This window comes from Haemaphysalis longicornis, unplaced genomic scaffold (assembly GCF_048455015.1).
Source record: "Haemaphysalis longicornis isolate Haplotype H1 unplaced genomic scaffold, Haemaphysalis longicornis Haplotype H1 scaffold_2, whole genome shotgun sequence".
Classification (NCBI taxonomy): domain Eukaryota; kingdom Metazoa; phylum Arthropoda; class Arachnida; order Ixodida; family Ixodidae; genus Haemaphysalis; species Haemaphysalis longicornis.
Genome location: NW_027526295.1, coordinates 206037784 through 206180228, shown reverse-complemented (window position 1 = coordinate 206180228; position 142445 = coordinate 206037784). Strand labels below are relative to the sequence as shown.

The 142445-nt window shown below is 47.0% G+C and overlaps 6 protein-coding genes and 1 long non-coding RNA gene across 10 annotated transcripts in view; 2 read left to right on the top strand and 5 right to left on the bottom strand.

Moving 5' to 3' along the window:
- Positions 1-17958, bottom strand: part of LOC144169818 (serine/threonine-protein kinase ULK3-like) — a 39381-nt gene extending 21423 nt beyond the window's left edge. Inside the window, exons 1-8 of the mRNA XM_077699178.1 lie at positions 17800-17958; positions 17588-17728; positions 17398-17518; positions 17217-17321; positions 14414-14557; positions 6494-6576; positions 4353-4508; positions 72-177 (exon numbers count right to left, since the gene is read on the bottom strand). Coding sequence (XP_077555304.1) covers positions 72-177; positions 4353-4508; positions 6494-6576; positions 14414-14557; positions 17217-17321; positions 17398-17518; positions 17588-17728; positions 17800-17895 — 952 coding nt within the window. The 5' untranslated portion in view covers positions 17896-17958. The remainder of the gene's footprint in view (positions 1-71; positions 178-4352; positions 4509-6493; positions 6577-14413; positions 14558-17216; positions 17322-17397; positions 17519-17587; positions 17729-17799) is intronic.
- A 156-nt stretch (positions 17959-18114) lies between these two features.
- Positions 18115-19629, top strand: LOC144169817 (elongation factor Tu-like). The gene has a single exon (XM_077699177.1). It carries the CDS (start codon positions 18141-18143, stop codon positions 19536-19538), a length of 1398 nt encoding a protein of 465 aa, XP_077555303.1. The 5' UTR covers positions 18115-18140; the 3' UTR covers positions 19539-19629.
- Positions 19630-23486: 3857 nt separating this feature from the next.
- On the bottom strand, positions 23487-30564 carry LOC144169821 (uncharacterized). Its single transcript, XM_077699185.1, has 6 exons — positions 30421-30564; positions 30153-30200; positions 29982-30045; positions 26506-26557; positions 25607-25673; positions 23487-23662 (listed from the first exon to the last, which is right to left on the bottom strand). The coding sequence occupies exons 1-6, from the start codon at positions 30429-30431 to the stop codon at positions 23518-23520; spliced, it is 387 nt and encodes a 128-aa protein (XP_077555311.1). The 5' UTR covers positions 30432-30564; the 3' UTR covers positions 23487-23517.
- A 4620-nt stretch (positions 30565-35184) lies between these two features.
- LOC144169822 (uncharacterized) lies at positions 35185-35979 on the bottom strand. The gene is made up of 3 exons (XR_013322526.1): positions 35748-35979; positions 35551-35663; positions 35185-35341 (listed from the first exon to the last, which is right to left on the bottom strand). It is a non-coding gene; the product is annotated as an uncharacterized LOC144169822 (long non-coding RNA).
- A 211-nt stretch (positions 35980-36190) lies between these two features.
- On the top strand, positions 36191-59968 carry Mrg15 (mortality factor 4-like). Of its 4 annotated transcripts, XM_077699181.1 has the most exons (14): positions 36193-36409; positions 36756-36802; positions 36886-36953; positions 37111-37197; positions 45477-45506; positions 47180-47274; positions 48441-48556; positions 50729-50776; positions 51991-52092; positions 53695-53786; positions 53961-54063; positions 56770-56839; positions 56940-57024; positions 59474-59968. In XM_077699181.1, the coding sequence occupies exons 1-14, from the start codon at positions 36382-36384 to the stop codon at positions 59553-59555; spliced, it is 1053 nt and encodes a 350-aa protein (XP_077555307.1). In that variant the 5' UTR covers positions 36193-36381; the 3' UTR covers positions 59556-59968. The 4 variants fall into 4 exon arrangements, with proteins under 4 accessions (XP_077555309.1, XP_077555307.1, XP_077555310.1 ...); XM_077699183.1 differs by lacking the exon at positions 50729-50776 and having other exon boundaries at positions 36191-36409; XM_077699182.1 differs by lacking the exon at positions 45477-45506 and having other exon boundaries at positions 36200-36409.
- Positions 59969-61881: 1913 nt separating this feature from the next.
- Positions 61882-92465, bottom strand: Phm (Peptidylglycine-alpha-hydroxylating monooxygenase). Its single transcript, XM_077699180.1, has 10 exons — positions 92256-92465; positions 88725-88782; positions 83601-83822; positions 81374-81457; positions 78204-78267; positions 77490-77554; positions 77327-77407; positions 75129-75256; positions 67402-67451; positions 61882-66593 (listed from the first exon to the last, which is right to left on the bottom strand). The coding sequence occupies exons 1-10, from the start codon at positions 92373-92375 to the stop codon at positions 66410-66412; spliced, it is 1056 nt and encodes a 351-aa protein (XP_077555306.1). The 5' UTR covers positions 92376-92465; the 3' UTR covers positions 61882-66409.
- A 7924-nt stretch (positions 92466-100389) lies between these two features.
- LOC144167611 (estradiol 17-beta-dehydrogenase 8-like) lies at positions 100390-118138 on the bottom strand. Its single transcript, XM_077696818.1, has 4 exons — positions 117954-118138; positions 110589-110802; positions 102455-102651; positions 100390-101281 (listed from the first exon to the last, which is right to left on the bottom strand). The coding sequence occupies exons 2-4, from the start codon at positions 110761-110763 to the stop codon at positions 100877-100879; spliced, it is 777 nt and encodes a 258-aa protein (XP_077552944.1). The 5' UTR covers positions 110764-110802; positions 117954-118138; the 3' UTR covers positions 100390-100876.
- Between the last annotated feature and the right edge of the window lie 24307 nt (positions 118139-142445).

The window sequence follows — 142445 nt, the reverse complement described above, 5'->3', positions numbered from 1 at the left end:
TACAACGACAAGGCGAGCCACTAAAGTGCTCTGCACCTAAAACAAAGCGCATGCAAGGAAAGGTGGCTCACTTTGTAACACAGGTAAGAGGTACTGAAGTCCCTGGCAATAGAGGGTCAAGGCTTCCCTCTGCCGGCCTTGGCCGTCCTTGGCCACTGCCTGCTGAATCAGGGAAGCCTGCATGGTGGGGGCATGGGAAGACGACACTTAGATCAAGCCAAAGTTGGAGCCAAAGACAAAGCCGAAACAAGGCAGCATGCTCGAGGCGATTGGGCCCTGTACTGTAATAAGGAGACACCAGTCACTATGAGAAAGATTGTAGTGAAAGCGTAGCTTTTTTGTATTCAGTGTCTATCTTTTTCCTGGCCACCACTTGAGTGTGCAGCTTTACAGTTAAAATTAGTAATGATGACGAACAAGTACTATCCACAAGCAGCATATACACTGCCCAATAAGTCTAAGCAGCAGAAAAATGAATGAATGACACACGAGGCGAATCACATTGGGACAGGATGCTTGATGAAGGTTGGTGTTAAATTTACACCAACGCACCGACCATTGGCATGATACAAATAAAATAAAAAAGTGCCTTTATCACCGAGGGCTGCAAAAGTTTTCTTTTTCTTTTTCCCCACTAAATTTCTCTCTCATTTTCATTTTTCCCGAACATGGCTGCACTACTGGGTGATCGCATGTCTTCACCACTCCCAGTTCTGGCAGAGCTTGCACACCCACAATAGACGTAGGAGTTGTTGCCCCAACGACAATTCGATGACAACCGTCCAGAGAAGCAGCGTAACAATCTTCTCATGGCGTCAGCATTACACGTCGCTGACCATTAAGAAGAGTGTTTCTTTTGCTGTTCTAAGAAGCACAGCACACGCTCATGCACCAGCGGCATCTCTCTGGCCACTAAGAAAGAGCACCTCCCAAAGGACAGACAATGTTTTAGGTGCACCTCTAAGGGTCATTAAGTGAGCAACTGCAAGGCCAGATTGAGTTGTGCGTCGTGCCACGGGAGGCATGCAACCAGCATGTGCGACCCTTCATTTAAGAACAACAGTGCGGCCGAAGGTGCGCCGGGAACTACAATTTGCGTCTCGGCCACAGCTCGAACCGCTGGAGGGAACGAACAGCAAGACGTTTGTGCTAAGAACAACAGAGTGTACCTCCAGACATTCCGAGCATGGCTGAGCCACGACGGGAGAAGCAAACTGGTTCGGGGTATACTCGATGGCGGAAGCCAGTGATCCTTTATTACCGAAGATCTCGCAACCAAGCTGCGTTTGAAGGCAGTGAACGAGATGATGATCGCCTTCAACATGTTTGGATGTCCCCCTACGGTGTGCGTGCAGAAGCGCAAAGTCACGCAAGACCCACTTCGCAGCCAGCACGCTACAGACGTCCACCCTATCGAGGCAATAGTGGTATCCGTCATCTGCCAAGATGTATTGGCCCCATCGTGCATGAACTGCAGAGGCAGGGCAAGGTATTTGCTAATGAACAAAGACATTTAGGTGTGTATTCAGAGCACGGACTAAGTCTACTCATCGGATCGGACTACACCTGGCGTTTACCTAGTCTAAAGCCCCTTCCCCCTTTGCTCAGCTACAAAGCAGGAATATCATGCTGACTTCTCCATATGGCGCTGAAGCTGTGTGAAGAAGCCACGCATGCCAAAACATGCAAAGCAAGCACACGGGCGTCACCTCAGACACATGAGACAACCAACCTGAAAAATGTCACTCACATGCCCGTCTTTGCCTGTTTGTTCTACTGGTGCTAACTTGCGCTCCTCCATCACTGCTATACACATTATAAACCTGCCCCGTGCAGACCCACTCTTAACCCTTTCGCTGGCACTGACGTACCGGTACGTTTTCGCATTTCCCCTCCACAGTCTCACTGACGTACCGGTACGTTCTCCATTGTGCCTCCAAAAATTCGCGCCATAGTGCAAAGTGGGCGCGCCTGGACTGTTTGCGTCATCTGTCGAATCTTTCTAGTAGCTCATATTTTCCCTCACTAGCTCTCGCAGCAATATATTGAAGAGTCCGGAGCCACCGCACCCACCTTTTGCTGTGGGCTTGGTTGCTCCGTGCCCTGTATTCTGATGGGATGAGTAAACATGCAGCACGCGTGCTATTCGGGTGCAAGGGTTGTTGTGCCATCTGCAACAGGGTTCTGGGTATTTTTTTATTCTGTTCCCGCGTCTGCTACGGCGTGCCAGTTCAGCCCAGCGCACCGTTGCCTCTCCAACAGACCGATCATGACTCAATTGCGGCTTTCACTCGTTCATTTCTGTGTGTTGTGCGGGCTGCTGAAAGTGCTCCCTGCATGCACGTGGTTACTTCCGGATGGCTGACCACGCAGGGCATTCGACTGCGGATAGCAGCGATGGTTCTTTGATACCAATCTGAATACGAATGGAGCTTGGATTCACATTCTGAAAGTTTCTCATCCGAGAAAGGGGTGCCAGTTCCGCACCGTCAGATTCTGATGTTGAAACGGTGGGGTCGTTGTCCCAGAAGGGTGCACGGCGAACTAAAAATATCTGGAAGAAAGGCGATTTCCCACCTACGCTCTTTCCTTTTGATGCGTTACGTTCCGGATGCTATCATAGTCAAATAAATCCCTATGTTCCTTCCCTTGTATTTCGGAAACTAAGCCGACACTGGGGGTGGGTCGCGGCCAGAAACACCCAACAGTGAAAGAGTTAAGAACACCCCTGTCACTTTTAGACACCCCAAACATTCTGCGTGTTGGTGGATGATTTTGTTTGTATTTTGTGCAGGTGGTCATTCTTGACACTGTAAGCTTAATTTCCACAACCACGGTAGATGGGATTTTGGTCTGTGAATGACATTACACATGATTCTCCTCCCGAGACCACTACTGGCATGACCCAGTCCCACGAAACTTGTCACTAGCTAAAACAATAATAAAATACAGTTCTTGCTTATTCCTTTAAGCGGCTTTTGAATTGTGCATTGAAATCAATCGAGCTGTTTGCATACAAATGGCAGCATCACAATTAGACACTACAAGGTGTCCCCTATCAGGCTTCAGAGGGTTTAGTTCCAAATTAAAATTTTTTTTGCCAATTTATATAGAAATTCCTTGTGGTTGCCCCACTATATAAAATGCAAGCTTTCATATGAGCCAGAGGACATGCACTCCACAAAGAGTGGTTGGCTATCCCTTTAAGGGCGTAAGCAGTACGATTTGGATTTGCTCATCACACCTCCTTTTATGTGCTCGTAATCCAAGCCAAGAAAAATGGTGAAACGGTCGACAAAAAAACCCACAATACACTATGCTTCTCTAACAGGGCTGGCAGAGCTATGGCGGGCATGAGTGAACAGAAAGATGAAGTTATCATATGCAGTGAGTCACAATGTTCATATGTGTCTTCACAACCATAAGGAGGAAAAGGTGGTGTGCTCGGAGGCTACTATCTGCAGCACATTTTTGCCATCCCCTCTGGACCTCTCATAGCTTCAAAAGCACTGAGCCCACACAGAGAAATGGTGTTCAGACTCTGTATTATACAAAGCATATTCTAGACCACGGAAAAAATTGCTGCAGTTTAGCTCGACTGGGCCCGGTTATGGAAGTGAGAGCAGCCGAAGCGCAGTTTGCCAACCGAAAAATATGGCTAGTCGAACGTTCCAAAGTGTGAGCTCTCACTACCATTGTTTCGTCAGTTTCCGAAGCCGCTGTCAAAGTAGAAGGCGAGGCAGTTGACCTTGCAGTGATATCACGTGTAGCTGTGTGCCTCTAAAGCTCGTCGCCGTCGTCTTTCTGCATCCTTCTCCCGATGCTTAGCTCGCTGAAGTTCCCGTTCTTCATTCGTTTCAGTCTGCCATTTTGCACGCTCGTACTCATGTTTCCACTTCAACTCCTAAGTAAGCCGAGTGACATCTGCAGTATGGTCCAACGCAGTTTGCTGCTTTCACCACTGGGACCCCGCATACAACTTCGGCACAGATGGACCAGCGTCCTCACTCCCTCACTCGCTCGCAGCGGCATGCAGCTACACGTGATATCACTGCAAGGTCAACTGTCATGCACAGCAAAGCTCGCTGGACTAGGCCAGTGAGGCCGCAAAAAGTTGGAGGCAATGCATAGCAGTGCACCTCCCCTGAACAAACAGCAAACAATGTAAATGTCACACATGCAATCCCAAACACAAAAGCCAAACACCAAGCTCACTTTAAGTTAACAACAGTCATAAGATTGATTTGTACTGAAAATATCCTGCAGGAAATGACTGCTCACTGATTTGGATGTTGTTTTAAATTACTTGCCACCCATCAACGCTCATCCAGCATGTAAGCAGGGCTGCTCACCCCCTTCTTAAGTGTTTCCGTGCTGGGGACGTGCTCCAGGTCAACAAAAGGGTGCGCAAAGAATTCCTCAAAGCCGATCCGCTGCTTGGGATCTCGCTGGAGAAGTTTTAGGAGCAGATCAGCACACGAGTCGGACACCGTTTTTCCCTCAGGGAGCTACAAACAGCACAAGGGAAGGGAAGACGTTACTCACATTGCAATTAAGATAGCTATTGGGCAGAACTATACCTGGAAAGAAGATAGATTAGACAAAAAATGGGAAATAAATTTACACTTCCAACTATGGTTTCAAACTTGATGGCAGAGCTGTCAAATAAAGTCAAAAAATGCTTCTTTCTCTGACAGCTTCGAATTCCTGTTAGAATTGCTTCTTTCTCCTAAGTACCGATAAAAAAACAACAACAAAGCAATTATCCTAAGGCCAACTGCACTCAAATTTCACCTCGGACAAATTTACTCTGTACGTATAGTACGAACCCCCAAACCAACTGGGACATGACTGGTAGCCCCATTATATGTGTTGTTAATTAGTTGTCAATTAAAAACCATGTGTTGTTTAATATTAACCTATTTTTGTGCTCTAAGCCCTGATATGCAGCAGGACCAACCAGGTGACCATAAAATAAAATCCTACATAATGATGCCTTTCAAACTTTAAAATAAAAAATATTTTAAAAATCATGCCAACGTGTTTAAAGTAGCTGACAGAGTGCAGTCTTTTGCGAAAGAAATCAATTACTCCTCTGTCAAAACGACAACGATGGGGGAACGCGAATTTTTCCAAAATCAAGTCCAACACCAAGCGAACCAACCCAGATGTGAGTGGACCCTATTTACATGTTTATGATGATTAGTATGGTGGTAACGCAATTTCTACTTTATGAATATGGTAAGGTGGTGTGATGTGGGTCCGCTCACTACTGATACGGATGTTCCGAGAATTTCCCTGGCGTTCGATCGTCGTCGTCGTTACGCGGGTGGGGCGGGAGGCATTTTCGATCTAATTTTGCACGTCCATGCACCCTTCTCCAACTCCAAACTACTTCGACTGTGCCGCAATGGTGGTGCAATCGAATAGACTTCGATTCCGATTTCGGTTTTATTCCGACCACGGGAACCGTTTTAATTTTTCATTCACTTCAGCCAGGATCATCATCGCCAGAGAAAGTCGGCTTCCCTGCAGTGCGTTTTGGGTGGACCACAGATGAGATCAGAGGCTGAAAGCTTAGCTGTAAAATTTCTAGGCCAAGCCAAAATTTCCTAAGCCACACAGAGTTCAAAGTGGAAGTCTCTCTCGAGGGTAACCAAAATATTTGATGACAGCAATAAATAAAAATAATTCCCCTAGCTTTCTGGCGAAAAATAATTTCGCTGTGCTGGACAGTTAAGCTACTGCTTTGAATTCTCAGTTGTCTAGTTGTTTTTTGTCACTACCATATCCGTATTCTCACTGCAACACGTACAGTCACAACAGTTAGACACCAATGCAATTACAAGGTTGGAGCCAGGTTCCCAAGCGCGAAAAATACAAAATTACGGACTAACAAATGTCAGTTAGCTAAAAGCAAAATAGCAAAAGCGCCTGCACAAGAAGCAGAAAGTAAGGGTGAGTTTATAGCTACTGATGGAAAACAACAAACCTGGCTCTTGCAGGCCAGCTCAGTTAGTTATCCTCAAATTAAGCTCAAGAAGGACTCGGCTTTGGTCAGAAAGCCGAGAGCCCTCAACCAGCTTAGTCACTACTGGGCAAACCATGAATTCATGCGCATTAAAAATGACATGAGCATATCTACTGTTGCCTAGCAAACTGAACTTGCAAAGTGCCAGTTATTGCATCAAGGGTTCAGTTAACCATGATAGCTTTCTGAATCCATACCTTGCCCAGACTTTCTTTCTTCAGTTTATAAACATTTATTTTACAAATTGGCACAAAAATAGCTTGGAACATTGGAACAAACAAATGGTCCCTCCCACTAACCTGTAAAGGCCTCATAAATCTTCTGTAAAAAAAAAAAAAAAAACTAAGGCTTTGATTTGAAATCAACAATTTCTGTTTTTACCAAATGATCAAATTCACTGCAAACCACATACAGATTTAGGAGATGTTGCACAATCCACAACACCCTCCGAGACCCACTCACCTGAATGGGTTTGTCAGTTCGGATTTTCGCTGCAACTTCTTCAAATGTAGGTGAAGCGTAAAGAGCAGCTCCGAAAAGGCATTCTGCAAGAATGCGACCACGGTATTTCAGGAAAACATGTCTGCTGTATTCAACTATAATAGAGTTGTTTGTGTGGAGACAGCTGCCTTCCAACAGAGGACAACGAATGCGAGCCTTCAAAAAAATTGTTGCGCACAAAAAACAAACTAACCAGGAAGATTCAAGCCTCTTACTCACAGCTCTGCCACCACAGGGCCCAACCAATGTGCCTTTCAGCATCGCATGACAAAATGCTGACTGCACCTAACTTTCTGAGGCGTTTGATTGACGCCATTAAAATCTCACTTCTCCTTTGTGCCCTGACTGCAAGGAGGCTTGTCATCAGAGCACGACTTAGCCAGACCCTGCTACTCAAATGCAATCATAACGGTCAAACTGCTAAAAATGTGTTGCCAGATAAATTAACTGCAGCTTTGCACTTCAAGCATTGGTGCTGAGCTACGTAGGCCCCAAAACATCAATGCTACATGCACAACCATTCTTGTTTTCTTTGAAGCGATCAAAAGTAGCTGTTCTCTTGTTCTGTCTGCACGTATTACATAGTCATTTAAAAGTTAAATTCTCCACTGCACCAATGAAGCTGTTTTTTTTTTTCTTGAATTAAATTTTTTTCTTGCAGAGATAAGCCCCTTTCGGCCCTGGCGTCGTCATTTGACGACACAACACATAATATCCTCTAGCGCCTAACCAACGAAACCAAAACAGCTAGTTTTCAGGCTGAGGGTTGTTCAAGTATGCCTCTTGCGATAGACACCACCATTGTTTAGATTTCGCTAGGCTGGACGATATGAAGAAGACGAAGCTTCAGTGGACACAGGATATGACGACCGTGCGGGTAAGGAAACGAAAATTCCGGCTCGTCAAAATGTTTATAAATCCGTAAATACTTGGATTACCAGCTTGATATTTTTTCTCTAAGATCAGGGTGTCATGGGGTTTCCGTCAAAAAGGAAAAAAAACTTTTTTTACAAAAAAGAAAATTTTTAATTGCCTAAAGGGAGTCATACGTGGCATTCCCGTCGAAGACACCCCCGCAGAAATCGACCGAAACATCGTCAACCCAAGGAACCCGCTGGCGAGAGGAGCGCAGAGAATCGGCAACTCGACGACGGTCATTGTGGTCTTTGAAGGCCAAAAGGTCCCAAACTACGTACGCTACGGCCCGGTACTCACGAGATGCAGCCTATACCGCAAGCACTTCGATGTCTGCAAGCAGTGCGGCAAGGTAGGCCATAGAAGGGACGTCTGCCCCAACCCGGATGCGAAGGTGTGCTTCAACTGCGGAACGGTCAACCCGACGGAAAATCACGAAAGCGAATGCAACCCGAACTGCAAGCTGTGCGGAGGGAAGCACCCAACAGGTGGCAGGGAGTGTAAAAACAAGTACAAGACCCCCTACGTAGTGACGAGGAGACAATGGGAACGCAAGATGGCGGAACAACAGGAGAGACAGCAGCTGGCCCCGAGCGAGTTCCCGCCGTTGATGACATCAAGAGAAAGCAGCGCAGCGGGCAGCCGAGAATCACGGCCGATAGCGAATAAAAGTGCGGACCGAAAACGAGACCGCAGTGCGAGTCGCCAGCGCTAATACCAATCCCAGGACCGAGTCAGCTGGGCGACAAAAACGGAGGCACCCAAAAGGTCGCAGCAGCAAAGTCGCCGCCCGGATAGCTGCACGAGAAACCAAGGAGAGAGCGAAATGTTGCGAGCCCTCAAAGAAGAAAACGACGCGTGGAGAAAGAGATACGCAGAGCTCGAGGCAAAGATCAACAAGATCAACAGGGACATAGAAGAGAACCGGAGAAAGATGGAAGCCCAATTACAGCAACAGCAACAGCAAACGCAGCAACAGCAACCACAGCAACAGGAACCAACAGCAGCAACAACAACGAAGGAGGAAACAGAAATGGAAATGGACCCGAGAGCGACAGCAGCGGTTGGACCGGCACCAAAGAGAAGAGCATTCGAAAATCTCAAGGAGCGCAAGCTCAGCGACAGAATCGACAACCTGGAAGACAGATTCAACCGATTTGAAGAATACAGCCGTGCGTCCTTCCAGGCATTTAATGATCGACTAGGGACACTAGAGCAAATGTGCCAACAACTAATGACGACAGTACAAGGACTAACAGTACAAATAGCGAACCTCCAGCAAGCATGGACAGGACAACAACCGCAGCACCAGCAACAGCAATGAGAGGCCTCCTGGCCTGGCACTGGAACTGCAACGGATACGACCCAAAGAAAGCGACACTGCAACAACACCTGAGACAAGTAACGAGAAGGCCGGACATCATCATGCTGCAGGAAACCCGTGCCGAAAACGTCCGACTTCCGGGCTACCGATCCGTTGCCAGTCGACCCAAAGACCGGGGAACGGCCAGGAGGGGTGGCAGGGGAGTCTGCACCATGGTGAAGAAGGGCATCACGTTTGTCGAGCACGAGCTTCTCAACAATAGCATGATAGAGCACACAATGGTGGAAGTGGTAACGGGAAAGAAGAAGAAGGAAAGCACGTACATAGCAAACGTATACAGTAGTCCGTCGCACGGGAAGCAGAAATTCAAAGCTCTACTGTACAAGGCGAGCAAGATCGCGGGACCGGACAACAGATTGATAATATGTGGAGACTTCAACGCACAGAATCAAGCGTGGGGGTACCAAAGGACATTAGCAAAGGGCAGAGACTTGCTGCAAGATTCCACGGACCTGGGACTAAATCTAATTACGGACCCGACCCAGCCCACAAGAACCGGCAACTCGGTCACCAGAGACACAACGCCGGACCTCACTTTCGTCAGAAAGGGCAAAAATGACAGGGCGGACTTCGAGTGGCGCAACACGGGAAACAACCTGGGCAGCGACCACTACATCGTGGAAGTCACGATCCCGATCGGGTGCAACGGAGGGACATACAGAGGCCACCGAAAGCACCGACACACGGATTGGGACGCCTTCCGAAAGCTGCTACCCACCGAGCAGACGGACATCACGGACATAGAGGAGTGGACAAACGAAATCATGGAGAAGGAAAAGGAAGCCACCAGAACCATCGAGACAGAAGACAACGTCGGTAGAATCGACAGCCGACTGGCCCACCTCATCGAAGCCAAACAATCGATACAGGCAAGGTGGAAGACGCAGCGAACCAACAGGAAACTGCGCAAGAAGGTGGCCGAACTAAACAGGGAGATAGAAGCCCACAGCAGGGTGCTGTGCACCCAACAATGGAACGAAGTGTGCAACGAGGCGGACAGCCAGATGCACTGCGGCAAGACGTGGAGCATGCTGAAAAGCCTCTTAGACGATAGCGCAACCAAATCCCACCAGCACGACAACCTGGCCCGAATCATCCACAAAGCCAGAAAAGAGCACGGGGAAGACGAGACGAAGAGGAGAATCAACAACAAGTACCTACCGACCGCACCCACCGAGGCGCACCCGGAATACCAGGGGGAACAGAACGAGTGGCTGGACCGGGACATTGAGGTGTGGGAGGTCAGGGCCACCCTACAAGATTTGAACACAAAGTCGGCGGCGGGACCCGACCGCGTCACAAATAGAGCACTCAAAAATCTAAACGAAACGGCCATCGAGAACCTCACGGCCTACTTCAACAAGTGCTGGCGCGCAGGGTCGCTGCCCCGACAATGGAAGACGGCCAAGACCATCTTAATCCCAAAGCCAGGCAAACCTCCCGGCATCGAGAACCTCAGACCAATCTCGTTGACGTCCTGCGTAGGCAAGGTGCTAGAACACGTCCTTCTGAACAGATGGCAGAGGTACCTAGAAGACGGAGGGCTCTACCCGAACACCATCATTGGGTTCAGGAATAAGCTCGGCACCCAAGACGCCATGATTCAATTAAAGCAGGGGTTCTCAAGCATGTTGGTCCCAGGGAACCCTGCTAAGTTACGTTAAGTGCCAAGGAACCCCCCCCCCCCTCCCGCCATTTTTCATTCCGTTCATGCTACATTAATCTGCAATAAATTCAAAAGCAAGCAAGGGTATCGTTTTTTTTCCCCGTCGACTTTACGCGAATGCGTACGCTAGCGGCACCTATCTCCAAACAGGAGAAATGCGCATGGGGGTAATATAAGACCGAGATTCAAGTGCAATAGTTTAACCACGTGGCCCGTTTTCGGAGTCTGGCTGGCTACAAGCTGCTGGCGAGATTTATTGTGCAGCTCGCGCGTTTCTGTTATGCGCCGAGATGTGCTTACTGACACTCGGGCGTGAGTAATGGAGGTTCCTTAGATCGATCGCACCTCAAGTTCACCACATGAGACTTTGCGACTGCGGAACCAGGGAAAATTAATCAGTGGCTCGCGGAACCCTGAGGAGGGGCCTGCGGAACCCCTAGGTTCCGCGGAACCCACTTTGAGAAACCATGAATTAAAGCACGATATTCTCGACGACACAACGGGAACGAGAGACAACAAGGCCATACTGGGCCTGGACCTCCAGAGCGCCTTCGACCAAGTGAGGCACTCCGCGATCCTGGCGCAAGTGGCGAAGCTAAACATGGGCCGCAGGACGTATGCGTACATCAAAGATTTCCTGACGAACAGAACCACTGAGATCAACGCCGGTGACCTGCGGCTACCCGAGAAGCTGCTGGGCAGTGTCGGAACCCCCCAAGGCTCGGTCATCTCACCATTACTCTTCAATCTGGTAATGATCGGGGTGGCCGAGAGACTCTCGCGAGTCGCGGGGGTTCGACACACCATATACGCCGACGACGTGACGCTGTGGGTACCAGGGGGGAGTGACGGGTACATCGAGAGCACGCTGCAAGAAGCAGTCGAGGCCATCGAAGAGCAACTAGACGGGTCCGGCCTCATCTGCTCCCCACGCAAGTCCGAGCTACTGGTGATTCCACCAAAGAGGTCAACCGGAAGGACAAAGGGAGACAAATCCGAGAGAGAAAGAGACAAGATCAGGATCAAGACGAGAAGCGGCCTCACGATCCCTGAGGTCGAGAAGATTCGGGTACTCGGCATGCTAATCGAACGGAAGTGGGTGAACGGCGAGACGGTCAAACGAGTGACGGCCAAAGTGTACGCGGCCATACGACTCATAAAGAGAGTATCAAACAAGAAAAAAGGAATGAAGGAGGAGAGCCTCATGAGACTCGTACAGTCCTTCGCAATAAGCCACGTAACGTACGTGGCAGCATTCCACAACTGGAGGCAATGCGAGCGGAACAAAATCAACGTGCTGATACGCAAGGCGTACAAGGCGGCACTCGGGCTCATCGACGGCACGAGCACTGAGAAACTCCTGGCCCTCGGCGTGCACAACACGCTGGAAGAAATAGCAGAGGCGCAAAGAACGGCGCAGCTCGCGCGCCTTACAGAAACAAGAACAGGAAGACAAGTACTAAGGAACCTGGGCATAAGCCTGAGGGAACAAAATAGAACAGAAGAGACAATCCCAGAAGACATCAGCAGAAGGCTACGAGTACACCCAATACCGAGAAACATGAATCCAGAATACAACAGGGAAAGGCGAGAGGCGAGAGCCAGGGCACTCATCGACCTCCACGCCAGGGACGAGGGAGCCGTATACGTGGACGCGGCCGAATACCCGGGAGACGAGAAAGCCTACGCAGCAGTCGTAGTCCAAACCACGACAGGGACAACTAAGGCAGCAGCAAGCGTGCGCACACGGAAGGCGCATCGGGCAGAGGAGGTGGCCATCGCCCTGGCCATCGCCGACACCGAGTGCACGACCATACTCAGTGACTCCAGAACGGCAGTACGCAACTACGCCAGGGGAAGAGTGAGCAGCGAAGCCGCGCGAATACTGAGAGCGACAAAAATCGAGAGCCGCCGCGTGGCGATCAAATGGTTCCCTGCACACATGGGCGAAGACTTATCGGAAAGAGGGTACGCAAACCACAACGAGACGGCGAACGCCGTGGCGCGAGGCCTCACTAACCGCGCTGCGGCAACTGCCGCCGTCGATCCAACGTGGTGGTGGGAGACCAAAGACAACATGACCACATACAACGAGATAACGAAGTGGTACAGACACAAGAGGAGAACGATGCCACCGCCCCACCCAGGCCTGACCAGGGAGGAAGCGGTACTATATCGGCAACTCCAGACGGGGACGCTACCCACCCCAGCCCTAATGAAGCACGTGTGCCCGGACGTGTACACGAGTGACCTATGCCGCACATGCCAGAAGGAGAGAGCCACAGCGGCTCACGTCCTATGGGACTGCAGCAAAAATCCACACGAAGCGGCAACGAGAAAGACGATCCCGCCGCTGCTAGAAGCAGCGACGAGGAGCTACGACAGGGAGACCCAGATCCAGGCCGTCCAGCAGGTCTCGGCCGCACTCGAAAGGCAGCGACCCAGCGAACCCGAGGGAAGACTGCCGCTCCAGACCAGGGGCAGGCGTGGTCGACCCGAGGAAGTAGCGGGGCCGCGGCCAAAGTAGAGGCGACACCAACCGAGACGACGTCAAGGCCGCGTCGCGGCGAAGTACCCTAACAAGACCAGGGCGACAAGCCGCCTGCAGGCACTATCAATAAAGTTGTCGTACCGTACCGTACCGTACCTAATGACCTAATTAATTAACGTGCCTGCAAAGTAATAAATACTTGCACTATTGGCGTAATTTTTCATTTCTGTGCTTCTGATATCCAAAGCTGTAAGAAAAAATGCGTAAAAACAATTTGCGCTTGAAATAAGAAATCCAGGGCTGAAAGGGTTAAAACACAAGAAAACTGAGATCAGGATGCGGTGTTCACATGCAAGCGGGTAAAATTCTGGTACAGAAAAAGAGGTTAAGCAGCACTATACTATAAATGCTGTTCACCGTCACAATGCACAGCTTTTTTGCGCTCTGCTCATCTAAGGTCTCAATCCACTATTTTTATGAACCATAGGGGAGGCACAGAATAATCAAGTATAGCCAAATCAAGGAAGATGATGCGGATCTTACCCAAAGCACCCAGGCCTGTCATATTTGCAAGCATGCATAGGGTATTGCAAGAGAGGCGGGGGTGTGGGGGGGAGAATTCTTATCAAAGCACCCCCCCCCCCGTCTTATACATCCCTACAAAATTCCCTGGTGCACTTTTAATATTCAATTAATGGATCAGTGAATGCACCCCTGCAGTTTTGTGGGAAGAAAAATGCAAAGCCAGGGGCTGTAAGCAAAATAACTAAAACTACTTTTTCATTTCTAAAAGAAAATCACCACAAGTTAACATCTTCCAGTTCCTCCTCCTCCTTAAACCATCTTGATCTCCATTTGAGCCACATCGATTTCTACAGTGCTCTTTGAACCAAGCATGTAATTGCTTTGTTCAAAAACAGCACACATGCGACACCTTGATTGCGCGATCAATAAACACTCCCCCATGACATTAAGTATGTTCTTCTTTTGTTTTATGTTCTTGCACAACAGACCTACCACAGTCCTACCCCCACACAGCTTGTTTGTAGAATGCATATAGAAAGTGCGAATCGAACAAGTTAATTAAAAGGTGTGATTTAGTCAATAATGAGTGATTCGTGGGTGCTGTCAGTTATCACTTAGCCCAAGGTAAGTTTCTGCCTCCCGGTGGCAAATGTGAGTGTCGTCAAGAGCCTGCATTGCTGAAGAAATAACTTCTACAAAACCACCGTCTAGGCAAAGCTGACAAAGAAAATCACTTGCAACTATCTACGTGGAGATTTGCAGTGTTTTGCTCAATCACAACGAAGCGCCACTGCCAATGGACCTTTCCAACGTATGCACAAGCCCCTAGTTCAATGCACATATCATTACTTTGTCATGCACAGACAGCGGTAAAGTCGATACTTTTTGCCATCAACTTACCATACATGATAATGCCAACCGACCACAGGTCCACCTTGTTGTCATAGTGATCACTGAGAAGCATTTCAGGGGCCATATACAGTGGAGATCCACGAAGTGAGCTGGCAAAGTCCCCTGATCGCAAGTACTGTGCGAATCCAAAATCTGAAAAATGCAAGCAGTCATGATTAAGCAATAAGCTTCCCACCTGGGAGTTATAGCACGAACAAAAAAAAAAAAAAAAAAAAAAAAAAAAACCTGTGGCCGATTCCTTTGCCATAGGAATCTGTAAAACATGAAAGTGAAATGTGCAGCGAAATCTGCAGCTGAGCGTGATTTGCGGGTCGGTGGCTGTCTTGTGGGTGTCCTTGGCGAACGACGTCCTGCTGCCAAGTCGCTTCTACAAAGGTGTACTGGCACCATTTCCGTGACAGATATGACATCACTGAAATCTTAGTGTATACCGGCATAAAACACTTTCGTGTTAAAATATAAAACCCGAAAATGAACAACCCTAAGTATAACGTACTCTTTAGTACTTAAGGTTGCTTCCCCGCAAGAAGACCCTGTGTGCAGGGTAGACCTTTTACAGGCCACTTGCTCCGTTGTACTGGCGTCACTTCCGTGACGTCATATCCATCACTTCTGTGATGGATATGACGTCAGTGAAACCTTTGTGTATCCGGGAATAAAACACTTTTGTGTTAAAAAAAAATAAGTACAACTTCTTTTCTTGCTAATCAAAGTTACAGTTATGGACAAACGAAACGCAAGTACAAAAATATGAACTGGAACACACAAATAGCATGATTTCTTTCCACGCAAGTCAAATTGATGCACCGCTTAATTACAGAAACAAAGTTGGAAAATGAAGCATTCCAAATATACCAATAGTGCGCCAACACTGGACCTCCACAAACAGTTTTCTTTTTGTTTTTGCTTGGTTTCATTCACATTTTCACGTTCGCATTTCGTTTGTCCATGACTGTCCACATTGTCTAGATTAATATCAACAGTGAAACCAACAGAGCTCCTACACAGTGCAAGAGTGCACTACGAGCACGCACTCATAGAAAACGTGGATGGGTTACCTATTCACGGCAACAATGTGCAAAGCAGCCAAGATGGCCAGCACATGGAGGTTTGCAACACAACTTTCCCTTGCTACAGGGCTGATGTTTTCTATTGCAGCACCCTATGGTGGTTCTTCATTCAGGCGGAATGCAATATCGCTAGCGATGATGCACTCTACTTTGATGCAACATCGACTCATCTGGAGTAGCTTCAAAGACAGCACCGAAATCAACGCTCAGCGAAAGCAGATGATAACAGGCTGAGGGGCCATACGGTATGTATTTTGATAGAGATGAAATGCCTGAGCTTGTGGAAGAGACAGCTGCTTGCGCAAGTGTGCTGTGAGGTGGCTAATCAGGCTTGTACAGCACTCTAGCACTGGTTCAAGTGTCTGTGTGCAGCTTTAACAGACTACTGTATAAATACGGGCTACAAAGACGCTTGGTTGTGGGCAAATAAACAATGACTCAGTGAGAATACATAATGCAGGAAATGAACAGCTTCAGCAGAAGAGAGAAAAAGAGGCGGTCATTTTTCTTGCATCATTAATTTTCTGCTCCTTTAAGCCGTGTGTTTCTTTCTTCGTAGTGAAACGCCTGCACCACCCATGAGATGGGTACCACTTATCTTATCATGAAAGCGCACTCAAAATAATCACCAAAGAAAGGGCAAATGCAGTGCGAATGCACTTTTTTTCTGCTTCTTCTGAAGTAAGCACTGTGCCACAAGAAATATACCCGCAGCAAATAGCTTTATGACTCGGCAGCTGTGTGAGAGCAGCATGCTCCCCCTATATAAGGAAACGCATCCAAATAGCGATAGAATGCAAGCCTGGAGTACTGTTTAAAAGCACTGCAGCTTGCAGCGCTATCAGATGGCACTGTGTATACAGGAATTGAAGTTGATTTGAATGATTGATTGTGGGGTTTAACGCGCTGACGCTACACAGGCGATGAGGCGCGCCGTAGTGAAGGGCTCCGGATTAATTTTGACCACCTGGGGACCTATAACATGTGCAAAAATGTCGAACATACAGGCGTTTTCGCTTCCATTAGAAAAGCAGCCACTGCAGCAATCCACAGCAATTAAAGTATTGCTAGCATTGAGCCAGCACTCCCGCATGACCACTAGAAATCCTCCTTAAGGGCTCTGGCAGCTGAATGCTCAGTTTTTCTGTTATGTTGTGAGAACTGTCACAGCGCTCTTCAGACAGGGTGCACCACAACTGTCAGGATGTCACCACTAAGAATGCTGCGTCAGCAACAATGACTGGGGAGACAGGAAAAAAGGTGGCGTGGAATTATACATCATCGTTTCATTCTTTTTCTAAACCAACACACCTTGGTCTTCCTCTAACCCTTCGACAACACGACATTTTACACAACTGCTGACGGTTAACATGAACCACACGAACAGACAGCCTTCCTGTAAAACTATTTCCTTGGATGAATTATCTCGAAGTTTGCATATTCATCTGACTGTCTTTAACAAGACACACCACATAAAGACAAATAAAGGAATTCAACGACGGAGCTGACCATTAAATTATAACGCTAAAACCCGTACTATAGTCTGTAACAAAAAATTTATAATGTAGAATGGCACTGCATGGTTTCGCATCTTGAGGCAGTGGTTTGATACTAAAAACAACCAAACCTGTCGTACTTGTATTCATGGGATTTGAAGCCAGTCCGCATGTCGTGGACAGGAATATGTGCGAGCGTATACGCGTATTTGCGAGCATGCATACCTGCGAGCTTCAACGAAGGGTTTCGAACAGAGGACAGAAGGATGTTCTGCGGCTTGAGATCCATGTGCGCTATGTTGTTCTCTTGGAGAACTCGCAACGCCTTCGCTGCAAAGACCACAGCCGCTGGCAAACGATCTACAAGAAATTTGTTAGAGCGAAGTAAAAATGGTGCAATACCAACCAAGTTGCTGAAGAAACTTGCGAACAATAGACTCCCGAAGCCGCTTGTTGGCACGTATGTATCGATGCAGGTCACCGCCCGAACAGTACTCCATGATGAGGTAAATATACTGTTGGTTCCACTACACAGCACAAATGAAAGAGCGGTGTCACGAATACGTTCAGTGAGCATGATATATATGCTGCTCTACCTGGAAGTCGATGAGTTCTACAATGTGCTCGTTCTTGATTCTTTTCAATATTGCAATTTCGGTGAGTAAGTTCTCCGTTGCAGTCTTGGTAAGCGAACTCTTGGCGATGCATTTTATGGCAACAACTCGCCGTGCTCCTGTCTGAAAGGTGAATGTTGAAGAGCATTAGAAGCAAGCAAGCAAACCCGGTGATAGTGCCACACTGGATTTACCTTGTGGTATGCTTTGAAAACTGTAGCGTAAGTTCCTTGCCCAAGTTTCTCGGTAAACACGTACTCTGGAAGTTTGTGCTCGTACAGCTGTGCCATGAGATAGCGCTCACAGACCGAAACTTGCGATTGCTGAGACAGGCTGAAGTAATCGTAGGAGTTGCGGCCGCACTACCGCTTCTTTAAAAAAATTGCTAATAAACTAGTTTGGACAGTATACTTTAAAAAAACAAAAGACACAATAAAGCAATCAAGGTATTGACAGACACAAGCGCTTTTTTTTTGTTTGGACCCGTTCCGTACTAGCGTGCGGCTTGGCTTTTTCCGATCTGGTCGAGCGAAAAATGGCGCTGCCCACATGCGTGCTGCGAAGTTTGCGGCTGTATGCACTTCGAGATGCATTTTTGGCGCCTTTGAGGCCTTTCTGTCGGCCAAGGTACTGCGGCAGGGCCACATTTGCAAGAAGCTACGCAGTCCAAAAGCAAAAACCGCCTTTGGGTGCTGTGCAACCAAGCACCGACGAAAGACCCTACATCAACGTGGGCACCATCGGTCACATCGACCATGGCAAGACGACGCTCACCTCTGCAATCACCCGGGTTCTGTCTGCCGACGGCAACGCCAAGTTTATTAAATACGACGAGATAGATCGTGCTCCGGAGGAGAAGCTGCGTGGGATCACGATTAACGCCACGCACATACAGTACAGCACTCGTGCGCGACACTACGCTCACACAGACTGTCCAGGCCACGCGGATTTCATAAAAAACATGATCTGCGGCACCAGTCAGATGGACGGTGCCGTTCTTGTCGTCGCCGCTGACGATGGCTGCATGCCGCAAACGCGGGAACACCTCCTGGTCTGCAAACAACTGGGCATCAACAAAATAATCGGCTTCGTCAACAAAGCCGACGTCGTAGACAAGGACATGCTCGAGCTCGTCGAGCTCGAGCTTCGCGATTTGCTCGAAGAGTACAAGTTTGAGAACGTGGCTAGTACCCCCGTAGTCTGGGGATCGGCTTTGCGTGCCATGGAAGGTGACGAATCCGAGTACGGCCTCCCCTCGGTGCGCAAGCTGCTTTCGGAAATGGACTCCCACTTCACCCCTCCCGAGCGGGACGTCACGGGCCCGCTGCTAGTGCCGCTCGAGAACGCGATAAACGTGCGCGGAAGGGGAACAGTGGTCGTCGGGACGGTGCTGAGGGGAACTTTGCGCAAGGGCCAGACGGTGGAGATCGTCGGTTTCGACCAGACGCTGCGCACGGTGGTCACCGAGATACAGCGTTTCAACAAGCCCATCGACGAATGCCAAGCGGGCGACCATGTGGGCTGCTTGGTGCGCGGCGTCAAGACCCAGGCCGTCGAACGCGGAATGAGCATGGTGGATCCCGGCACGGCGCCTCCGGGTAACCGCTTTACGGCACAACTCTACCTGCTGACCAAACAGGAGGGCGGCAGGTCGAAGCCCATATCGAAGAAATACATCATGCCCATGTACTGCGGCACGTGGACGATGCCCTGCCGCGTGGATGTGGTCGGAGATAGCATGCTGATGCCCGGGGATTTTGCGGAAGTGGAGTTAACACTTCCCAAGAAGATGTTCTTGATGACTGGCCAGAGCTTTTCGATTCGAGAGGAAAAAAGGACTGTGGCAACAGGAATCATAAGCAAGAGCCTTCCAAATGTTGTGGCCACTACTGGTCAGGTTGGAAAAATCGACCTGGGTGTTACTGAATCTTAGAAAAAACGTATTTGTGGCTTTCCCCGCTCTGTGTGAAGTGACGTAGACTACAAGCAGTGCGAATGTTGTATAAAGCTTGTATAGTACTCGACTGCAGTCGTTTTCTGCATTTTTGAGGTGACATTACTTTTCCTATCTTATCTTGTTATTACACTCAAGGGAAATCTTATCTTGTTATTACACTCAAGGGAGGGTATGAGCAGAAGAAAAAAAAAAGACAACAGGTTTTTTTTTGACATGCAATGCCATTTATTGTAGTGTTTTCCTAGAGAGAAAGCAACACAACGTTTGTACTGAAGGTGACTGAGATTCTGGTTATTTGCTCTGAATGTGCTACACTAAACTGCGCATACTTCATGCGGTTACTACATGCGCTCGCCCGCATATTTTCTCTGCCCACGTGCCTTATCGCAGCTTGTCAACACATATTTATCGACATAGTTCCTGAATTGATGCTTATGAAACAAAGAAAAAATTGCAGCACGATGACCAAAAAGCTGGCCAATGATGGCTGGTTTTAACCCCTTCGGCCCTGGTGGTGTCAACTGATGCCACCACGTAAAAGTCCCTCTAGCACATAGAGGATGAAACCAAAACTGCTAGCTTTCTGGGGAATTACCCTACAAGGATGGCCATTATGATAGGTATTACCATTGTTGTGTTTTTGCTGAGCTGGACGCTACAAAGAAAAAGCTGGAGTGAATACAAAATTGCGACGTTGAGGCTAGAAAGAACAGAGGTCTTAATTTTATTCCCAAGCTCGTAAACCTACAAGTGTGTGCACTACGATGCTAATTTTGCATTTCTACCCTCGCAGGGTGATGAAATTTAGGAAAACATGCAAAAAATGTTTTTCTGCTCAGCATCACATCTTTAATTACTGTATGTCTTAGTTGTCCAATTTTAAAACTGATCTAATACTTGCACTACCAGCTTTATTTTTCGTTTTGTGGGCTTATGGGAGCCCTAAAATTAACTAGAACACACAAAAACCATTTTCTTGCCTGACAAAAAAAAAAAAAAAATCAGGGCTGAAAGAGTAAAGTACAAACCAGGCAAGTGAACTGAGACGGGCTAGTTGGTGCATGATGCTACTTAGAAAAAACAGCACCGAAAACAATACCATAGGATAGATAGTGTTTGTCTTTACTCCCTGTCATTTTTGGTGTTTTTTTCTAAGTACAAACTGGCAACTAGCTCGCTGTCTAAAAACCGGTCGGGCCAGTCAAAAACCGGGAAAGTGTCAGCCTTATACACTCGTAGCATCTGAAATCAAAGGGGCATCGTTTTTCTAGCACACAAAAATACCCAGAATTACACCCTGAATCTTCACTGTTTCAAGTAAAAACGCTCTTGGATGGTTGATTGACAACGAAGTTCGCTTGCAGCATTTAATGAGAAAAACCTGCGGCCGTAACCTGAAGAGAAGAACAAGATACATCACCTGATGCATGCATTACAAGAATCATAGCTGTACTTCACTGCGCAACGTGCGTGACTACATTTTAGTACTTTTAAAAGCAGTTATACGTGCACTGTGCTTGGATCAATGAAGAATTGCTAGACAACTACTGCCAACACATTCTGCGGCTTCCAGCACAGCAGTACTCTCATGCACTTCATGTTTCCTCCTCTTTCCCTCCTCACGTGAAGTCGAGCCAAACACTACAATTATCAGGGCGTTTGCTGACAATGCATACCCCTCACCCTTCTTTCACAAGCCACCTCTACAATTCCTCCTGCACGGCACCACACGTCTATCGTGAACTCTAGTGAAGATAAAGAAATGTCTGCACACCATCTGTGACCTTCCACAGTTTACAGCCCGATGAGCAAAATGAAGGTAGCAAGAAACAACAGTACAGTCGACCAAATCTTTAACTAGCATGCGGAAGCGGCGATTTTTAGGTCTCATGACGCTCTTAAGAAGGAACAGCGTAACAGACGATGGGCCTAGCTGAGAGCGGTTTCTGAGCATGCACTTTATCTCGACATGTTTGCGACTAGGCTTCCGTCAAACAGTGCTGACGCATGAAACGTCGCCGCTCGCGTGCGCCTGTTAAAGATTTGGCCGACTGTACATACACTTACCCTGTGGTCACTATAGATGGTATTCACTGAAAAGTTTAGCTGTCAATTTCTCCATTTGACAACACTGGAAACGGACATGGGCGATGATGATGATGATGAAAAACTTATTGTCGTCTCTGTTCAGACAGAGTCACTGCTTGGGAGAGGCAGTGTCCTCGATTGTCCCTGTGAACCTGTAAATCCGGATCATTTCTCGACCGGCTGTGGCAGTCGAGAAATAATCCGGATATACAGGTTCAGCTACAGGGAAGACTCGTACCTCGAACAGAGTGTACACGCATTCTCGGTCTGCGCATACAGGAAATGGGAACCAATACGGTCACAATACAGGCCCCGCAAAACACGGCTACTCAAATTAGCAGGCTAAATGAAAGGATAGACAACGGACATGGCGCCGCTTGGGCCACCGTGCCTGCACGCCACAGAAAAAAAAAAAAAAACAGGCATGCGTCGTCTGCTCCACTTAAACCCGATTCTCAACGGTGGTGTAAACAGATAGGTTATTAATCGCACTCACGGTGAAGTCAAGGCATTACTTTGCGTTCAGTGCGGTAGAGTTTGCAACGCCCAACACACATCATGTGCTCAGCACGGACAAGTACCGCCATCCCGCGGAGCCCGACGTAACCAGTGACGGCGCACTCGCATGGTTGCCTGCATGCGTGCCTCGCCAGTGAATACAACCTATAGCACAACAAAGCTTGTCCCTCCTGTCACTCAAAATATCTGATGATGCTGCTCCACAACAATGAAGTTCCATAAATGCATTGCTGCCTTGCAGCAATGCATTTACGGAACTTCATTGTTGCGAGAAATATTTCTCTACTTCCAGTGACGCGTATCAGTGCACAAGTGTCTACGCTTTGCAAATTAAAAAGGCATGGAGCTGGGCAAGCTCAAAGCTTTGGAAAACAAGTTGTGGCTTGCTGCTACATGGAAATGCAATATGGGTTGTCAAGGGGGACTCACCTGATCACACTTTTACGGGACTTGCCACTTCATGACACACGGGGTTTAAAAAGCATCGCGTACCAATACGGAAAGGTTTACAAATACATAGACATGTTCCTAATGGCCTAGTTTGGTTCTTTCAGAAATATATCACTTCGCTGTTGAAAAAAAAAAAAAAAGAACACATTTTAAATTGTCTAGTAGTTTTCACTAAATTGTGCTAGCTGTCTAGCAAGTGAGAGTTTTCTGTATTTACTTCAGTACAGAAGTCACATACTTCTCAAATAAGTAAACTAGGCCATTGTGAACATTTGCACGTATTTGTAAAACATTTTGTATTCATTCACGATGGTTTTTAAGCCCATGGGTCATGACGTAGTAAGTATGGGTCATGACGTAGTAGTAAGCCTCCCTTAAATACATCTTTATTTGCAATGTGTCTGCATATTGTAACACTTAACCTGGAGATTTTGTAATTTAATTAAAGGGTCGGTTCGTCACAAATTTCTTTGGAAATTCCTTTCGACTTTCCAAGTGGTTAAGACTGGTGAAATCAGTCATGTTCCCTTTTGACAAGGAGAAACCGACTTTACGCTACACAGCACTTAAGCTCTGTTCAGTTGATTTTATACACGAGTGCTATGGCAGCCAGCACAACGTTTTTGTCTGAGGTCAACTGTAATTTACACAATCCTCAATGCAGCCTGACAAATTTTCCTTTTACACTTGACTGGCATAGCACAGGTTAAAGAACGCAAATGGTAAAGGGGCTGGCTGTAGCTCTTTCCTCATTGTGTGAAGTACAGAGCATGCCACAATTCACTGTGCCCAGGTTTCTAAATGCCCATGCTTCTAGTGCATTGTTTCAAGTCCTTGCATCTCATTGGTGTTCAAATAAAAAAATAATTCCCATTGAGCAGCATTTATTTCCTCTGGCCTACAGGAACTTGGAAATCTTGTCGACTAGCATACGAAGGTGATAGTCTTGAGACCAGTCGACTTCTGATGAAACGATTAGCTGTAGAAAGACATTGTTGAGAACTTTCAGCTTATGTTGTTCTGCCTGCAGCCAGAACTTGTATCTGAAACAAACAAAAAATAATTACAAGACAAACTGTGAAAGCAGTTATACGAGGCAGTTTTCAACAGACAAGTGCCACTTATGCCTACACCATGCTTAGGTTAATACTCTTTTATAAAATTCTGCCCAAACAAGCAAAACCTGGACCCTTCTATTTAAAAGCTTACTGAGCAATGTAAAAAAATTGCTTCCAGTAGCATGCATGATAAATTTTTATGCAGAACACTGCAAGCACAGTAAAAATTTTCATACAACAAACGCCGTGAAAACTGCACACACCAGATTGACTTCTTCAAGCAATTGACCTCTCTATACACCTGACATTGTCACCCTCAGCCAAAACTCTGAAACCCACCACGGACTGTTGACTCAGAAACACACAGACTGACTACAGATAACCTCTTTCTATTGTGAATGCCTAATTAAGTGTGAAAATTGAGCCTGCCTCGAGTCTAGTGCCTGGGTTGTTATAATATTTGCCCACCAATGCATGGTCAGATGCCTCAAGGTATAAAGAAGTGAAAAATATACTCTGCTAATTGTGTACTTAAGCTTCTTCCCTGTTTCAGGGCAAACATTTCCAAACTACAACCAGTTTGTTGGAATACCACAATGCATGGTCAATATATCCAACGTGCAGCAAACAAATTCTGTCAGAACTTCAAAGTGGCCTTACCTTCGTATGTGTTGTGGAGTACATTTATTTAACAACCCCCCCACACACGCGCACACACACAGTAATATTTCCGGCTAAGAGAAAATCTGCAGTTGTTTCAGGTTTTAAAACACTACCAGCATTAGCGTGTGAAAGCAAATCTAAATTCCAAGCCAGAATTTGCCATCTTTCAATCTTGCATCTTTACAAAAGTAAAAAAATCCCAGGCAATCTCCACTAACGTGACACCTGGGGAGGGGCGAAGCATGCAGTGTATAGGTGTATTCTTGGCGCCTAGGTGTTTTTGCCCACGGACATGAAACCGTTGGGGGGTAGAGCTATACAGCTTTGCTGTAAAAGTCTCGCGTCTTTGAAGCACAAAGCGTTCCAGCGCGAGGAGTAAACGAGTGTCCCCGTGTATGGGTACCGTGACTATGAGACGACGATTATGATGACGACAGGAGATGCCAACAGCCCAAGCCCCTAAGGGGCTTTGCCCCTAAAAACGAAAAACAGCAGTTTGTTGCACACACTGGCAAGAACAGTGTTGGTTGCAACTATTTATTCTTGAGGCCTATGACTCCAAGCAAAAGTGAATTTAAACTTGTAAAAATTCACGAAAAAGGCGTATTTATATTAAAAGAAGTTTTTTTCTTTTTTGACATCTTCAAAAACGCCAAGGTTTTTCATTTTCAGCTTTGCTTTCTCTTCTCTCACTCTTTTGTAGAATCCGCCGCAATTCTTGTAGCGTCAACTATACATTCATGCGAATAGAAGGGTTTCATTTTTTAAATTAAGGCGGTGATTCAGAGTGCAGCACTTAAGCGTCTGCTTCTGTGGTTTCAACCGAGGGAACGAAGGGTACACCGAAGACAGAAGAAAAATGGAGGAAAAAAGCATGAGGGGAAGGGCAGTTTGCCAAGGCCGCTCCACAGAAGCCCAGCACGTGCTGCGTGCTGCACGTGCACGGGTCCTTCGTCGCCCTCCTCACTGCGTGGTTCATCCGAGCCGTGTGACATTTTCACGGGAGGTTCAAACATGATCTACGACAACACGCTCAGCGGCGGCAGCGCACTGCAAGATAATGGCAGAGTAGCACGTGCCGCCAGCCACGTGTTCACTGATCACACGATCACTTCTCGAGACGCAGCAGCAATGTGCCGTGACTGAGAAGACGGCAGTTCACGCTGCGCACAAATTTCACATTAGGGAGTACCGTAATGGTCAGTAATTTTTTTTACAATCTGTAACACAACTCTCCATTTTTTGACATAAATGTCAAACGCTTACTTTTCTGGTGAAAACTCCCTTCCGTCATCTTCTGTTTCTTCCAGAGCATCTCCCTCCTCCGCAGAGCCTGCAAAAAAAAAAAAAAAAAAAGAGTAATATTTTAATTTCAATTATGCATGCACCACTGCAAAAGCAGTCTAGCAGTGCATGGAATGTTAGCTAGGCAGAAATACAGCTCCTGTGCACTTAAAAACCCGTAAACAGACCCTTTTTGTTTATGTCCTGAATGTGAACATTGTATGGCAAAGCAAAAATTCTACCAATTCATCCGGTAGCAAACGACTTCACTGACACACACACACAAAAAAAAAACTGAATCTGTCTATTAGCTCGGTGCGGGGTAAAACATTTATTGGATAAACATGACAAGATAACTTCTTAAAGATAATAAGATGACCTCATAAAATGCCAGAGCTTCTCAGGGTGAAACGTGCGAAGTTAGTTTCTAACTTCTGCTACCATAGTGAAGTCTAAGAAGGGCCTTAACAGACTGGTCTACAGAACCTACAGTTCCTTTGCCAGTTGTGAAAGGATATTTTTTTCCCAGCCAAGACGTCCAATGCCATCAGCTGAGGCAAAGCTAGATGCCAACTCCTGAAGTAAAGGCCTTGAACTCAGTTCTGCATCTCTTTTGCATCTACGACCTGCTTTCTTGTTTGCTTGTTTGTTTGCTCTCAAAAAATAAGTAGAATCAGCCCCACTTCGAGATGGGCATCACCTTTCCCTCTGCCACCTGTAATCAGACACAGTGTGGTGTTAGTTGGAACAAGAAAGTATAAGGCAAAAACCTTCACTACGCAATCCTGGTTGCAATAAAAAAAAAAAAAAAACCTGTCAGGAATAAGCATGAGTGCTATATTATATGCACTTCACCTTGGAGCTGCAATAGGAGCACTTACGGTGATGCTGTTCTTGCAACTTCAATATGGTCTCTTTTGCCTCTTCCAGCTCCTAAAATTTCAGAGTACAGCATGATTAGAACAGGAAAAGGCATGTCCACATCTGTATTTGTGCATACCTGGGGATAAATTCAAGAATATGAACCTGAGCACACATTCACAACTTCGATCAATAAAAGACAGATAATGAATCGCCTAGTCAACAAGGTGTGATTGCTGCATAACTCTGCAGAATTAACCTTACTTTCAAATCCACATCTTTTTCCTCCGGAAGTTCGTTGGAAAATCTAGACTTAGTGCATATGTATGCAGGTTCTGATTGATTGAGTGTCGGGTTTAACGCGCCGACACAACTCAAGCGATGAGGCGCGCCATAGTGGAGGGCTCCGGATTAATTTTGACCACGTGGGGACCTTTAACGTGCGCCGAAATCTCATACACACGGGCTTTTTTGCCTTTCACCTCAATCAGAAAAGCAGCTGCCATGGCCGGGAGTCAAACCCGCGTCTTCGTGCATGTATGCGGGTTCGCTTGGCTGTCCAGCAAAAGAAGCTGGAACCGCATTCGAAAGCCTACTTCCACACCTGTGCATTATTCTAGGCATCTCGTCTGTGTGGCCAGCAATAAAGGTAAGGTATAACACCACGCTTGCTGTTATAACTGCCCCTTTGGCTCCCTTGGATGCCTTAGGAAGAAGGAGCACTAGCCAAAGCCAATGCCAATCTTTTGCTGTGCTGCACTCATTCATCGTAGAGTGAGTTCTACTCATTCATAAAATGCTATGATTCTCTGAATGCAGTCAAGCAACCAATGATGTGAACCTTTTTACGGCACTGGCTGTTACAGAGATATCGGGTGTTCGTTATGTCTGCGTCACGATTGTAAGGATTGCCTTTAAAAAAAAGCTTCACAGCAAGCACACTTGTACTGAGATGATAGCATTACACAGGTACTATCAGCGAGGGAAATTATATAAGCATCAACTACTGCATGATAAATTGTGATTGATTGATCGATTGATTGTAGGGTTTAATGCGCCGATGCAACACAGGCGATGAGGCGCGCTGTAGTGAAGGGCTCCGGATTAACTTTGACCACCTGGGGATCTTTAACGTGTGCCGAAATCTCGTACACACGGGCGTTTTTGCTTTTTGCCTTTATCAGAAAAGCAGCCGTGGCGGCCTGGAATCGAACCCGCATCCTCGTGCTCAGCAGCACAACACCTTAGCCACTGAGCCACCCAGGCGGGTATGATAATTTAAGATAATAGTGATTATAATTTATGCCAGAGAAAGCGAAAGCCGCAAGACAATACCAACAATGAGTAGTCTCGTTATGTCTGTGTGATCCAATGGTCAGTGAATTTTTTTGCCTTCGCAAACACAATGTTTTACTTCTGTGCATTTAGGTTCGTGTTTTCATTTTTGAGTTTCGTTCGCCATTATTCTTATTTATGTGTTCATGCAAGTAGTGGTTGTTGTGCAGAAGAAAGAAACCACATTTGCAGTTTTCAGAGCATGAGCGGTGTATGAGCGCAAAAAATAAGCTAGAAACACTACCAAAAGTCGATATTTGTGGAAGTATCACTGCCGGTAGCATCCAGCTGAATGATGGAACAGAAGTACAAAATTCGTGACAAGATGCGCAATTAAGGGTTGATGAACCGCCAAAAAGAAAAAAAATAAATAAACTGCTATAATCAGCAGCTTGGCAAGGTGCTGTAACAGCGTTAGTCGCACGTTACTTCAAATGTCTTCGCATACACAAGAACTTGCTCCCAGTTTCCAATCACTGTGCTGCACTACAGACCAACCAAACACTTAACTAGGTTCACACATTAGCATCAAATTCTATTTGAGGATTCAAATGATTTCACTACATTAAAGGGGCCATGCAGACAAAATACAAGTTTGTTTTATTCATAAGAATTCGTGTTTTATACTGCCCCCAGCAATTCTCTGGCAGTGAATGATGCCATATTCACTGAGAAATGAATCAATCTAGGTTAAAATTTTGATTTTCCACAAAATCGTGTGTTTTCGTGACGTCTGCCATGAAGTCATATGTGTGCGTGTTCAAGCAAACTTCCACTGTGTCGTTTGGCTCTGTAGTCTTGCTTGCCGTCAGTTCTCTCAAATGGTGCTACCATACTCGGCCACGAACCATTGACTGCCATTGCTTTGTTTTTGACCATACTTGCACCTGGCTTGCCTTTGTTACTGTAGAAAGTAATCGTTTCGTGAAACTTGGGGTAGCCTCGACAAACAGGGTCACGTAAAACAATGTCGCTTACACCAATCGGCCAGTGTCATGTAAGGCAACTTTAAAGCAGCGGGCTGCTGTGCAGCTAAAATAGCATAGTGCGCCCAGTGCCAACAGCAGTACTTCTATGCTTACGTGTACCTTCGTAACCTTCATTGTTTACTGCACCATTCTTACTGCTGTAAAACGAATATGCATTACATTTAAGTGCAAATAGCTCATTCGGCAAGCTTATAAGCCCAACCTAATTTGCGTTTGCTTTTGCCGGCCTCAGCCAACCGCACAGCTGTGCATATGACATCAGAGGTTCTGTTGCAGGAAATGAGCTAGTGGGTCGCATGGCCATTCTATTCTTTCCTCATTATATGGCTTATTTGAGTGAAGTGTGCGTTAAAAGTGGTGTCAGTACGATTCTAATGAGGCAATCTTTTGAATGAACCAAACTTGTGTTGTGTCTGCATGGCCCCTTCAATTAAGTGGCAAGTCTGTGGCTACCAAGCAAATGTGGCATTTTCAGTTTTATAGGCCAAGAAATCTGGCCCATGTAGCACACCATAGCAGAGGAAGAGTTAGCGCAAGTTGCGTAACTTATCTTATTGAGCACAAAATCTCATATTTGTGGGTATTCATGTTTTTGGATTGATCGTAAAAACAGCCACTGCTGCCACGAATCGTACATCTGAACTTTTATGTTCAACTACAAAGTTAGAATGGCTTAGCTAATGAGTGACTGTTGTCAGTTATGATGTGCTAACAGATTTCACTCATATATAAAGAAAGAGAGGTCTAAAATTTTATTTTTAGATGTGCAAACCTAATATTACCCTCAAGGCAAGTAGAGAGACTAAAAGCTTAAAAATTTACAGATATTTAAGCTATTATAAATGCACGTTCGGCAAGTCTTGTATGCTTATTTACCGTTGTGACTACATCCACATGAATCGGTCATCAGTATTTGCCAGCAGCTATCATCATCACAGGCCCATTCCCTCGAGTGATAACTGTGGGTGGGTATACCGACACTGCAGCAAAATGGGAATTGGTGAATCGGCCGAGATCTTTTGATGGCAGCTGTCACCAGCACTGGCCAATCCACGCGAGTGGATGATGACATCTCAGCCAATGGGATTTTCGGTACCAGGCACAGTAACAAGAAAGGGCCATGCAAGGCTGTCGCCTTACTAAAATAACTAGTGCTCCCTAGCACAGCATACCTCTTTTATCTTCAATACCTTGTTGCTTAGCATGTAGTTCTCAGCACACATATCTTGTAACTCCCTAACAGAAGGAAAAAAATAAATTGCCAGTCGTTACTATTAGTATCACCAGCCAAGTGTGATCAATCAGAGATCCATCATTACAGATACAAAGAAACGTGACTTTACCTGTCTCCCAAAACTAGCTTCTCTGTCCGTTCGTAGGCGAGCTGCAACCTAAAACAAAATACAATTAATAACACTGAAGTTGAATTGAAGCAAACGTCCTCCCTGAGTTTGCATTTTTATTGCCACACTTTCAATGAGTGAATTAATCAAGAAGTTCTTTTTAGCATCCAACAGACGTGTTTGCTGCTGAAGCCTCAAAAAAAAAAAAAAAAAATAGTCTGAACCGTTGAAGAATAGTTCCCGCTGGAAACTAAGGCATCCAACTTACCTTTGCAACATGACGGTGTCGCACCAATTGGAGTTGACCAACGCAGCATGTCCCTCGAGCAAACTGCTCTTGCTGACAAAAGAGGAACCATAACATACAGGGTGTTACATTGATAAATGACCTTATTTAAACCTTTTTCCTGAGCAAACCGCTTCTCTGTTTGTGCTCAAACTTTATACGAAGGTCGCACTTTGTGGTCTATGTTGTTTAACACCAAAAACAAGGACGGCACTTACCTGCTTATTCAGAAAACAAATAAAAACAGTTCCAGCCTGTGGGACAATGCTGGCCATCTTGAACATTCATGCCTAACTTGGAACGGCAGCACCACCTGGTGCATGCAGAACAAAATGCGCGATGTCGGAGCCAAATTCAGCGTAAAGCCAAAGACCTCTTTTTGTGGCTAGTTCATGATGATCACAAATAGTTTCACGACAGCTGATACCGGCCATAATAAAATATTCCCCAGATCATTGTTGCTAATTAACATTCAACTTGTTTCCTCATCTGCTTTCACATCGTATGGAAAATGTGTAGATTAGTGTGCCTTTTATAACTTATAACTCATTAGTGGGTGACGAATGAGTGTATATGCTCTCGCTATGCAGCATTTGTTGGCCCCAACAAGAACCTTTTTTTCCCGACAGTTCATGCCATAGTCCAAATAAAAAAAAAATGAAATGTTTCAGTTCTCCACCTTTCAAAGTAAATGCCATAAGCATCGACACACTTCTGCAGCCTATGAGTGTAGGCAATGCAGTCTGCTACCCTCATCTTGTTGCCAGTGGTGGTGAAGGCGGCCTGGATGCATCTCGTGAGGATCTCAAGATTTGCCACTGGGCCACTGCTGCACATGAGGAGTTTCACATAGCCGCACAAAAAAAAGTCACAGCGTGTCAGGTCCCGAGAGTGTGCAGGCCAAAGCATCAAAACTGAACCTCGCGCCATGCACCGGTACGGAAAGTTGGCGTCAAGCCAACGGCGGACTTTATCTGCAAAGTGGGCTGTTGCACCATCCAGCTGGAAAATGCAAAACCTCTCACTGCACATGGTACTCCACAAGCTCAGGCAGAAAATCATTTTCGAGAAGGTGCAGGTAGGAGTCGGCTGCGACGTTGCTTTCGAAAAAAAAAATGGTCCTATCACTCCCTCGCACTAGATTCCACACCAGACGATGAAGCGTGGAGAACTAACTGCCTTAGTGGTCACAGAATGCAGGTCTGGTTTTGACCAAAATTGTGCGCACTGGCAGTTTGCACGCCCGTTCAAGTGGAACGAGGAATTGCAGGTGTCTAGGGTCTACCACGATTTGCCTGAACTCGGACTGGGAAAAGCTCACACGATGCGGCTTGTTGTTGTCCATCAGGCTCTGGCAGTTTATACAGCCTCAGACCTTTGGGACACAACTGATGGTTGCCGCCGAAGTCCTGAACTTAAGCCATGCAGGCGTGCACGACAAGCACGCGTTGTCTTCAAAAGCTCCTATTAAGGCCTCAGCAAGAAGTGAACGTCGACACCCCTTATCCTTCCTCATTTTCGCTCCAAATGTCCATTTGCTTCATAGGAGTTCCCCCTGCGACACAACACAAAAAGGTAGCTCGGAGGCCGCTAGTGAAATCTGTCCTTAAAGGAGCCATGAAGACAAAACACAAATTTGGTTCATTCAAAAGATTGCCTCGTTAAAATCATACTGAAACCACTTTTAATGTAAATGTTGGTCAAATAAGCTGTATAATTAGGAAAAAAGGGAAAGGCCATGTGACCCACGCGCTCATTTCCCGCAACAGAAGCTATGATGTCATACTAGCCAGCTCTGCGATTGGCGGAGGCCGGCAAAAGCAAATGCAAATTAGGCTGAGCTTATAAGCTTGCCGAACGGGCTATTTGCACTTAAATTTAGGCCCCATTCTCTTTAAAGCAGTAAGAATGGTGGGAACTACAGTGGAAGTCATGAAAGCACACATAAACATAGAAGTATCGATGTGTACTGCTGTTGGTACTGCACGAACTATGCTTGGTTTAGCTGCACAGGCTTTGGGGTAGTTTTTTTTGGGTAGTTTTAGCTGCCGGCTTTGGGGTAGTTTTAGACGACACTTGCCAATTGACGCAAGCAACGATGTATTACGTGACCATATTTGTCGAGCAAGCACTCTGTTTCACGAAACAATTATTTTCTCCCTGAACAAAAACAAGCCAGGTTCAAATACGGTGAGAAACAAACCAGAGGCAGAAAATGGCTTGCCATGGTATGGTGGCGCCATCTAGGTTCACTAAAGGTAAACAAGGCTTTCCAATCACGGCTGGAAAGTGCGCGCCTGCCGCTCCTCCAGTCCGGCCGTGTTCCAATTGGCTGCAGAGCGATCGGTTCCTGTGATGTCATTTCGGTCCACGAAAACAGACGATTTAGCGGGAAAATAAAAATTTTAACGTAAATTGATTAGTTTCTCAGTGAATAAAACATCGTTTGCATCCGGACATGCGCTGGGGACACTACAAAACATGAAATCTTTCGAATAAAACAAACTTGTATTTTGTCTTCAAGGCCCCTTTAAACAGAAAAGTGCGTATTTGATTGTATGACTTCGTCATTATGAGGCAACACACCACACCTGCCTTTTCTTTGGCAGTAGAAGCTCCCATGACAGCACTTCATGATCGCAAACACACACACACACGCACACACACACAATATTGCAAGTAAAATGAGAATAACAAATTAGGGAGAAGAAAGAAGTGCGAGGCTGATTTTGCAGAGCTGGATAACACGGCAAAGCGAGCAGACGACAGACGATGCGAAAGCAGATAAGGAAGCAGACGCAATCTTCATTGGCAACGGGGAACCACGGAAATATTTATTAAGACCGGAATCAACTGTTTGTGACCATCGTAAACTAGTGACGAAAAGATATCTTAAAGGAGCCATGAAGACAAAATACAAGTTGGGTTTATTAAAAAGACGGCTTAGTCCCGATAACAATGATACCAATATCATCGCAATCTTCGAACAAATAACGGAGATATGAAAGAAAACGTATGAAGCCGTGGCGACCCCCTAGCCAATTTCCCGCAACTTTTCTATGACGTCATGGAACCTTGTTTGTGCGATTGGCGGCCGCCTAACTGACCTGTGGCGACGACACATGACTGGACGTTTGTAATGGGGCCTCTAGTTCCATTTGACCGCATCACTTGAATGCTAACGTGCAGTTAATGCACTGAAAATTGCGTTTTATTGTTGGCCCGTATGACGTCATTCTTGCTTATAACACGTCACTGTGGCGCAAAATTTGAAGGTTTTTAAATACTTCTTGCTTTTTTTCCGTTAAAAAAACGTCTTTTGTGGCTGTAATGGAGCTGAGTGAGATACTGAATCCTAGTTCTTTCAAATTAAACGAAGTTGTATTTTCTCTTTATGGCTCCTTTAAATCTTTCACCAAATTTAACTGCGGCAAAAAAAAAAAAAAAAAAAAAAAAAAAAAAAACACCCGCCGGCATTAAGCGTTTAGTAAGTAAGTTTGTGGCCCTGATCCCTTTTGACTCAGAGCAGGCGCATCAAGCGCCACACGAAGTTTGAACTGATGTTTGCACATATGGAGAAATTGGACTCAATAAATTGTTGCCACCCGTGGTGTGGCATCTGGAATAAAGTATTTGCACCGCCACTACCAGAACTTTTCCTGGCACAGCAGTTTTCTTTGGCCCCATCAGGAGGCACCACGGGTGTCAAACAGTACACAGTACACATTGAGCATGTGTGCACTCGCACACACGCGTGGAAGGCCGCTCCGGTTGTGGCCGAAAAGTGAGGCTGTCAACAGGTCCGGCGGGTCCGTACACTTAGCTCCCCACTTGTTGATCTATGCACGAGATATGCCGAGTGGGGACCTTTTCGAGACTTCGGCAGTACTGCTCCCAACGACGCAGTCGTCGTTTGGTGTGCGAGGCTTGCTGCTCTTTTGTTTTTTCTGAGGAGCCCGTGAAAGCCAAGATGGCGGCTAATGTCGTCGCTTCTAGGTGTTCATTGTTTAGCTTTGGACATTCGTGGAGAACACGCTCTATTGTCTCGTTCTGAGCTCCCCACAGCAGACACATTGGGTCCGCGCCAAATAGCTCGTGTCGGCTTTGCTGCGCGAGCAGGGATCCCGTGCGTGCCTGGAACAGCAGGGTGCTGTCTCTGTTGCCACGGTACTATGTCATCGGCACTGGCTCTTCCTTATGTTTGTAGTACTCGGCAAGGCTTTGCTTTCTGGAAACCGCTTGCGCCAGGTTAATTTGGTCGCACTTGCTTGCTCTTTGTTGACGATCTGTTGCCACTATTGTTCAGACTTAGCTTCATGTTTTGTCAAATTTTGGCTGTACTTCATTTTGAGGCTGGCGAGTCTTGTTATCCAATCAGTTTTCAAATTTCTGTAACGAAGGTGCATGCATGTGCGTTTTGCAATATGTGTCGCCATGAATCTGATCCTGCCAGCATAGTGTAGTTCTGCCCTCACTTCTCTCACATCGCAGGGGGACCAGCCAATTTGGGGTCGCACAGTTGCCTCCAAGCAGCCAACGGCCCAGCTCGTTTTGGTGTTGCTCCATGCATTTCAGCGTTGGTCTGGAGTAGGCCAGCACATCATCTGCGTTTTTCATACCCCAGATGGCGCCACCGAGAATCGTTTTTATGTATTTTCTGGCTAAGCAGGTAAGTGTCGTCCTTGTTCTTGGTGTTAAAAAAAAAAAGACCACAAAACGCGACCTTCGCGTAAAGTTTGGGCGCGAACGGAGCAGCTGTTTGCTCAAAAGTTTTTTAAAGGCACTCATTTTTGGATGAACACCCTTTCGTTCCCACACGGTGGAGAGCACAATACATATTTCAGAAAGAAAAAAAGTGGGTATGCAACCTGCCTCTTGATAGGTTTGGCAGCGACCTTGCCGGCTGAAAAAAAAAAATAAATAAATAAAGCACTCATGAACTAGTTCAGTACTACACTGCATGCGTGTACAATTGTCGAGCAAGGCTTGATTAAGACAGCAGAAGTAAAAATTCTCTACACGATTCGCGTCTCAAGCTGGACAACGTAGTGAAAAGTAACGTGCGCAGAATATACTTCGATTACGTGAATCACAAATAAACGCCTGACTTGCCTTGACTTATCTCCAGCCGCAGTATTAAAGCTTCCAAAGTCTTGGTGTAATCGTCGAGCGACAACACTGCCGCGTCAAGGTCGTCGTTGCGTAACGACTTGGGCTTATCCTGCCTGGATCAAAGCAAGCAAGGATGGGGGCTAATTAAACACTATGCTGAATAGTTTTTTTACTGGTCATCAGAACAGCACACCTACCGATTCATCAGTTCCTCTCAGTGCGGCTCAGCTACGGGTAACACGCCGGCAGAAAAAAGCGGTTGACAGCACCAAGGCTTCCTCGTTGCAGTGTCGAGTAATAACCATGTAAGTACAAAACATTCCCACACTAACGTTACAGTGAACTAACCACCTCACCAGACAGGAGGTGTCACGGTTTAAACGTTTAAATGTTCATAATAAAAGCCACGTGACCAAAACATGCCACACATGGAGAAATACCACAACCAACAGGCTTCGGCAGTTTCGGTTCTGGAAGGCTTGCGGTAGAGCCAGTAGAGCAGCTAAATAAATGTAATAAAGGTCTCTTTTATTGGTCATTTCGTCTGCTCAGGGCTGCTACACGGCAGCTCAATATTTTATTTGCCCATAAAATTTCTATAGCAAGAGAACCCAGGAACTGCTTTTAACTACTCTGGAAAGGCAAATAACAGGCCATTGATTGCGAGTTTTAATCAAGGGCTGACCTTTGCTTTTATAATGGACTTGCGTTAATATAGAACCGTAGACTTTACTTTACGTGGAACCTGAAGATAACGATGGTAAAAGCTTCGTTTCCTCCCTACCCTTTATTTGTCTATTTAATACCTCCCCACCGTAAGCAGTAAACAACATGGCGCCCAAAGCACGGTTTCAAGATGGTAAGAGGCTAAATTATTCCTTTCAATAGGGCCGCATGTTCTATCCTATCGCTTCCAATTTCTAGAAAGCAGCCAAGAGCTGCCATACCTATCCTAACAAGCCATTTTCATGCCGCATTGCCAAATTATTGCTTGAATGCTCGCCTAATTGTACAGAGCCGGTTGGAGACAAAAAACAAAAAAGGTCCGCCGGCGAGAGTATTGTGTTCGCGCCTGAGAATCAGGCTGTTTTTCTGGTGGCTACAGCCAAGGCTGCCCGGGGGTGGGGGTGTTATATTTATCATATAATTGTAATTTTAAGGTGCCATTGAACTAGAGTTGTAAAACGGCTTTATTGGTCCATTAGGTGAAAAGGTTCTCTGTTTTCACGGACCGCTCCTTTACGAGGCCAAGGTAAGGACTGCAGTTTCATCTTTCCCTTTAGATTTGTGCAGGCGCAGCGCATAATTAGTTCCGGCATTTTTGTTTTGTTTCAGTGCATCAAGGCACAGGTTAAGGACAAGCAAACGAAGTACTTCATTCACTACAGTGGGTGGAACAAAAAGTAAGGTCCTGTTAGACTATTTTGTCACTAGGTGGTGTGTCTGCATTTTTTCGCACTGAGCTTTGTCATCTTCAGCTGCTATCAAAAGAGCGCGTGGAACAGCCAAGTAACCCAACAACTCATCGCCCTTTTTTCCTTTCATGCTTGCTTTTTCCAGTTGGGACGAATGGGTGCCCGAAAGCAGAGTTCTCAAGTTTAATGATGTGAACTTGCAGAAGCAGAGGGAGCTCGAGAAGGCACATTTGTGAGTTTTTCTGTAAATTTCGTACGTGGTTACATACATTCACAAAACATGCACTGCATGTGCCATGCCCCTTGAAACTTGAAATGCCTGGAACAAAAGTTTGCACTTGTTGGGTGAGACAGGACAAGTCTAACGCCTAGAGTATGCCAACTGCCCCATGTGCAGCTTTTGTTAAGCCTTGTTTTTTGCTCAATGTGCAGCTGTTATGAACTCTATCTTGGCTGCACTCATTCCAACTTGTGTGGCTGTGCTTTCGAGGAGTGTTAATATACTTTAAGTCACCCTAGATGTGATTGAAAACAAAATGGGAAATTTTGTGGGGAAGTGAGGTTTTGAGAAACTGCATTTCAAAACAGTGCCGTGAATCCAACTTCCGATTATTGGTGCCGACTTACGTAAACATCACCGCAGGGGCGAGATGCTTTGTTTTGTAGGACCAAGGGCGTGACTCGCCACTTCCATTTTGGAACAGGAATGTAGCTTTACAAGCGAGCTTGATGTAAATTTCTTATTGGACGACTGGTGGAGAATAGCGGCATGGGTTGGAGCTGTCCGAAAATGCTCTGAAGTTTCTCAGCAGCAATAAATGACCATTCCGTGCTTTAGCAATGTTGCTTCAAAGCACAGTAAAGTAACGTTCGCCCTCTTGGGAGCTGTCGGGCGGAAAGACCTGTACATGCATGTGTAAAGGACGTGGCAACAGAGATTTCTGCAAAATTTGCATCTTCAATGGGGGATTATTGAACTGGAATGATGACCAGCAATACCATGTTGTTTTACAAATAAAACAAGCTTTTTCTTACAGTTGCATGCTTACAAGCCTGACCTAACCTGACAGCAAGGCATATGACATTTACTCGAGAACGTGAGATATAAAAAAAAAGCAACGCTAAAATGTGTCTGCCGTGCTTAACTCTTTCGTTACCACGCCTATTCAAATCGATCACCGGTGATCGATGATTTATATTGCCTATTTCAACATGTTTTAGTCGTTTCTCGTACACCTAATGCGGCCAGTGGTTAGTCTAGGCACTGCCCTTTTAGAATCAGTTTAAATTTTCCCGCTCCGGCAACATTGAGATTTTTGACGGCGTTTTTTGTGAGCTGAGGTGCGTGTGTTTTTGAGGAAGGGGGCGTGGCTGCTGCACTTGAGAAAAAAGGATGCAGATCATGGTTAGGCCGCGTAACCATAATATTTTTTTTGTCAAAAGGCTCCTGGCAAGTCAGATACCAAATAATGCGGTCATCTTTGTAATCCGACAGCGTTGAGAGGTGATAATTAGTTGAAAATGGCCCCAGCTATTCACTAATGATCTTTGGTTCTGACAAAGGGCCGCTTTACTCTCCCAAAGCAAATTTCTGATGGTCCCCCGCATGTCTAGCAAGTGTGCCTGCCATTTTCAACCAGTTTCCAGCAGTTTCGGTTTCGTTTTTGCATTGCGAAATTCATATTTGGCGCTACTACGCAGTTACCCAACTACAAGCTCATTTGCCATGGCGCCTCCGTTGCTCGCTACTGCTCCTCAAAACAAGCATGCCGCTCGCGCTTCCACTTTATCTACGCCTTGCTTCTGCGATAAGAGCTTCCGCTGAAAGTTAAACGATAACACCAAGTCGTCGGGTATCAGTTCACACGAGGAGAACGCTTCCAATTGGCCTTGAACTCCGCCAGCTGTTCACCGGCCAGTTTCGGTTTCATACGAGGGTATTTCCGGAGCTCTAGTGTCGCTTCTTAGTAGTACTTTCTATTCTGACAAAGTCTCCAACAGGCTTGTATTTGTTTCTCTTCAAAATTGTTAGGTGGCGCTGCAATGTAGTAGGCTCGTAGTGCTGAACTCGCTTCACAGCCCGATGGCGGCTTGGTGAAAGCTTGCTGGGCATGATTCGAGCGCATCCTACCTTATTCCTGCAAGCAGAGCTACTATAGTGAGTCAGAACGTGATATTAAACCGCAAATGGAAGTTCTGACTGATAAGTGATCATCAGAACGTCAACAGGCATCCACCAAAGAGTTTGGTTCTCAACTCCAAGCGGATTTTTTCACATCGCTTGCTTGCCTTCAATATTGTGCCGGTCATAATCATTGACAAGGTGTTTTTACATCATGTGGAGGCTAATTTGAGCCTTTAATAATGTCAAATTACCAGATTTCTTCTAGAGAACCATCCAAAATAGCAAAATTTGATATAGTGGTTGGGCTTCACCACATGGCACGGGCACCACGCGGGCTGACATTTTCTTTTATATCTTACAAATTGTACTGGGCAACTCATTTTTTTTTTTCTAGGACTGGTTTTTGAAATGTCTACCTACAAAATGTATATTCTAAATTTTTTCTACTACTGGTCGTTTATTATACACAACTTACTTTTTTCTTATTTTCTTCGACGCGTGGACAAAAATTTCGAATTAGATAATTTTTTTCGCAATCATTATTTTGGAAAGCATTATTAAAACTGGTGTCGTTAGAAAGCGCGTGGAATAATCTGCATTTTATGTCACTGCAATGTGTGCCTAACCAATATGTATAGCACAAAAAAAAATGTTTTGTTAGACCCTTCAAAATTCGTCAATTTTCCGCGGTAACGAAAGAGTTAAGCACCAAGAAAATGCTACATTTAATAACACAGTAACGTACTATTTGTTATGCTGTTCTTTGTCACCTCTAAATGCAGCACCGAACATGCTGCGGAAGCTCTTGCGTGATAGAACAATACTTTTGGGGAAGCCTCTTTTGAATATTCTCCACTAAGTAGTCTAAAGCATTAGCTCAATCCCCATGAAACCCCTTAACTTTGAAATTGTACTGCACAAAAAACTGGATGGCCAGGTATTAGTGACGAGCAGGTTGGCAGGCTTCTAATCTGGTTACATTTGCTGCTACTTTTTTGACGTTGTGCCTGAATACTTTAGCTGCAATAATCTTTTCCTTGGTAATGTTGCCATGCATGGCAGTAACACGGAAACCTATCAGTTTTGTGTCCATGATTCTGGGATATTTCTGATACTGCTTAAAATTTCTATAAAAGTAATTCACTACATGAACTTGATTAGTTTTATAACAACTTGGCCCCCCAACCAACTTTACTTTTAAGTTGCATCTTGCGATCACATTCATTTAGTTAGTGCAGCAGCTTTCAAAATTAGAGCAGCTAATTCAGTCATTGCCTGTTAAAATCACCCCGCATAGTAGTAAGATGTGAGCGTTTTTGTTAATGTTACTTCATGGAGGGTCATAACCAATTAAAGAGCCACTCCGGGCACATGTGTTTGTACATTCAATCCGTTACAACTGTCCACCATTACTTTTACTCATCGGGGTTTACTGGCTGCTGAGCAAGCATGCGTCACTTTTGTCCTTATTGTGCCAACAAGTTGTCACTGAGGTATTACAGCCCACTGCAGCATTAATAGTCAGAGGGAGGGGGGGACATTGCTGGCAAAAACGTAGTGTGCCGCTTTATTGCATGCCGACGCAACACATAATCCGCCTCTTTCATTGCGGTGTGCTGCCACCTAGCGTGCCTAGCGGAAGTTGAAGCTGTAGGGTTTGCCGGCGTTTCCTCCGGCTGCGTTCTCGTTGTATGCACGGCAATCCCACATTACGGCGAAGAGCAGCCGAAGTTTTTCTTCCGTGTTGGTGTTATAACGCCTTAAGACGACAGCCCCTGGTCATCACATAATACCAGGCGGCTTCTTATCACTGAATGAGGGCTGGCAGAGAAATCTCGGACAGATCCGTGTGCCGTCCGAGTAGCAGAGCGAGCAGTACTTGGAGTCGTCTGGCATGAAGTGCGATCGCCAGCTCAACAAAGGCCGGCAGTTCGCGGGACACATGTACGATTGGTACACGCGATTCGCATGCGACTGATCGTTACGACTGTCGCCACGACTAGTCGTACGCGTGAATTTGAGACGGCCCGATGCGCGCATGAGATGCGTCGTCGGCGTCGCTCCGCCCACTGTTTTTGCTCCATGGTCAACTACGATGATCGCTGAGCTGAATTTGTAGATTCTGCGCGTTTGTTCGCAAGAAATGGATAAAGCAAGCAATCGTGAAGCGTTTTCTGCCTTCGGAAACAGTCCGCGCACACGCCGGCCGCGCCTGCCAGCTCGGCACACTCAGCGGCTCGAACCGGCGCAGACCACGGTAGCAACGGTAGCAACCGCGCTTGTCGCTGCTCTTCTGGATCAATCTGATCGCTAAAAAGTTCTACATGCGAGAAAGTAGGTGTTAGTGTGGTGAAAAATTGTGCTAGGGATTGTTGTCAGGGCTTATTTTAAAAGCGGCGATCAGATATATCTGCCGTGATGCAAGCCTATACGCTGACCGGTCGCCGCGGCGCGCGGTGCGCCGAGCGGCCGAGAGATGGCGATACCTGCGCGGAAGCATCGAAACAGGCTACGCAGATGTTTCGGTCACCGATCGCTCAAACGGCAGTTATAACTTAAATAGAGTTCCACATGCGAGAAAGGGGATGATAGTGTAGTGAAAAGTTGTGTTGCGGATTGTCATTCGCAGTTGCACAGATAGCAGCGATCAAATATCCGCCAGGATGCCGAGCCGATGCGAGCGACGCAAGCCGCCGTAGCCGATCGCGTGCGGCCGACGGGAAGCGATAGAAGCCGACACCGTTCCCTTTTCGGCACTCCGAGTTACAGCGGAACGTAGCACAAGTTGTGGGTATTGTTCCGCGCACAACGAGCACACACAAAAAATCAAACGATGTAAATACAACCACGACCCCTCCCCGCTTGTGCGGGAGCTGTGGGGAATGTCGTCTGCTGCCCCTACTGGACTGCTTAGGGACTTGGCCGCTAGGGGATTGCGCATGCGCAGTGGGGTTGTGAAAGAGGCGGATTGTGTACAGTAAAAGACCGTTAATTCGAACTTGAAGGGGGCCATAAAGTTGTTCGAGTTATCGGGCGGGCGCCAGAATGAATGGACATCGTGCACACTGCGCGGGCAAGACACAAAGAATTCACTTCTGGACCCGTTATCACGTTTTAGGCACTACTGCACATTCGTGGCAGGTGATTTCGCAAATAAGGTTCATGAAGCTCGAGCAGCAAGCAGAGTTTTTTTTTTTCTGTTTAGCCAGAAATTTGGTTTGGTTTGGGTTTGCAACACATTGTAATCACTCTGCGCCGACCTCTTCTGCAAAAAGCGATGGAAACCAGGGGATCCCAATTTGAATTAACCGCCCTGGATGCCGACATGTACGAATTATCAGGAGTTTTCCCCCATTGAAATATACGGGGCTGTTCCGGGACCGCGTCATTTGGAATTAACCGGAAGTTCTAATTAACCGAGTTTGAATCAACGAGCTTTTACTGTACAACCATTCAGGTGCTGCATGCAGTTTCATGAGCGAGGCCCTGATGGGGGAAGGGGGAGGGGGTGGCATGCACAATAAAAAGTTTGCTTTTTTTTTTTTTTTTTAAGGTTAGATGGGAAGCTGTCCTTGCTGGGAACTTGTTGCTTGTTTGCAAGTCTATGTGGCTGGTGCGGTGCCTTGGTGTAGAGTCTGCTTGTGGCAGCAGCAGTTTGCTAGCCAGATGGGCTTTTGTTGGTTAGTGTGATGGTCAGTTTGAAAGCAGGCTCTGTAACTTGGCAAGAACCGTGGAAACTGCACCGAGTATGGCCAGCCAGTGGGATTACTGCTTCTCCAAGTGAATCTTTTAAAATGGAGCACAAGAAATTCGCGCAGGATGCACAAAGAATGGACAGGACTGGCTGTTCTTCGCGAGTCCTGTGTGCAATTTTGCCCTCCATTTTAAAAAGTCGTGGGCCAACTTGCCTTATAGCAAGCATTATTAATCCCAGTGAATCGCCCCTGCTACCCTGATTTTCGTTCGAAGGAAGGCAGCAGTTGCAACCTGCACTCGTTTATTTTTTTTTTTTAATCATATGAGCAAACAAACGCCCCGTTCTGCTTTCCTGGAAAATGTGGTCAATTTTTTATGTGAGGAAGCTTAAACTCTGAACGAAAATCTGTTCTGTGTGTTCCCTGTTTTTCACCAAGCAGGGAGAATCTTCATGCACCAAGTGCATGAAGATTCGAGCTTTAAAATCCTTCTGGACTTTAATTGCTTCAATCGGATATTTGCATCCAAAATCACACATGAGCTTGCTTTGTTAGAAAGGCAGAACTTTCACGCATTAAAAATTTCTCATTTATCATTCTCATAGTATTTATTTCTCAAATAAGATTGATAGATGATCCTGTGCAAAAATCATGCTTAAAGAGCCTGCCTTCAGTTACAACAAAAATTCAGAGTGCCATCGAGGGGAAAGTTGGGCCGTAGCAGAGTCCCGCAATGCTTTTCTGGTCACGAAACTCCGCCGTAACGCTATGTGAGGAGGTTGCTACGTCGCCGAAGCCGCCGCGTAGTGGCGCTGGAAGCACGAGGACAGACGAGACCTGCGCACTGCGTCGACGAAGCTAGGCTCCGAGCGAATCTGGTGGTGGCAGCAGGTTGTTTTCACAGTTTCAAGGAATTAGTCGATCGCAACATTTAGATAACTGACTGATAGCAACTCTGAGTGCTGGCAATCGACCCTTGGGCGGCCTCTCTAAAGTATTGTTCCTAGGACGCGCGTCGAAATTATGCTCAGCGCCGACGAAATCCCCACCCTTGTCAACACTGTATGTGGATTACCAAAGACTACAAAGCAGTGGCTCACCGCAAAAGGACATTGATAACCTTTCCCTGGCTGGGATTATTTTTCTTAGCTAGACGCGCAACCCGGCTTTCCCAAACAATGAAAGGCGAAAAGCCTTCGGCGACTTTCCACCTTCTTGCTGACGGTCTTCATAAATTAACTGAGGTACTTGAACTTCAGCCCATCCCCAGACAAGTCACATTCAAACGAATTTAACGTGCCTCCCTCGCAAAATGAGAAAAGAGAAAACTGAACTATGACTTCGCGACAATATTGTGTACGGACACTGGGCGGAAATGCCCAAGACTTGCTGGGTACCGGAATGTCACTCCGGCTTCAAAGGTATGAGTGAAAAGGTTTGGTTGTTTTGTTTACTAAAACAACTATAAATAATAAAGCCAAAAATAAAAAAAAAACTGGTTCAGTGCATTGGCCCAGCAAGCTCAGGATACTAAATGAGCATATGCAATATTCTACGTCTTTTTTGCAGTACTTTACTGTCTCAGCTTTTTCTGGAGAAGATGCGCGCTTAATTGACACAAATACTGCATCTATTTAGGCCTCTTTATTTTGTTTGCACGCATTTTAGCATTCTGAAAAATGTAAACAAAAGATTTCTTCTTTGTGCACAAATGATCACGTGATCTACACCCACTCATAAACATAGAAGCACGAGTACAACACAAATTAAAACCGACCAACTAAAAGCAACTCTGAGGCTGGCCATCGACCCTCAGGCAGTCTCTTCAAAGTATCGTTCACATGACGCACCGTAATTATGCCGAACGCCGACGAAATTCCAAGTTGGTCAACACGACGTGCTCAAAGCAAAAGGAGCTGTCAGTCCCTCATCACCTACCTCCGCTGTCGTGACGACACTCTAGATCCGTAACGAATACGAAACTTACTGCATAACTTAGACTTTACAACTCCTGTTGCGGCGGCGCACCTTTTTAGTTCATCTCTGGTGCCACGATTAAACTAGCAGCGAGCTTAACCCCGCCGACCAGGACGCACCCACCCCTCGCATGCACTGATGCGGTAATTACCCCTAACACTACAGGATACAGAGACCCCGTTGTATTATAGGTGGTATTCGCTGAAAAGTTTAGCTGTCAATTTCTTCGCTTGGCAACACTGGAAACAGCCACAGACATGGCCGATTCACCACGGACATGGCGCGGCATGCGCGCCTCGCCAGTGAATACAAGCAATATGAGGGACTGCCCACGGTCTTCCGCCGTTAACAACTGCCTCGAACGGGCAGCAGCTTCAGAGGTGTGCTTTGCGTGCGGGTGGCATGGGCGCAGAATGCCCCCTCCCTGACAGGGGCAACCCTCGCATTGTCCCTGTATCAAACTGCGGCTGGAGTTTCCTTACCAGAAAAGCATTGCGGCACTCTGGCCCTACCCAACGAGCTCCTGGCAGATCATGTTGCGATCCGTTTCAGAACACGGGCCAGGCTGGTGCATGAGGGGACCGCCAAAGCGTGTCCCCTGCAGCCATCTTTTAGCACCGAGCTGCGAGGGGACACGCCTCGCAGCTCGGCCACTTGGCGCTCTCAGATGCCCAACGTGTCTGTGTGTGTGTTTTTGTTTCTCGGGTGGCTCAGGTCCTCTGCATCTCATTCGCACTCTGCTTTGTAAGTACCACCCCTTCCCCTCACTCTGGTTGCGCTGGCTACTCCATGCCTGGCTGCCCACTGCCTCCTTACCCTTGCCACCATGATGCTGGTCCACAGCCGTGATGGGGATTTGAACTCTCCACTTTGCACTTGGTCGCTGGCATACACCACAGTTCTCATGGAGGGAGACACGGGCTTCAGCCAGTCGTAGTAGAACCATTCCAGACATTGCTTGTCACAAGCTCTCCGCTTGTCTTGTCTCAGCTTTCTTGGAGAGCACTGGGCTGTTATGTGGCAATGCAAGCTTTGATGGTGTTGGGTGTGTGCTATGCCGAAGAGCGTATGCTAAGCAAGCAAGCAGCACACGTTGTCACGATCGGTAGACTGTTTCTTCAAGATATTATCGCCTGTTTAAAGGCTTCACTGTAGTAAGAAACTGTAGGTTGCGAGTTTCATTCATTTCTGCGGGCTGTATTTCCAATCGGGGTAATATTTAAAAATGCCATTCATGTCTGGGTAGCCTCAATGAATTCCTAGGCCTTCATTACGGCCTGCCTCGTAGTCCAACCTCCAATTAATTTTTCTCCTAATCGTCAGGCCAGGCTCATAGCATCATCATGATTTGCACTCGTATAGTTATTGACGCATCGCTTCAGCCGTTGTATGCTTAGGCCACATGAAGGTGTGAAGTGGGGAGCTCAAATCAGTGTCGCTGTACTGGACCACGGCACTAGCCTAACATGTGTGCTTGAGACAGACTGCATGCCCTTCTCGCTCTCATGCTAGTATTGAGAAGGCGGGATAGGGATAGCGCTCGCAGAGCTTCAAAAGCCACAATAGAAATCATCAAATCCCATGTGGTGTCGGCCTCCTGTATCATCATTCGCTAGCTTTTTTTTGTGTGTATGTGTGCCAAGAATTAAATTTCTGTGTGTAGTGCTGGGCATGCTACAGGGTTGTAGGCTTTTCATAGAAAAAAAGTCATAGTTTGTAGTTAAACCCACCATTAAACCTATTCTGGCAGACCCACCTAACTTTCTTGAGTGGCTTTGTAAATCAAATATGTTTGCTTTGTGCATGCCAGAGCAGGCCTTTTTTTAAAAGTGCTTCACATTGTGTAATTGCACCAATTCTGCAGTAGGAAAATGCACATCTTTTTTGTTGTTGTTGCTAACATAGGTTTACGGTCTCGTTACACTGCGAGATTTCAGGGCATTGCATTCTGTTATCTAACCTTGTTGCTTGCTTGTGGAGCACAAAGACACAAGCAGGCTTCTGCACTGACAGTGTTTCATGCATGAAATGTAGGCACGTGATGTGTAGAATTAGTGGAGCCAAATGTATTAATAGACATATGCATGTCCTCTCTCCTGTCAAGTTCAGAGCGTAAAGGCTTGGTGTTTACGATGAAAATGTTTTCCAAAGTTGAGGGGTCAGTGCACTGCTTTTGTGTGCCCCTTCTCGTGAAATTGTGTTCTTGTCACTAAACCTTTCTCCACGCATTTGTATTGGTTCATGCATGTGTCATCATGCATGTGTGTATCACTTGGCTGAGACTGGTCACAAGAACTGGTCCCAAGCCAGTGTACTGTTGCTTCTTCAATTGCTGTTCATACGCTCCTTAGGAAGCCGTGGTAGTTGTGTTGCATAAATGCGGGATGAATAAGTGACTGCGGTTCCTTGTCCCTTAGAAAAGGAAAAAAGAACAAGGCCACCAAGCCAAAGAAGGAGGTTGACAAAGAGCGATCTTCAACTCCGTCTCAAGAGAAGCCCCAGAAACAAAAAGGTGGGCTTTAGTCTTTCACAGCCTCCTACTTGGCGACAATTTTTGTCACAGTCGGTGGTTTGTCACGACAAGCGGAGTACACCGTATGTTTTGCATTGCTTGTGCAGTCGTTTTATTGATTGTGTAGCACTGCTTTTCAGGGTGAAGCAGAATGTTGAGCCTGTTTACAAAAAGTGAGTGCTGACAATATGTCATTGTAAGGACTGGAAAGCTTTTATAAAAATGCACATCACAGTATGCGGTGCAGAGAGAAGGAAGTGTTTATTGCTGGAAAAAAAAAAAGAACGTCCAGTGTGTTCTTTCATAAAAAAAAAAAAACTAAATGTTCATGCCGTACTAAGCCAACATCGGAGGGGGAAAAAAAAAAGAAAGAAGGTGTTAATTTCAGAATAAAACACAAAACAAATTGTGGGTTAGATTTAAGTTTAATGTCAATTTTACACGGCCTGATTGTGTAAATTTTCCGCATTAACAAACCAACTTGCATTCCTCCTGTAGTTGCACATAGGCTCAATGCTTTTTCAGTCTTGTAAAAAGTTCATGGTTAAGGAAATAATTTGTGGATCTCTGCGACTTTGTAGGCTGAGCTTCAAATGCAGTCGCAATGGAGCGACACTGGCCCAACATGAAAGGGTTGCCACTAACCATCCAAAGGGAGTCATAGCCATACTTCTAAATCCGTGCAATCTTTTCGTGTTTTCTGTACAAATTTCCCTGTTAAGGACATAACTATCTGACTCCTCGTCCATCTCCCTGGCTTGTTTGACCTGTGCAGGCTCGAGCAAGCACCACACGTTGCCATTTTCTTTGGTTCTTTCTTCCTTTCTTATTAGTCAAATTCTTTTGTCACATGCTTGCAGCAGGACTGCATCTGTGGGTGGGACTGCTTTTAAAAAGTGGACGATGTACTTTAAGTACTTCATGTACTTTCTTTAAGTATGTACCAACTAGCTCAGCAACAAGTTTTGTTAAAAAGGGGTGTTTGTTGCCAATCAGTTTTCTGGGCCATTATGTTGCCTACAAATCCGCACTCACTGCGTCAAGGGGCACTAACTACTGCGACTTCCTTTGGGCCCAGCTTTTGGACATGGTGTTCTTGCGCCTGTGCACACGCCATCTCGTGATGCCCCAATTTTGATTTCCTCCCCCCTCGTGCGTGGTGGCAGCAAGCACGTCTGCGGCAAGTGCGCAGTCTCACCCGGCACCGTCCAGTCAGACCTCGGAGTCCGGCGGAGAGGGCCACAGGAAGAAACGGAGTCGTCTGGATCCCCACGTTGAGTCGGTGAGTCCTTAACCTGTGCCCCTCTCTCTCTCTCTCTGGTGAGACGACGACGGAAGTGTGGATGCCCTAGTTTCGGCTTCAGTGGAGCCGTTACTGACTAGTCTGTTAAAGAAGAACAGCGACCCTGCACTAAATGCTTCTCTTCTGCACATGTGCTGCCTGCGTGTGGTGACCTCGTTGCTGGCGTGTATCTCTCGACTGTGGTGGTGGTGGTGGTGCTCGTGAAGCTTATGTTGCGACGGAAATAAGCGGCCATTTGAATTTGTCGTGGCAGAGCTCATGGCTGCTGCAGGCTGCCTTGCTTTTCCACTATTCGAGTTTCTTGAAGCAAAACTTTCTTCTGTCTACTTTTTTTTTTTTCTTTTTCAGCGCTAAATGTTTTCTTACCTATTCAGGACATTGCAGGAGTGTTGGAACAGGGAGACAGCGCTGTGCGTTATGGCCATTCCCCAATGTAAACTCCTTTTGCACATTTTTTAATGCCTGCAAGCCTTGTGGGAAGTGATGTGTTTGATTTTATTTTGTACTGTACTTCAGCTGCATTTTGTTGTCTGCTCCTGAGCTCTTGTGATCTGTGTCGCACAATTGTGTACCTTGGTTGCTTTTTGTTTCATGTGCAATCAGTTTTTATGGTGTTTTGTGAACTTTTGATGTGTTGCTTAGCTTGAGGCCAGTGATTTGACCTCTCGCATTGTTTTTATTATGATTTTTTACATTGTTTTAAGTTGCGATTGCAAGTTTTTCTAATTTTGCAGTTTTTGTCGTTAATTTTTAGTGCCTAAAACAAAAGTGGCCCGTATCCGGCTCATGATGTTTTCCACTGCTAAAAGCATTTCCACACACACACAGCCGTGCGTGTGCTTAAAAGTGCAAGATCTTCTCCTTCCTCTTTTTCGGTAAGCTGCTCCTTTTTAGCCTTGTGGAAACTAAAAACAACTATGGAGGTTAGAGAAGAGACTGTCGTTGCATGTTTTCTTGTCTCTCACATGCACCGTCTTCTGCCAGTGCACTCAGTTGTGCCAACTATGACAGGCCGCCTCACTGCAAGGAAAACGGCTGTCTAGCATAGCGCGCGCTTGAAAGCCAACTGCACTCAAAATTTCGACCTCTTGAAAACGCTATTTCCGTATAGTCTGCTGAAAAAAAAAGCAAGATGCAAAATACAACAGCTGAAATACGCACGTGGACGCCGCAAGCGATCAGAAAAAATCGGTGATTTTGAAACTGAAATCGAAGAGAGTGCTGCCATTGAAGTGACATTGCAGCCGTCCAGCGAGCAGCCAGACGTTCAGCAGCTCGGGAGCATGCCTGCGCGCAAGCACTACGTGCGCATGGGGCAGCAAATGGGTGAAGCGTTCGCAGCAGAGCTCAACTGGTTTTCCAGCTGCATGGCTGGCCAGAGGAAGAAGCCCCCATCAGCTGGAGCGTCAGAGGCACGTCATGGCTGTTTACCCGATCCGCCGGCAAGTGCAGCGTGGTCCGCGGCGGAGCTTTTTTAAGCACTTCTGACTGATTAACGAGGTCTTTCACAGGACTACCAGTCATGTCTGAGCTGATCTGGTGCTGCGTACTACACATAAAAAATGAATTTGGTCGAGGTGAAATTTGAGTGCTGTTGGCCTTTAAAAAGAATTTACCACTTAGCATATTTCCTCTTGGAACAAGCGCACAGCCTAAATTTTTCAGTACTCTGGTATTTTTCTGTTAGTTGCCCAGAAGTAAACGAGTTTCTGATGGGAGGAAAGGGTCAAAGTAGTGGGAGGGTGTACAGCCCGAACCAGCATCAGGCAAAATAGCTATCTAGCAGGACAGGGTTGGGCTTGGTTTGTCGTTTTCTGTTGACACGGTATGCTAGAATAACGCGCCATTGGGGCTTCAAAGTTGCAGAGCCCTGTATGTATGATATTGCTTGCTTGTTTCTCTTTGTCGCCTGCTCTCTGCAACGGCTTTCTACTTGTTCAGCTGTTCAGTAGAGGGCTGCTGCCGTACCTTACTCCATCCACGGTGAAGGGTTGGACTTCAAGGGCGAGGGAGGTGCGGTGGGAATTTTCTGCTCGGAGGGCAGGCCAGCAGGCGGCCGAGCTGCTTTCTCGCTAGAATCAAAGACCCCTGTCTCTTTCCCGCATGTGCCTGCTTTCCCCTGCCATGTGGCGCGCACGGTGGCCCTTCGAGAGCGAGGAGGCGAGTGCCCCCTTGCCCCACAAGACTCGGCACGCCAAGGTTATCCGCCACCACGGCGTCACTCGCACTCCTCTGGGTTTGGGGGCGTCTAAATCCTGTGTGCGGGTCCTTCGAGGGCTCAATCATAAGTCACACAGGCCAAGTTTGCATCGTGGAGATGAAATGTAAAGCGAAGAAAACAAGAGAGGAGTGTTTTCTTTTTTTTAGTTCCGCTGATGTGTGCTTTGTGGGAATGTGTGCATGTCCTTCTTGCTGTTGCGAAGCTTGCTTCACTTTTTTTCCGCTGCACTACGCAGCTCTGTCAATGCTCGAGGGAAAAGAAATTGTTGCAAATTCAATGCCTCATCAACTCGCAGGCGCTACACTTTTTTTACAAGAACTGCACAAAAATTTATATAGAGGCAGGGATTGTCTTCGAGGCTGTCTTGTGTTGAACTCAAGCACTCAGCTTTAATTGTGCTGGGGGGGAAAAAAAATAACTGGAGATGCCTGGTTAAGATATGTTTTGTGATGCCGAGCCAAGCCGTTTCATCCGGGTGCTGTGTGAGCAAATCTTCTTCTGATGTGCAGCTGACGTCAAGTTGCTGGGTGTAAGGACAAAGTGGACAAGCACAAATTCTGTGTGAGGTGTCTTACATAAAAGCAGCGCAGTTTGATAGCAGTGCAAGCTATGGCTGTCGTAATTGGTATGGGGATGTCTGTCACTTGGCCTTGTAGCTGCTACGACTAATTGTGTTGTGCTTCTGACATGTCCCAGGACACCAGGAACTGAAGAAGCAAGTGTGGCTCGTTAAGTGAGGAATGTCGGTTGTGCGCATTACGTTTTTTTTTTTTTTAACTTGGAAAGGCTGACGGCAGTTGTGATCTACATTTTAGCAAGTTCTAGCTTTGCCTTATTTCGGATGTGCTAATGCTAAGTGGAAATTGCAAGCTGTTGTTTCCCCTAAACTAGGCCCCCTTTTTTTTTTTTTTTTTTTCTGTTTCAAGTACTGGGGGTACCGATGCTGCTGCACCCACCCCTGGACTTTAAGGAAATTTTTTTTTTTTTTGGCAGTCCACATAAGTACCTTACCTTATGTAACTCTAAGAAGAAAACATTTATTTCTCACTCTTTTGCCTTTGGGCTCTATCTGAGACGGCTGCTGCACATTTAAGGTTAGGTTGGGCCCTGACAAAAATATTTTCCGAGGTTTCCTTGTTCTGCATCCCAGTGTAAAGTGTTTTGCCAACAGCTTGGTCTTTCGTCCCGATAGGAGGAGGCCTTCCTGTCCCGGGTGGAAATCAAGGTCCGCATACCAGACGAGCTCAAGCCTTGGCTTGTGGATGACTGGGACCTGATAACGCGGCAAAAGAAGGTACGCTTGCTGTGCAGAGATCAGCCGTATCGTATTATTCAACTTTCCTCTCTCTTTCCTCTTTTTTTTTTTTTACTGTATCGGAAAATAAATGGTTTTTCTCTATTTCACAGTGCGCCTATGTTAGCTGTTCAAGTATATCTAGTGATAGGGAAAACCAGGAAGTTATTGTAAAACTAAGTACGTGGAAAAGTTTAGTTATAATGGGTAACGTTTTAAAAAAAAAATTTGTTGATTGATTGTAGGGTTTAACGCGCCGACGCAACGCAGACGATGAGGCGTGCCGTAGTGGAGGGCTCCAGATTAATTTTGACCACCTTGGGATCTTTAAGGTGTGCTGAAATCTCCTACACATGGGTGTTCTTGCTTTTCGCCTCCATCAGAAAAGCGGCCGCGGCGACCGTGAATCGAGTTTTAAAAAATTCAAGGATCCCATAGGAGTCTACTCAAATGTTCTTTTTTTTATGTTATAATGCAAAAAAAATAAATTGAAATAATTCATGGGCCTTCACTAAGGGTGCATCTGGGAGCCCAGGAGCAGCTTTAGCTTTTGCATGCTAACACTTCGCATTTCCCTCCAATTTGTATTTGCTTATGTCTAAGTAAGCGGACTTGGGTTTTCGCCTCTCACACAGCTACACGTTTGTTTATTTATTTATTTACCCAATAACCCTAAAGGCCCTCTGGGGGAGGGTATTACATAGGGTGAAAACATATAACATAGGGTTTAAAACATATGGCACAGATTTGGCAAAAATGGGATCAGTGGCAGTGCATGGCACACAGTGCTGTTTTACACATTTTGCATATTTGTAATCAAGGACCAGTAACGTATTTACAAGTATATATGTGAGCATAAAAGCAAAGTGTAAGGGACCCAGTGAAATATTTGGAGGAGATTCATTATGCTGAGATTGGCCGTTTCCTTGCCACACAAGGTAATGTACGCCGCAATTTACAAACTTTTGAAGAAACCATGAAGACGACAGGCCCCCTTTTTTTAATTTCAAATAAATGTGTTTTGCTAACTCGTTCAGCTCTATTCCAGCCCCAGAGGACATTGTTTTCACCAAAAACAAAATACTAATACTAACTTTCAAATTTCTTACTACACAGCATTAGCATTAGAAGGGGAGGCACCAAAGGGAGTCATTGGGGAGTCATATGGGTGTGGGGGAGTTATTGGGGAGGCACCAAAAACAGAGTAATCATAGTGCTGCTATGCCTACCATTTGAAACAGCCGTCAAACGTACCTAAAGGCACCAGTGCAATTGCAAAACTATGTTTAGCAGCAGTAAACTCTGTTACTGGCTTCCAATTGCTCAGTTTAGTCCCCACGATATCATTGTGGAAGTGGGCAAAAGTGGTTGGCGAGTCACCACTCGTTTGTTCTAGGCATTATCTGGTTTAAGAGTGTTGGAAGCGTTGCACCTGGCACAATTGTTATTCTGACGAGGCCATCTTTCGACTGAATCGGACCTGTATTTTCTCTTCATGGTCCATCAAAAAGTGCAACAGTGGATCCAGTTGAAGTAGGCAATGAAAAGTCTGCAGTCAGCGTACAGACAGACGTGTGATTATTTTTGCGTCCTTGTGCACAGCTTGTTCAACTGCCCTGCAATGTCACGGTGGACCACATTCTGGCTGACTACGTGAAACAAAAGACGTCGGTCAAGGGCATCTCGTCCAACAAGTGAGTGCTGACCAGACCTGCCTTTGGCTAACCATGTGTGCCGTCAGATTGCCACCATATTTTGCCTTTTTTTTAGCAGAATTTTGTGAGAAATAATTGTAACGTTTTTTAAGAGACAGAGACTAAACCATGTTCTTTTTTTGTTCTTTTTTTTTCTCCTCCTCCAACCCGCAGGGAGAGTGCTGTTAACGAAGTGACCAATGGACTCAAAGAGTACTTCAATGTGATGCTAGGAAGCCAACTTTTGTACAAATTTGAACGACCACAGTACGCCGATGTAAGTACCAATGTTTGCGAAGTTTGCACTGTATGGGGAAGAATTAAAAGGAAATACATAATAGTTCGATGTTTTCATCGAAAACATTGAGCCCAATGTCTACAATGTCTGTGCAAAACAGATTTCAGATGCAGCAAGCCTGCTTGCGAGATGCGCTCATTTATTTGTATGGCAACCTGATTGCCACGGCATGCACTGAGACAGTTGAGGCCTGCGTATCAGAGACTTGCAGATTCCAGTTATAACAAGCACTCGATTGCTGGTGGTGCTTGTTACGTGCAAGGTTTAGGGTGTTGCGATTTCAATCCCACTGCTGGTACCAGTTGTTGTGGATCCGGGTTCGGGAATCCATCTTGGTAGCGTGACTGGTGTTGGGAGACGTTGGTCAGGAGACTTAGGTGTGCTGATGAAGGAGAAAAACTTTATACAAGTATTTACGTGGTGGATACAAGTGTAGATGCTGTGCCTCAAACGAATTGAACAGCCAGCAACCCTCGGCGGCGCTCAACACCGCCTTTTTGTTCATGCAAAAGTCCCTAGAGTTCTCCTAGGGAATTCAACTCCCAAAAGTCTGGTCCAATCACTGGCCCACAAATTGACGCACATAGGCTCCGCCACCATTCGAAGCAGTCCTGGTCGATTTCCCACGTGACCATGAGGGAGAGAAGGGATGGGCGCCGCTGAGACGGCGCGGCGCACACCACTGTATTCAATGCGGATTCGCACGTGGCACGAGCCGATACCAACAAAGGCCATGGCGATGATGGTACTGGCGACGAACTGCACGTATCTAGCACCCTGTTGTGCTTGAAAGCACAGGGAAGGGGGCTGAAACAGCTGAGGCAGGGCTACACTTTTTGCTCATTGGCCTTCTGCAAGTTTTGCATTGGGTCTGGATAGCGAATTTCGTTTTGTGGTTTTATCATTTTTTTAAACTCGGGTGGTAAAAACGGGTGGTATTTTGGAAATTGTGAAGCTGGGTGAAAGCTGACTTTTTAGTAACGTCTTTCAGTAGTTCAGGCTTTATTTTCATCAAAAAGATAAATGCTATGTGTCGGCAATAATATCTTTGAACTCTAATTACCTCTCACATGCACGTAATAAACCCAAATGAATTGGCTGGAGCGTGAAAATGTTGTCGAACTTCATAATCATCTTCCTAATGCTGTGGCTGAGAAAGCTGCTTCAAATGGTCATTTCAAGTAATATCATATTATAATTATTTGCTGTAGGCTTCAGCGAGGGCATCTATGGTAGTTAGGTGTTGGCAGTTCTTAAATAATCAGGTGATGTACATCCTTCCCCAAGAAAGCTTCCAGGCGCCAGCACCAGTAGAAACGAAATTTCGGGGAGGTGAAATGATTCAGTACAGCAAAATTTTAAATGCAGAGCATTTCAGTAACTTACGATGTCACCCGCGTTGACGTCCGTAGTCCGCACCGCACCCCTCCCTACTATATAAAAAAAAAATACTATCCGGCGCTCGGTTTCGATCCCTCGACCCTGCGGGCGGAACGCAATGTACATGGTTCTCTACCCACTGCGCCACAAAGCCGACACAGAATGGGACGCTACCAACGCAGCTTATATCGTTGACTCATTCAAATTACTGCTGACGAGCGCTCTCTCGTCAGCAGTTGCCACAAGTGCAACATTAACGTAACGCAAACTACTTTACGTCGTGCGCCCCCGGAAATGCTGTGCATTTGATCGTGCCCCTCGCGAGGGGGATGTTTCACTGCGTCTTCTCTCGGTCGCGGGACCCGTGGCGCCATCTGGCGGAGGTTAAATGCAGAGCATTTCAGTAACTCATGATGTCACCCGCGTTGACGTCCGTAGTCCGCACCGCACCCCTCTTTACTATATAAAAAAAAATACTATCTGGCGCCCGGTTTCGATTCCTCGACCCTGCGGGCGGAACGCAATGTACATGGTGCTCTACCCACTGCGCCACAAAGCCGACACAGAATGGGACGCTACCAACGCACCTTATATTGTTGACTCATTCAAATTACTGCTGACGAGCGCTCTCTCGTCAGCAGTTGCCACAAGTGCAACAACATTAACGTAACGCAAACTACTTAACGTCGTGCGCCCCCAGAAATGCTCTGCATTTGATCGTGCCCCTCGCGAGGGGGATGTTTCACTGCGTCTTCTCTCGGTCGCGGGACCCGTGGCGCCATCTGGCGGAGGCGCGGCACAACTCATAGCACTTTCTTTGAAAAAGCGCCCCGAAAGCGTGGAAAATATGAAATAGGGATGACGCGCTTTCGAGGCAATCCGCCGACGCGGCTGCTTTGTGTACAGACTCGGCGGCGAGCGTCCCGGGATTCTGGTGCGGACCGAACCCCATTTTATGCTGTAAAGAATACCTTTTTCATCCTAAGTGTTGCTAGTAAGCTGTATGCGCATTTTTGTCACCATAAATATTTTTTGTAATGACCGATCAGGTAAAAGGAGCCATCCAGTTTAGCTCAGTCCTTGCAAACGTTGTTTGTAGGGTAATACCAGCCAATATCAGGCCTTGCCTGCAAACGAAGTACCCTATGTGTGGGGCATCATTTAATCAAGCAAGTTAGGCCATTTTCCTAACAGCTGTCGAAGAATGCATCAGTTTTTGCTTTATCAAATGGCATTTCTGCCCGAGTATTTCAGCCTTGTAATCAATGATTAGAATTTTAAATGCTGCATTATTTCGGATTGCAGGTCCTAAGCGAAAGGCCGGACACCCCAATGTCGCAAATATACGGGGCCATTCATCTCCTGAGGCTATTCGGTAAGGCAGCGATGGTTCACTGTACTGACTGCATTTTTTGGGTTAATTAAGTCGGTGACCAGTGGAAGTGATGCCAGGCACTTTTTTGTGACTTTCGCAGTGAAGCTTGGTAGCATGTTGGCGTACACGCCACTGGACGAGAAGAGTGTCCAGCTCCTGCTCAACCACATCCACGATTTTCTCAAGTGAGTGATTCCTGTTTTTGCTGTGTGATATCTTGTCGGACCATTGATCTCTGTGCAAGTTTTAACAAAACTTGTTGCTGAGCTAGTTATACTTAAAGAAAGAAGAAAACGTGGCGCAAAGTAGACGTGGACGAATAAGGCAAGGTAAGACAGATACAGGCGCCTGTTGTCTTACCTTGTCTTCTTCGTCCACGTCTAGTTTGCGCCACGTTTTCTTCTCTCTGTCCAAGGACTGATGCATAGAATAACCTGTTTGTATTTTGGGTTAGCTGGTCAGTGTTCAACCTGCTTGCATTGAGTGCATTTGCAAGGCACTTTGTTGGGAGAGACTAGGCACTTTCTTGGGAGAGACTCAAGAAGGGAGACTAGGATAACAAACGTTTTTTATTAACCCTTTCACTGTCGGGTGTTTCCGGCCGTGACGCACCCCCAGTGTCGGCTTGGTTTCCGAAATATGAGAGAAGGAACATAATGATTTATTTGACTATGATAGCGTGCGGAATGAATTGCATCAAAAGGAAAGAGCGTGGGTGAGAAATCGCCTTTCTTCCAGATATTTGCAGTTTGCCGTGCACGCTTCTGGGACAACGACCCCACCGTTTCAACATCAGAATCTGACGCTGTGGAACTTGCAGCCCTCCCTCGGATGAGAAACTCTCAGAATGCAAATACGAGCTCGGCTAAAATTCGAATGGGAATCGGAAGAGCCATCGCTCCTGTTCGCAGTCGAATGCCCCGCACGGTCAGCCATCCGAGAGTAACTGCGCGCATAGAGAAAGAGCACTTAAAGCAGCCCGCACAACGCACAGAAATGGGCGAGCAAAAGCCGCGATCCAGTCACGTTTCGGTCTATTGGAGAGGCAAGAAAACTTGACGCGCCGTAGCAGACGCGGGAACAGAATAAAAAAAACCTAGAAGCCCGTTGCAGATGGCACAGCAACCCTTGCCCCCGTAATCGCACGCGTGCTGCATGGTCACTCGTCCCAACAGAGCAGAGCGTGTGGAGCGACCAACACCCCTGCAACAAAGGGTGGGCGCGGTCGCTCCGTGCTCTTCCATATACCGTTGAAGGAGCTAGCGAGTGAAAATGCGAGCTACTAGATAGATTCGACAGATGGTGCGAACAGTCCAGGCGCACCCGCTTTGTGCTACGGTGCGAATTTTTGAACGCACAATGCAGAACGTACCGGTACGTCAGTGACAGCGAAAGGGTTAAAAAATATGCGCTGTAATGTTCATTTAATGTGGAGCCCCACATCAGGCTGCAACATTGTCAGTTATGAAGCACCACGTGCGTTAGATCTCTGTTCAGGACCAAAGAAAAAGCTTTTTTTTTTTTTTTTTTTTTTTTTTTTTTTCCGATATTAAAGCCCACGGACTGGAAAAAAATCTATTATCAGTACAAAAATTAGTGAGGGGTTGTGCTGTAATGTTATGTGCAGACTTCCCTCATTAAGAACAATACCTTTATTGTTTTACTTTATCAACAATGACTAAAGGTAGTCATCAATCGACGTTTTGCCTTGCCTAATCTTATCTTTTCTCAATCTGAAAGCTTGCAAATCAGAAATCTGGGTGTCAAGCACATGGCTCTTGTATTGTGGCTGCTGTTGCCTATGTGTGGATGCTGACTTTATCACTCGTAATACATTGCTGTTGCAAATCACAAATAAGGTACACCTAAGATCTAAGCACAAGAAAGTGATAATGCTTTGAGCCAGATAACAAGAAACCTGTCACAGAATATTTTTTCAAGGAAGCCTTTGAATGGAGCATAGTACTGAGCTCAGCAGCCTCACAAGTTGCTTCAAACATTTTAGTGCCTTTTTTTTTTTTTAAGTGTGTTTTGCCAAGATGGCATAGCACTGTAGGGCTGAGAGGTCATTGAAGGCAGTTGCACGGGGTGTTTAGTGACAGCGAAGAAAAATTTGCATTAATAAAGTTGAATATTGAATAATGCTGCTTGGCATTTCCATTATGCGAGATGTAGTGCTGGCTGTGCTTGATGGAAAACTTTGGAGGTGCATCTCAAACCTCACGGTGTCGTCACTATTCTTAAAAAGTGGGCATAGGTTTTGCAATGCAGGCAACATCAATAAAGCCGGTAATTTGAGCTTTGCAAAAACTGGCTAATTAGTCATTTAAGTGCTGACCGATTTGAAAAAAAACAGTAGTGACCGCATTTTCTGAGTGCGCACACAAATATTCTGTGCAGAAGTAGGTACACCCTGCGTACCGCCTAATATATATTATCAGGTTATTCAAAAACAGCAGCATTTTCAACAAATCTATCTGCAATCTTTAAATGTGACGGGTGACAGAAAAATAGTGAGCGCTTCATTAACCAGTATAACGACGTTTTTGCTTGTACATGTGGTATCAACAAAGTTGCCATGCGAGTGATAGTGTGAAGTGAAGACCACAGCCTGCATTGTTCTTTTCATCCCAGGTATATGGCAAGGAACTCTCAGCTGTTCAGCCTGAATGACTACACCATCGCCCCTCCGGACTACCAACGAAAAGCCATCTGAGCAGAGATCATCGCTGCCTCACTCAAGATCCCCGAAATCACTTGTACCGGAATCACTCGCCTCACCATTCTCCCCTCCGACTTCCCCACTTTGCAGCAACTGCGAATCGTTGCTTCAAGTGGAAGCCAGAACAAGGCCTCTTTCGGTGTAAGGAATTGTGTGGAAAGAAGAAAAAAAAAAAGGCCTGCAATTGTGTTAAGAGTTGTTTTGTAGACGTGCATTTAAGTTGCACCCACTCTATGGTTGTTTACATTGCCCTTGCCCCCTTCTCTCCAACCCGATTTGTCACAATCAGGAGAACTTGTGGTTTGGCAGCAGTTGGACATTGCCGAGTATAACTCCCGAGAGTTGGAAGCGCGTGTAGTCATTGTGAGAAAATGTGCCCATGTATAAATATAGAATGTACAAAGGTATCTGGTCTTGTGGTCATTATTCGTTGTGGGGGAGTGGAAAGTTTCCGAACACGCTGCGACAGTCAAAATGTCCTTCTACTGGGCCCTACTTTACTGGTTGGGCACAGTAGAACGAGGCCGGACTGTTGACTTTGACAGACAGAAAGGCTACTCCGGTGCTCTACGGATTATGCATTCTAGAGAAACCGCGAGTGGTTCGAAGTGACCCCGTGCTCCCTACTTTGGTGTGTGACATAACCCGTGTTTTTCTGCCATATCGCTCCCTTCAGGCTGAAGGAAGGAAGGAGCTTTATGTGGGAAATGGTACAAGGCTGAGAAAAGCTGCGAGAATAGGAGGGAATTATTGATCGTGCCCCATCATGGAAGCCTCCGAGGCAAGCTCCACACGCCAAAGCTATGAACTTTGAGGCACGTTTTAGTAAAGGGCTATCACTTAGAATTTTTGCGTGCCTGAGGTCCTTTAGTAGCTTAACAAGTGGCCAGTAATAAAACCCACAACCTTGTGCTAAGCAGCACGCCACCTTAAGCATTGGGGGAAACAAGCAGCTTGTCTGTGATCTGGCTAGATGCACTGATGAAGGCATTTCCTCCATGGAAGGGTCCACTAGACTGACGGGTTAGACAGGCAAAGGGATGTTGCCGCACCACTGCAGCTGCCGTTGCTGGGCAAAGCTCGTAAGCGAAATTTGCACCATGTAGAATGGATTAGGTTGGCTTCACTACTAGGCACAGAAGCGTTTCCGGAAATATATTTTTCTGGGGGCAGTATCATCATCAGCTTATGTAAGCCCACTGCAGGGCAAAGGCCTCTCCCATTAATCTCCAATAATGCCGTTCGTGTGCTGACTGCGACCAATTTATCCCCGCAAACTTCTTGATCTCATCTCCCCATCTAACTTTCTGCCGCCCCCTGAAACGTTTGCCTTCTCTAGGGATCCACTCTGTTAGCCTTAATGACCAGTTGCCTTCACATTACATGCCCTGGCCATGCCCATTTCTTCTTTAATTTCTACTAATATGTCCTTGACATGCGTTTGTTCCCTGAACCTGACTTCTTGTTCCTTAATGTTACACCTATCATCTTCCGTTCCATTGCCTGCCGAGTCGTCGTCAATTTAAGTTGAGCCCTCTTAGTGAGCCTCCAAGTTTCTGCCCTGTAGGTGAGTACTGGTAAGATGCAGCTGTCATACACTTTCTTCTTCAGTGACAATGGTAAGCTGCCATTATCTATGTAGGTTGTCTGTCTATATCATTATCAGTATCTATTATCTATATAGGGCAATATAGGTTGTCTTATATGAAAATATAAAAGGTCTGGGGTTTATATTCAGTGGTGTGTCCCACGGAAACTCGTCTGTCGATCTACAAGATGGACAGACAAGCTCTCGAGTCCACATAGAAATGTTTAATGTATTTAAATTAGTATTCACTCGGATATCGTTGAAAACTTTGCGAGTGTGCTTCAGTTACTGCATGACCTGTGAATGAGCTTTTTCGGTTTTCCCAAAATTTCACTTGACTCAAATTTGCTGCCAGATTTTTAAAATCAGACTTGACAGGGTCTCGAACGTTTGAAAACGCTCGAGTGTTGCTCGTGGGGCTCTCAACAAAAACGCCTGCGCTTGTGGCAAACTGGACAACATTGAAGAGTCATATGGCCACACAGTATGCCACCCTAAACGAGGCTTAGTTCCTAGCAGAAACATGCCCCCCATGGACTTCCCTACATCTGGATTGTATTGCTGCCTATCGCACAGTAAACGAAACAAGATTACGCTTACTCTATTGCACATCGCTGGCCTTTTTTCTTCACTGTAGCGGTACCCCTAAACTTTAGCAACATCTTTGCAGCTGTCTGCCATTTCGTTTCCCTTCTTTTTTACCTCCCCGCAAGTGCAAAATCACAACACAGGCCCAATTGCAATTTAATTTATTAGAAGTGCGAATCGGCATATACACAGAGTACGACATTAAAGTAGACACATTGACACGAAAGATCATTTGCCAGAGGCAATGGGGATTTTCCTCAACATTGTTATGAGTGTGCCAACAATCAACACCGCTTTTGCTCGCACTGCTGCAGGTTCTTGAACCACTCGTAAGTAGGGGTGTACGAATATTTGAAATTTCAAATACAAATTGAATAGGTCACTCGACTCAAATTGCTCGAAGTTCCTCTAAATCTCATAATTTAACATTTGGTTCTGGCTGAATTTTGGGGCATACTACAAATATTCAAGCTTGCTAGACATGCTGTTGCACCTAAATCCAGAACCCAAGAATGCATCATGTTAATGTAACAAAATTGCAAGCGTGGAAACGTGCATACAAGCATGTTCTAGTTTTCTTCCCATACACACATAATGTGGCCAGAGATAGAGAGTACCTACACTTGTAAATGGCGCTGCGTGTTCTGGGAAATGTGAGAATAAGTATTGAGTAAAAAGTATTCGGCACCCGAAGCCAGTATTTTTTGAGCAGCATTCATATTCACACAGAAAATTTCCCTGTTCGAACACCCCTACTTTTAAGTACGCAAACCTCTACACGCATGCGGTATTTCACACAAACAGGCTGAAACAGATGTACGCTTAGACTAACATCTGTGATGCCATCACAAACTGACACCGGTTTTCCTAGACTGTAGAGGCTTCGTTTCATTATCAAACAATCGCATATCATACCACGTGATAGGTTAAGTGCGTGACAGCAGCACTTTTGTTCAGCGAGGAGAAAGCGGTACACAGCATACTGCAACAGATGCGCATTGCTAAGTACCTGAACAGGAATGTTGAAGATACTTCGCTTCATCACCAAGCTTCATCATCACACAGTTTTTCGTGCAGAAGTACCGTAGACAGCACTTCACACAAATATCTCTGCATCACAGGTTGATTGTTAGATTCAGGATGTCGACACACGTACAAGTGATTACTTGTCACAAATGTGACGTCAAAAACACCAGTGGGGAAAAGGGAACACAGTGACAACATTCACGATATAATATGGTCGCGTAACCGGGGTTTTTTTGGAATGTACATGCCACAAACAGATGGTGAAAGCACAACTGTGTGTGTCTAAACGACCCTTTCCTGGAACTGCCATGTAAAATCACACTCGGAATGTGCAACACCGATTCCGGCGAACATGAGAAAGCAGCTGGTGGTAAATTTGGGCAAATTGGCAAAGTGAACAGCATAACTGCGACAGCACATGAGGCAGAATAAATAATTACGAGCTAAGCACTGACAGAGCAAAAACTGAACACAGTGTGATATTGCCTAATTTAAAATCTGCGGAGCAGACACCCACAGCGTTATAATTATCGCAACAATAAATGTTTTGAAGTCAGCTCTACAGAATCTGCTTGGGCAAGTACCCTATCTCTCTACAAATATATTTCGTGCTGTTAATGTTTTTACTACTTTGTCAGTGCTTGGTACTACTTTTTTTTTTCTTTGCTGTCCTGTTCGTTATGCAGAAAAGCAGTCATTGTGGACATCTCATTTTTCAGCAAGGCTTTCTCAAGCATTTTTTTGTCTATCAACCACATATATGGTACACCGCAAAGCTGAAACACTGAATCACCGAAACAGCACACAATTGTGCTAAACCACTGTTTTACAGCATAGCTTTTTACTGCTCATTTACAGAACAAAGTGCATGAACATGATTGTAGTTTGTTCGCTTTCGTCTCTATGGTCCCACCTCCTCTGCTATCAATGCCTTTTTCTCTTCTCACAAAGACTTAGCAATGCTCCATTACATGACCACTTTGATTAAGTGGTGCACACAAGGCGGCATTTAAGTTATATAATTCTGAATAGGGCTTTGCGATGTAAATTCTAGAGAAAACTATTTAGGAAGAAAGCTGCCAGTGCCAGCCTTCAATTATCACAAAGATGAAAGGCTACCCTGAGCACGATAAAAAGTGCTCCTTTTGTTCCCCAACACTTTCGCGACTAGCCTTTGAATATATTTTTGAAATTTTCAACTACAATTGCACTGCAACTGAAATTCAGAACTTCAGAGGAAATTAGAAGAAATTTAATATCAGCAAAGCTTTACAGTTAATACCAGGGTGCCAGCGTAGTGCACTAACCCACACATGCCGTTCTCCAAAACATGCCAACTCCACTGAGGTAGAGAATGTTAGTTGTTCTCGAATGACAAAAAAGTGCAAGTCCTGCCATGCCAGATTGGTACTGAAATAATTTAACACTGAAGAATATGAATCAACCGTTGTGGAACATTTTGTCTGCAAGCTATGCAATAAATGCAAACAAACACATTTAGGTCAATGGGCGGACTACCAATCCTGCATCAGACTGGTACTTTTTATATTCTGACACTTCGCACTAACTTGCCACTGCTGCATAATGTCTTGTCATCCTTACATTTAAACAAATAGTATCTGGTTCAAAATTATAAAACAATATGCAAATGTCTCATGCACAGCATGACTGCCATTTGTACAGACAAAACATTCCGATCAAAAAATAAATACCAGCCTGTCAGCAGCTGTATTATATCTGCAGCTACAGGCATATTTACCTGTCAAAAAAAAAAAAAGAATTTGTCTCCACAAAACACTTTCTGGAGTAATTTTATACCGCAAAAACATAAGAATGCCTTCAGGAGTGGAATTGTAACTACTTCCACGAAGTGTATACAATCAGCACTAGGCCAAGTAAACTTGAGTGTTGAGCGGGACAGTTCCACTTCCACATGCCCGCACAGTCGCAGAAAATAGTTCACCCAGCCCTGTCAAGCCAGGCAGTCGAACAAAATCCACATCTTTTCAGGCAAACATCTGATATTCTTTCGATTAAAGAATACTCGTACAGCCTGAGCCAACTAAACGGTAACCACAGCTGCACACAATGAGTGAGTTGACGACTAGAAAAGGAAGAAAACGAAGATGTTGGAGAGGTTACTTTGACGTTAATTCATATAATTCACAGTGATTCATGAATGCACCGCTAAATGTTTTGAAAACAACAAATATATAACGGCACAGGTGTAACACACACCAGAAGTGCAACCAACAGCTCTTTTTGTTCTGCAAACCTGTTCCAAAGACCACGTGCTTTTTTTTTTTTCGTGTGCGTCAGTGCACTTTTTGTTCCCACGTGCCCTTTCAACACAGGCTCACAAAGCAAAATTGGTGGTTTGTTAGTTGTGCGTGTGAAGTGCGCTGTTTTGCCAATCGCCAGCAAAGCATTGTCAGCTGTGCAGCGAAAAATCGGCTGGGACGGGAAAGCACTAAGGCCAACACACTGCTGCAGAAATATATGCTCTGCACATAACAGGCTTTCCTGCAACCAGTAATGCATGCCTACATTACGCGGTACACAATCACAGGGTAGGTAGCACAAGCTTACACAATGAGCTGCAGTTCCTTGGAAAAAAGAACAAATTGGTTAGCCATCTACACATTGCAGCTTAAGAGATAAAAACTGATCCCTTATTCAGTTTACTGCACTGCAATGAACCACCCTAATCCAGTTTGCTATCCAGTAGACAATAACTGCTCCCACAAGCTTCACATGTTCGTAACGCTGTGAGCTTCTGGTTGGCCAGTGAGGGGCACCGTTAATAAATAACGTCACATCCTGACAGACAGCCAGCAAAATAAATAGACTGCTCAAAAACCCAGCCCAGTTGTATGATACATTGTTCACATTCTGGGGCCAAAATGCAGCCATCAGCCAGGTGTGCACGCAGTCTTGTCTGAAACACCAAGCCCAAGTCAAGAGAAATCAACTCCCATCAGCATGCAGTTCTGGAGCATCACGAACTGCCTTCGATTCACACTCTAGCTCCAAGTTAGCTTCAGATTTTTCCTCCCTCTGCCTCGGTCTTCACTCCCGGCTAGCCAGTTATGACCATTACAGGTGATCAATTTGTGCTACGGTGCGAGCTTGTTTCTTTTCCTAACAACGACAAACTTGCCTTGGCCTAACAGGGCCTGAAAAGTTTCCTCAACTTCTGCGGTCCACTGCTCACACGATTTGTAGAAGCCTTTCTCTTTGTTTCAAACTAAAGGAACAGCCAAGTAGATGAAGGCTACCAGGTTTTCATCAAGAAGGTTGTCCAGCCTCAATCTTACAATAAAACACCCGGAAGCCCATGTCACAGGATCATTTCTCTACCACCACTCAGGAAGTCAAAAGCAAATCAAACGCTCCACATCGTCCAAGCAGCAGCTACTCCACACGACAGTCCCAGCACTCAGGTTCATCGTCAAAGTTGAGACTGGCCATTTCTTATCTGCCAGCATGAGTAATGCGTCACAGCAACAAGTGACCAGGGAAAGGAGCGACAGCATACACAGAAGGATTCCTTTAGATGAATGAGGAGGAGAACTCGTGTCATCAACAAGGCTACTTGCGCAGAGCAGGTGGCATCTTATGCCAGCGGCCTACATCCGCGATGAAGTTAGTCGTCCAGGCTGCTCGCGTCCCGGTCTATCTCAGCAGTAAGCGAGGAGGAGAGAAGCGGGTCGCGTTGCCAGTAGTAGACGGGAGGCCCATATGAGAAGCAGTCCTTGTAGTTGAGGATCTGGTCCCCGTCCACGTAGTACATCATGTAGAAGTTGCACATTTCGTCATCTCCGGTGGCACTGTACGAAAGAGGAAACGGGAGAAGGACAACATGCTTTCCACAGTGGAGGGATAGCCACGCCTGGAAATCTAGCAAGCAGACCATAACCAGAACGTTTTGCAGGCGCGATATGCATAACCATCATGAATAGAAGACTCAACTGTATGTAATGTTTCGTCCTGACTACATTTCTGAACACCATGTTTTGCTCCAAATACAGCAGAACCCCATCGATACGTTCCCGGTTCATACAATTTCCCAGTTACTACTCTCTCAATTGTGAACACTAAAAATGCCCCATAGTGCGTTTCTGCCAGGATAGTGCGTTTTCCCGGATACTAGTAGGTTTCTCCCTCGCATTGTTTTTTTTAACATATCAATGAGGTTCTACTGTATATTGAATGTCTCTCAAAATACATTATACCTTTTATACTGGATACATCATGCAATGTATGCTATACTGCAGTTAATTAAAAACAGATGTGCTAAAAGTGCACTACCCTAACATGGCAATCTAGCGAACCTCAAAGTTTGGTTTAATTGTCTTTACAGTACCTGAAGTGTCCTGATAAGCAAGTTAACTCGATGAATGTCGCAGTTCACGAGACTCGCAAAAGGAAAGCTGGCATTTCACATCTCCCAAACTGTGCTATTCAGGTCCTAACTCCGAATTATACGTTTACAAAATGGAACAATTTGGAGTTGTCCTGAATAAGACATACCATTCTCTCAATTTTTAACTTGCTATTTTTGGATACAACCAATCTCAATCAAAGTGGTTCAGATTTTTTTTTTTTTTTTCAACAAAACTCTTCTCGGCCACTTACCCAACGTAGGTGTCCCTGTTCCTGAAGTTGTACATTGTGCAACGGGCAGCCTGTTAAAAAACACGAGCCAAGTTGCGTATCACACGTCTCAGGCACCAAGTAAAGGAATTTCATAACTAACCCTGTAATGCCCAACGTATCGTATAAAATACGTCACGTTTCGGATTTTTTTGCTTGCACTTGGGCTTTTCGGCCGCCAAGAAATGCCCGCTGTATCATTTCTGATACCTCCTAAGCATTTTTCAAAAGACTATAGCTCGATAACTGGCCGCATGGAGTCCCCACTACAATTTTAAAGGTGTATTCCTCCATCGTAAGCGCGCCCGGCGGGTCTACACCTGCTTTCAATGGGTGTATGATGCACTTTTTTTGCGGGGTATACGATATACATTGTATAACTACTCTATATGTAGGTATACATTCACCTACATGTAAATGGGTATATGCTACATTATATACCTACATTTATACGTTTATGATACATTACGTAATTTATAACCCTGGAATAAAAAAAATTTTCTTCGCATTTCTTTACTGTTTGAGTCACAAATTATAATGTAATAAAGCATTAGAAATTTTATCTAATCTACTGTTTCATTGTTTGGGCATTACAGGGCTAAATATCGCACAACTGCATCGGCACCAATAGTGTAACAACATGGACAAAATCACTCATCAAGACAAAAAGATATACGTAGTAAAAAACAGCGCTCATTTGGGTGTGGTTTAAAAGAAAGCAACAGAGTTCAGACACATGGTTATGCAGCTTGCACGTGATGCTGTCAAAAAAAAAGGGGGGGCACCGCACAGCATTATGAATTGGTACAGTGCGCAGCACCCTTGTCTATAACACTGAGTTCAACTTCAACCAGTTACCCCTCAAAACTGCGGACTCAAACTTGTCACAAAAAACGTTGAGGTCAAAATATATGGTTAAGACTTAAGAATGACACAATAGTTTTCTTCAAATGCTCTTCGGCCGAGGCAAGATAAGGCTATAAGTACGAAACCTGTGTTATAGACAAGTGTGTTGCCCTCAGTACACTACTAATCCCTGCATATGCATATGTCACCCTGTAATTTGCAGCAATGTTGACAAAACACTGCTGAGTGGGTCGTGCCTCTGAAGAATAAAAAAAAAAGTTTTATACAAAATGTTACAATATTAGACACTCCACAGGCACAGGTTCACTCGCAACATTGAGCAGACAAATGGTACGTTGCTCCTATCCCAGGCACACTGCTGTGAGGGATGCAGTTGATTCTAACCTCACTGTATTTTTCTCCCCTTTGCTGACCCAGCTTTTTACAATTCTGAAAAGCATCAAATTCCACTAAAGGAGTGGGAACAGGCAAGTTGCTTGCTTTTTAATTCATTCTACTGAAGGCCAGAGTCCTGAATTTGCAAAGGTCGACTTTCTGTGTAACGTTAAGCGCTAACCACATGGAGCGATTTTTCCAGCGACGCGACGAGCGACGCGACTAGGATCCGCAGTCGCCGAACCGAAGTCGCTCGCCGAGGCAACCACATGACAGCGACGGCTCGAGCGACTGAGCATGCGACTGAGGATGGCGATTTCAATGTTTCCGCACTGCGCATAGTAACGCGCTTGGTACGCTGGATGCTTGCAAACATTTTTTTTTGTTCATTTGTCATAAAAAGCATGACTAAAAAGTATTACGCCTTTCTACCTTGCTTTTTGCACTTCATTGCATCTCTAAAACTGGTTTGGGTTAGCGATAGCGCACGCTTTTCCTTCTGCGCCTCGTTTCTCGGCTCCAACATGAACGCCGTGAAGAATTCACTTTCTTGACGTCGTTTTTCCCACACGGGTCTCACCCAGTGTGAGCGGGAGCCTTCTTGCTTCTGCTTCAGCGTGTACTCAAGCTTTGCCACGCAAAGCTTTCTTTGCTGCTGCACCGCAAACGTTGTCTGCGTGGATTTGCAAAATCTTCCCCCCGTTCTCTTTAAACCGGAGGTTGCGTGCTTACGTAGGGGCTCTCCTATTGGCTAGTCGCTGAGGCCACTTCCGGGAGGCGAGCGACTGTTTCTGGTGACCCAGAACCGAGCGATTCGATGAGCGACTTGGTGCGCGGCGAAAAGTAGTTCGTCGCTAGTCGCGTCGCGCCCCAAGTCGCTCGCAAAATCGCTCTATGTGGTTGGGGCTTGTGGGGATCCTGACGCCCAGGCCATTGCGCGATCACTGGATTTGTGCCATCACGCGGCGCTTTTCCCCTCTCTCCTCCAAAATTCCGGCTCGTCTTGGCGCCACTGCGTAGAGCCGAGCCGTCTCTCAAACTTTTGCGTGAGGTGAAGCCTGCAGAGACCGTTGCGGCGATAAAACACTGTCACGCAGCGGGCGCTCCGCCCTGGTAGCGGAGCTAACCTCACCTCATTGGTCCGTTTGAACGAGGCCCGAACCCGACTCTCGCCGAGGACGCGAACGCGCGTCCTGCGCGGGGGTCCGTTCGGGGAGACGCTTCCAGGACGCCGAAGGCGTTGGCCGAAGGTATGTGACGCTTTCTTTACCAGCCGGCTGCCACTCTGTGGCGCCGGCGAAAGCCCACCAGCCCTTCCGGCTGCGGCCCGTGCCTAAGGCTGCTCCTGTTGTCCCTACGCTTGCATATAGTAAGGCCGTACCTACCACTCGACGAACACGCCGTGCGGTACGCGCCTGTGAGCGAATGGGCCCCGTCTCCCTCGCTGCTGCGAGCCGATCCGGCCAGCACGGCGATGCGCGCGCGCACAACAACGTGCGCGCACCCCGGAATTTGCCCTGACAGAAGAGCCCACTGGCTCTGCGCCGACGAAACGTGCGCACTTGCGCGTGGCGCCCCATCGCCCCTTTCATCTAACGGGAAGTACGTACCTGTGCTGTAAATTGTGTAATTGGGACTGTAAAATATGTGGCTAGAATGTTAGTATAAAATAAATGTCTTCCCTCCGTACCCTGGGCATATTCCTTTGTCGCCCCTTTCTCCACCTGCCCAACAGAGGCGGTGTTAAGTTGGCGCGACGGCGTTTCAGTATCGTGAGCGTGCTCAACTAGCTCGAACCCACGGTGGTTCCTCGCGGTGTGCATGAATGCCTGCCTTGTGCAAAGCTAGGGTTATGCATACTGCGAGGTAAAGAGACCACAAACTGGCGCCCAACGTGGGGCCATTGGCTCATTAGCCTTTGGCCGCTAATTAAGCTGAGTACGCAACCGGAATCAGTCTTAATGCTTATCCGCTATCGGTAGCTGCTACGGGGACGAGGCGACTGCCCCTCCGTACGCGAGTGTGCGTGCTCCCCTCGTTAACGCAGCCCCACGGGGCAGTGCGACGGTTCAACCACGCCCCACTGGAGCGGCGGTATACGTATTCCGGGAGAAAGGCCACAGCCGCGACTCGGAGTAGTGCACGCGAGATATATGCTTGTTGCCGTCCCCTGAGAGTAGAGCACGAACGTGGTAGTTGACGCGCTATCTCGTGCTTCGTAATATATCGAGATTCATTGTCCAAGTGTGACTTTAGCCGGCGGCGCAAAAGCGTGTGCCAGTAAAGGAGGCAAAATTGACAGCCGTTCAGTAGAGGAAGAGGGCCCAGAGTTGAGAAAGAGCGCGCGGACACCCCGCAGAGAGGGGCAGGCGCTTTTCGCGAACTCCATGCCGCCGGAAAGCGGACGGGCCTCGGCTGTAAAATCAGGAGGGGGAAGCGATGCCCGTTGCAAGGCGGTTGTATTGAGCCGAAAAGAGCTAGTAGCCGGCCAGCAGAATGACCCGTTTTTGTCGACGGATGTGCGACGGTCTCTGGGAGACATTTTTTTTAGTTTTATTTTTTTTTAGACGCCGAGACGTAGCTTGTACTGCTGCGGGCGTGCGCCGAGATGCTACTTGTCTTGTAGCAGGCGCGGGAGGGGGGGGCTGAAGTCAGCGTGTGTCGCCGACGCCCCGGGGAACTCATTTCTGCTGGACGGTGAAGGACTCGTGCTTAACTACGTAGCCACCGATGATGAGGCAATTGAACCATTCAATGTGGTAACCCCCTAAGTCTGAGTTGCGCACTGCTGCGCTAAGCTCATGACGAACCATTCGCCGGGCATTTAGGCGGCTCCAAAGTTTTGGTAAACTGAGTCGCTCCGTGACCTGGCCCGGGACGAGGCGAGACATTTTCGCTGTTGCCGATCCTGCCATGTCTGTCAAACGGCGAGGGCGCACGGTGGAAAGCCGCCTGGAATTGTGAAGCCATTTGACAGTATGCGTCCTTGGCAGGTAGTCGCTTGCGACTTGAAGGGACCTTTGCCCAGAAGCAAGCAGAGCTTTACTTAAGTGGTGTCACGGGCTGACCATTTGGCGCTAGAGCACAGTGGCTCTGCGCGGTGATAACGAGGCATCCCCGCTGATCCAGGCTGCTCTCGGCCGGCTCATCGGTACAATCTCAGGAAGAGGTCACCTCAGTGATCATAGCACACTAAACGGCAGGCGCTTTCGCCCCCGTGCTGACTTCACTTCTCTCAGTCTCAGTCAGCGCGGCCGCCCCGGCCGCCCCAGCCCAATCTGTGTGGTCAGTTGTCACTCCCCTCCAGCAAAGCTGTAAGCGCATGTTCTCTCTTTTTACTCGGTTTGTAAGAGCGTGCATGTTACGTGGCACTGTCTGTATTAGTGTGTCCCCATTTGGGCGTTGATGACTGCACGTAATGTATCTTGTCCTAATTTGTTTTGTTATTGTTTAGAGCACTAGTTTAATGCACAGGGTGAGGAAGTGTTCCGCTTAGTATTTTGAGCGTTGTACCGCGTGATGTAGCATGAACCCATTTTGTTGGCTTAGTTTCTGGGTTCGGTACGGTTCGTGTGTTAGCCTCGTTGAAGGCGTTAGGGTTGTTTTCTTTTTTATGTGTGTGTGTGTTGTCGGTGCACGATGTAGTGTTTTCTTTTTCCAGTGCTTTAACTTTATTTGTTTGGGTACAGGAACCCTCCTTAGTCTGTGCATGTAGGACGAACTATGTACTATGGTTCTTTTTTATTTACTTCTACGTGGCGAGAAAGGCTAGCATTCTTTTGGAGTTGCTTCTTTCGGGGCGTACGGTGTTGGCTGGAGAGCGAGGGTGAGAGGGTGGAAGCTCGGTCGGTCTTCGAGGACATCCCCTGCTCCTCGCGCGCGGGGTTCGAGAAGTAATGGGCTTGTTTTTGAAAGTGTCCGATTTCGGCCGTCCACGGCCCCGGTGTTCGGGGCGAGCAGCGCGTACTGGAGGCCGTTGCGTGAACTGTGTGCGGTTGGGAGAGCAGGCCAGACTTTGGGGGACCATATACTCAATGCCAACGGGAGGTTGTGTTTTCCTGGAAAACGCGGGCCGGGCGTACGCTACGAGTGGGGTGCACCGCGTTGTGGCGAAGGAACTTGGCCCCGGTGGCACGAACGCTGTAACGCGCATAGGATGTTCGTGAGTGCGTTTGGTGTGTGCCTCTGCCGGCTTCAGCGAACCCAACGGTGCATTCGTGAGTGGTGTCTGCTTCATCCCGTGCGCCCGCGGTCACGTGGTGCCTCGTCAGTGTGGTGAAGGGTCCGTGTGCATAGACACCGACGGATGAGGAGGGGGTTTTCCGCAGAGTGAACTTGACCGGGCCATTAACAGCTGTGCTGACTCGGGGGTCAACGGCATGTACCCCCTGCGCGCCGCCTTCAGCGGGCGAACGTGGCCGGGCTGCCCTGCACCGATGAGGGCGGGACTGGCGGCCAGTTGCGCGTTGCGGCATAGGTGCCTTCTCCAGATGCGGACAATATGGTAGTGTCGTCGGAACTGCACCATGCGTCATCGGCACCACGGCTGTCGTCAGGCAGCTGCCTCGCTCGCTCTGGGCGGCAGCCACCGCCAGCGACGGGTCATCGCTCTTTGGCGGGGCTCTCATCGGGTGCCACGCGAGGTCTACACCTGAGCAGCGCCCTCGCGGTCATCATACCTGCCGGCTGGCTGCTCAAGCCGCATTTCCTCCTGGCTGGTACCCCCCCCCCCCTTCACGGAGCTGCTGTCTCGACGCTACGGTGAGGTCGTTCCGGCACTGGTGCCCACCATCTTCCTTTTCTTGATTGACCACAACGGACGTTCCCCCTAAAAAACTTTCGTGCTCCCAACCGCGGAACTTTGCACAAGCCCCGCAGATCCGCGCCTCCTGAATTTGTAGAAATATTATTTTCGTAGCTCAGCGTAGTTTCTAGCATGCTTGTGTCTTCTCTTTTGCCCTGATTCTTTATAGTCGTAGTGTGTGCTCTTTTTGTAACCCTATGTAGCATTGTAGCATAGTATCGCACTGCATGCATATATTATTACCATTATTGTTCTTACTATAGTTTCGCGATCCCTGTAATCATTGTATATATCAATAGCTTCATTATGTGTATGCATGTGGAACCGGTTACCATGTATTATGTATCTCAGCGTCGCGTGTAGTTTTGCTGTATGTATCATTCGTGCTGGATGGGGTAGTGTTGGTAGAGCTTGTAAACCTTTTGAATGGGCTGGGGACTGAGACCTCCGTGTGCATGCATTCTTTTCTACTCTTCGCCGTCTTTTGCATGCCTGGGCGATGGCCGGTCAACTCTTTTCAGACCGGCGAGGGCATTTAAGGAGAGGGGAGTGTGGGGATCCTGACGCCCAGGCCATTGCGCGATCACTGGATTTGTGCCATCACGCGGCGCTTTTCCCCTCTCTCCTCCAAAATTCCGGCTCGTCTTGGCGCCACTGCGTAGAGCCGAGCCGTCTCTCAAACTTTTGCGTGAGGTGAAGCCTGCAGAGACCGTTGCGGCGATAAAACACTGTCACGCAGCGGGCGCTCCGCCCTGGTAGCGGAGCTAACCTCACCTCATTGGTCCGTTTGAACGAGGCCCGAACCCGACTCTCGCCGAGGACGCGAACGCGCGTCCTGCGCGGGGGTCCGTTCGGGGAGACGCTTCCAGGACGCCGAAGGCGTTGGCCGAAGGTATGTGACGCTTTCTTTACCAGCCGGCTGCCACTCTGTGGCGCCGGCGAAAGCCCACCAGCCCTTCCGGCTGCGGCCCGTGCCTAAGGCTGCTCCTGTTGTCCCTACGCTTGCATATAGTAAGGCCGTACCTACCACTCGACGAACACGCCGTGCGGTACGCGCCTGTGAGCGAATGGGCCCCGTCTCCCTCGCTGCTGCGAGCCGATCCGGCCAGCACGGCGATGCGCGCGCGCACAACAACGTGCGCGCACCCCGGAATTTGCCCTGACAGAAGAGCCCACTGGCTCTGCGCCGACGAAACGTGCGCACTTGCGCGTGGCGCCCCATCGCCCCTTTCATCTAACGGGAAGTACGTACCTGTGCTGTAAATTGTGTAATTGGGACTGTAAAATATGTGGCTAGAATGTTAGTATAAAATAAATGTCTTCCCTCCGTACCCTGGGCATATTCCTTTGTCGCCCCTTTCTCCACCTGCCCAACAGAGGCGGTGTTAAGTTGGCGCGACGGCGTTTCAGTATCGTGAGCGTGCTCAACTAGCTCGAACCCACGGTGGTTCCTCGCGGTGTGCATGAATGCCTGCCTTGTGCAAAGCTAGGGTTATGCATACTGCGAGGTAAAGAGACCACAGGCTTTAGAATTTCACCATTTGCATCAGTAAAACAAATTGTACTGACAGTTTGCAACTAGTGCCAAGGAGAAGCCCTCACCTGATGCCATTATTACTCACGGCATATACCACTAAACCTGCAAAACGTGCGCAAAACGTACCAGCACGTCGCCCTTGACAATCTTGATGCCCTTTTTGGCGGGGTAGAACATCTGAGGCTCGAGCGGGTTGTGCTTGCCAATGTTTATCCACTTGCCATTCCTCACCAAGTAGCCCGTCACAGCCTTGCCTGCAATACAACCAACACACAGTGGTCAATGAATACATCCCCTGCAGACCAAGGGGCCATGCAGACAAAATACAAGTTTGTTTTATTTGAAAGATTTCGTGCTTTATAGTGTCCACTGCTTGTACAGGAGCAAATGATGTCGTATTCACTGAGAAATTAATCAATTCAGGTTAAAATTTTGATTTTCCCGCCAAATCGTGTGTTTTGGTGACGTCTACAATGAAGTCATAACGGCGCGTATTCAAACGAACTTCCACTGTGTCATTCAGGTCTGCAGCCTTGCTTGTCGTTAAACCTCCCAGATGGAGCTAGCATACTCAGCCACAGACCGTTGTTCGCCGTTGCTTTGTTTTCAACTGTATTTATACCTGGCTTGTTTTTCTTACCGTAGAAAGTAATCGCTTCGTGAAACATGGGGTATGCTTGACAAACAGGGTCACGTAAGGCTACGTCGCTTACGCCAATCAGCCAGCGTCGTATAAGACAACTCCAAAGTGCCGGACTGCTGTGCAGCTAAAACAAGCATAGTGCGCCCAGTACCAACAGCAGTGCGCATCGGTACTTCTATGCTTACATGTATTTTCGTAACTCTCACTGTTTACCGCACCATTCTTACTGCTTGAAAATGAATATGCGTTACATCTAGGCGCAAATAGCTCATATGGCAAGCCCTCCCTAATTTGTGTTTGCTCTTGCTGGCCTCAGCCAATCGTGCAGCTGGGCACATATGACACCATAGATTCTGTTGCGGGAAACGAGCTAGTGGGTCGCATGGCCATTCCCGTTTTTCCTCATTATATAGCTTATTTGAGCGAAGTGTGCGTTAAAAGTGGTGTCAGCACGATTCTAACGAGGCAACCTTTCGAATGAACTAAACTTGTGTTTCGTCTGCATGGCCCTTTTAACTACTACTGCACAACATGTGCGCTCATGTTAACTCGTCAAACATAGAGAGAAACTGCAGGCATCTCTGCAAAGCCCATCTGAGTAGAAAAATTATAGACAAGGGATCACTGCACAGTGCACTGAAGCTGTATGCTGGAAACTTAGTCGCATAATATCGGCAGCGTATAGGGCAGTGTTTTCAATGTGGAGGGAAACAAAATATGCAGAGTTAAATTTCCCTCCAAAGGAATTGGTTGGAACATACTGGTGATGGCTGTATTCACATTAGTGCACAAACACACACGCACGTGTGCTATGAAGCCTGGCATTAGTGTTACTATGATGCCGTAACTGCCAATGGATAACTGTATTCACACACATGGTGCAACAGCAGCTGTTTTTTAAGGTGTAAGGAATACGTAAGCAAGTCGTCACTTTGAAAGTAAAGGTAATGATCTTTTTGTAGTTTGATAAATGAAAAAAAAAAAAAAAGAATTGCGCGCTTATCCTCGTTTCAGTCTACCATGAATGCAATCACGCAAGTTGGCCTTCTAAATGTTGCATTACATGCACAGTGCAAGAAGGCTTCGAAGCAGATTTTTGCACTCCTTGAGCTGTTTATTATGAGCGACGCTCTTTAGCAAATCATAATTTTTCGTGTCCATGGTTAAAAATACCAAGAAAATGCCTAGCGCTCATGTGTGCTTGCCTCACGGCGACCGCCCAGTGTCATCGGCGCACGTTTGCAAGCCAAGCATACTCACTTGGGAAATTGGCTAAGACTGGTTTAAAAAAAAAAAAAACCCTCCAGATTTGCCGTTATTATGGCAACACTTGCTCTGAACGAAGAAGACAGGCATAGCATACACGCCTCCAAAGTGACGTCCAATGATTATCACTTCCAAAAAAATGAGAGAAGCTCACACTTATAGAAACAACGATGAAGTAAAGGTCGTTGTGGCAGCAGTGAAGAAGCAAATTGCTGCAACCGTCGACTAAAACCATCATAATGGTCGTGAAGGTTGTGTACAGCTTTGCTACCTTCAAGTCTTACGTGTTGTGCGAGCTGCCTCCATTTCTTGACATAGCTGCTATAGTTTATGGAGCTTTGCGCATCAATTCCACATCAATCAAAACCACGACTTCTAAAATTACAGAAAAAAGAAAAAAAAAAGATGCACCCACCGAGTTTGTGTGTATGGGTCCTGAATGCAAAGGGGTACAGTGTTATCTGTTCATCCATTCGACAGGCAGTCTCGAAGTGTTCTGCGAAAAAGGAAAGGGAAAAAAATGACGCTCAGGTCACCACGGTAAAGTGTCTTCCACACTACGAAAAATATATCCTTACCAGTTGTACCAGCTCGAATCATTCCTCCTGTCCCAAGAAGATAAATCCCAGCTCGTCGCTTTACACTGGAAGCAGGCAGGCAAAATTGGCACTGGTTAAAGCTGATGTCTCGTAAAAAACAGCACAATCAGAACTGTGTCAGACGCACAAATATAATAGCCAAGCGGCATAAAAGGCAACCATTATGCTGTTATGAAAAATGGGAACATGTCACACAAAGAGATCATGCAGTTTTTTCCTTCACTTTTGATGGCTTAACTGCCTGTGCCTCTTATACTGAAATGGTGCTCGTCGGCACTGGAACAAAAATTTAAAATTTTTTCAAGGTTTTCAAGAGCACTTGAAAAGTTGGGGCTTTAAAAATCCAATTCCAATGGACAGACAGACAGATAGACAAATGGGGGGGGGGAGTAATGAGACAGAAGAGAGAGGATATTTGGTACGAGCTTTGCACCTCGAAAATCGAAAGTGCGGATGGCATTTCAAATTTCACTGTCATGTGTAAACGCTCAAGATAGGTCTGCAAAACATCCAGCCCAAATGGCCCAGTTGACTGCACTGCTAAGCATTTACCAAAAGCTAGCAATAAGGCAAATCAAACTGAACTGCATGAAAATAAAAAGCACACTTCGCTGCCTAAGAAGCGTAACTGAACCATTTAGAAAGTCACCGGTGCACGTCGCAATTTCATGCTGCCACATGAGCAGTACTCACAGCGATGTGTCTCCAGGCAGAATGTTGAGGACAATTCCAGACATGTCAGTCTTGCGTTCTTTAGCTGAAATATAAAAAAAGAAAAAGGGAGAGAAGTGAGAAAAGAAAGCAAAAAGGAAAAAAAAGAATAAAAGCCGTTCCATTCAACATGAAAGCTGTCAAAAGTGCAGAGCAATGATTAGCCATAATGGGCTGTAACGCCATTACCCACTCACCCCTACCACCCAATGCAATTCAAATTTCCCGCCTTCGCAGTGCTTGTGCGCCCCTGCCAGAAACTGCGCCAGTGGAAGTTCTGTCCCTTTTTGTGCTTGCTTTTCCTCCCGCACGTGCCGGCGTTGCACCGCCACTTTTTTTCGCTTATTATCGTAAAAACCAACCCAACCAGCGTTCCTAACTAAATGGACGCGGGCGCTGCCGGTTCATTATGTATATTCTGCCCCAAACGTACCTACAGTTTTCTTTGCGCTAAGCAACGGGGAGATGTATGAGAAGCACCAGCGGTTCACGAGTTTCGAATGCTTTTAACTAAACCGCTTGGCTTTCGAAGCCTGTGAGTTACGTCGCGACGACAGCCGCTACGACAGAACGCCACGTGGCTCTACTTGGGTCCAGCAAGCAAGCTACGACGAGAAGGCGAGCCCCTAAAGTGCTTTGCACTTACAAACGATATTGTGATCGGACAATTCGAGGAGCTGAAGACGCCGAGCAAAATGTCGGCCATGGCTTTGTTCTTTAAGGATGCATTTTAGAGGAAGATGACGAACGCTTTTGCTACCGTACACAACATATACTATACTCTCCTGTTAGCTTTACTTTCAATTTTAAATAGTGCAAATATATCTTATTTTCTGGCTTCCACACCGTGACAGTACCGCATAAACCCATACAGATGCCCACCAGAGAACATTCGGTGTCCCTCATCAAACTTAAAGGAGCCATGAAGAGAAAACAAAAGTTTGTTTTATTCGAAAGATTAGGTGTTTCATAGTACCGTAAGCGCTTTCCCGGAAGCAAATGATGCTTTATTCACTGAGAAATAAGGCAATTTAAGCCAAAATTTTAAATCTCCCGCTAAAATTTCACATTCCGTGACGTGAACAATGGTGTCATACGAGCCGCTCCATGAAACAGATACTTAGTATGTCGACTCCATATAGCACCCACACGCGGGAGTCGACCGAGACGGCGGCCATTTTAAAAATACTAGTAAAACCTAGTGCCCCCGCAGCCCTAGTCATGGAATCGCCTGATCCGGAGAACAAAACTCTCGCCGAGAAGATCGGGCTTGCATTTAACAACCTCACACCACAAAAACGCTCAATGCTTCTAAGTGCACGAGCGGCAGGAGTTGTGGGATACGCGGATGGACCGGAAAGCGACCATTCCGCGATAGCCACAAAAGACGAACACCCAGCCGTCGGCACCGCTGCCTCGTCAGCCCCGTCGCGACGGACGAATACAGACTGGTACGTATGTGCCGTATTTTTATTACGGTTAATAATAGTTCAATTTCAGTAGCAGTATCACTTATGCCAGTTGGCCGGTGTCGTGTATGGAAAGCCGTTCGCGCGAGCTCTCTGCTCCGACCAGAAAGATACGAGCATCAATGCGCGGTGTGTACGACATTTTTTTCCCCCAAGGTCAGAGCGCTTTGACGGCGATTTGATGAAGTCGGCGACGAGTGTCAGCATGTCCCAGGAGTGAGCTAACGTAAGGGTCCCTGCCGTAATCCCTTCCTCGGAAATGAAGCGAGCACACTCGTACTTCCTTTAGCTCTCTTTCTCCTCCGTTTGCAAAGTTCACAAAACGTAGCCACTTGCTTCGCCGAGGTTCGTCGTTGGGCAGCACATGAAAGGAGATCTCCTCACCGGCGGGGATGTCGCACTCCCTCGACGATTTGCCCGTACTACATGGGCATTTCAAAACGCAGCAACAAAATTTCATTGTAAAGTACTCGAACAAACTGAAGTTTTCAGTGGTTGTAAACTGGAAACGAGCTCCTAACAACAGCAGCAAGCCAACACCATTCCGAAACTTCTGCGACGACTGTCACTATCTCGTCGCTGCTTGCTGTTCCTTACTCCCCTCGTTTCTATTTTTACCTTTGCCGGTTGGCGATATGACGGCCAACCTCCTTTGAAGGGATTACGATACCAAGCAAGGTCGCGGCTGTGCGTGCTGGGACGGTTTGTTGGCCCCGAAGAGCCTCGAACCCGAAAATTCGTCTGCGCGACGGTGGCGACGGCGAGATGTTGAGTTCGGCTGGCGGTAGTTTCGTACGCATTGGCATACACGCTTGCGTGTTTATTCGGAACTTCAACCGTTTACTCCACCGTTCTTAGTGTCATAAAAGGAATGTGCAGTATGTTTAACGGGCATATAGTTCACTATGCAAACTGGTAAGCCCTGCCTAACTTGCGTTTGCTTTTGCCGGTCTCCGCCAATCGCAGAGCATTCTCGTGTGACATCATAGGTTCTGTTGCGGGAAATGAGCTGGTGGGTCGCATGGTCATTCCCTTTTTTCCTAATTATGTAGCTTATTTGAGCGAAGTTTGTGTTAAAAGTGATGTCAGTATGGTTCCAATGAGGCTATCTTTCGAATGAACCAAACTTGTGTTTTCTCTTCATGGCTCCTTTAAAATAACAGAATAAAAAACAAAGCCACCAGCTCAAGCAGCAGGCACTGGCATGCCACAAAAGCAAGTGCACAGTCGAGCCCGCTTATAACGGCCGCCGTTATAATAAACGATCGATTATACTAAGCAAGCGCGGCGTGACCACCCTAGTGTGCACTAAGGCAATGGCCTCATATTTGAAACAAAATGAACGAGTGCAAAAGTGTAGCTAGGATACAGCAAATGCCCGACCATGGCAGACGTTCACAGTCGCCACTTTGAACGACTTTCTGTGCGCATAAAGCCCAGGCTGCACTGTACAAGATTGCAATCTTCTCCTTCACAACTTTTCTGATAGCAGCCGACAAAAAAAAAAAAAAGTAACGAAACGTGGACAAAAAAGTACTCATCGTCACAAGTTTCAGTTCCATAGGCTTATTGACTATTCTAGCGCATCAAATGGGCATTTTAGCAACTCATCCACAAAAACAGATGACACAGCACTCGCTACACAAATGACGAGCACCTGTAAAGCAAATCAGCAACACTCACTGAGGAAAGCAGTCGTATCAGCATAGTGCACCTGTAGCACTAGGTACCTGATGCCACTGTTGCCTCCTATCTTGAAGCCCACTCCTGTGAAAAATGAAAAAGAAAAGAGCATACAAAGAATGTTGAGGCAAGCCCCTGCGACACATTCATAAGAAATGTAGCCCTCCGTTTACGCATTTCCGTTTCCATCTTCAACTTCAGTAAAGCTTTGTACGTCCAATGGACAGGTAACGTGCATTTTAAATCAGCGTCTTAATCTTTCAGCTTTTCTTAGGTGCCGAAATGTGTTGGTAGCTTGACACCAGCAACTTCTACGCTGTGTTACGACACACACACAGGAACACAAAAACAGAAAAGCACGAGAGTCTGAATCCAACAAAATGTAATTAGGCGTAAAGGAGCTCTGCTTGAATTGTAATACCTGGAACAAATTAGGCACCAGTGGCATGAAAACCCAGCCAAAATATCCTGTAGACCCCGCAGCTTTGCAACCGAGTGCCCACATGCTGGTATTTTTCTTAGAAATTGTAAGCCTGTAAGCCGTAATCTGGAATTACTTTTACCACTGCTATGCGACTAGAGTTTAAGACACCAATAAAATTTGTGCCTGTGAATGGTTCACAGCCCTCTGAATTCTATACAGCAGGGTACCCCAGAATAAATTAAACCCTGTGTAAATGAGAGTTTTTTTTTGCATCCTGTACTCACCAGCAATGTGTTTGTGAGGTGACTCCTGCAATTCTTGTCCTATTTTGCCTTACTGTCAAAACAGTAAAGCAAAATAGTATTCGCTATCGTGAAATCACAGTAGTGCCCTTTACACCGGACTGAAATCACTGCCACATAGTGCCAGGTAACTGACAGTTCAGATAAAGCAAACTGCAACTGTTGAAGCAAAGTGGCCAGCACTGGTGTAAAAACAGCTATAGAGAAGCTTATACATCTTGCTTCTCGAGAATACATTGCCAAATATTCGATGCTTTTCACATTGCCAAATATTCAATGCTTTTCTACCAAATTATGATTTCAGCCAAGTCCTTTAGTTGAAAGGACATTAAATTCTCTATGTAACAACAGTATAAGAAGCACAAGATGTGGATATTCTGTGCATCTTCTTTCTTTTTCCGACAAAAGCAAATGAAGTATAATTTTTTTCAATTTGCTGCTGTCCTTTTGAAAGAGACGCCTAATTTAACCTAGGATGACTGTAAAATGTCAAAAAGTGAGCCGTACATTTATCGTAAGCGAATGTCACAGTAGGAAGCAGTGCTTCAAAAGTCTGCTGCCCAGGGAGTTTAGATTAACACTCATAAACGTAACAGCAGTAACACGTCAACTTCTTGCAATGGAGATATTACAGTGGTGCCAAGACAACATGTCCACGTAGACAATGCATGGCTTCAGGAGACATTTGGTAGCAAGCTATAATACAGAGGCACTTTTAACAGCAAAGCTGTTTAAGTAAGCTTTTAGTTCCGAAGTTGAGTGCCACCAGAAAATTCATCCCAGCCCAGCACACGTGAGCGTGCGCCTCGTGAGCAGCACCCGGCGTAGACCAGGATTGTGCGTGGGCTTGTGCCAAATGAGGAGCTCGCCAAGTGAGGAGCGTCCAGCGTCGTCCAGCTTGACCTTTGAGAACACTCAGCCCACCATTTGTGGCGTGATCATTCGCATGCTCTTCTATTTGCCAGTTCACGTGCCTTCGTGCCTGAAGTGGGCAGCAAAGACGCCGGGTTTGCGCTACAGATGCCGAGTTGACGAAGCCTGTTGCCACGCTAACATGCTAACAGGGTCCACTTAAGAGATATGTGAAAGCCTGCAGACAAAATGATCCAAGCCTGCTAGTGATGGAGAACTTTCAATGGAAAGTTTGGAAATCCACGTGAGGTGCAACAGCTGGGTCCCTGATGAAGAGAGAGGGGCCGCCGGCTCTGCTGTTTCTCCAGCCTTGCACCACTGGTGCCAGCTGCGCCAATTTTTTGCAATGAAACTTCAGTGAGGCAGATGTGATGGCGCATTCGTGTGAAGGACACACAAAGTGGCACCAGCATCAACACTCAGCACACTTATCTCTTCTCAGAATGAACATTACCCGTATCCCCCATATCTCACACTCAACGAACCAACCAGCAATACATCGATGCTCTTTCGCCATCATGTTTCATTCCCTGCACAGGACGTCTCTAGGTCCACACCAACCCAATCGCCATGGTGGCCCCTCACCCACCTTCGGGCAGCTTGAGTGCGGGAGCATCTCGGGCCCACGCGTAGACGATCTGTGCCCCGCTGGCACAGGTGGGGCCCTTGAAGAACTCCGAGTTGGAGTGGCTCATCTCCCCACAGTCCCAGACTGCCCGCGGGGAGTCCTGCTCCTGGTAGCCCGGAACATCGCACCCGTAGATCAGGATGTGGTGGGCCACGTGCATCGTCGCGTTGGGCTCAAAGCCCACTGTGCCAGGAAGAAGGGAGAGATGGACGTCAGTGTGCCAGCAGCCAACGAGAGTGCGCTGGCAGCGAATTAGAAGCTGAGAAACCCTAGTGTTCTGGAATCGAAATATTAAGATACATGTGCTGGAAGTGCGTATACAGGCACATCACAGGTACGTATACAGGTGCGTATTCTGATCTAATGTGACATCTTAAAGATACTTCTGAAAATACACCACAAAGGAGAATGGGATGTACTTGTATTATTACACATTCCACAAGGTGATCATTCCGAAACATAATTACCAGTCTCATGATGTAGATAACAGATGATAGCAAGTAAAGAGATATGGCTCAAATAACTAACCCCAGGGGTTACACAACGATGACATCAACTTTTCCTATATTTACTGGTGAAAAGGTTACACTCAATTTCACCTGAGCAGCCCCACCCCCTCACACAGATTATCTTTCCGACAGTGTCAGCTCGACTCACCTGGCTTGCAAGCGAGGAAAGTTTTTCTACTGCCCTGATAGGCCTAAATTCATGTTGTAATGAGTAAACACTAACCTGCGTGGTTTGAAAATCCAGGATAGTGGTGGCATTCGGATTATCAAGGGAACGAAAGACCACTGACACATCCATTAGGACTGACTACTACACAACAAAACCACGGCAAAACATAAGACTATCACTGTTCTGAAAACCACAGTCAAGGTTACAAACAACCCCCACTGTAGAAAAAACACGTCCGGTCCTGTCTGACAATAGCATGTAATGAGACACTAATGGCTGGACAAGCATTGTGATATGATCGATGCTCTATAGAGGTTTTTCACTAAGAGACGAATACCTTTTTGGAAGTAGTCCCTCAATACATAAATATTGACACTCAAAAGTGTCTCTAAAATACAACTGCAATTCCAATGCGCCTTTGTTGTTACCAATGCGATATTTGTTACCGCTGTTGGCACGCTATCCAGAACAAGTTTTATGAGGCTTTCCCCTGTAAAACAATTTTTTTCAGCATGGGCATTTTGACAACAACCATGATAGACGCACGAGGTTCGAAACCAGTGAAATTTCATGTTTCTATTCCATTGTTAGGTTCGTGTCACTAGCCTTCCTTCAAAAAAATTCATTCAAAGACCTCTTAATTACTGTTGCAAATATCCGTCAAACCGGTTATCTGGTTATATTGGTTATCCAGATATCAGGTTTCAATAGCCAGTTAATGGGACATTTGAATACTCGGACAGTTGAGGGTGAAATATATTCTGCAAGAGAGCAGCCACAAAAAAGAAATCGGATAAAAAAATGCGATGGAGAAACTGTGACACCATAAAATTGACGCCAAGAAACCTACTCGGGTTCGTAAACATATCTTGCACATATAAAACAGAAATCCAGATATCCGAATATCTGGCAACAAAACCGATTAACAAGACACGATAACAGATCACTCTGGTTATCCAGCTTTCAAATTCAAATTTTCGGTGAACCAAATAATCCGATATCCAGTTTTGCCGCAAAAAACCGGTTTGGTATCGCCCCACTACTCTGAATCCCACACCTTGTGGGTACGGATCTGGCTCGGACAATGCTCCACACGCAGCTGCTGCATCTACTGCGCTGGTGTGGGAGGCAGGGCAAGACGCAAAGGCAACTGACACCAATCTCCAAAGGAGTTTATTCCCAAAACCACCCTAGCGCTCCCGTTTTCAACGTCCTCAATGGGTATTACGTTGCTTGAGCGGCCGGAGTTAAACTCCAGCACTACCAGTGGACGATGGTCAATCCAGGCTGGATGGGAAGACCCGGGTCACACCGCTGCCGCACGCAGTAATGTCACCGCTCGACTCTGCCAACCGCTGGCGCCGAGCGCCACTACTCAAGTCTTGTCTCCACGCTGGCACATCCCTCGAGCTCTGTGCTCACGCCGAAGCGGTCGCACCATCTCCCGGGGAGCAAGCGAACCCCGCCGTAGTTGCCACCCTATCACTGCCAAACCAGGTGCCATCTCGGAGCGCCTCACGTGCCTTGTCTGCTAAATGCGTACCGAGTCAGGATTGTGGGTTTCCACAATTCCCACAACCTTACATTGCCCCCCCCCCCCCCCTCTGTTGCGCATATCTCACTGCACCACTCAATAATTTCAGACTGCCTGACCGCTCTCACTACCGCTTTAGCATTGTCTTTCTTTCCCGCAGCAGAAGTTTACTATTAAGGCCTTCCCCTGGACATGTCAGTGTTGCATGTCCTTCGTCATTTTCTGATGCAATGACAGGCCATTCGTCACCTGAGTGAATCTATTGTTTCATTGTACAGAGGCCTCTTCAATGTAATAAAATGAAATTAACTGAACGCCGAAATATTCTTGGCAGACCACACATTCACTGCACTGCAATGCCAATCAGGGCAGATAAAACATGTCATTTACAACAATGTTTTCATTCTAGTATACAGTAGTCAACCGTTTTTTTTCGGACTCCAAAAATTCGGACTTGCTGTATATTTCGGACTTTCCCGAGGAACCGCCAGTTGTACCATAGGAGTAATGGCTCATGGATTTTTCGGACTGCTCTTTTATTCGGACTATTTTTCGCTCCCTTCTAGGTCCAAAAAATCGGTTGGCTACTGTATTTAAGGGCACAGGGTAAGCCCTATACTTCCCATGCATTTTTGGCCATTTTGAGGTACATTTTTCTCGGCATCTAATAAAGGTATTTACATAACGTATATATCATTTTCTTTCAAATTTTGTGCTCTTTTAACGGTACTAGAATTATGAACATTCTTAAAAAATTCAGTTTTTTATAATTTTTTGTCTGTTAGTACCTAAATTTTGGCATTATTTTAGTTTTAAAAGTTGTGTACCAAAAAAACTAACGTGCATATTTTCAATTCTAGTACAGCAGGTGTGACAAGTTACGTAGGTGACAGGGAAAAAAAATCAGCTCGTTGTCTTGGAAGATATAGGAAATAATAGTACCTAAGAAAAAACATTGTTTTGAGATAATTGAGTTTAAAGTAAAAAAAGAGGTGAAAAAGAATACTTTTTTGCCAAAAACACCACTGGAGCCATTTATTTAAAAAGCACCAGCTTCATAATCACAGTCAGTCATTTTTTTGCTTTTCACCCAGTCGTCGGTCCTTCCTTGACTATTTTGTGCACCATCGTACAGATCTGTTCACAAAGTATTTTGCTTGTGGTCAACTTCTTTAAGCCACTTGATGGTGGTGTTGCACCCAGGCTTTGGTCTGAATGATTTCAAAATGCTGGCTCATGCGTTGCTTCATCATTTATTGAAAGAACAGCATCCAATGTTGCAATCATTAGAGTGTAAAGCCCAAAAAAAATGTTTTTTTGTGCGCAGCTTCGAAGGGCAAATGTGGAAAAAACGTACAACAGGGTCTTTGGATTGCCCTCGCTGAAAAATCAGCTATGCAATGGTTGCTAAGCAATTTTTTCATACAGCTGGTTCCAGAAAAGCATTTTGATCTAAAACTGGAAGTTTTTTTATGAAAAAAAATGACAATAAACCCTGAGAACATTCATAAAAGGATGTGGGCACTTACTACTTGCTTACGAGAAAACTGCTTTTTAGCAAGAAATAAGACTTTTTAAGGCAAGTGTGAATATGGAAAATGTGCACAAGGAAATGAACTTCCCTAATTGCGAAGAAAAACAAAAAGTCATTTTTTCAAAATTTTGCCTCACCCTGTGCCCTTAAAAGGTGCAGCAAAGGCTCAGAGCCTTTAAAGGGTTTACCAATACTTGAAAACTTTAAAGACAGCTTGCTTGATTACTTTCTCATTTTCACGCAGCACTTCTTGTGGTAAGCTTAGCGGAATGCTGAGAGGAAACATTGTTGTAAATTGTTGCCTGAAATTGTCTTGATTGTTACTTTCATCTTATTTATTTTCTACTGACTAATTTTATCAGTTTCACTGGTGAAAAATAAGTATGGATTGTTCATTTCTCTGTTATCTTGAGATTCATCAATTTCAAATTTAGGGACAGTTTAAGTTAATCGTCTGCAACATCGCCCCTTTCGCACAAAGATTTCAAGGTTACTGTAGACCTCACAGAAAATCAAAGCAGAAACTGATGTCCCGCTGGAAATCCTCACGTTTACAGAACCATTTAAATACATTTATTCAGCAGGCACAAAGTGCTAAAAAAGAAAAGAAAAAAGAAACGTCAATGTTAAAATAAAGAGAGCTTCCCAAGAAATCCTTTGTGCACCCTCAAATAAAACCACTGCGTGTTGTTCAGCATGTCATGGGCTTTTGCCTTCCATCTTCCTGAACATTTTGTGCAAGTAGGGTGGGAACACGCGCATCTCTACAAAATAACTCCAATCTATCCGACATTAGCTTCGGCAAGGATCAAACAATCAGCATGTTGCTGGCAGTTTCATAGCAAAGCTGCTGGCATTTGTTCATCGCATGTAATGAACAATGAACTAATGAGTGAGAGGTAAGTATCTACATTAATTGATTAAATTTGAGGACCAATGCATCGACCAGAAACGGGTAGTGTGCTGAAAAATCAACGTTGCCAGTGTTTACATCACATTACACTTGTTAAAGCGCCTTTTTTGTTTTTGTTACACACTAAAATACAGTGAAATTAAAAGCAAGAACATCACATGAGAGTGCTACCCCCCTACCATAATCCAAGTTCAATAACAAAATTAATGAAAACCTCTGCTTTGCTAACAAAACTGACAATGCAGGCTGGTTTCATTTGCACAAAGCAATTTTCTCTCACCCTTTTTGTGTAATGCTAAGTGCGTGGCAGGGAGACGAAGGGATGCAACAGATTTCCACGTGCATGAAGGTACCAGTTCCAACGACGTAACTCATACCAATCGTATTACCTATGTTTTCAATTTGGCAAAACTGCAGTGTACTTACCCACATACTTGTGCTTGTTCGGTGTGATGTGGAATGCCGTGCACAGGTACGTTTCATTCTGCAGCACGCAGAAAGAAAACACAATGAGCTCGAGTTTCCCTAGGCCGCCGACATCAGAACAAAAACCCCTAATTGGTTTAGTCGTCAGATGCGAGTTGTTAACTCCCACAGCGCACATGAAAGAACCACTTTGAAAGAACACAGAGAATAACTACTTTCACATTCGCCTCATGGAAATGCATGCCTTGGTAACATTTTTTTTTAAATTCATTCATTCAATTAGGCAGAATGCAATGGCAACCTAGGTGACATAGTAGAGCAACACAACTAGAGCTGCCTACGATGAGTCGCAAAAAAAGAACCCTTTTAGTAATGTGCAGCCATCCCCCCCCCCCTCCCCCCCTCCTTTTACCTCTCGTCCCGTGGACCTTAGAGTGATCCGAAATCTCAATAAAGATTTACCCATCCAGCCAATGAAGACCCATCTAATAAACGTGTGGTGTGGAAGTTTTTATATTTTTAAGTTTCAACTCAGGACGAAGGATAAGCGTCCATGAACTTTCCTTTACTACGTTGTGAACAAGGCTTCTGTAGCGAAGCCAAAACGTCGTGTTTGTTGTTTTTAAAGTTTTTAACAGTCTCTGTTGGTCGGTGTCTTCGTTTTTACTTCAACATGTCTCCCGACCAGACGGGCTTCCGTCAAGCCCTCAACTTAATGTACATACACGTACAAGGAACGTTAACATTCAGCACCTTCGTCCTAGTGTTTTTAGCGCCATATTCTATTTACTGCAGAAAGTCTGCAACTGTTGTGACGCCCATTTCTGCCAATTTCTTGCACTCTATTTGGAGAAATTAAGCACTTAAATACAGGTATGAGCAACATCACTACAGGCCAGAACTGTTTGGACTCACTTTATTCATCAAAGTGTCAGGCTATTTCAAATTAACCACTTTCAATTCTGAGAAGGCTTCACAATGAAGAACAGGTCAGCTCGCATGAGTCTCAAAAATGATGCCAAAAACAGCACACGTTAATAGTGCGAGTTTACAGCGACATGCCCTAGGCTGAGGAGGCTATTTGTTCTTGCTATCAAGCTTGCATCTGCCTCGCAGCCTGTGCAAAAGCTTGCAGTTGGTTTCTGCAGCTGTACATTTTGTTTGAATGTCACCCTAATTACAGCCAATACCCCGGCATGATTGGACTGTGGCTTGCCATACGCGTTGCAACATTTTTTTACATTGTTACAGACTGAGATAAGGAAAGGAACCAGCGAATGCCTTCAGACACTACTGGGACGTCTAGAACTGCAGCTACACTACCACAAAGTGTTTCAGACACTGCTCTAGCCACGAATAAATGAAAAATCTGAGCGATAATCAAAAAGTGTCAGTAACCAAAGTAAGAAAAGAATTAATTGAGGAAAAAAAGAACGGGAGAGAACAGGACACCTATTTTTCTAAAGCTTGGCATCCCTGAACAAGGGGCCCCTTGTTCAAAGATGCCTTGGTTGTTGTACTGATATAACAACCAAGAAGTCAGAACTTGAACTGAAAAGCCAGTGCTCATCCTGTGTACCCTGTAAGTCATCTACCTATCGCGCTGTTACATGTTTAGCTCAGAACCAACTTGCCCAACAACTTGCTCTATAGAAAAATGTGCACAATTTCACTTGGTTTCGGTTAAGGTAGCTGGCACATCTCTTTTACTTGCTACATTGGTAAAGTTTCACACCCTCTAAGCCCTAATCCAACAATAGCCTGGTTATTTACACATCACTGTCACACACTGAAGCTCATTCTCTCAACTCCAGCCCGTATGAGGTACACCCCCATACCCTTTTCGAAAAGGATGCTCTCACTTAAAGGGACCATGCAGACAAAATGCAAGTTTGTTTTACACAAAAGTTTTCACGTCTTATAGTGCCCCTAGCACTTGTCCAGAAGCAAACACTGCTTTAGCCACTGCGAAATTAATCAATTGAAGATAAAATTGATTCTCCCACCAAATCGATATGTTTTAACGACGTCTGCAATAACATCATAAGAACGGGTCTTCAGGCTAAAACTTGGAGCGAAGTGGGGACTTGTTTACCGCTAGTCAACCTAGAGTGCGTCACCATACCGCAGCCGGCCGTTTTGTGCCTTTGCTTTGCTTTTGACTGTATTTGTACCTGGCTTGTTTTTGTTCAGGGAGAAAATAATCGTTTCGTGAAACATGGTGCTTGCTCGACAAATACGGTCCGAAAAGATGCCATGGCTTACAACAATTGCCTAGTGTAGTCTGAGACAACCCCAAAGAGCCGCAGTGCCGTGCAGCTAAAACAAGCATAGTGCGCACAGTACCAACAGCAGTACGCATCAATACATCCATTTTTACGTGCGCTTTCGTAACTTCCACTGTTTATTCCACAATTCTTACTGCTTTAAAAAGAATGTGCCCCAAATTTAAGCATAAATAGCTCGTTCGCAAGCTTATAAGCTCTGCTTAATTTGTGTTTGCTTTTGCCGGCCTCAGCCAATCGCACAGTAGGGCACATGACATCATCGGTTCTGTTGCGGAAAATGAGCTGGTGGGTCGCATCACCATCCCCTTTTTTCCTAGTTATATAGCTCAGATTATCTGAATGAAGGTTACGTTAAAACTGGTGTCAGTATGATTCTAACGAGGCAATCTTTCGAATCAACTAAACTTGTGTTTTGTCTGCATGGCCCTTTTAAGAGAAAACTGCATGCAGCATTCGGTGGTACACTTCTGCTTTCGTTCGTTTCCATCGAGATTAACTGTGCTTCATGCCGCTGAACGGAGACCACAGGGCAGTTGTGTAACAGCGACACATACCAACACATATTCGAGCCCGGACTAGAATAGCTTGTATTTCAGAGACACAACACGGTCCACATTCTCCTGTAGATGTATACAGAGATCGTGGTCATGCGGGAATCTTTCTGAACAACATAGTTGCACTGAGTGCAAGGCACAAAACATAAAGACGTCAGCTGTGGTTGCTAGCGATGCCCTCATCATACTTTCACTAAGCTACTCCAAGTTGCAGCCCCGCTGAGCCAGCTGAGTATTGATCCGATTATATAACCGGGTCGATGTCACTTCAACGCAATCGTGGCGTACGTCGAAATACTACCTCAAGGATGATTCGAGTGAACGTTATCAACGTAAAAAACAGCCCCTAAAAAATACGCCTGATTCAGTTCTGATCCAGAGCGGGAAGTGAGCTGTTGCGAATTGTCATACAGATACGTTGCTTACGATCACGCAGAAGGCGCATCGTTGACTTCAAAACAAGCTCAATGAAGGACAGCTGTAGAGGCCTATACGCTGTAACCATATGGGCATTTCGAGGGTACAACCGCGAATTACCGTCGCAATTGCGTTAAAACAACGCGTGACGCGTCCCTCACTTTGAATGGATGCGCCGAGCCGGCGTGTGACAATTTACAGACTTGTGTACTTGGGCCAGCATGACAATTGGAGGCAAAAACGGGAGCGTAGATCTCAGATGAACCCTTTACCTGCGTTGGCCGAACGTGGGGCATCAGCAAAGGGAACTTGGTTACTGCTGACGCGGTCGTCGACATGCACACGACCGTGACACTCACTAAAAGCACTAGGCGAACAGAAACGCGCTCCATTTCCTTGGCGTTGTCTCAACAGCTGTTCACATCATAGGCGCAGATCTACCCACCGCCATCAAAGAACGAAAGTACAAAAGCAACACAAACAGAGGACGCAATCGATGATGATAGTGATCGACGTAACGTCAAACGTCAAAAAACTGTCAACATTATTCGTTTTGAAATATTACTTCTCAATTTAAATTGGTTATTTTACTAACTTGAAACATATGAGTTAGTTCGAAATTACGGGAAAAAAATTGTTTCTGTTGACGACCAGGCGACCAGTTTGACGTGACGTCACAGTAGCCGCTGCTTCCGGCGCTAGCGCGCGGCTTTCGTCGCACATTCTAACGATAAGAAAGAATTAGATGCAGCGCGTTAAATCTTGGTAAGGCACCTGATATTTTTTTTCTCCATCTTGGACCCTAAGCTATGCGAGCAGCCATGACGAGCAGCGGGGCGGCAAGGTTTCCACATAGGAGTGGTGGTTCGAACTTCGAGGATAATATGCGCAGTGCATTTTCGCTCTACAATAATCGCATAAGCGAACCTCTTCGTGCGTGGACGCCTCAATTCCTGTAATTTCAGGCTGGCGTGATTGGCTGGCTAGCAACAAGGCCCAGCAGGAGCCACTCCTTTTTTTTCTTCGAAAAATATCCAAACCAAGGTAAGGAAACACTTCCTACATAATCAGGGGTTTATACAGAATTTCGATTTTTTTAAGGGGGGGGGGGGGGGGGTTCGGTGGGATGTTTGGGGGGGGGGGGGGGGTTGTATAAATCCCTAGGCAGGGTGCTTGTGGTTGTGGAATCTTTTTGGGGGGAGTCGAAGTCCTTCGGGGGGGGGGGGGGGGGGTATAGATCCCTGTACACAATTGATTCTTTTTCCTTCCTGTGTTTCTTCCTCTGTGCATTACACTTTATGCATTTCTCTTCGAATCACCTAATAAATGTGCTGAAAAACATGGCCCCGTAAAACACAGAAAAATACAGCAAAAAACTGCCACCTCCCCTCGTGGGAACCCCTGTGTAGATGCGACGCATAGGGGGTTCATGTTGCAGCGTTGGACAGCGGAGGAACGGCGCTGGAACGATGAAGCGGAGCGGCGCAGGCACCGCGTTTTATAGCGCGCATAACGGTGAAGGGACGCGCCGGCGCCAGGGCGTCTGCCGCGGCTATGACGCAACACAATCCACTTTAATCCAATCCAAGCCAAGCCAATTCAATCGAATCCAATCCAATACCCCTCGCGAGAGAGTGTTCGCTATCGGAGAGGAGAGGAGAGCGAAGCTGGCGCGGCGAGGAGAATGGGGGAGGGGTGGACGCCGACAACAACGACGCCGACGCCGGATGCATGGACAAGGCGGGTGAATGAGATGCGTGGCATCTAATGAATACTTTTCCCTTTGTCAGAGAGCTGAGCGTTTGCTAATTCTTCACCAGTTCCTATTTTAATCCTTGTTTTATAAATTGACGTAATCGCTTTAATAGCGCCAAATACCATAGTGTTTCCTACGCATGGAGGAAAGAATACTAAGGAGAGGCCCCTAGCATCCCAATGCATTGCGAAAAGTGTGGAGGAAGTTACGTCATTTTTCTTGAGCCCATGGACAATGTTGCTTACTTGTTTACAACTGCGGCGGCCAAATTTGGGCAAATAGAACGGAAAATTTTTAAGGCGCTTGGTATGTGGCTGCCTTGCTACGCTTGCAAACCAGCGCAGTCGCTACGACAAACGTTTTTAGATTAGGCCAGTTTGAAAACTCTGCCGTCGGAGGCGTCTGCGTTCGCCATCCCGCGAGCCTGTTGCTATGACGACGACAAACGCTACTTTTCCAGGCCTAAGAGCTGAAAAATCGTCCTTCTATCTCAAAAACAAAGGCCGTTTTTCGATTGAAACTTTGGGTGAGGGTTAGAATGGGCAAATTGAAGGCGAAATCAACAGCTTAGAAGATGACATCGCACCGAGGAATTAGCGACGAAGCTGTTTTCGCTTCGAAGCGGGAGGGCAGGGCGACGCCATGTTAGTCAAATCAAACCGGAGACTGCAAAGGATGATGGGATAGAGTGCTGGGCTCCGTGGGCTCAAGTCATGGCGGAACTCGGCTTCACAAATGTGACGTCAGGGCCTCTCCTAACCTTTTCTTTCCTCCATGTTCCTACGCTTTTTTTTTAAAGTAAATATAGGTTCATTCGATTCGCACGCACTCCGGAAATCATATTCAGGCGACGCAACTTCGCCATTGCATGCAGTTGAGGAGCTCGCAACTTCGCCACTCAGTGCATGCATCGGCGAGTTTATGGCTTTCATTGTGCTCCTGATCGATTAGATGCAGGCGCAGGGAAAAACATAAATGAAAAAAGAACGTTGGCCGCATACCAGCTTGCTTTGCGGCAAATGCGGCCGCCCCTGTCACGTAACGGCTCCGCGTCTCTCCTCCTCCCAGCACGTACGCTCTTCTCCCTGTCTCTCTCTCTCACCCAATTCATCTTCACTCTGTTCCTCTACCCCTGACTGAGTCCTACTTCACCGATCCTTCTGACTCTCTACCCTTCTCTCTGACACCCCACCTCCGTCGTGCACATCCATTTCTTTCGCCCTCCCCCTCCAGTACGCCTCACGCCCAACCGCTCCCCCTCTCGCAATCCCTTTCTCTTTTGCGCTACTGCTGTCAGACATATTGTTCAAGCTCAGACTCGCTGGAAAAGCCTGTCACTTTTAACAAAATACCGTTAATGAGTTGTAACTCGTATGAATGATTATTATGATGAGGAGGAGGAAGGTGACCATTAATTCCTCGGTTGCCCTGATGCCCTGACGACATTTCGGCGCTGCCACCGGGCCGGCCCTTGACGTCGCCTTGGATGATTCGGTGCTCCATCAAGGCAGGATGCATTAGCGTTAACGACAGTGCATTGGCTTCGATGAAACACAGCGTTTGGACTCTGCCACGAAAAAATATCAACCCGGAAGGGAAAGTTGCACCGCGACTTGCGAACCTGCAGTCGGCAGAAATCTTCATTGTTTCGCACATTGGCGCCAGACTGAGCCACGAACTAACCTTCCCATCTCCTTCTCAATAAAGTTTGTAATGGCGATGATGAACTTGGTGATGCGATTAGGCATGTCGAAATTAGAGTTCCTTTATATAGCTCCCGCAGGGAGCTGGAGCTATATACAGGAACTCTAGTCGAAATAGGCCATGAGCGCTACCTGTCGGGGCGCCATTAAAATGCTTCTGTAGGATTCTATAGACAAAGCTTGTGGGGAGCGCCTTGGCACGACACCTTCTGGCCTAGAGGGTGTTGCTGGAGCCCCTCGCCATGGGCTCCCTTCCCTCACCCTCCTCGCCTTCCGTGCGGCCACCGGGCAGCAAGACTTGGAGACGTCGGCGCCCGAGGGATGGCGCTGGCGGACACGGGGCAGAGGCAGCGATGGGGAGGAGCGGGCGGTGGTGAAGAAGAACCGCGCGCGGGGACTCGGACTCGGGACGCTGGGGGTTTTGGCTGGTGTGTGCGTGTGTATGCCCGGACGGGCGACAGCGCGTTGGAGGATGTAAGTAAACAGTTCTTTCACGCAACCGCAGTGTGCCTCATTCCTTGGCATGCCGTAGAGAGCAGGTCCACAATTTCCAAGGCCACAAGAGATTTGTTCAAAGCACGTACGAACCTTTCTGCTTCTTTCCTACTTACCGCCACTGAGTTGCGGGGTTCTTTTTTAAATGCAGAGCATTTCAGTAACTCACGTCACCCTCGTTGACGTCCGTAGTCCGCACCGCACCCCTCCCTACTATATACATAAAAAAAATACTATCCGGCACCCGGTTTCGATCCCTCGACCCTGCGGGTGGAACGCAATGTACATGGTGCTCTACCCACTGCGCCACAAAGCCGACACAGAATGGGACGCTACGAACGCGCCTTATATCGTTGACTCATTCAAATTACTGCTGACGAGCGCTCTCTCGTCAGCAGTTGCCACAAGTGCAACAACATTAACGTAACGCAAACTACTTAACGTCGTGCGCCCCCGCAAATGCTCTGCATTTGATCGTGCCCCTCGCGAGGGGAATGTTTCACTGCGTCTTCTCTCGGTCGCAGGGCACATGGCGCCATCTGGCGGAGGCGCGGCACAACTCGTAGCACTTTGAAAAGATGCGGCGCCAGCCAGCTGTGTGTGTGTGTTTTCCATTTGTGTAGTGCCGTCAGTGGAAAATTTTTTTGTTGTTGTTCTAAGGCATCAGCATTCATATTCAAGATGCAGATGTTGCGCTATACGTCAAGTTTGCTCAACAAAATAAGCTGCAGGAATTCTGAGATTTGTTTTTGCATAAACACTCTTGCACTGCTACTCCGTTTCATCATTTCCCGTTTACTGGATGGCAATATGTCGATCCAGGCAACGTCTTTTTCTTCCTTTTAGCTTTTTTAGGTATTTCCAGTTTTTTTTTTGTATTTCTGATATTTTGTTTGTACATACACATCGAGAGAACTCCGGGTCACGCATCCCTCCCGGGAATGTTACAGCTCGCGCCTCTGCCCGCACATTCATATCCGGGTCATCCTTGGAAGTTGCTGACTCGACAACCATACACATCGTCGTCAGTGATGTTCCGTGCGGGGAATTTTCTCTTTTCGGGGAATTTTCAGGTGTAATTTTGACCGAAATGGCCGGAAAAAAGGGAATCTTTGATAGATATTCGGGGAATGTTATGATTTTTGGAGTACAAAAAGCCGCCCGCATCTTCCCACGGGGGAACTCGAGTAAATGCGTCGCATCTACTCGAGTCAAGCAAAGCGTCACGTCAAGCGAAAGCCAAGCAAAGACGCCCTTGACTGAATTCCGAACGCGCGCTCCGCCGCTTATATACGTTGAGGGGACTGCGTAAGCCGGTCCCAGTCGACGACGTTGGCGTACTTGTAAAGCGGCGTGGACTCTAGGTGTTTGAGCCAAGCGCGGATGTTGCCTCGCCGGAGAACGGCACACCGGTTATATGCGCCGCGCTAGAAGGAGAGGAAACCGCGGAAGAGAGTACAGCACATGCGCCGGCCCCAGCTCGTCTGCCGCGGCTATGACGCAACGTGCCGCGGCTATGACGCAACACAATCCACTTTAATCCAATCCAATCCAAATCCAATTCAATCCAAGCCAATCCAATCCAATCCAAGCCAATCCAATCGAATCCAATCCAAAGCCCCTCGCGAGAGAGTGTTCGAATCCAATCCAATGCCCCTCGCGAGAGAGTTCGCTATCGCCTCGACTCGACGCGCATGCGCAGTGAGCGTGCGGACTACGGACGCCAACGCGGGTGACATCGTGAGTTACTGAAATGCTCTGCATTTAAAAGGAAAAATAATGTCAATGAACCGACCTCGCATCGTTTATTACTCTGTTTTCTTTCAAAAAGTTCTCTTACACTTCATCTGACTTACGTTCAAATATCCAAAGCCGTGCTCACGCACGCCACAAGCCCACCTGAACGCTTCCAATACAGCTCATAAAACAGGAGGGAGCATACATAAAAAATAATACTCCATGGGAGACATCTAGTAAAAGGTGAAGGTGCAGCGGCTGAAGGACTGAAGCCTGTTCACAGGTATTCTTGCGCATTGAGAGGTGCAAGGATGCCAACCGGAGTTTCAGCTTAATGCGCAGGAATACATGCGAACCGGCTTCAGCCCTTCAGCCGTTCGGGCGAGGTATTCGCCAATAAAGTGTATGCAAATGCAGCGTACACACCACACATTGTACATAAGTGGCCACCATTGTACATAAGTGGTCACACGGGCAGTTTTAACTGTACATAAGTGGTCACACGGGCAGTTTTAACTTAGGGCTTTAGCATTCAAAGTAAGCTTGCTGCTTGGTACAAAATCTGAAATGCATAGTCGAATGCTGCTGAGCAGCAGATATAGTGGAATTTAATTCACGATGAAACTCTCACTCTCTGAACGACGTGAGCGTGCGGAAGGCTACGCAAAGTAGCTATGTTAGGCGCTGGACGGGCGCTGGCTAACGCCCAAAACCAAACAGGAATGCAAGCGTAAAGATCTATCCGCTACAACGCGAGAATGCAGGGAAATTTTCAGGAATTTTTTTAAAAACTTGCAGGGAAAAAGTTTTACAAAAAAAGAGAATTTCCGAACCTAGGAATGGGAATTTTTCTTCCCAGCACGGAACATCACTGATCGTCGTATCTCAGTACCATCTCGATGCAAACGCATCCTGGCTCAACATCGGCTTCAACGGCGAACTTCGTTCTCCCTCATCTCAAGCTGCGCAAGAATGAGGGCACAGTGCTTCACAATGTCCCACGGAGCTTAACTCTATTAAATTTCATAATTACAAGGGAAGGTGCAGCGACCTGAAAGTGGTTTGGTCAACCGGTTTTAGATGAGTGCGTGCGAGCTGCCCTCAGCGGCAAAATAAGTGCTTGAGAGACGGAACTCGGTCAGCACCGGCCGGAATAATTTTAATGCAGCATATTTAAGAATCCTACATTTCGATTTCTATCTTTCACACGTTGGCAAGCTGGGAGTGTTAACTGCATTTTAATAGCAGTCCAGTCTTAATTACATTAACCTGTAACGTTGACTATGTTTCAAACTGTTGGGAATAATTTTAAACGACCCCTGTGCTTTTTTACCCTTAGTGTGTGAGAGTGCATAAAAGTGAAATTGTTGCTGCGATTCGTACGTGTTGGGAAATTAAATCTGAGTACGACTATACTGTCGCACATTCGTTAGAACATAATTTGCAAGTCGCAACATACTCTCACCCCTGTCGACCACTCACTACTAATAATAATTAACCATGCGAACTGCTGACGATAGCTCAGTATGACCTTTCACGCTTTACGTCACTGCCACGAAAAGCATTGTTTCCGGTTCCGCGTATATGATCTTTGGAAAAATGCGTGAACTTCAGATGCAAGCACGTCTGTTGGAATCCGCGTCTGAAATCTAATGTCAATGTGTTTAAATTTATATCCTCAAACTACCATGTCAACGTACTTGTTTAGCAGCTGTAAGGGGGGAGCGAATCGCAGCAGTGGGAAGGCTTTTCGCTGTTCATCGTTTTCTTGGGAAGACGCGTGGCCGACTATGAGCGGAACAGGTGAAGACTTGCTGGTCAAGTATAGCCGATAGACATGTTCGCGGTTTAGAAAATGTTGTCAAGTTTGTGTGTGCGTGCGTGTGCGTGCGTGCGTGCGCGCGCGCGTTTTATGGTGGACAGCACACAGACTGCAGTGTGTTATTGAGCGCTGAGAGTTTGTCAATTGTTTTCAGTTGTTTTGGTTGGTTTGTTCGTTTTAAATTGTCTTTGAGAAACGTCTTTGCGTTCCCGCAAGAGAGAGAGAGAGAGAGAGAGAGAGAGAGAGAGAGAGAGAGAGAGAGAGAGAGAGAGAGAGAGAGAGAGAGAGAGAGAGAGAGAGAGTTGGGGCACGTGACTACTTGAGAGAACACCTACGACTGGTTGTGTTTTGGGGTCCAATCAGTGGCCAAATTACGATAAATTGACAGCCTCGTCTTACTCTATGTTGTTACGCCCACTGGGAGGCGTGATTTTTGGCATAAAATTGAGTGGTTTGAATGTTTAGGGGGCGAGTCTCGCTTGATGCAGGCTTTGCCCAAATTCATGCAGGGTGACTATCTCGTGCTCTGTAAACAGTACTTGCAAATAAATTGTACAGTTTGGAGTATAGACCGTGGTTTTCCAAGTGCCGTCAATCAACGAGCCAGACAGATATTAACCACGAGTTATCAATAGGCCTAATCGTCATGTCCTAACTGTACTCATAAAGCTAAACGAATTAAAAGGCGCAAACCACATAGTGCAGGCTAAACAAAATAAAAGATACAAACCACAGAGCTTCGCAAAGACATGCTCTTGCTAAGCACCCAAGGCCCGATATGAACACATTTACAATTCAAGCACGCAAAGCACGTCTGTTCTGTGTGGATGTCATGCGTTGCTGCGGCTGCGGATTGTTACTGACGATGAGTGAATATGCGACAGCTGCAGCGTTTCAGTGTTTATTTACTGTGCCCATGTTCGCCGGGCTACAAACGAATCCCTGGCGTCTCCTTGAAACTTTCGTCTCGTATTGTTGACGTGGTCTTTTCTTCGTACGGAGGGTGAAGGTGCTTTGGAGTGCTTTTCGTGTCAGCGTGGTGCTGCATGCACGCATTTCTTGGCCTGTCGTCGTTTCCGTTTTTGAGTGACGGTGCCAGTGGATTCCGGGCGCCCCCCGCGCCCGAATCACGGAAATGCGGATATTCGCGTTAACTTCTCTGGTTAACATTTTAGCGTTAACAGTTCAAAGGTGTGGTTAACTAACGGGTCATAGACTTGCGCCGAGTAAACGCTTACACAGCTCGTCCAAAAGTTCGCAAGGCTCCTGTCCATCTTGTACAAATCATGCAGCACCTGCAGTGTTACTGTACACGCATGACGTCACAGAGATGAGTTCGCGTTCACATTTCTGTCCCAACAGCCATCTAGCGTCTTTGGGTCACATGTGCAGCCCCCCGGTGACCTCAAGCGCTGCGCCCGTGATGAAGGAGCTCTCGGCGTCGTTACACAGGAACCGGATCGTGCTGGCGATCTCCTCGGGCCTGGCCATCCTACCGAGTGGCGTCCGGGCGATCACGCTGGCGCGAATTTCGTCGCTCACATCAGCCGTCATGGCCGTTTCGGTAAAGCCCGGTAGCACGGCGTTGCAGCGGATGCCGTGCGCAGCCAACTCGAGCGCCGCTGTCTTGGTGAGCGCCACTATGGCCGCCTTGGAGGCGGCGTAGGCGCACTGACGTTGCAGGCCCGTAGCGGCCACGATGCTGGACACAGTCACCACCGATCCTCGCTGGACTCCTCTCGCGAGCATCTCCCGCGTGGCTGCCTGCATGGTCAAGAACGTCCCCTGCAAAAACAAAGAAAAAGAGCAGCACTGGTAATCAATCAATCAATCAATCAATCAATCAATCAATCAATCAATCAATCAATCAATCAATCAATCAATCAATCAATCAATCAATCAATCAATCAATCAATCAATCAATCAGTGGGGTTTATTGCGCCAGGAACAGCGGTCCTTCGCACAAAAGCAAAACGTAAAAATAAAGTATTTTAACATGAACAATGTATACACTATGCAAGTGATGTCTTCCTCTCTATAGTTTGTCGTTAAGCATCACTCCTAGCATCCTTATTTCCATTGCTCGTTGGGCTGACCTAAGTTTCTGCACTGTAGGTCACCACCGGCAGTATGCATATCGTTGTATCCCTTCCTTCCCTGTAATAGAAGGATTTAATGTTCGATATTTGAGCGTGCTTGCCGAATACCTCCAAACACAAACTAATTCTGCACCGCGTTTCTGTCTTGTTAGAATCGGCAATGCGAACTTTTCCAAGGTAATTGTAATCATTCACTTCTACAAGCGTTTTATTTCTTAGGCTAAAGCTGCAGCTTCCTGCGTGACCGTTTAACTTTACTTTCGATTCCTTTATATTTATCTTTAATTCTACCATAGAGCTTGTGCAGCTCCTGAAGTATTTTCTGCATTTATTCCAGTGATCCGCTGAATGACATAATGCGACTATAAGCAAATGGCTGTGTGTGATACTACGGATATCATTTCCATTTTAAAGTATAATGCCCATAGGTTGTATTCACTCGCGAGGCACGCATGCGGGCTACCATGTGAGTGCGCCGTCACAATTGTTACGCCGGGCTCCGCGGGATGGCGGTACTTGTCCGTGCTAAGCACATGATGAGGGTGGACATTCCAAACTCTACTCCACCGAACGCAAAGTATTGCCTCGACTCAAATGTGAGTGCGATTAATAACATCTCTGTTGACACCACCTTCGAGAATGGCGTTGAGACGGAGTAGACGACGCACGCCGGTGTTCTTTTTTTCTGCGGCGTGCGGGCGCAGTGGCACAAGCCGCGCCAAGTCCGCGGCGCTTCGGCCATGTCCGTGACCGTTTCCAGTGTTGCCAAGCGAAGAAATTGACAGCTAAACTTTTCAATGAATGCCATCTATATGTGATCCATGGCAGGTGAGGAAAAGAAGCTCACGTATATACGTACCCGGAGATTGACCGAGACCACTCTGTCGAAATCGTCAACTTCCATGTCGACGAATCTCTCTATCCCTTTCACTCCAGCACAGCAAACCACGATGCTCGCTGGCGGCAGCTTTAGCGAATCTCTCATGCGGGCGAAAAGGCACTTCACCGACGCCTGACTGGCGATGTCCACGTGCATGGCCACGTGGCATTGACTCCCTGCAAAAAGCGAAGCACACCATTCCTCCTGATCTTGTACTACGTCTGAGGAACAGCCCATTAGCCGTGAATATGAGAGTGCAGTTCATCGTTACTAACACGACGAACGACTGTGCAGTGAATGGTTCTACGTCTTCCCCGCGTTAAGAGGAAAACCTCGTATGTCTCAACGAACGCCAAAAAAGTGGCCGTCGCCGTCAGCACAAATGGCATCAATATGACAGCCGATGAAAAGAGAAAATAGCTAAAAAAAACCTTGGTTGATTTCTCTGGCACAGGAATCAGTAAAACACGAAAGTGAAATGTGCAGCGAAATATGAAGATGAGCATAATTTGCGGGTCGGCGGCTGTCTTGTGGGTGCGTATGGCGAGCGACGTCCTGCTGGCGAGTCGCTTCGGCAAAGGTGTACTGGCATCATTTTCGTGACGGATATTACGTCAGCGAAATCTTGGTGTATACTGGCAAGCACTGTCGTGTTAAAATATAAAACCCGAAAACGAACAACCCTAAGTATAAGGTACTCTTTAGTACTAAAGGTTGCTTCCCCGCAACAAAATCCTGTGTGCAGGGGTGCATCCTTTACAGGCTGCTTGCTTCGTTGTACTGGCATCACTTCCGTGACGGATATGACGCAGGTGAAATCTTCGTGAATCCCGTAATAAAACACTTTCGTGTTAAAATGGCTGACGGTTACTATACTCCCTAATGCAAAAATTGTGCGCAGCGCGAACTGCAATCTTCTTGGTTACGGCCACAGTGGTCACGGCGCATAGCTGCTGCGTCTCAGGAGTGTTCGCGGTGATGAGCGAACGCACGGCAGCGCGCCGCCACCGCCGAGCATGTTGTAAATCGTGTTTGAACCTCTCGCTGAAATGTCAGTGATGGTAAGTCTCTGCGTCGGCGGCGCAAACTGCGTCTCAGGAAGTGATCGCAATCTGCGTCTCGAGAAGGGACCGCGAACTGCTTCTCAGGACGTGAGCGCGTCATCGTCGAACGCACGAAGGCACGCGCTGCTATGGCGACATCTCTCAGCGCGTCGCCACCGCCCAACATGTCTCATTGCCTCCCTCTCACCCTTTCGCCTTGCGTCGCCGGCGGGGGGCGTCTCGCACCTCTTCGGCACAGAGTAGTATAGAAGGCTCTGGTCCGTCATACCGCCCTCCTTATCACACTTTTGCCACACAGTCCTCCTCCGTTTTCGTTCTGTCTTCTGTTCTTTTTTCGTTCGATTGATAACGAGGACAACGTCGTCGTCAAAATACAGTAGCGTTCGCCAAAGTGCTGCACACTAAAACACATTTGGGTTAATGTGAGATTTGAACCGGTATCCGAGTGCATTACCACGGCTATAACTCGGCACCCTGGCAGGGGGGGAACAAGCCTGATGCGACGGGTGAAAGTGACGGCGCGTGAGTATAACAGGTGCATGCCAACCACGGAAAGCTCTGATTCTGGGGAAGCTGTCGTGTGAAGTGCGACCAGTCTGCGTCATGTCGAAGTAATTCGCGTCAAAAGGCGAAGAAATGAAAGCAAAGAAAGACCGGCCAATACGATGTACCAGTAAAGAGGATAGGAGGAACACTTTTATTGGAAGACCCAAGGCCAATGTGGAGAAAAAGGTGGAAGTGGGTCCGGGGCCTTGTGGTGGTTTGAAGCAACAAGCTGGTATGTGTCCCCGATGATGTATACGCATCCGCATTCACGTCGCATGTCCATGTTTTTTCCAACTTCAATCTAAGCTGGTGTCTAGGCTCAACAATACAGCGCAACATGCAGAAAAAATTGCGCCCACCTCCCCGCGAGGGGAACCCTGTGTAGATACGACGCATCGTAGGGTTCACTTGGTGTTTCCGTTGGATTGATTCTGAAATCGCGTGAAACGTGTCGGGAACACGTATGATTATTATGTTTTATGATTATTATTATGTTTTATTGGCCAATCTTGGTCAATCTCTCTAAGTGGGATGCTTGGGGCTTCGCTGTCGCAACGACCTTTACTCCATCATTGTTGCTGTAAGTGGGAGCTTCTTTTCTTTTATTGCAAGTGTTAATCATTGCCCCATCATGCGTTGTATCAGTAGCATCTTGACGTAGTTTGAATGAGTCAAGGATATAAAGCGCGTTCGTAGCATTTGATTCTGTCTCGGTTTTGTGGCGCAGTGGGAAGAGCACCATGTACCTCGCGTTCCGCCCACAGGGTCGTGGGATCGAAACCGGGCGCCGCTAACTATTTCTTTTATAGTGTAGGGGGAGGGGTGTGGACGGACAACGCCGTATGGAGGGACAAGGCGAGTGAATGAGATGCAGTCGCATCTAAAAGCTAAAGCACGCAGGACGAGCGCTGGTACTGTGTGCCTCAGCTGAAGTCCTTGTTCTTGTTGCGCAACTCGCCCAATACTACACTCTCCGTGGAGTCTATAGGCTTTCGCGCTATACCGGCGAACGCGTTCAAAGCACAAAGCACATTTGAACGCTAAAGCGCGAGGCTTTCGCGTTCAAAGCACATCAGCAGACTCCAGTGCCCGGGAAGTTTTTTCTTTGAAATTGTCATTTTCGAACAGCGCTAATGGACGTTTATATGTGCATCGCCGCATTGAATGAACTGCACTATTTGGAAGCGAGGTGCCGGCTGAAAGAAAACCATTCTTAAAGGCGTAAGTACTATATGGATCATATTCCTAATCCCACATCACTGTACAAGTATATTTTCCTTTTCATTCCGTTGCTACTGCACTATGGGGTTTACACTTAGAGGGAACACGAAAGTGCGAGGCTGCAGCATCTTAATGGCGCCGCGCGGAAGCATCGCACCGAAGCGTATCGCGCATCCCGTCATCGGGGCGGCCGCGCGTCGTCAGCTACTGGCGTGCTGTCAGGGCTGCCAACGACTAGAACAAATCCTGCGGCGCTGTGAGAGAGAGAGAGAGAGAGAGAGAGAGAGAGAGAGAGAGGAGAGAGAGAGAGAGAGAGAGAGAGAGAGAGAGAGAGAGAGAGAGAGAGAGAGAGAGAGAGAGAGAGAGAGAGAGAGAGAGAGAGAGAGAGAGAGAGAGAGAGAGAGACGTTTATTTGAGCTTTTTGAAGTGAAGTGAGAGTATGTTCCCTAGTCTGCGGCACTGAAATGATTTAGTGTTTCTTGCACCATATCAATGATTGATGCAGCAAAGCAAGAACAGATTGCTGCTCATTCTCCTACGACGTGCGTCACCACGTTGTAGCCCGAGCTATCACAACGTCCTGAGGAACACGTCGCCACAGGATAGCCATGGGCATAAGTTCAAACAACCTGGTTTGCGGCTATACATACTACAGTTCAGTTTCGTGAGCATGACGTTGATAGCAAAGGAAGATAACTGAGACGCTTGTCACTCGCTCAATGGCAACATGTTTTGGCCTGATAACGATTTCGTTAGGTGCTGCGAATAAGCGGCAGAATAAAAACATATGTGGCTTATTGGTGCCTCGTTCTATTGTGGGCTCTAGCATGTGCCGTGCGCAATTAAAGCAGAAAAAAAAAACAAGCACAATACTTGTTCCCGCTCACCGCCAATATAGAGGTTGACTGCTTCTTCAGCACCAGGAGCCCGCAAGTAGCAGACGACACCCTGCCTCCCCGATGGCGGATTCCGCAGTAGCTGTCTGCAGCCTAGAGTGTCTGGGTGTTCCTTCTCGCTGTACCTCCGTAGGGGCGACGAGGAGGTACATCCCGGCCCCCTATCGCAGCTCCCGCGTTCCATCTAAATGTGAACCCCATAGTACGTATATCTATTCCAAAGGACCTATAGTTGCCTTCCGTTTCATCTGTTTTCTTTTTAACACGAAAGTGTTTTATTCCGGAATTCACGAAGATTTCACGTACATCATATCCGTCACGGAAGTGACGCCAGTACAACGAAGCAAGCGGCCTGTAAAGGGTGCACCCCCGCATACAGGGTCTTCTTGCGGGAAGCAACCTTTAGTACTAACGAGTACGTTATATTTTGGGTTGTTCGTTTTCGGGTTTTATATTTCAACACGAAAGTGTTTTATGCCGGGATATACCAAGATTTCACTGACGACACATCTGTCACGGAAATGACGCGTACACCTTTGCCGATGCGACCCGCCAGCAGGACGTTGCTCGCCAAGCACACCCACAAGACAGCCTCCGACCCGCAAATCATGCTCAGCTGCAAATTTCGCTGCACATTTCACTTTCGTGCTTTACCGATACTTATGACAGAGAAATCAAACAGTTTTTTTTTCATCTGGAAACGCGTCCTGTACTTGCAGTAAACATTAACCTCTGAACATATTCATGTATGCTCACTTTCGTGGCATTCGCCGTGTAGCCTTCCGTAGCCTGCCAAGTGATCTGTATACTGCTGGCTTGCATGCCCAGTCTAATATCAGGCAGCCTATGTCATGTGTTGTTCTTGTTCTAAGACTAAGATGTAAGTAGTTAATAGGTGTCATTCTTTCACAGCGGCTCCTATATCATATACCCGCTTCTATGGTGTAAATCATGGTATCCGAAGCATTAAAGAATATTTTCGTGGGTTTCGGACTGAAGCTTTTTACGATTGTTTGCTACGATACTGTAACGTGCATTTGGTATGACAAGGTGTGAGATATGCCGTCTCAAATTACATGTCACCACGGGATGTCGGAGTGCCCTATAATAGCAATGTTTGCGGTGAGATAGTGTAAAAAAGTCAATGAGCAAGGAAAGGTGATCATCGTCACACCGGTTCGCGCACTGACCGATTTCGAGCGAAAGCTATACTACGCCATATTTCGCAAGGTCATTCATCGCATCACAATGACCTTGAGCCGCCGGAGCGAAAGTATGGACGATTTGACGTCAGGCTACGTGATTCACTGCTACGGAGAGGCTTTGCAGCTGCGCTCTCTCGGAGCCTCGTCGCTGTGGTTCCACGTGACCATGCGATGGTTTAACGTCTGCTTTGCCAGCGCTTGGCCGCCAAGTCTCGCCATGGATGAAGCGCAGGCTGGACACTTCAACGCAAGCGACAGGCTGCATCCAGTCATTCAGTAGCCCAACTTTCATGAAACACTGCGTACTTAGACTTTGAAAAACGTAACCAAACAGAGCCTTCGCTCGTGATAACTACGTTTACAAATGTTAAAGGAATACTGACGCGAAATTTTTGCATTACGTTTTTTCGCGGCTCTGGGTGCCTACGAGCCCACTAATAATAGAATGACACATTGGATTGTCGAACGCAGCATAAATAATTACAGCTACGTTTATTCGTGCCAGTTTCAGTTTTCGTGACGCGAACACCGAGGCAGCCGCCATGACGGGAAGGCGCATTTGACGTCACTGTTCTAGTCGCACCACAACCGATGCAGGTCTGGGCGCGCGCGCTCGTGCCAGAACGGCCCGACTGGCCGTATTCGCTCGTGACGTCAGTCCCAAAAGCTGTGATGTGATTCCATGGAGTTTCTTACAGTATACGCTAGAGAGGAATCTGGCGCTAGCGTCTATGCGGCTCACATAAAGGACGTCTGTGTCGTCATGGGCCGCCATTATACATCGCGCTCGCCCTAGTTTCATCATTGGCTTGCATTGAAACGTTTTAGTGACCGCAACTTTAAACAAAGTGCCACAAAAACGCAAAGAATAGTGTGCAATTATGTAAGTGGAAAGTAAAATCAGGCGGTTTTAAAACTAAGGAAAAAAGAAGTACAGCGTATTTTTGCCGGAACAGTTGTGCCTGCTATTCCGCAGGCCAAGGTTGTAGTTACGAACAATGTTAATATTTGGGGGGTAACTCATTAGAGACTGTGATTCTATTATTTTACCATTATTTCAAAAAATAAGTTGTTTGAAGAGTTTCGAAAGTTTTTTGAGAGTGCCTATGAAAACGTTGCCTTCGTGGTGAACCGGTGCACCGCGACCGCCAGCTAGTTTAACAAGAAAAATGAAAACGTGGCTTTAAACAGTCGTGGACGATGACAAGATAGGACGCATACAAGCGCCCGTATCTGCCGTATCTTGTCTTCGTCGAAGTACATACGTTTTGTTTCTTCTTTTCGTCGGCTACAAATTTCGCGGCGGCATATTACCCGCTCAGTCGTATACGTCCTTTTCAGCGCCTTACTGAGACACAAACCAACAAAATCGAAACAGCCATCAGAAAATGCATCCGCGTAGAAATGGGAGTGCCTCTCTACGCTCCCACAGCATTAATTAATGACGCTGCCCTCCACAACACTCTTGAAGAAAAAGCCTCAGTTTACTATGAAGCTCAGCACCACCGACTAACAACTTCAATGCAAGGGCGGGAGATTCTTCGCGCCCTCGGGTATCCCACCGACCACCTCCCACCCATCACTCCCTCGCCGCCACCCTGGGAAAGCATACCAAGAATCACTGTGCTACCCATACCAAAACACATGAGTCAAGCCACAGATCAAGAACGTAGAGCATCTCGCACTCAACATCTGCCCGAACCAATCCATGACACCTACTACACAGACGCCCGTTTTGTGGACCATACAACGACTACGGCATCGGTTGGCCCCTGCACAGCTCACGTACGGCATCACGTCAACGTCCCCTCGCCCACAGCTGCAGAGACTCAAGCCATCGCAGAAGCCATTACACTTCACCAGCATCGGACCGCCCACATTACAGTCCGCACGGACAGTCAGGGAGCACTTCGAAGCTTCGCCTCGAATGACATTCCATCCCCTGTCCACACTAGCCTGACAACATACATGCACGCTCATCCCCACCTACACGTTTTCCTCGAATGGATCCCTGGCCACCAAGGCATAGAGGGTAATGAACGAGCTGACGCTCTGGCCCGCGACGCTCATTTCCCGGGCAGCCCTCAGCCGTGGCCTGAGGAATACAATCCAAAAGAGGATAGAGCAATGCACCATAAAAGGCGCCGCGAACATCTCGGCAACCTCCGCAAAGCAAGAATGGTACTTCCCTCCCCATCTAAATTCATGTCACGGAGACACGCTACATATATTAGACAGGCGTAGACATTGTCCCTCCCCTGTGATCTGTTCCTCCACTACATACACAAGTCACCAGGCCGTCCGCACTGTCAGGTATGCGGTGGCTACCCGGACAATGAACATACATATTGGCGCTGTGTACGGGCGACCTCGTCTTCCACATTTCTTTCGACCGACCCCTTCCCCCCTGATATTCCCTACTCGTGGTGTAGCTAGGCCGCTCCCCCTGAAAACCTACGGGCAGCCCTGTGGTCCCTCTTGGCTGCCCACATTGAAACTCTTTGTGCACCTCCGCCAAGCCCAACACCGTCGGAGGACCGTGGAACACCCCCTTCCTCCGTGGACTGATAACTCCGCGGCTCGGACTTGAGCTGCCTAATAAAGTTTCATCTCTCTCTCTCTCTTCGACTGCGGCATGAGCAACGTAAGGTGCGATCACGCATTGCCTGCTGTTTCACTGAACACGGCTACCACAGAAACGGGAGGATTTCGGCTTCCTTGTAGCTCGTAAACGTGTTAATGCATGGTGAAGAAAGCAAATCCCAAAAACCGCTTAAGAATCCCGTTGTCATGCCAAGCCCAAGCCAAAAAGGGGGTCTTCCCATGATTCCCCACGACGACATGGCTTACGAGGCGCAGTTTCCTCTCTAGTATACTCACTAAGAAACTCTATGTGTGATGCACCTGGCGGAAAAGCGCGCGCCAACAGCAAGTCTAGGTGGTGTTGCAACAGCACCGCGGCAGCCTCGATACGTCATGGGAGCCCTGACGTCGGTCGTTTGGGTCGAAGCGCAGATGAGCTTGCTTGATGGCGCGGATGAGCTTTCTCGTGTGCGCAAGAATTAATTGATTTAAAATATGTTCTACTGAACGGTTACGAAGTTCCGAGGGGGTATAGTTATCTGAGCTTTGAAATTTCGCGTCAGTACTCCTTTAAACGTGACGCATTTTTTCTCCTCACCTCCAGGCAGCAGAGAGACAGTCTCAGTAGCGGCATCCAGGTTCCTGTCAGCGGCGACCACGAGGACACCGTCGTCGGCAGCCAGCGCCTGACAGACGCAGCGACCGATGCCGCTACCTGCCCCCGTCACCAAGGCTACGCGGCCAGCCAGCCTGTCTGCCTCAAGTCCAGGCATCGTGGGTGGTGTACGATCAGCGTTGCGAGGAAGATCACTCTGCGTAAGAAGGCAGGACAATACATAGGTTAATTACGTTTTCGAAGGATGAAATGACAGGTGCGTTCCCACAAACACACCTCCTAGCAGGTGGCAAAGCATTGCCCCCTCGGAAATAATAATCGTGATTGCGCTGAACGACACGTCATTGTCCCTAGTCTTAGATCAAGATTCCGCTGCTCGAGAGGAACCAAGACTTGCCAGGGGTGTGCTCTTCTATCCCTATACTTATCCGTCCGTCACGCACGAGAACACTCGCACTTCCGCCACTCGTTCTTTCGTTGCGTTTGTGAGGAGCGAATGACAGCATCTCCCTTTATTATGAGCTTGATCCCCCTCGTCACTCCCCTCTTTAAAGGGGCCATGAAGACAAAATGCAAGTTTGGTTCATTCAAAAGATTGCCTCATTAGAATCATGCTGAAACCACTTTTAACGTAAACTTCGCTCAAATAAGCTGTATAATTAGAAAAAAGGGAATGACCATGCGACTTACTAGCTCATTTCCCGCAACAGAACATATGATGTCGTACGTGCCAGTTCTGCGATTGGCTGAGGCCGGCAAAAGCAAACGCAAGTTAGGCAGAGCTTATTAGCTTGCCGAAGGCGCTATTTTAAGTGTGATATTCATTTTATAGCAGTAAGTACGGAGGGGTAAACAATATAAGCTTTACGAAAGTACACGTAAACAGAAGTACCAGTGCGAACTGATGTTGGTACTGCGCGTACTATTCTTGTTATAGCTGCACAGCAGTCTGCGCTTTGGGGTTGTCTCCTACGACACAGCGCCATTATCTTATGTGACCCTGTTTGTCGAGTATACCCCATGTTTCATGAAATAATTACTACCTACCTTAACAAAAGCAAGCCAAGTGCAAAGGGCAGATAGGGGTCCTGCGCAGCATGGTGGCGTCAACTAAGAGGACTAACGGTAACAAAGGCGCTCCGCAGTCCGCTGCAGAGTATATAAACAGTGCCACGGCCGCTGGATGATGCGTGCGCTCTCATCCAGCGGCCGTGACAGTGCACCAATGGCAGTAACGTTCGCTTGAAGACCTGTCCTTGTTACGTCATAGCAGACGTCACGAAAGAAATTTGGCGGGAGAATCAATATTTGAACTTAAATTAATTTTTCAGTGAGCACAGTTTTTGGCCGGACAAGCGCTGGAGCCGCTACAAATCACCAAATCTTTCAACTAAAACAAACTTGTAATTTGTGTGCATGGGCCCTTTGACGTTCGTGGGGAGCGGATTATTACTTTGTCGCGACACTCTATTTCCCCAACAGTACAGAACCGGCAAATCTGCTACGGCACAAAGCACCCCTTAAATAAGGTGATAGGCTGCACACTGCACCTAAAACTACTTAAAACATACTGAACCACTGTTAGTTACCCACCGCGGTGGCTCAGTGGCTAAGGGGTTGCACTGCTGAGCACGAGGTCGCGGGTTCGATTCCCGGCCGCGGCGGCCGCTTTTCTGATGGAGGCGAAAAGCAAAAACGCCCGTGTGTGCGAGATTTCGGCGCACGTTAACCCTACAATCAATCAATCAATCAATCAACCACTGTTAGTTACGAAAAAAAAACGACCTGTTCATTTAAAACACTTAAAAAAAAATCACGACTTAAAAAAAAACATTTAGAATTGCTTGGGCTCGAATCAATCGCAACCGGATACTGTACCTCAAGCCACGGATCTCGAACAGCGAGTAGTGGCAAAAGAATAAACAAAAAAGAAAAAAGAAAGGTGACACCAGCAAAATACCTGTCTTGATTCCCCAGGATAGTCTGGCGAAGCCCGCGATATAATTCCTCTTTTCCCACTTTGCGAGGCAGGCATATTGTGTTTGTTTTGAAGGCTACTTGGACTGAAGACACGCTGTTAAGTTTTGAGTACTTCAGTTAATCAATGGACACCACAGGCAGCTCAGCTATCGTCGTGTATAGTTTGTCTAACTTCCCCGTGTTGCCGCGGGAACGCTTTAAGCCTCTCATCGTTTTTCTTGGACGACCAGAATGTCGCTCAAGTTTAAGCGCACAACTTGCGGAGAGCCGCAACTTTCTTGTCTTACGGGCAGAAGGGTCGGTAATTTGTGTGAGAGTATCGAAGGTGTCTGTGGTTTTCCCAGTGAGCGCGTCGCAGAAGCACGAGAGGTGCATGTGACACCGACGGAATGTCTCTCTTGTCAGGGGTAATTATCGCATTAGGGCATGCAAATCGCGTGTACGTTCTGGTCAATTAAGTTACGAGAGAGAGAGAGGTGCGCCGCGGCGTCTGGAGAAGTTGTGCTGTCTGCCCAAGGTACGCAGTGGAGTTCAAATTCGCTGTGGGTCTAAAGTGTCGGCAGGACGGCGGAGACCAGTGACGAGGAAGTCACCGCCCCTTTTGTAGTGCGCGCGCCGTGTTGACAAAGACGGCAGTTTTCGTCTAGTCAGCACTCGGAGTTGCTTTTAGTTGGTTGGTTTCTATTGGTGTTGCACTTGTGTTTTGATGAATAAGATGGAGTTGCCGAGTGAGAGTGAGACTGAATCACGTGATTATTTTTGTATACACAAACCTAAGATTGTTGTTGTGGCAAGAGGCTTAGAGTGTTTTAGTAGGCCCTCCTCACTCTCTGTTGGGAAACACCCTTGTAGGCGTGGTTTCTGTGTAATAAAACTGAAATACTTGATGCTTTGGGAAGATCGAGAGATGAGAAGCTACGAGGCTCAGTCGACCGAACGAGACCGAACGAGGGCAGAAGCCGGGAGACCCTCGCGAGTTCAATGTGGTCAGCTAAGTGTATTCAAGTATTTCTCGGTTTTCGTGTGAATTGTGTATATTCTTTCATTTGTATGTCTTGAATTGCAACCAAATGTCATCGTCAGTAATTTAAAAAGAGGTAACCCCAGGACCTCAAGAGCCATTGAGTACTTCATCGCCGCAGCGAATGCATGCTATAGTAGCGGCAGGAGAAAATCAGTCGCTGCAGTACGTTGTGGATACATTTTCTGGCGGAGGCGAAAAACTAAAATTCCCGTGTGTCGAGGTTTCGGGCTCTCGGCGCACGTTAAAGATCCTCAGGGGGTCGAAATTGATCCGGAGCCTTCCGCTACGACGCGCATCATAGCCCAGGTTTAGCTTTGGCGCGTCAAACCCTCAAAACTTGAACGTTGCGGATATAAAAACAACGGCTAGAAGTGTCCCTATGCTGTAATAAGACTTTAGCATTTCTAGTGTGCCAAGCTTTATCACATATGAAATATCTGGCAGCGCTATTATAAGCCCTCAAATAAAATTAATGCTAATGCGAGAAAATCAATGGATATTGCCCGAAATAATGGTGTCACGAAGTGTGGACCGACCATTAAAAAAAGGCACTATTTTTTGTTTCAGCGGGAAACTGTGCAGTGAAAAACGCGACAAAACAGTTATAAAACGCTTCGCGAAAAATCTGCCCCTTCTTATAACGAGAATGACCCGCCGTGGTGGCTCAGTGGCTATAGCGTTGTGCTGCTGGCACGAGGTCGCGGGTTCGATTGGGCCGGCCGCGGTGGCCGCTTTTGCGATGAAGGCGAAAAGCAAAAACGCCCGTGTGTACGAGATTTCGGCGCACTTTAAAGATCCCCAGGTGGTCAAAATTAATCCGGAGCCCTCCACTACAGCGCGCCTCATCGCCTGCGTTGCGTCGGCGCGTTAAACCCTACAATCAAATCAAATCGATCTTATAACGGGAATGATGGTAACTTCGATCATTCACGTCATGAGAAACACGTCGGCAGGCTAGTTGGTTTGTCGGTTTGAGTCCGCGCAGTCTTTTTTTTTTTTTTTTGCTCTTGTGGAGCAATTTTCGGATTGGCTCATGTGAATTGGCTACGCGGTGCCCGCGTTCACCATTCTCGCCTTTACATGCCCTCCCAATTAGCACCTCGGAGCAATGAGTTCGAAAAAAATTAAAGCCGTTCCACTCAACGTGAAAGCTGTCGTAAATGCAGAGCAGTGATTCGCCATAACGGCCTGTGGCACCGTTATCCGCTTACTGCTACTACCCATCACGCTCTTCGCCTCCCTGTCTCACTTCTCTCTTGATGAATTGAACGGAGGTTTGTCCAAAGCAGTTCAAATTTCCCGCCTTCGCAGTGCTCGCGCGCCCCCTGCCTGGAACGAACAGCGCGAGCGGTTCTCGCACGTGCCGGCACCTTACTGCGCAGTCCACAACGCGTTGTTTTTGGCGGTCCCATCTCCCCGCGAGGGGGGCTCGAGTAAATGCGTCGCATAGGGGGTGGGGGTATTGAGTTAACGTTTAGTGTTTGGGGAGTTGGTGGTAGTGAATGCGTTGTATCAGCAGCTTCTTGACGTAGTTTGAATGAGTCAAGGATATAAGGCGCGTTCGTAGCCTCCCATTCTGTGTCGGCTTTGTGGCGCAGTGGGTAGAGCACCATGTACATTGCGTTCCGCCCGCAGGGTCGAGGGATCGAAACCAGGCGCCGGATAGTATTTTTTTTATATAGTGTAGGGGGAGGGGTGCGGACAACGACGGTGCGGACTGCGACGGACGTCAACGCGGGTGACATCGTGAGTTACTGAAATGCTCTGCATTTAAAAGCAGTGCGAGGCTGCAGCGCAAAGTTCGGATAACGACAGTAGCAGTAGTAGAAAACATTTATTGAGCTCAAATAAAATGACGGCGTCTTCTCAGACGTCGGACGGGGTGGTTCCCTGGTTTCGGGACCCATATACGGCCAGTAGCTCCTGGCCCCTGGCCGCCAGCGCGAGCTGGATGGGCAGGGCGGGGCTGGACCTTAAGGTCTCCCATCGCTCATGGGGTGGGGTAGTGGAGGGTGGAGGGGGGGGGGGGTATAGGGTACTTGAGTGAAGTGCACTCCGTCAGGATGTGTGCGAGAGTGCCTATGGTATTTGTGCAAAATGGAGAAGTGTCCTTTTTGGTTTCTGGATAGAATTGATTCATCAGGACAGGGTGTGTAAGTGAACCCGCCTGAATGCGCCTGATGATTGTTTGTTGTTCTCTGCTCAGGCTGCGGTGCGGCTCGGAGAAGTTGCGTCGATCCTCCCTATATTCGGAGGTAATCTCTCTGTACGCGTGAGCACCGGGTTGGTGGTGTCGGTGTCCTGCCCTGCCCGGAGGGTCATCGCTCGGGCATGATAATCGGCTATGACGTTGCCGGCTACCTCTGTGTGGGCAGGCACCCATACGAGCTCTACGGCTCGATCCGGTGCAATATCGCGGCTGCCTCTGAGGAGATCACCCCGTTCCTGTAGCCGCCGGAGTCAGTGACCATCACCCTTGCGCCCGGTTGGACGAGCGCCAGGGCTATGGCCACCTCCTCTGCTGTCGCTGACTCTCTGGTGTTGACTGCAGCGCTGTTTATCAACCGTTCCCCGTCGGTTACCACCGCCGCTGCTTTGCTGCTGCCCTTGATGAGGGACGCATCCACGTATAGGACTCCCTCCATCCGCTGCATTTTGGAATTAATCGCCTGAGCTGTGGCTTCTTTCCTGCCACCATTTTTCCCCGGCATCATGTTCCGGGGTAAGGGATTGGTGGTGATTGTTGTCAGCCATTTAGTTGGGATGGACCTCTTGATTGTTGCTCTCTCCTTGCGCCACCCTATATTATCCAGCACCACGCGGCCATGATTTGTCTGGCTCAGGCGGAGTCACTGGTTAGACAGGTGGGCTTCCATGAGTTCATCGACTGTGTTGTGTGCCCCCATGGCTTGAAGGCGCTGGGTCGACGAATAGATGGGTAGGCCGAGGGCTTGCTTGGTGGCATTTTTGATTATGGTATCGAGTGTATTCTTTTGCGTCTTGTTTAGATTGAGATACGGGGCCGAATATGTTATCCTGGATGTAATGAATGCCTGCACCATTCTCAGGGCGTGGTCTTCCTTCAGTCCTCTGTTTCTAGTTGAAACCCTTCTCAGCATGGCTAGGATCTTCTCCGCGCTGGTCTTGATCTTGTCGACGGCGGCGTGTGCTTTGCCATTGTCTTCTATTAGGAGACCGATGATTCTACATGTGTCCATCGGCTTGACTTTGGTGCCGTCAATTTGGATGCGGATGTCTGGTGGGGGCTGCTTGCGGGGCTTGCCTGGTTGGGTTACGAGGAGTTCCGACTTCTGCGGCGCGCAACTGAGTCCATAGGTCTTCGCGTACTCGTGCACTGTGAGGGCTGCCGCCTGAAGTGTCTCCTCCATCCAGCCGTCGGAACCCGCTCGCTCCATCCATATAGTAATGTCGTCCGCGTAGGTCGCGGTTCCGATTCCTTCGATTTGGTCTAGCAAACGTGGCAGTGGCAATAAGGCCAGATTGAACAAGAGTGGTGATAACACTGCTCCCTGTGGGGTGCCCCGCTCCCCCAATTGTCCTCGGAAGTTGTCCTCGGAAGTTGGTCGGTGATTTCAAGGTGTTCCTGAAGGCGACGTATGAACCATACGCTCCATCACCTTGCCAACACAGGAGGTCGGCGATATTGGCCTCATGTTTTCGATCGCGGGGGCCTTGCCCGGTTTGGGTATAAATCGCTCCTCAGCCTCTTTCTACTCCGGCGGGAGTTGTGAGGTTTCCCAAGCCTTATTTACATGTTCGAGCAGGGATTGTGCCGTCCTACCGCTCACGTTGGCGAGAAACCTGTAGATGATGGCGTCTCTCCCCGGAGCGCTTTTCTTGTTGCTCTCGTCAATTGCTGTCCACAACTCAGAGATCGTGAACGATTTGTCCAGGTCTTCATTGCTCCTGTGTATTCTCGCGGGGTCGGGTGTTGCCCTCGCTCCGTTTGAATATAGTGGTCTTCTAGGGCCTTCATAGGCCGGTCGCCGTCTCCGTATACGTGTTTAGAACCTTCGTCAGAAACCGGTTGTTTGCTGTCATGCTGCCTGCGGGGTCTATGAGGTGCCTCAGCAGTTTCCATGTCTTGCTCACGGACAACTGCCCCTGAAGGCCGCCGCATACCTGCAGCCAGTTCTCTTTGCTGATCTTGGTCACGTGTTCCGAAATTTCGCTGTTAAGCTCGGCTATGCGTCGCGCGAGCTTCCTGTTGCGCCTTTGCCTCTTCCAGCGTTTCGTGAGCGAATGCCGACACAATTGTGTTGTTTCGCGTGCAGTAAAAAATGTGCTGTGAGCGACGCTTTAGTAACGAGAAGTTTGCTTACCTTCTTTATGCCGATTACGACTCCACTGTGGTTTTCGATGGAGTGCGCGTAAAACAAAGTTGAAAGAATTAGAGTTAAACTGAAATGTCCGCTTGGATGCTTCGGGTGGACTGGCTGCAGATTTATAATTGTCGGGTCAAATTTATGAGCATCTGTTCCCGCGTGGTTACACGTGTCGGTGCCGTCATCACGTGGGGTTTTGGAAGGAAGGATGGAGAAGTAAAATGTTTTATTCAGCAAAAAAGAAAAAAAAAGAAGAAGATTGATGAACCAACATAAAGGTCAATACCCAGACTTTTCAGTCCAGCTACTGCGGCTTCGTAATAGTTCATAGCCCACAGACGGGTTCAAGACGAGAACTCGACATGAAATATTCCAGTGACATTTCTTGCTTAAAAGTTGAACGCTGACGCACTCTGTATTTTAATTATTATTTTGTTCGCAGAAAAACGCGGTCTTCTGACGCGTGCAACATCATGTTTTCGTGCACAGGGCGCCCAAGGAAATCTTACTTTCACTTCTAGGCTGACAAAACGTTTCGCGTAAAATTAGCGACACTGCGCATTTTATTTCTTTTTAATTTCTCGAGATATTTTCCAGCTGCGGGCTTTTTTGTCATCTCGACACTTTGGAAGAAAACTAAGGTGCCAACGCCGTTACTGCCGATGAAGGGAATCCTGACAGTACACATTGCGCCGTTGAATTTCTTCCGTCAGCTATAGCTTATTAGATTATAGAGTATACTCACGTTCCAGAACACGAAATTCCACGATATTCTGCAGAAAGCGCCAAAAAATTTGTTCGCCGCGACATCTGTCACCAGTCGGCAGCCCATTCTTGTACATTCCGCACAATCGCACCATCCTGTAAACATTGCGCTGATGTATTGTTTACAAAATATAAACTCTTGAAAGTTCACGTAGCAACGTCAAGTCTCAATAACGTGCCTGCATGCGAACTTTTCGATGCGGGAAATGTTGATGAATGCGGCCTTCATTAAAAAAAATGGCCCAGGTTTAACACTTTTAAACCAAGTTATCACAAGTGAAAGCAAAGACTATGCACCCACCGTTTCGTGAAACTTTGCTTTTGCCTGAAATTTCGCAACCTTCCGTCTAGCTATACATATTTGGATGTTTGGATTCATCCTTCAATTTGCGCCGTAGGGAACGCACAGACAGCTCAGTTGGTCGTAAGGGAGAGGTTGGTGTTAGATGACAATCCGATGAAATTGGACAAAGTTATGCCGCTGGAAGGACCTGGCCACAAATTGGCCGCATCAGGGGTTTATCCATAATTTCAATTTTGGGGTGGGGGAGGGTGTCGAAGTTCTCCTAGGGGGGTGTTGGGGGATGTGAAGCGGTTTAGTCGCTCGTGTTTCAACTGACGAAATGGAGTTCGCCGTAGCGCGCTCGCCTCGCGGGGGGCAGCCATGCTGGAATTCCGCGCGGTAGCGTAAGCTGCCGCGACGGCCCCGGCTAGCGGAGCGGGGCTCCGCTCAGTGTTGTACACGTTCCTCTAAAACAGGAACGAAAACTCGTTCCTCGTTCATTCCCAATTTTGAAACGAGTTCCCGTTACAAGTTCCTTTATTGCGAAAGGAACGCGTTCCAGTTCCACCTCGAAATATGGAACGTGTCGTTACATTAACGTTACATTTCATTTTCTTAATAAAAATGTGGTGTCGGATAATCCTGAGGCGAAATACAGTGAGAAATCTAAAACTCACACCGCACTACGTATATTATACGACACGCCGCGGTGGCTCAGTGGCTAAGGCGTTGCGCTGCTGAGCACGATGTCCGGGGTTCGATTCCCGGCCGCGGCGGCCGCTTTTCTGATGGAGGCGAAAAGCAAAAAACGCCCGTGTGTACGAGATTTCGGCGCACGTTAAAGATCCCCAGGTGGTCAAAATTAATCCGGAGCCCTCCACTACGGCGCACCTCATCGTCTGAATTGTCGGCGCCTTAAACCCTACAATCAATCAACGTATTTTATACGAATAGAAACACCGCTGGCAGCAGATTATGTGGAGATAAAAAGATTCCAAAGAAACGCTCCCAGACGAACTTTTTCAGGGAGCACCGGACGACGTTCAGACATGTCTAACTGCGATTTTGGTGCTCGTCTAAAAAAGCTGCCGACAACAGTATTTGCAAGTTTATTTATTTATTTATTTATTTATTTAGAAAATACTGCAGGCCAAGAATGGCCCAGGCAGGAGTGGGGGTGGTACAATACAATAAACATGACCAAAAAAAAGGAAACAATACAGAGGAGGCACAAACTAACAGGCACATATGCAACCTATTATGGTACAAGATCTAAGTCACACTTCACAAAAACTTTTAATACACCGTAACACGTTTCCAGATTCAAAAATGTGGTGTGGTAGTTCGTTCTATTCTGTTATTGTGCGAGGGAAGAAAGAGTATTTGAAATTGTTAGTTCGAGCAAAGATAGGAGTGAAGTTGTGGGAATGATAGCGTCTTGTTGGACGCGAAGATAACGGAGCAAGAATGTTTGATAGGTCTACACATTTTTTTGCTGGATAGAAGAAATTTTAGTCTTGCTGTTTTCCGGCGATATTCTAAGGTTTGAATTTTGTTATCATTCATTAGTTCAGTTGGGGAAGCCGACTGGCGAAAGCGGTTGAAAATGAAACGGATGGCTAATCTTTGGATTTTCTCTACATTGTTAATATCTTTTTTAGTATGCGGACCCCACACCTCACATGCATATTCCAAACCAGACCTGATTATTGTATTGTACGCGAGCAGTTTAGTACTGGGGGGAGAACTTTTGAGTTTATGCCTTAGCATGCCTAATTTCCTACGTGCGGATGAACAAATCTTTTCAATGTGGGAAGACCAAGTTAGTTTGCTAGTGATTGTAAGGCCAAAATATTTGTAACTTTCTGTTAGTAAAATGGCGGTTCCTTTTATATTGTACGAGTAAATAAATGGCTGTTTCTTAGTGATGCGCATGAACATAGTTTTATCAGTGTTTATATTCAGTCCCCAGCGGTCACACCATGCAGTTATGGCTTCCACAGATTGGTCAAGCATTATCTGGTCATTTAAGGAGTTAATTGAACGGAATAATAGACAATCATCAGCAAATAAATGGATTTCGACACCTTGTTTAGCACATGTTGTAATATCATTAATATAAATAAGAAAAAGTAGAGGCCCAAGGACACTTCCCTGGGGAACACCGGAGTTAACAGGGAGAGGGTTAGAATAAACACCGTTTATGTCAACAAACTGCGTACGTCAACTTAAATACGGCGCAACCCATTTAACAATAGTAGAGGGAAAACCAATCAAATTAAGTTTGTGAATTAGTTTGGAGCGCGGTATCGAATCAAATGCCTTGCTGAAGTCAAGGAAAATTACATCGGTTTGGCCTGATTTATATAGAACCGAGGAGAATGAATGGACACAAGAAATTAATTGGGTAGTTGTAGAGAGACCTTTACGGAAACCGTGTTGGAATGTCGATAGAACATTTTGCGTGTCTAAAAAATTGATCATGTAATTTGAGATGATGTGTTCCAGCAGTTTACAACACGTGCTTGTAAGGGATATCGGTCTGTAATTGGTTATGAGGAGATTATTTCCTTTTTAAGTACTGGGATTACTCGAGCGATACGCCAGTCTGCGGGTACAATGCCTTCTGATAAGGATAAGCGAAATATGATAACAAGAAAGCGGGAAAGAGATGCTGCGTAGAGACGTAAAAATACATTTGGTATGTTGTCCGGACCACAAGAAGATTTTGTTTTAATGTTCAGCATAGAAAATATACCTTCGAATGTTATGAAGTCAGGATCTATTTCTGCGCAGCTTCCACTGGCATTATCGAACACGCATATGGGTTTGAAAAGACGGAGTGAAAGTACTGGTTGAATTCTGTCGCTATTTCTTTCTCATCTCGAATAATTTGATTGCCGAGCAAAATGCAGTTTGCATTTTTTTGTTTATTAGTCTTTATGTGGCGCCAAACTTGGCGGGGTCGCTCTTAAGGAATTGCGGTAATTTTACTGAATAGAAAGTGTGCTTGCTAGACCGTATTTTTTCAGAAAGGGTTCCTTTTAATTTTTGGAAAAAGGGACCTTGTGACTTTTGTTTTCTCATGCGCTTAATTTTCCGCGCTATATGAATAATTTCTCTTGTTATCCAGGGATTTTTGAAGGGTTGCTTTTTTGGTTTGTTCGGGATGAAAGTTTCGAAGCAATAGCAACAGAGTGACCGGGAAGTATTCCAGAGGCAGTTAACATCAACACCGGTAAAGCGATCAAAGGCTAAATCAATGTAATCGAGAATTGATTCATCATTTGCTTTACAAAAATTTTTAGACACTCTTTGTTTTACAGGCATTTGTTCAGGTTGATTGACTACACGACATGTAAAAAGAACCAGCTTGTGGTCAGACAGACCATCATCAACAGATACATGTACATCAGAAAGGCATTTGCTATGGAACACAAGGTCAAGAATCGATGCTGTCTGCTCCTGTATGCGTGTTGGCACGCTCACTGCTTGGTCCAGATCACACGCTAACATCATATCAAAGATAATCTGATCACTTGAAGATGAGGAACTTAATTTGGACCAATTAATGTTCGGTAGATTAAAATCCCCAGCAATTATAAGACGGCTTTGAGAGTATTTGACAGAAAAGTTGTAGAGTTTGCTCAGGAAATCACCATCAGAAGAAGGAGGGCGGTAAACGGCAACTAAAATAAAAGAATTTCCAAAGACGTTTATTTTCAGACATAAACTTTCGTGGTCTTCTATTTGTTGTAAAGGGGTAACGGTTACGTGGGCGCTAAAAATGACAGCGACGCCTCCTCCACGTGTGGACCTGTCTCTCCTTATATATTTTAAAATTTTGAGGAACAATTTCTGTATCATCGATTCCTTCGTGAAGCCAAGTTTCCGTGACTACGGTGATGTGGGGACAGTATGTTAACAGTGTATTTTCGAGTTCAATCGTTTTGTTAAGAATGCTTCGGGCGTGGATATTAATAAGGCGCAAGGTTTTATTGAGCAGGCAAGTATTCGGTCAAGATGTTTCTGCGGGCTGCAATGTCGTTGCTAAATCAGGAGGAGTGATAGTTTGAACTTTTACGCGCCTGTTACGGCTGTCGTCCCACATATACTACGTGTCGTCATCGATTCGCAGCTTATCATGCAGGAGATACGGTTTCTTTCCATTCGCTTTATCTATCTTGGCACTGCCCCACAACAGTTTACGCCTACGGAGCGTGCAGCGAGAGTAATCGTTTTAAATGAAAACATCGAAAACTTTGAGCTTCTTCGCGTTCTTTTGTAGTTCTTGCTTCTCATTATAATCCTGGAGGTACAATATTACGGGACGGTTGCCAGCTTTTCTTCCAAGTCTGTGTATGCGGCCTATTGAAGTGCACTTAACTTTAAGTTTTTTTGTGAAACAGTTCGTTCACTACCTCATTCTTTAAGTCCTCTTCTGTTTCATTTACTTTTTCCGCGAGGCCATATATGACTAGATTGGAACGGCGGCTACGATCTTCGATATCGACAAACTTTTCTGACGTGTCAGCTACGGAAGATTTTAGTTGGTTTAAATTTGAATCAACCTGATCAATTTTGCTAGTTGATTGGGTCATTACTGTGACGAGATTTTCGAGGTCAGAAATTTTACCGGATTTAAACGTAAGTGAATTCTTTTGGGACGTCTGTTCGCTCTTCAACTCAATTAAATTTTTCAAAATGACATCCTGTTGCTCCAAGTCTTTGACGGGCATTTCTTGTACATCGAACCGGGATTTGGTTCAACGTCTCCGCAAAGAATGAGCTTGCAGACATGGAAACAGTCATACATAATGCATATGCAAGTGTGTGGGCATGGCACAACAACAAGAAACCTATTACTTGATCGTACCGAGCTACATTCGTTACTAACCTGGATAACGAAAGGGACGGACATGGTCAGCGTTGCTGTTTGGTTCACTTCGCCATGCCCACTGAAGTGGAAAAGCAGCCGGGAAAGGAGGAAAATACTCTCAAACCAGTTCTCTCGGCGGCCGACCAGTGTTGCCTGTGCGCGCTGGGCTGCTAACATCGCTCGGCGCGGTGTGCTCCGCTGCGTAGTTCAGGGGCATTTCGCACCGCCTGCTTAGTGTTTGCGGAACTTTCAACAGTTTTAGCCAATGCTGCGATGCCGTTCAAGGCGCAAACGTCGCTCGGTCAGCACTGCGCGGCGGTGGGTTATTGAACAGCCAGAGAAAGCGAGGAACAGTCGCTGACAGCACGCATGTGCACGACACTGCCTGGAGAAAATGCAGTGCGGTTGCGGCGTGTTTTTGCTGTATCGCTTCCCAACACACACCGAGTTGAGATATTGGTGGATGCCGTTGATAAATCGCAACGACTTTGTACCGACGACCAACTCCAGGGTTGGTTGGGTGCACTTGGACGGCAAGCAGACGGAGCAAAATCCATTTATCACACGCAAAGCTGCGACAGGGAACGGAACCCCCTGAAATGTTAGAAGCAACTTTATCCTTTACAATACATCATTGATTGATTGGTTGATTGATTAATTGATTTATTATGGTGTTTGACGCCCCAACGCTTCATGGGTGATGAGCCGCGCCGTAGTGGAGGGCTCCGGGTTAATTTTGACCACATGGGGATCTTTCACGAGCGCCGATACAATACAACGTTACAATAAGTTCTGGTTCCTTGTAGTCAATTTAAAATACCATATATTGTTTGGTCATTACAGCCGATTGTCATTAAACAATCCCCTTTTCATCTAATCTAACCTTTAAAATCACGGCGTTTTGTTTACTTTTTTTCAGGCCAACGCATTCCACTGCCAAACGATATGAAAGGATAACTTTCTCCATCGCGCACTGCTGGTCGATAGCAGGATAAGCAGGCAGCCGAATGTGGAAACGCAGCTCGACATACGCGTGAACGCTGCATTTGGAAAATAGCGCAACCTGTTCACAACGCGGTCAAAGGAAAAGCTTCTAATCCTTTTGCGTTGTCACGGAATCTAATTACAATTACAAAACAGTTACTGCTGGTCGCGTAAAGCATTTGTGGTGCAAGCAGCGGTTTCACAAAGGTGGGCTCCGAGTGACAGGCCACACGCGCTGCGCAGAGTTAGGTCAATCATGATCACGATCATGATCAACCAATATTAACTCGCCCGAACGTCGACCCTTCTGCTCAACCTAATTTGACTTGTTGTGCGGTCGTGTTATTTTTCCGCCCAGGTAATTTCGTTTCGTCAGTAACCGTCATAAGTCTAGTTAAGAAAGATTATATTACATTGCAATGTCAACAGCGTAGCAATCGCCTCGTCGAAAGTCCATCGCGAGCACGGATCACCGTGACCCACATATGCTGTGCGCGCTTCGCATTCGACATCCGCGCTTCCGTAAACATGACTAATCGGTGAAAATAACAAGCACGGTGGCATTGAAAACACGTATTTACTCCCCGTTATCGATTTCTATGTCAGTCGGTGCCATACCGGTACGTTTGCATCGCGTAACTGCGGAGCACCACCGGCACCACCACCACACTGCTAATACTGCTCGCAACAGCCGGGATCGGCATTTTCTGCTCTGGCAGCAAATTAAGACCTAAAATCCGCCCGCAGATGATGAAAACAAAACAGAACACACACACACACACATAAGCACTGCAACCGCTAACTTAACGCCAAACCACTACTGTTCACTTGGTAATGCCGTCGGGTAGCGAGCAGACGCACGGAAAGAACGGAGCACTTAACAGCCCAGCGCGGAGGTTTCGGTGGTCGCTTCATAGACAGCGCTAGCATCCGGCCAGAAAAAGCAAATGGTGGCGCCCACCTCTAGCAAGGAAAATGGTGTATACTCTGCGCCGACGATGACGTCACAGAAGAGTACGCCACGGGGTGGTCGACGGGAGGCTGACTGTACAACATGTGCCTTGGTTCTGGCTCGTGGGGCAGTGCTGTAGTTGGTGACAAGGCAGGTGTAGGTAAGATGACGGGCTTGACGTGACAGGCTGGCTGGAAGAAGACGCCACCAAGCAGGATTGCCTGGATAACGAAAGGGACGGACATGGTCAGCGTTGCTGTTTGGTTCACTTCGCCATGCCCACTCACAGCGTCACAGCGCTGCCGGCATGAAACACTTCATATTTTTTGCATTTTCGGGGGCAGCAGAATGTTTGTAAAGGTGCTTTCTTGCGATAGTGGGAGTTTGCCTTTTATTTAGAGAAAATTACTTGCAAAATACATCGTAAACATCGGTTGATTTCCTTAGCTGATGTGCATGCGGCAAAAAAGAGCGAATCTACATTATAAAGTGTTGTAGTAAATAAAAGGCTCTGCAAAACGATTTAATTAGTTGGCTGTAATAGGTGTCTCTTGAACAAGGTATAAACAGAAATATTGAAATGCTCAATTTATTCAAATAACTAACGCAAATAGAAATGGCATCAATGTAAATGTGCAACCACTGCAGTAGGTACGTTATTGGGCTCCATAACCCAAGTTACGCGGAAATATAGAATGACTGTTTAAAGCAAGCCGGAAAGCTTGCGCACCGAAAGGTCTATGCACCCAAATGTCCGCACACCGAAATGTCTGTGCAACGAAATGTCGTAGACCCGAGCGGAGAGGGAAGGGTGGGATAGCGTTTACCGCCATCGTACTTTGAACCCACATCTAAATTATCGCAGCTAAGGGAAGAAGGACTAACGCCCCAGTGCTACTTCGGGAAAGCGGCAGACCCAATCATCTTCTTGTGAAGATCGCCCAACCCTATTTTACTCTAATTAAAAAAATTATAGTCACTGAAAAGAAAATGCCGCGCCATAATATCGCCCCGGGAGGATGGGTCGGGGAAACTGGCATCGGGGCAAATGGCACGAGGGGATTATAGCGCGGGGTACTGCACGCGGGGCAAATGAGACACGGGGCTAACGTGGCGGGGTTTTTGCGACGGGGATTCTGCGCGCGGGGCAATCGTGATCCTAAGAACATCCTGCTCATTAGTACAATAAATGTTTGTCTCTCTCTCTCTCTCTCTCTCTCTCTCTCTCTCTCTCTCTCTCTCTCTCTCTCTCTCTCTCTCTCTCTCTCTCTCTCTCTCTCTACCTTGGCTTTGGGACAATTTTTTCCAGGACCATTTTTTCCGGAACCATTTTTTCCTACCTTGACTTTGGGACCATTTTTCCCGGGACCATTTATTCCGGGACCATTTTTTCCTACACCCGTGCAACATGGCACTTTCCACTTCGGTCTTACAAATGCGCAGTTCAGGTTACTGCGCTTCAGATGTTCAGATAGAAAGTTACTCACATGCAGGAACATAATTAAATTTCTTGCTTAAGAAACTGTGTCGAAAGGAACAATAGATAGACGTTTAATGAATGGTTATGCAATATTGCAGTTTATTTAAAACATTTTGCAGGCTCTTCGCAGGGAATTGAGTAAGGGGGTTACAAAAGTGAAGCTTTGCGGATCATATAGCACAAATTGGCGAGTAACAAAACACAGCAGAACAAGTAATGGCTACGAGGTTCGCAATACAAGTTCAAGTCGGAAGACGATAGCAATAAAACAATAAAAGTAAACAGCGTAGTCAGACATGAAATCTACGCGTAAGAATTACAATGTATACCGAACACAACCAGGGTATTTTATAAAGGAAACAACCAAAGATAGCCGAATATGTGGACGCGACGCACAAATCAGCTGGTTTGGATAGAAAGACGCATAAAGAAAACGCACAATAAATAACGCGGAGCCTAATCACGTGCGTAAACCACGTTTAACTAAAAATTATCAAAGCACAGGTTAAAACCGACACACTAAAGAACCCCTGAAAGCTGGCCGTCCACGTTCCGGCGGCCTCTCTCAGGTATTGTCCATACGGCATGCGACGAAATTATGCCTAACAATGATTGATTGATTGATTGATTGATTGATTGATTGATTGGCTGTTTATTGGAGGAGGTCATAAGACCCTGAAGGGGATGGGGGAGAGTGGGAAAGGGAAAAAATATAAAAATAAAAGTAATCGATAACACATTTGCACTTTTTGTCCCATTAGAAAGTCAGTTCGCACTTGTCACAGAATCACTGACCCATACAGGGCTGAGTCAATCACGAATCAAACTGCTTTATAGAGACCATTCTGGAGAGAGAACTCTACAGTTGCCTCTAATAAATAGGGATTAGCACGCATTTGGCTAATATGGTCCTGTTCATCCCACGGGATGGAGTGTATAGTGTTAAAAGTTCCGATCGTACTTGTGAAAAGGCATAGCACATCCAGATAAGGTGGTAAAGATTGGAAACGACTGATTCCCCACAGAATATGCACTTTGGAGTATATGCTGTACGAGGATAGGTCCATTTAAAGAGAATGTCGGGGGTATATGCACAGTTTGCGTATATCTTGTTTGCAATAACTTCTCCTTTTCTGGAGAGACGTTTTAGAGGTGTGAGGAAACCCACAGGGGAGGATTCCTGGAGGCGCTGACGACTAAGGATCGTTGCTTTGCGGTTAACAATGACGAAATTCCTGTCCTTTGTAAACACGACGCGTGCAATACAAAAGGACCTGGCACTCATGTCGACCCATTCCCGCCAGATCGGCGACAGACCGCGCCGTGACGAACTGTGTGCGTACACTGTAACTTCTAACAGTACAGCATCCCGACAGACTGCGGCGCGCCCAGTCCTATTGATGGCCGGTGACCTTTCGAGTCACCTCACCGCGAGCGCAACTCCCAAGACAGCAACGCACCCGCGCCTCGCGCGCACTAATGCGGTAATTACCCCTGACAATATACAGATACGGTGGTTTCACAAGGGACCTGCAGCGCCGCCCGGCAGGGAACAATTCTATCGCCCAGACGTGCATCCTGGCCTCCCCAGACAAACGATCAAGGGTGAAAAACGTTCTCGCGGCTGCGCTATTCACCCGTTGAACGGCATGAAAGCAAGCACAAGCTGCGGCCCGCGGCGTGGGTATTTTTCTGCCTTTGACTTTCGAGGAAGCACGTTCCGCTGAATGGAGCGGGCAAATTGGCCTGCTTGTAGTTAGAGATACACAGTACTGCCTTGTGGATTTTTATGCTCGAGCCTTGGCATCAAAAACAGCAAAATCCTAGCAATGTAACGTTTGCAAAAGGAACACCGTTCATTCATAAACATAACGAGTTACCGTTACAGTTCCGGCGTTCCTTCGTTACTCCAGAAAGGAACTAGTTCCAGGAACGCCGTTCCGTACAACACTGGAGCCTCCGCTCCAGTATCGGGCGGTAGCGCTCCCGCTTGCTATCGGAGCGGAGAGGTCTGTCAGAAACGGGTAGCTAAAACTCTATTTTTAAAGCTACCTGTTTAGCGCCAGATCTGTGTAAAATGTAACGTTGCACTAAAGTTAAATCGAAAAGTAAATTCATCGCCAAGAGTAAGCAAAGTGGTCATGATCGCTGACCACATGGAAGCATAGCTGAAAGAAGCTTTAGCCACGTAGGTCTTATCCTGCTCTCTATCAGAACCTCGAAAACACGCGTTCGATGGACGGAGTAAGACCAAGAAATGAGGGAAACAGCGCTTAGGGCGGCCAGGTAACGTCGCAAGCGCTCGGCTTTAGGTTAAAAGGGCCCCAAATAGGGTGGCGAAGGTATAAGGCCTGGAGCTTTCACCCTTTTCTTCCGCTTCAAAGCGCTGTGGATAATAAGCTCGAGCGAAACAACTCAGAGGCACTAACTAGTCAGGGCGCTTGCGCTCCGAGGAGCGCGCAGCCATTGGCTCGGCTCAGCGTTTCGTCGGGCTTTTCTTCATTTTTAGCAGCCGGCGCGCATGCTCCGCCTACTACGGGCTCCGTGGCACTGCTTTTCGCGTCGTGATGGCACGCCAGTTCTAGCACAGGGAAACTAGCGTTTGAAGGCCAGACACACGGAGAAAGAACAAGGCAGAACGGGTGACGAAGCTTCATAGCGAGGCCAGACAACGTCCCAAGCGCTCGTCATGGCAGCTGCTGCGAGTAACTGCAGCCGCCGCGATCGCCATGTCACTCCGCAGCCACGTAATGAATTGCGGCCGCTATCGTATGGTACCTCTATCTTCTCTCCTTCGTCCACGTCTAGTTTGCACCACGTTTTCTTCTTTCTTTAAGTATGCACCAGCTTACTCAGCAACAAGTTTTGCTATCGTTTCGTCAATCAGGAGCCGCTACTCTCTCCTTCGCCGTCGCAACACGGCTACGAAGCTTTGCAGTCCGCCTTGGTTTACGCTTTCTGGTCGCTTGCCGCAATGGGCCGTTTCCCTTCCTATAGGCGGTATTCGTTGAAAACTTTAGCGGTCAATTTCTTCGCTTGGTAACACTGGAAACGGCCACAGACATGGCCGATGCGCCGCCGACTCCATGGCAGTGTACACGGCGCGGCTTGGGCCACCGCGGCCGCACGGCGAAGAAAAAAAAAAAAAAAACCGGAGCGCGTCATCTGCTCCGTTCCAATCCGATTCTAAACGGTGGCGTCAACAGAGTTGTTATTAATCGCGCTCACATTGAACTCGAGGCAATACATTGCGTTCGGTGAAGTAGTTTGTAACGTGAAACACAGTCGTGTGTTTCACAGTCGTGGTTAGCATGGACAAGTACCGCCATCCCGCGGAGCTCGACGTAACGAGTGACGGCGCACTCGCACGGTTGCATGGAGGAGAAGAGGGGGGCCCCATCTGCGGGCCGTGCGCACTAAAGCCCCTATATTTAGTGCGCACAACGTCGCCAAGCAACAGACGCTTGGCCACAGATATGGAGGCGCACACTTGGGTGCCTGCATGCATTCCACGCCATTGAACCCGCAATATGTTCTTGCTCCGTGGCCACATAGGAGGGCTCCAACAACAACACGCTCGCTGACGACAAATAATTGAATATATTTCCACCTACGACTAGCGGCCCGCTTGCATTTCTTGCATGCGGCGCTGTCGCGGCGAGGCCGGGTCGCGCAAAAATGACAGCATCGCCGCAGTTGTTCGGTCACCATTTTATGAAGCCGCGCCGATGGCGATCCCCAGCACAATCTTTAACCGCACTGTCATCAGTGACGCGGGAACTATATTTTTAGTGGGGAATGGGGGGGGGGGGGGGGGGGGGCTGAAGCGATTATTTTATTTTTTTATGTACTTAAAAACTTTCAGGCTAGAAATCAGAGTTTTACTCGAAAGAAAAAAAAAACTCAACTTTTTTTATATTAACATGGTGAAAAAATGTTTTTACGCACTAATTTTTTACCTTTAAATGGTGTATACTAAATCATTGAATCAAATAAACGGGCCGCGGAACGTGGAAGAAAGAGAATGAGTTGTGTGTACTATTAAGCAGAAAAATAGAGTGAATTTTCAGTGACCATATGTTTATTCGCATTTTACACATTATATAAGCAACACAATGTCTGGTACATTTATACACTCGCGCAGCGCAGATAACAAGCAGATAACGACAACAATTGCAATACCACAGTACAAAGAGCCACGCTATAAGCAGCAGGCTTATCAGACAGTGGTGTTATTGCTGTAGGGGCTTAAGTGAAATCAGAGGTTGCTGCTATCTCCAAAGTTCTTTGATGCCGTCATCTACAGAAGTTCTACCCGCCGCGGCGGCTCAGTGGATAAGGCGTTGTGCTGCTGAGCACGAGGTCGCGGGTTCGATTCCCGGCCGCGGTGGTCGCTTTCTGATGAAGACGAAAAGCAAAAATGCCCGTGTGTACGAGATTTCGGCGCACGATAAAGATCCGCAGGTGGTCAAAATTAATCCGTAACCCTCCACTACGGCGCGCCTCATCGCCTGCGTTGCGTCGGCGCGTTAAACCCCAACGATCAATCAATACAGTTAGTTCTGCTTTTGTTTGCACATTGACGCATATAAAAACATAATATTTAAATAATGGAAACACAACAATACGAACAAGCACTCTGTAATACATGTACCTAGTCACTGACAAATGAAACGCGATCATGATAATATTAACCAGAACACACAAATACCGCGATTTCTATTCACGCAAGTCCAATTGATGCGTAGCCTAAAAACTATGACAAAGTTGGAAAATGTGGTTTTACAGACATATAAAAGTACGCCTTTTTTGTACCTCCACGAACAGAATTTTTTCAATTTTGCGTGTTCTTGTTCGTAATTTTGTGTTCGCACTTCATGTTACCATGACTGTGCATGATTGTCAAAAATGTACACAAGCTTGACGGGACCAATTAAGGTTGCTACTCGCTCCGCTGTTCTACCCACAAACTTTTTGATGATGTCCTCTAACCTGAGGGCGGCCGTTCTTTCCATATGCATGTGCAAAATCAGGAGGTGCGACAGCCGCTTCTCGGTCATTCGGTTGCGCAAATAAGTTATAATGCGAATGCATTTCTTAGTCGAGCCATGTCAGGCGCCGTGCGGCGTCCGCGCGCCCGCAGGTGTTATCTCTCCGCTCTCACCCCCTCTCCCATAGCAACAGCTGCGAGCGCGCGCGCTCCTCCTACTCTCCCCTAGCAACCGGAGCAGGTGGTGCGGGCGGATCAGCGGCGAGTGAGTGGAGAGGAGGAGCGCGCTCGGGCGTGTGAGGGCGCTCGCATCGCGGGAGCTCGCCGGAGCTCCCGCGTGTGTGGGAGAGTGTAGGCGAGGGTAGGCGCGGTGCTTCGGTGCTTCTCCTCTCGACGCTCGCCCCACTCTCCCACGCCCGCATGCTTCTCAAAGACCCTTTGACTGTGCACTTTACCGACCACAAGGCAGTGATCGTGGCCGTCAAGTACAACGACAACACAAACAGGTGTTAAATAAATGGTTACGCTACAAATCACCGTCTCCTCATTAATTATAAATTCCGCGCACTCTCGCGCAAAAGAAATGCATTCGCATTTCCTCACGATTCCCTTCGGGGAGGTGGGGTGAATTTTTTTACTCGGCGCAGAGCACTAAAAGAGCACTCCCCAGAAGCGACCGATGCAGATATGGACAACAAAGGCTAAACATACCGCCCCATGTTATCCATCAGCTCGCGGATGTTTTCCGGTTTGCTTTGCAGAATCATCAAAATTTCCAGGGATGTGATGGAATAGGCATCACCTAGAAGAGTTGGTAAAAACAGAAACTGCGCCGAGAGTCTGCACAGGTCAAAATGTATACTGCATGCACTCCACTCCCAAAGCCGCCTTTAGCCCATCAGCTGCAAACAGAGTTCCCCCTCCAGCGCTGGCTAAGATGCCTTCTAGTTGTACGCGCTGTTCCATGTCCGGCTGCTCAAAAAACCGTTGCATTTCATTTGTAATCTGATTGTCAGCAGCGAAGTACTCCTTGCGCGGTGCTGCTTTAGCGTCGAGTGTAACTGGCTGAACAGGCCTGTCAGTCGCCTTGCACCGCCTAGACTGTTTTGCCGGCCTGGCCACTCGAGGCTATTTCATGCATATATGCGTGCTGCAATTGTGCTCGTGCATTGACACAGCTCCTCAAACGCGGCATCAGAGCGCAGCCGAGAGATCGCCTCGCGGAGAGCCTCTGCAGCCTTTTTTGCTCCCGCCGCTCGACATATTGAGCTCTGGAGAGCCCTTGCCAATTCTTCACGAGTCCCGAAAAAAAGCTGGGGAAATGTTGATACCTAACAGCGTTTGAAATTTCTGCAAAATGGTGAAGTAACCCCTTAAAATGGCCTTGCTTTCACTGAAGCTGGTGTCTCTAAAAGCTCCTTGAGCGTCTCCTGTACTCTGGCATAGTTGTCAACAAACATTTGCATGAATCTAACTGTAACGGCCCATCGCGTTGGGCAACGCGGCAGTAAATTGCTTGGCCTGGAACCGGTCTTCACATCTACTTCGCGTAAGCACATCTACATTGGCGTAAGCACTTGTGCGCTTTTTGGAGTCGAGGGTTCCGTTATAAATATCTTTAAGAATGCTAAGAGCGTCTCCAATTATGTCGCAGCTCCTGCCAGCCTCCTGCAGTACAATATCTAAACAGTGATTATACTGCAGTGGACATACAAAGAACGTGGCTCGCAATCGCTGTAATTATTTTTTGTAGACCCAAAAAACGGCCGGAAATACTTGCTGCCCCATCAAAGTAGTGGCCACGGACGCAGTGAAAGTCTAGGCCGAGGCACAAAATCATGTCCTTGATGGTAGAGTATACAGGCTTCAGCTCTGCTGTCGGGCGCGTTGTACATGCCGGTATACTCTTCCCAAAGCCCACGGGTCTTGCCGTGCACCCACCGCGCGCAAAAGGTGAACTGCTCGTCACGATTCACATCCACTGTTCCATCAGCGACGATACCGTAAACTGGCTGGACTTCACGTCCTCCACAATCTCTCGTTGTACGGTATGAGCCATAATTTCTATAAGCTGATTCTGCACGTCCCCGCTCACCCATTTGTCTCTCTTTGCCATCCAAGTCTTAAGGACCGGGACGCCCTCCGATCTTTCGTGAAGCAAACCAAAAAAAGTTTCATCCAGTTTACCTTGTCCTCAAAGAGCTTGCCCTGCGCGGCAGAGATAGCGCACAGAGCTTACTATGAAGCGAAGTACTGCCCTGGCATCCTCCTGGTGTTCGTTGCATTGCTGCGAAAGGAGACGGAGACGCAAAACACGAATGCCCCTCTGATGTGACAAGTTTAGGCTCATGGAGTCAACGTGGAATTGGCTCTTTTCGTGTGATTTGAACCTTTAGATAGCCTTTTTAACAAAGGCTAGTTCAGTTAGCGTTGCCCCCTTTTTCCATAAAATGTCGATGGCACTCGTGACAAAAAACCCTTGCTTTGGTAGGACAGCCAAGAAAATCGCCCATACCGGCCAGGTTGACATGATCTACTGCCTTGATTTTTCGGCAACCTTTAGTTTTCTGCCGGAAGTGACGGATGGTCGTCCAGCATTAACTCGTCTTCGCTTGAACTCTCTCTCGATTCTTGAAGGCGAGAGAACGCACGGTGTCTACACCAGGGTGTAGACGATTTCGCCCGAGCTGGTTGCTTCTGCCGTCCGGCTAGCAGACCACGATGTTTGGGCTTCTACAAATGTAATAAAGGACATGCATTCATTGCTTCTTCTGTTCCTATTCGGTTTTCAAACTGTGTGAAATTAAATCAAGTTTAAACGATCAATCAGGTGATAGAGAAGTGCGCGGAGTATACTGAACCCCTATATATATATAGCCTTCATAGATTATATGAGAAAGCATTTGACTCGATCGAAACCTCAGCAGTCATTCAGTCATTACGAAACCAGGGTGTAGACGATTATTGTGTAAGAATACTAGAGGATATTTACAATGGGTCCGCAACTACCATCATCCTCCATAAGGAGAACTGTAAAATACCTATAAGGAAGGCCGTCCGGCAAGGAGACACAATTTCTCCAATGTTAATCACAGCATGTTTACAACACTATTCAGAACATTGGATTGGGAACACGGAAATAAGGGTTAATGGAGAATACCTCAGTAACCTCAGATTTGCTGATGACGTTGCCTTGCTAAGTAACTCGGGGGACGAATTGGAAAGCATGCTTACCGCACTGGACAAACAGAGTGGAACCGTGGGCCTGAAAATTAATATGCAGAAAACTAAAGTGATGATCAGTAACCTCGGGACGGCGCAGCGGTTTGAGATAGGTGGCGAGGCAGTGGAAGTGGTAAGCGAATAGGCCAAGTTGTGACCCCGCATCCCAATCATGAGGCAGAGATCATTAGAATGATAAGAATGGGGTGGAGTGCATTCGGCAGGCATTTTCAGATAATGAATGATAGCAGTAAAGTTCGTTTTCCCGAAGTCCGGTGTCGATCAGGAACCCAATCGCCCGGGCTCCGGTTGATTTGGCAGGAGACTGGCAGGGCCGGATGGTGTTGAAGTTCTTGGAGATGGCGGTCGAACTGACGAACTCAAGGCGTTGGGGTTGATTAAATGAAACGAAGAGTTTATATACAGCTATTTACAGTAGGAAACTGGATACATGAGAAATAAAAAGAAAAACTGCGAACTTCAGCTAGACGCTAGCTCCGAGTGCGCACAAATCACTCGAGCTCCACAACTTCGTCTAACTCTCCTATTCTCGGAGCGTACACGAACCGCTCGAGAAACAGCGGCCGAGACCCTGTCTCGCCGCAAGATCCGTCTAGTTGCCCGGTACGGCGCTGCACCCTAAACCTCCGACGCGATCTCAACCTCGACTAGGGGGCTCGCAAAATCCCAACCTAGCTTTAACGGTCGAGACTCCTTGTCCCGCCGGGAACTGCCAGCTCAGCGCTCAGACAAGAACGATTTCAACGGCCAAGTTCGGCCTTATAAAACCTCGAGATCACCCTCTCTCGGGAACGCCCCTGTAGCGTTCGTACACGCGTATGGGAGTGCCCGAATTCACGTAGACAGCTGGCACTCAGCCAGGGGCGGATCCAGAGAGGCTTCCAAGGGGGGGCTCCCACCGTAAAAAAAAAAAAAAAGTATGTGTGCGCATGCATGCGTTTGTGTGTGTATGTGTGCGTGGGGCCGCGGGGGGGGGGGGGGGGGGGGCAGGCTGGTTGTTAGCTTTTTGGATTAGACCACTCCACACCTCAATGTTTGGGAGTGGTCTTAGTAGAGTGGTCTCAGAGAACGAAAATACACGGGTCAAACAATACACAAAAGCGGCGTAATGTCACTAAACTTTTCAGAAGAAATAGCTTTATGCGGTCAGCTCAGTGTGTCTAAAAAAGTGTCAATAAAATTGTGGGAGAAAACTAAACGCAGTGGGGGTATGCCATAGCGGAGAACCGAGAATTAATTTAAACAACCTTCAACATACAACTTTAACCACCTTCAACATACAACTAAAATATCAGTTGCCTAGTATTTATCACGGCTGCGGATATTGGTCACTGCGTAGGTAATAAGAATTGACAGTACTTTTTCTTGAAAGAAGTTTGAAACATGGGGGAAACATCTCGCAGAGCTACATCAAACAAGAAAGCAGTAGTTTTTTATGCTTCTTTATTTATTTTGCATCATAACATAAAAAATCGCGTCGGTCCGTACACTTCCAACAAGAACCACGGAGGGCTATCATAATTGTTATAGCGGCATAACACTGCTACTTTGAGGATGTCATACAATTCACTCAAATGAAGAAAAAACATATATATGATGCACTGGTGAACTTCAAATGAGAGACATTATTTACACAAGTGGAGTTATGCGCATATTTATAAGAGAGAGGTATAAAAAGACAAGTGCTGACACCATACATCAACATATTTGAAAATAAAGGCATGTTTATAACCGGACACCTTTCACTTAACATAAAAAAAAATCTAACTGGAGAGGTTTTGTTCAACTTTTAGAAGTCACTGTCAGACTCACATAGAAAATAGCAGCCTGCGCTTCCCACCGTGGGCAAAACGTTCGATGACTCGGCTAACGTCAAGAGAAATGTCCCGATGAGTCGCCAGCAAAGCGAGACCTGGCAGCCGCTCCTCGCCCATGGTCGATCGGATCCAAGTTTTCAGCCTACGTAGCGTAGAGAAGCTTCTTTCGGCTGTCGCCACCCTGATTGGTAGCGTCGCGAGCACTTGCAGAAGAACGTGAAGTGTCGGAAACATATCCTTGTCGCAAGAGTTGAAGGCTTCGAGAGCCGTCGACGGAATACGCGTCCCACTTTTTTCCTCTCGGATCCATTTTGCAGCCCAGACCTGATATTCAGCTCCAAGCGCCTTTTCTGCACTAGTTGCTTCCGCACCGATGACTGAGCTGTACTTGTTCGCAAGGCTGCTACAAACTAAGCGATCCAGTGCGGTGTTGGTGGCATTTACCGAAGCAGGCAACAAAGCAAACAGTTGAAATATATCGAGCGTCGCAGATGGAAATCTTTCAACGATGTCGGAAAGGACGTTATCCAATTCCAAGAGGGGTACGTAGACAGTAGGCTTCAATATCGCTTGCGGGCAGGCTTTGGCAGTGGTCTTGTCTTTTTGGCACACGTTGCAAGCGAAATTCGTTTCCGAGCTCTTCGGCAAGAGTTGTGGCCTCGAGGAAAAGGTCACCAAATCCGCTTTGGCTAGTCCTGCGCTTCTCGCTCAGCACAGAGAGAGTGTCTCGCACGGCGCCCTGGGCCGTCTGAAGATCTATTGAAGTCTTCTGAAATGCTTTGCTTAGTGGATTGGTGTGTGCCAATAAATTAGCTAACACCACCAGAGATACTATGAAGTGACTGTCCGAAATCGCAGTTAGGAGTGTCATAGCCTTAGATGCGCTTTGCCGCTCCCTCCAGTTGCTGATCTTTTCCAGTGCTTCGGCAATCTTTGGGAGAGCTGCGTGGAACTCCTGAACACTTTGATGACGCTCGACCCATCGGGTTTCACAGAGGCCAGGGAGCTGCTTACCCAGTGTTTGCTTGAGAACTAGATTTCTTTTGGAGGACGCCGTGAAGAAAGCAGTGACTTCCTTGATTACACCGACAGCATTCCTTACGGCTTGTACTTCGTTCGACTTAGCAATAGATAAGTTCAGCGCGTGGTTGTAACAGGGGCATCTTACAGCATTCGTCGCTTCTTTCCGAACCTCCGTCACTGCTCCCTTTGCTTCAGACACCATTGTACTGCAGCCATCGGTACCGATTCCGACGCAATTTTTTCGGATTCAAACCGTGACTTCTGAGGATGGCTAGAACGGTGCGCCCTACATCTTGACCTGTGACGGTAGGCTCGTTCACCGTTTCTTGATCACTTTCTTCGGGGCGTTTGTTGGTTGCTTGTCGCAGAGATACGAACTGGAGGAAGTCCTCGCGAAGCATGCCATCATGCACATAGCGCAGTACGAGTGCCAGTTGTGACTCGTGGGCCACGTCTGTAGTTTCATCAAACATAATGCTGTACAGGATCGAGTCTTGCACCCTTTTAATAATGATAGCGATTATTTCCGCTCCGCAGCACGATATCAGCTCATTTTGAGTTGTCTTACTAACGTAAGTTTCGCGGGAAGAGGAACCAGAGAGGTGTTCTTCGAGCTCCTTGTCTCCGCTCTCCATCCGGAAATGCAAGAGCTCTCTGAAATTGCCTTCGTTCACGACGGTGGAGGAGGTACGAATCTCGGTGTCGTGCATCAACGTGCCGTCATCTCTGTGACCGCGCAGGGGGATGTTTTGTCGCCCCAAGAAAATGATCGAGTTGATGATTGGCTCCAGTTTTTTTCCTATTTGCATTCACTAATGCCAAGCGATGGGCGCTAACCTGATTCTCAACACTCTTTTCTGGGGCGGTGATACGCTGCAAAAACTCCTTCCCAGAGCTCATGGCAGCTACGTGATAGCCTTTTTCAGCGTGCGCTGTCAGACTACCATCTTTTCCAAGGAGATTCTTGAACTGTGTTAAAGGCGTTGACACAAGCTGCTGAAGTGATACCGTCTTGTGTTTACCTCCTACGTGTTCTGGGACAAAGAGAGAACAATACTTGCAGTAAAGTCCCCTGTCGACGTCTGAAAGGACAAGCCATTCGAACTTCTCCAAGTGATCGTGTCTAGGATGACGGCGGAGCCCTTTCCCATTCTTTTTGTAAAGCGAAAAAGGAAATGCATAGTCTTTTGGGGGCCAGTGATTCTGCAGCAACAACTTCCTTGTATAGTCATCAATGGGCTTGCCAATATGGCTGCCGAGATCGTTAAGCGCCCCTTGGTTTTCGCCGCCATCTGAACGACAGGAGATGTTGCAGCCAGTTCGGCAATATCATTGTCGCAAGCAGCCGGAGAACAGGGGCACCGCAATGTAGAGTCATTATCAAAGTCTATATGTCTAACTGAGGAAACAACACAGCACGGCGAAGAAACAATGGGCTGTGAACTTATCCCGCCATAGGTTCGCACATTTTGCATAGGCGTCGCATGCTGTGATGCGCAATCCACGGTGTCGGAAGCACCAATGCGATGACTTGGTGTCACCGGTAGGGAAGGTTGGCCCGCAACTTCATCAGATGTTTTAGCCATCCGCTTAAAAAAGTTGTCGATCGTTTTCGGCGCTGCTCTTTTTTTCCCTTGAGGAGGAGTACCATCTGCCTGTTGAGAAAGCGCGAGCACAATTTAAAAATACGGATTGTAGGATTGCTCGTATTATTTCACCTATCAGAAATATTGGCCAGCTGGTAAATGTAGCATGCATTCACTAAGAAACATATTCGGGTAGTGTTTATAAAGTGTGACGACTAGTATTGCAAGTTGTCATACGTAAGGTAAGATGAGCGTGTCCGACCAACACTTCTAGCTTGTTCACAATGTTCTACGTTAATGTCGTTTTTGAGTGGGAGGGATTCACTGTCAGTGCGGTTCGTTGGAACTGGAATTCGTGCTGTATACATTTCACCTTGGTACAAGCAAGAATAAGGGCATATACCACTAACCAACTAGATGCTTTCTAAAAAAAAGAAAAACAACAGACGCACAGATACGTATGACAGTATTACAAATAGGGTTATGTGTGTTCTAAAAAATATAAACATCAAAAGCGTTCCGCTCTCTAGCAACATTGCTCTCAATTTGGATTTATACCATGAACTCCGATTTTCATTTGCCCAAGAAAAAAAAAAACGCAATGCATATTTTACATTAGTCTACATTCCGTTTCCTCCTAAGCTGAGACTACAGTGGGAGCTGCGTGCCCGCCGGACCAATCAGCCGCCTCCCTCTCATCACCTGACCCGTGAACAAAGTGAAGAAAAATCCATAAAGGCTTTGCTTAGTTTGCAAGGTACACGGCAAAAGGTCCGAGAGCCGATGGGAATGCGGAAAGTGCGAAGTTGCGCTTCACATGCCTGTGTCTGTGTGTTTCAAGGCTTCTCACACGCAAATCCTACCGCTAAAGTGGTTGCGGTGAAGCATTGCGAACAAAATAAAGCAAGTTTTGTTTTTCTATGACGTTTTGTGCGGACTTTATTGCGATTTATATACACCGCCACATGCCTCCTGCGGGCGGAAAACTTTTGCCGCGGAATACTAGGCAGGAACGGCCCGCAGCGCGTGGATGCCAAGGGGCTAAAAGAGTTTTTTCTCAACCACAGAACCGCTTTAGTTTCCCTTTCAAAGTTTGTCAGAAGCGAATACGCGGACAGGGCTTATTCTGATAAATTAACCGCTTATTTCGTTATCTCAACGGTTCTAGCGGGCGTTCATAAAGACAGGCAAAAATCAGTGTAATATCAACATAAGAATGCTTACCATTTTCGCTGCGCTCTTTGTGTTGGGATGTGTCGCGATCGAGTCAATCCCGATCGAGCTCAGTCCGGATCGGACGCTGCTACACGGTGTTACAGGCGGGGAGGCGACCCTGCGTCCACCTCCGCGTCGTACGTGGTAGCGTAACCGGCGAGCGGTGGGGTTGCCCGAGGTGAACTTGGAGTCGGAGGCCAGATGCCCGAAGGAGACGAGACGGCAGTTAAACTTAACTGAGTTTACTGCATAACGAGAGAATACGACGATACAAGAACGAAGCAGCCCGCAGGCTTGCTACAACATACTCGAGCAGAGTGACAACATGACCCGAGCGAGACTATAGGCCGAATAATTTGCGCGCCAAAGCGTTCTGCTTATAAAGGGCGAGTCCAGCAACCGCCGTCCGTGACGTCCGTTTGAGAGTACGCACAGACACTCGCCACTGTAGTTTCCACAGTGCACGCACACAGACGCACACTCGCGACCATTGTAACTTCCCCCACGTTGAACAGACACAAACACTCACTCTCCAGGCGGCGGAGCAGTGGGCACGCTGAGTGGGAGAGAGGGAGGGAGGAGCTCGGCGGTGGGCCAATCCGGTTCGCTGTGCCCGCTGGAATAGCTCAACCGTCTCTCACATTTCAAAAGGGTGGCCGCTCGAAAACTCTATCGCGATTAACTTCAATCCGGATTGAAAGTGCCCGTGTGACAGGGGTATAACGGAGCTTGGCCGCGGCCGGCAGGCAACGGTCAGGAACATACAGCAACTACGAAACCCGGGAATCACGTCCAGACTGATCTTTACAGTGGTTGGTATGGTATCCATCCAGTGTCTGGAGAATGAACAAAGATACGCGGTTTTTCGCAAGGCCACCTCGGGAGCGGAAAAGTGAAAGCGGTGAGGGGGGGGGGATACCCACGGCATCTCGGGGGGGGGGGGGGCGAGCCCCTAGGCCCCCCCTTCTTCCCCCCTGGATCCGCCAGTGCACTCAGCACGCCACGGAATATTCAATGAGGCGCCGCCATCTTCGGGTCAACGGCACGCTCGCAAACGAGCAGGTCGTGCGACCCCGCGGGGTGAAAGCGAAAGACGGCGACAGTGCGTCATGCTGACCAGGGCACGACACAACAATGGAGACACGCCGGTAATCCCACCACCTCCGCGCGTCGAGCAGACGTTCCTGGAATCCGGCGGCGCTGTTTGCTTTCTCAATGGGGGATTATCCTTGAGGTATGCGGTGGGCCAGACGATCCGTCTCCCGTGCACGC

Bases quoted from the DNA above. Each gene is read 5' to 3' on its own strand.
- LOC144169821 (XM_077699185.1), bottom strand. The intron at 30,046-30,152 runs GTAAAGTCACGT...TCCTTCTGTTAG, and splicing joins AAGCTAGTTTTGGGAGACAG to GGAGTTACAAGATATGTGTG. The intron at 25,674-26,505 runs GTAAGTGCTCCT...TTTTTTTTGCAG, and splicing joins GTTGCAAGAACAGCATCACC to GCTCTGCGGAGGAGGGAGAT.
- Mrg15 (XM_077699181.1), top strand. From the start codon at position 36,382: ATGGCGCCCAAAGCACGGTTTCAAGATG. The intron at 36,803-36,885 runs GTAAGGACTGCA...GTTTTGTTTCAG, and splicing joins CGCTCCTTTACGAGGCCAAG to TGCATCAAGGCACAGGTTAA. The intron at 47,275-48,440 runs GTGGGCTTTAGT...GCGTGGTGGCAG, and splicing joins GAAGCCCCAGAAACAAAAAG to CAAGCACGTCTGCGGCAAGT.
- LOC144169817 (XM_077699177.1), top strand. From the start codon at position 18,141: ATGGCGCTGCCCACATGCGTGCTGCGAAGTTTGCGGCTGTATGCACTT.
- LOC144167611 (XM_077696818.1), bottom strand. From the start codon at position 110,763: ATGCCTGGACTTGAGGCAGACAGGCTGGCTGGCCGCGTAGCCTTGGTG. The intron at 102,652-110,588 runs GTGAGGAGAAAA...CGCTTTTTGCAG, and splicing joins TGTCTCTCTGCTGCCTGGAG to GGAGTCAATGCCACGTGGCC. The intron at 101,282-102,454 runs GTACGTATATAC...TTGTTTTTGCAG, and splicing joins TGGTCTCGGTCAATCTCCGG to GGGACGTTCTTGACCATGCA.
- Phm (XM_077699180.1), bottom strand. From the start codon at position 92,375: ATGGAGCGCGTTTCTGTTCGCCTAGTGCTTTTAGTGAGTGTCACGGTC. The intron at 77,408-77,489 runs GTAAGGATATAT...CCTTTTTCGCAG, and splicing joins GATTCGAGCTGGTACAACTG to AACACTTCGAGACTGCCTGT. The intron at 66,594-67,401 runs GTAAGTGGCCGA...TCTTTCGTACAG, and splicing joins AACAGGGACACCTACGTTGG to TGCCACCGGAGATGACGAAA.